The sequence below is a fragment of the Electrona antarctica genome, assembly GCF_951216825.1.
Source record: "Electrona antarctica genome assembly, chromosome: 14".
NCBI lineage: Eukaryota > Metazoa > Chordata > Actinopteri > Myctophiformes > Myctophidae > Electrona > Electrona antarctica.
Genome location: NC_136795.1, coordinates 19,277,232 through 19,408,261, shown reverse-complemented (window position 1 = coordinate 19,408,261; position 131,030 = coordinate 19,277,232). Strand labels below are relative to the sequence as shown.

The following is a 131,030-nucleotide window of genomic DNA, read 5'->3' as shown; positions in this document are numbered from 1 at the left end:
TGCAGAGGTAGGGAGTACAATAAAGGATAAAGATGCAGGATGTCTTCTGTCTGGTGGAAACCTCATATGTTCAAAACTGTTTTCAGAATTCTAATTCAAAAGTAGCAGAACTAACAAGCGACACATTTTCAGCTTGTATTATCAGCTATTTTTTTGTACTTTTGTGTGACACTGTATGATGTAGTAGGGCATTAATTTAAGACCAAAACATAGCGATATGCAAGACAAAACACTGTCTGTGAGAGAGAGAGAGAGAGGGAGAGAGAGAGAGAAAACGAGACAGGCTTATTGGTTGCCATGGTAACTGCTGATGAGGTGGGAGGCTAAATAAAAGATCAGGTCCTTCTGGCTTGATGTGCATCACTGTCTGAGTGTCTGTCTCTGACACACGCACACGTACACAGTGTGTGTGTGTGTGTGTGTGTGTGTGTGTGTGTGTGTGTGTGTGTGTGTGTGTGTGTGTGTGTGTGTGTGTGTGTGTGTGTGTGTGTGTGTGTGTGTGATACTCAGACAGCGTCTCACCTTACCTATGCACAGACCAGTCATTTATCATATCTGCTTGTTCTATGTTCTTGTTCTATGTTGCGCCTTCTGTCAGAAATATGGGGAGGGGCGGGGCTTTTCTTACCCTCCCCTACTGGGCAGGGTTTTTCCTTTTTTTGAGGGGTGCCAGCCCCTCCTATATTGAGCTATAGTGTAGATTTTCGTCTTACACAAACATTAAATTCCCGTTGACAATGAATGGAGAATTTACATCATATGTGGACGAGCAAATTGGCTATTTTATGTCCTACACAAAGTAATAAATGGATGATGTACGATGATAAGAGCGCCCCTCACTTCACACAGGTGTGATTTTTACATGAGTTGGGTGTTGTTATAATCTACTAGAGTCTGGAAAAGCAGCTTGTAGCATTGCTACAAGCTGGCAATATCATTTCAATCCATAACTCCTGGGTTCGATTTCAGACTTTTATATTTTATACATGAATGTTGAGTACTGGTGGTGTTGTTTTTTTTGTCCTGTATCTGTTCTGTAATTGTCATGTATCTGTTGTTTGTCCTGTCTCATGTGCGATAATCTTCAATAAAAATACTTGAATAATAATAATAACTCCTGGGTTCGAATCCTGCTTACGCCATTATTTTTGTGTCAACCGCAAACAACTTTCTTTTGCAGATAAAGTCCGATCACCCCTGGATTCCTGTGAGGTTAGGGTTAGTAATGTCTGACAAGCCCAACCCAGTGACTACTGGGTTGGGCTTGCTGGATGCATGGGCCAACCCCTTGTATTTCTGTCAGAAGCAGCTGAGGGCTGATTTCACCCATGTGCAGAGACCGTGTAGGAGGGAGACAGTAGGAAAGCTAGCAGGGGGGCAGTGTAGGAGAGACAGACAGTAGGAAAGCCAGCCATTTATTGACCAATTTCAAATATAGTGAAAATAGCCAATCTACAAGCTTGCTTGTGAGCTTATCTGCTATTTTCACTATTTTTGAAAAGTCCTGAAGATTCCTGAAACTTCCAGAAAATGTCTTTGTAATTTGCACTTTTGAAGTATTTACGTGATTAGGCTATACTTTATCCACCACTGGCCCTGCTCACTGCCTTAACCTTTTTAGAATCTGATCTCAGGTCAAAATGGGTTAAAATGTGCTATCTAAAAATAAATGTCAAGTATACACTAGTTGGCAACAATGTTGACAATGGATGGAAAATAATTAATATGATTACAGAGTTAGAGCAGATAAGCAGCCAACTTGTGGCAAATCAGAATTGTCTCGTTTCGCAAAACCCATATAGCTCATTCTTTTCCTCACCTTGGGGACTTGTAAGTCCACTGAATCACCTACACGGTCAAATAAATACTCAGTGTTAATTTAACTCTGAGAGAGTACGGTACAAATGTACATTTGTACCCTCTCAGAGTTACAGATGAATACCGTTAAATCAACACAGATTTGACTATGTATTTACAGTATCTGTTTGTTCTCACAAGCAATGTAGCACCTAAGAAGTATGCAAGACCAAACATGTGTCTTGGGCACAAAGTCAAACCCCATTATAGGAAATGTACACGTCTCTGTGTTATGACAACCATCGATTTGCAAACCACTCTTGGAGAGCACAGGACAAAGCTACGGCTTGCCAACAACCATATAGCCATAAATACCTCAATAGCCTCACTCACTGGGCTGTGCATGGGCGCGATGCAGTAGCGACAGCGAGAGAAAGAGAGAGAGAGTGAGAATACATGCTGAGATTGTCTCAAATCATACCATTCAACATGAAATATTTACCTACCGAGGCCTGGATGGTAAAGACTCGAGGCCTCAGTGGTAAAGGCAAGTGCACACAGCACAATACTGAGTGTTGTAACACCCGACATCCAAACCCGGGTCTCTTCCGTCTGTCTTGGAGACCAAATACAAGTATCTACTGCTCATCAAGAGGGAACCCCCGCTTGGCCAGGGAAATATTGGGCTTATGAGTTCCAGGCGGTACTACTTGTTGTCAACCAGATGTCAATACGCCAATATCTAAATGTTTCAATGGAAAAGTAGGGAGACAACATCCAACCACTGCAGATGTGCTGGTTATATTGCGTTAACTTACATAATATGTATGTTAATGCATCGTAATTATTAATTCCATAAAGATTGAAATAAAAACAATTTATTTATTTTGTCAGTTTTGTCATTAACTTTGTCAAACATCTACACCACTCAACACGGCATTGCTGTCGGGTGGAAACCCCATATGTCCAAATCGTTTTCTCCATTCATTGTCAATGGAAATATAATCTTTGTGTAGGACAAAAATACCGATTTGCTCGTCCACATATGACGAAAATTCTCCATTCATTGTCAGTGTTTGTGTAATACGAAAATCTACACTAATAGCTAGGCATGTAACGATACACTCAACTCACGATACGATACATATCACAATATGAGGTTTACGATACGATTTGTCACGACGTTTTAAACAAAAAAATATTTTCCGAAAAATCTTTTTTTTATGATTTATCTTCCCCCCCTGAGCTTTTTCACAGTTTGTATTTAACTACAGTACAGTAGAAGTAGCATTACTTTTCATGTAAACATAAACTACTTTAAACATGCTTTCTTGTTTAGAACCTAGCTCGAGTTAACATGTAAAAAAAAGCTTTCTTTGGTGGCATCTTAGGATAGATGTAGAGATTGTAGACCAATTTGAGAGTGCAAAAACATAATTGCCTTCCTTGATGTATTAATGAGCATCAAGGATCACCTAGCTGGGCACAGTCAGACACACACAGCTCCCCTCTGCAGGCTTCTACTACTGAAAGTGACTGCATGGTCAGTCTCTCATTTCTCTCCAAAAGCACTTGAATATGATGGAATATGATCACATTTCATATCACACACACCATAATTCACTAGCACTAAAAAAACAAAAACTTTTTTTCTTTTTTTTTTTAAATCGACTTTTATTTTTTTATAAAATCGATATACAGTATATTATATATATATAAAAATAGCTAAAGAATAGCAGCTCCAAGCACAAAATTGGGACAAAACGATTTCCAGGTCAAGCTGGAGTGAGCGAGTGTGAGTGAGCGAGTGGCCGAGACTTTGGGTATTGGAATGTTCCTTTTGGGTTTGACTCACCTCCACAAACAAGAAGCAGGGCACGATGGTGCTGCTGCTCTTCAGACCGGGCTTCTCCTCCACCGCCATGCTTGTGTACTTCCTGCCCTCCTCCGTGTCTCAACTCTCACTGTCTCTTCACACCTGGTCAAACACGGGGGACAATATCAAGGAAGTTAGCCAGAGAGTCCACTGGACTTGTGGGTGAGGTCAAGTTTACAGAAGACTATACCGTTCGACTACAGAGCTTAGAAACGATCAGGATATGAAAACCATGCATCTTTGACTTAAACAATCTACACACTTTGGAAGTACGTTAAACATAGGTGAGTATAGTTCATTGTACTGTATATGTCTCACGCTGGTAAAATCATCAACAACAACAACAGCTGCCCAAAAAAAAACATTAACAAGAAGGCTACAGTACAATACTGTTACTGCCACTGTCTGCAAGAATGTACTTTGAACTGTTTGGCCACCGTGCTAACTGCCAATTATTATACATTTTTTAGTTCATTAGTTGAAGTGGGTCCACCATCGTGCACTCTGCACTGTACGTGGTGCTGAACTCAAATCTCAAATTGAATTTGTGTGAGAGAAAACTAGCCGAGGTTTGTAAGACATGCAGTTGCGGGGATGTGTTTGTTTAGCCACGTTACGTCAAGCGCTGATGGGTTATTATATCGCACCATAATGCATCGTGTCGTACAGGGGGGTGGTTGGGCTAGGTTCACCATAATGCATCGTGTCGTACAGGGGGGTGGTTGGGCTAGGTTCACCATAATGCATCGTGTCGTACAGGGGGGTGGTTGGGCTAGGTTCACCATAATGCATCGTGTCGTACAGGGGGGTGGTTGGGCTAGGTTCACCATAATGCATCGTGTCGTACAGGGGGGTGGTTGGGCTAGGTTCACCATAATGCATCGTGTCGTACAGGGGGGTGGTTGGGCTAGGTTCACCATAATGCATCGTGTCGTACAGGGGGGTGGTTGGGCTAGGTTCACCATAATGCATCGTGTCGTACAGGGGGGTGGTTGGGCTAGGTTCACCATAATGCATCGTGTCGTACAGGGGGGTGGTTGGGCTAGGTTCACCATAATGCATCGTGTCGTACAGGGGGGTGGTTGGGCTAGGTTCACCATAATGCAACACTCCCATTCAAATTTGACTAGCTGAAGCGTGTTGCTTACATCTATGCAGCCTGCCATGTTTTAATACATTCTGTACTAGTCATTAAACTATTAACCTTACTTACTTTGTTACTTACTTAACTTAAACTGGAGCCTAAACTATAAAATGTGCCTAGGGTTTTAACCCATTTAAGTGGGTAACGCTTATAACTACCTCATTAGAAATTAGTTTTGGATTATGTTTAGGCTACTCTTTAGGCTACTCCCTTTCATTCCTTGCTTTCTTATTCTCCCTTTTCTTGTTCGGTTCTTTCTTCCTTTATTTAAATACATTTATTCAATACAATAAAACTTTGCCTTTTTGCTTCCAACCATGAATGTTTAATGTGTGCACTGCATGTGAACTCAACATTGTATGCTCCTGCACGGTTCTGTGGAGGAAAGAGTTGCAATTTAAAATCACTGTTTAATTCATCCTTTTGATGATTTGATTGGCTGAGCATGGAATGTGATGAATATGATGTATGATGATGTGTGATGATAAGAACGCCCCTCACTTCACGGGTGCGGGCTCTGTCCTCTCAAATTCCTCAAATTTGAGCACGGAATATCTGCCCTCAAAAATACTTGATTTAACCTTCCATTCAGTCCCAACGGCCCCTCCCTTTCTTCTGCCGTCCTCTATTTTGGCGCCATACATGGTAATTTTGCCATCACTATTATAAGTATTAGTTTTAGCCAATCAGAGCGTAGAATGGCAGACTTTCCAGCAAATCACACAACTACCCCTCCCTTTATTATGTCCAAATGTAACAGAAATCACAAGTGTAAATGTTGCCTTGCATTTGAAAATACATTTAATCAAGTGCGGTCTTATTTAATTAAAGCCTTTATCTCCTCCGGGTTGGACTACTGTAACGCACGTCTCATCTGGATGCCTATAGCAAGAGCCTTCAAGAGCTCCAATACATCCAGATAAGCTGCTAGGATCCTGATGAGAGTGCATAAATACGAGCACATCACACCCATCCTCCGCTCACTCCACTGGCTCCCGGAACGAATGCAAGATATCCCTGCACGCTCCTTCCTACCTCAAGGAATTAGTCTCCCTACAACTCTCAACTTGCAACCTCCGCTCTTCAAACACCAACATCCTCAAACCCTGGAAACCCACAAAGACCAACCTGCGCACCATGGGCGACCGGGCCTTCTGCTCGGTCGCTCTCGAACTGTGGAACGCCCTCCTGTGTCTGTGAAAGTCTATTCTCCAGGCTGGGAAGCCTCTCAGAACCCCAGCTTCTCTGTATAATGTACTTTTTGGGCATAAAATGAAAATATTTTCTTTAGAGCGCCCTCTACAGATCTTGTCAACATAAAATTACCCATTGACCAATCTGTACCATTTATCTTTTTTCATTTCATGGCATAAAGTGCTTCCTAGCCTGGAGAATATTATTTTTCCTAAACAAAGCAGACTTTGTTTCGGTGAGTAGCTAAGTGTTTTTTTGTATTTTCTGTAAAGTTGGACTGCTAGTGTAGCGGTCCGGGCACCTAGGCTGCTAAGCCAGCCTGACGGCGTGTCGGGGGTTCGACTCCCGATCCCGGCGACCTTTGCCGCGTGTCTTCCCCCATCTCTCTCCCCATTTCCTGTCACCATACTGTAGTGTACTGTACACTATCCAATAAAGGCAGAAAAAGCCCACAAATATATCTAAAAAATAGAAAAAAGTTGGGCTGCATGCACGGCAGTGGAATGTTTGACCCGTGAGGCGTGAGCAGCAGAGGCTTTCCTGTCAGGGCGTTAGTGAGAGACTCGCTAACGCACTGGACCAAGAGCAACACAGTCGGTTGACACCTACTGTAAGAGAGGACTAAAGACTTACCATTTTAATTACTACTTTTTATAGACATGCCCTCATGTTTTAAATGTTTTGTTCCCGCTTCTTGGTGGTGGTGAGTTATTTTATGCATTTTCTCATTATAGCACTTTGAGATTATCACGAATGTAAAGCGCGTATAAATAAAATCCATTATTATTATTATTATTAAGACGAGAAGTCTGACATGAGGCCGATTCTACAAATTCTAAATCAGTGGTTGTAGTTTACACACTTTCAAGATTTTCCAAAATAGCAGATGTACAAGCTCGCATGTGGGCACGAGGTGACGCGCTGTGAGCTTGTATACTGTACCTGTATCTGCTCATTTTGAATAGCCAACGCAAACATCTCCTAATAAGGAGTCTTTCTCCCGTTTCTGTAGCGTGAGATTGCGTGATGTACAAGTTTACCCCTGGACATGATGTACAAGTACATCCCCTGACATGATGTACAAGTACACCCCCTGGACATCATGTACATGCACCCCCCCCCCCCCCCCCCCCCGGCTATGATGTACATGTACACCCCCTGGACATGATGTACAAGTACACCCCCCGGCTATGATGTACAAGAACACCCCCTGGGCATGCCGCTAGTATGTTGCAGGTACTTGCGGCCAGTCCAACCCTTGATGCCGAGTGCCAAGCAGGGAGGCATAAGGCATTGGATCCCATTTTTATAGTCTTTTGTTTGACCCAGCCAGGGATTGAACCCCCGACCTCCCAATGTCAGGGCGGACACTCAAACCGCAAGGCCAATGAGCTGGTGTTAACATACCTTAATATAATTTCCATTCAGGTGTAGATGAAAACTAATTTCAATATGAAAACTGAATAAATCCATTCCCGGCAGAACTGCAGCTTATTCATTGTGATCCGACACATAGCAGAGAGAATACATAAAGGCCTGAGGGATGAATAAGACATGAATTCAGGCTCTTAACGGGCCTAACAGGAGGGCTACATGCCCACCAGCACACCAGCCCTGCTTTTAGAAAGCATCACTGCACTCGGTGTGTGTGTGTGTGTGTGTGTGTGTGTGTGTGTGTGTGTGTGTGTGTGTGTGTGTGTGTGTGTGTGTGTGTGTGTGTGTGTGTGTGTGTGTGTGTGTGTGTGCGCGCACGCGTCAGAGAACACCATGTCACCATCAGGCTGCTACAAGCGCGAGGCGGTACGGGGAGCCACAACAGTACAGGCGCAATCGTTTCTTCAGCATCAGAGGTTGATGGAAATGCCTCATTCGTACTCCATCGTACGACGGTGTCCCGCATTGAAAGTAACAGATCTACAAGGCCAAAACGTGTCACACAAGCAACGCGTTTTCGCCTTGTAGATCTGTTATTTTCACCACGGGATGCCGGCGCTCGGCTATGTATAAATCGGGCTTAAGTGTTTTCTCGTGTAGCGTCTCCTGTGTGCGACGGCCGCCGCCTAGAGTGTCTCGTCATGGTGTACGCTGTGCCCGCTGCAGTGGCAGAGTGTCTCGTCATGGTGTACGCTGTGCCCGCTGCGGTGGCAGGGCTTACCACGGGGGTTTCACACTTTTGGGGGTCAAACACCGCTCCCAATGACACACTTGCCATTTTCCATTCCTCATCTACAACTACAACCTCCAGCGGTCCCGTACACGCTGTGAGGAACAAACAAACAATGGAACGTGTGGAACAAAACAAACTTACATGCTTTAATTAAGTCTAGTCTAGACCAACAGACTGGATTTGTTCACTCCCTTGTGACTGAGACAAAACTGACTCCAATGTTCAAACCTGGGCCTCTCCTTAGTATAGTGCATGGCACGAACCAACTGTCATAAGGACAGGTTCACTCAATACATTCACCAACCTCACTTAGTGAAAATCAACAAAGAAAACATTTCCCAAACCTTACTGAAATTAGGCTATTATAATCCACAAGGTTAACACAATATTTGCCACACACGCAAAGTCTCGGGATTCGTGCGTGCAACCGCATTTTCCAACACGAGATCTCTCGGGTTTGTTTAATATAATTTAATCCAGAATTAATAGTATTTTCTCAAATCTAAAATGACAACAGATGCTTTCCTAAACTGGGAGTGTTGTTGTGTGTGTGTGTGTGTGTGTGTGTGTGTGTGTGTGTGTGTGTGTGTGTGTGTGTGTGTGTGTGTGTGTGTGTGTGTGTGTGTGTGTGTGTGTGTGTGTGTACAGTCCAGTCTGGCAGTGTGCCGTGGGTTCGACTCCCGATCCCGACGGCCTTTACTGCATGTCTTCTCCCCATTTCCTGTCAGCCTACTGTCTGTCCCTCCATAAAATATATAAAAATAAAGGCGAAAGCCACAAAAAACAAACAAACATTTAAAGTGAGTCCAGTACTGTATGGCCATGCATTTTGCATCAGCTGACACATTGGAACCCCATTATTTGACAATAACAATACAAATTTTGAAGGTGTATACACTCCAGTGCGCCCCATGGGCAGTGGGTAACGGCTTTTGGGGGCTGCATGAGGGAAGGAATGATGAGTCGTGAGTATAAAATGGGACATCCAGTCAGGGTGGATTTAAACAGAGAGAGTTATACCGCAGGGAGTGAGGCAGAGAACCGAACAGGAAGGTGGGGGGGGGGGGGGGGGGGGGGGGGTGTACGAAAAGCTAACAGGAAGGTGGGGGGGGGGGGGGGGGGGGGGGGGTGTACGAAAAGCTCACTGCACTCTCCCGAGGGTGAACTACATGTGGGTGGTCGCTCCATGCAGATTTCAGTGGGAGATTGGGTTGAAGGAAAGCATGGCAAAGCACTGGTTTTGGATGGTGCTTAATAGGTAATTAGTGGAAGATAATCTTGTTCGTTGCCACGAGGTTCATGTACAGTTTGTACACGGTACATACTGGGACTTATCAGCATTAGATCTTACGCAACCATGTTGCCAGGGAGGAAATATACGGAACCTGAAGTGTTAGACTCCAAACTAAACTGTGTGTACCGTAGGCTATAGACAAAAGTACCAGGTGTCATGTGTGTGTGTGTGTGACTGTGTGTGTGTGTGTGTGTGTGTGTGTGTGTGTCCAGCTGGTGTTGATCTGGTTACAGAGGGGTGAGTGAAAGGAGGCCTAATCTAATGATCCAATAATCTAATCACATCCATCACAACCCCTGTCAACACACACAAGACATATAGGAGGACAGAAACAGGACAATAGGACACACACACTCACGTTATGACTATACAGAAGACACAGACCATGGTAGCCATATGTCCTCTCCGCAGCCCATTGTACAGCTGCATGGCCTCAAGACGTGCACGCACGCACACACGTGCGCGTGCACACACACACACACACACACACACACACACACACACTTTAGTTCTTTATTTGATTCCACAATCTGTACTGTACTTACAGTACTGTACTTACTATCAAATTATATTGTATTAACACACTCTACCATACCGATTAGTATACAGACTAAAATGTTATTCACTAAAGAAAATTACATAATAGAGCTTTAATTAAGAATTTACGTTGACTGAAAGCATCGATTTTCAAATGATAAGATTTGGGACAAGGATAGCAAGCAATATGCCAAACTGCCATGCAGTAGATGATGGATGACTAATAGGGATGAATGAGCCAACGGGGATGCTGGCAGCTGTTGAAAAAGTCACAAAACTAATCATAAATAACTGACAGCCTATGAATGACAGCCTATGAATCTTTCACATACTGTAAATACACTGTCAAACAAATCCTAAAGCGACTACAATCCATAACTATTTTTTGTGTGAACAAAACGTTATTTTAGGCTCGGGCAGTTAGTGTAGTGGTCCCAGGTCTAGGCTGCTAATGCAGCCTGACAAGCTAGCGTGTTGCGGGTTCGGCTCCCGATCCCAGCGACCTTTGCTGCGTGTCGTCGCTCCCCATCTCTCGTTTCCTGTCAGTCTACTGTGTTCAATATCAAAGGCAGAGAAGGCCAAAAAAGATGGTGTAAGAAAGTGATATGTATTACTTACGTGTTAGGTAGCTTTTTTAGAAATCATTGCTATAGTGTTTGTTCAGTAACAGGGGTCTTCACATTGAATCCATCCAGGAAGAGAGAGACCATACAGGATACATGACACATTAGAGGACGATATCCATCAGATAAAAGTGATAAACAAGAAATAAAAGAAATAAAAACTAAACTGGACCTGGAACAGTATAAAATTGATTATACCAATCTGGAGAGATGGGGGAAACCCCTCTTAGCCTACTGAACATGCACTACTATAGCAATAAATGCACTAACCATTTCCTTTGTTTTTGAATTATGAGAAATGAAATGTTATTCAAGCATTGAGAGATGGGTTACGCATTAGATGGGTATGTGTGCTCTGGCTGCCTTCTGCCCCTGCCTTCTCATGTGCACACATGGGACACACAATGGTACATTGAGTTCTCTCCTCGGTCAACAGGATTATTTCCTATTTTTAAATTGGGTGTATTATTGGTTGGCTTGATGGTACTGTTGCTGATCCTGTGGATGGACACGCATCTGGACTACCACACCAACGCACACCGGCTTGGTTATGAACTAAGCCACGGTACTTAAATGATAGACCTTTATCATTTAAAGACCTGAGGCTGATTCTACAAATGCCTTCTAAATCAGTAGTTCTCACACTAACTGCAAAACTAACTGAAAACTGAAATAATGTACCACTTTGAAAAATAAATAAACATTTGAATTACAAATATATCTGCAAGCAGCGATAACAGGGGCCAAGCAATAAGAAAAAACTAAACAAAAAAACAATATGCAATACGCACAATAAGCCATACATAGAACACTGAAGTTGAGAGAAAGAAGAATATACAATTAACAAATTAGCATTATAAATAGCTGACCCTAACCTATAACCTAAACTCAGTAAAACTATACGTAAATCTAACCTTAACCCTAACCTCAGTAAAACCTAACCTTAACCCAAAAAGCCCCCCAAAAGTATATTATACAGAGAAGGTGGGATCCTGAGAGGATTCCCACCCTGGATAATAGACTTTCAAGTTATAGTCCACCACTCCTGAATGCAGTGCCTGGTACTGGGAGTCTGGTGCAACGCACAGGTCCTGGGCCTGGTGAGAGCAGGAGTGGACCTGGTGAGACTAAGGAGGGGCCCGGTCAGGAGTCAACCCACAGAGCCTAGTCCTTCCACGCGCCAGATTTTGGTTCTCCCAGTACCAGCAGAGTAGTTCCGGAGCAACGGATTGTGTGGCCTTGCTCATTCCCTGATGGACTGATCAAGGGTAGCTACTGGGACGTTTTTATTTATTCAACAACACAAAACAGCCCTTGTTTCGGTGAGCGAGTAGAAGAAGAAGCAAGAAGAAGAAGAAGAAGAAGACGACATACAAATACAATAAAGGGACATTCAGTGTCTGTTTTCAACAATACAACTTACTGCATTGCCTCTAAAATGCTTCCAAGTGGGTTAGATGGGTCTTTTTCTTTTAGGCTCACAGAGCTGCATGAAAAAATATGCTGACACAGGAAGTGACTCTCTAAATACAGTATTTAAGTAAGTATTTTCAAAGCACTGGTACACACCTTCACAATAAAGTACTCAAAACCTTTCTAATGTGAACAGGCAAATTACAAAATAACAGATGTACAAGCTCGCAACGAGGCACGAATTAAAGTTCTGTGAGCTTGTATATCTGCTATTTTTAAATAGCCAACACAAAAATCTAAAATGACACAGCTGGGATTCAGTTTCACTCAGCTGATGGCTGCTCAGAATGAGGGTCATGAATGATAGAAATATTTTTGGGAGCGTTTTTAGGTGAGCGCCATGCCGCTTTCAGGAATGAGAAAATGCTACCGCCTCAGTGGTGTACACAGCCCCTAAGTGTCTGGCTCCTCAGACACACCAGACACACGTTACTGTACTGTCACAGTCACCCCACTAAACCACTGAACTCTATCCACTCTGGTCTGTTTACAAATCTGTCACTGATCACCGATTACCTCAAGTGTACATCGACATAGTGAAAGATATCTACTGTGAGTCCTCCATCTGTGGAAAACAGCTATAACTCCACCTATACCACTAATGATAGGCCCTTGGAGCGCAGTTACATTTATAATTGCCCTCAACCAGCGGTTAAAGTGGTTATGTCTGTGCCCCTCACGGTGTGGTTTCACCTAACCCAGTACAGGGCTACGCAAATGATGTCCAGTTGGCTTCCAGAGAAGAGAGAGTAATTAAAAACATGCTCGCCAGGACAGATGTATTTCTAGAATGGTCAGGCCTGGAAGTTAAAGACATTAAATGTGCTGTCCTATATGAGAGAAGGAGCGGAGGAAATAGGTGGTACCACTCAAACACCAATACATGCCCTGATTTTAGAATAGCCACAAAACCCATAGCCTACGTGTGTTGTCCCTTCATGAGACATACTCCTATCTAGGTCATAAGTTTAACATTGCAGGTGAATGGAAGGAACAAGTTAACATCATCTTGTCAGAGTTTACATCCAGGTTGGACCTTATTGACAGATGCTCTGTACCTTTAACTATGAAGCTAGAGGCCATTAGACCAATAGAACTGTCTAAATTAAGTCCAACACTTCTTCTCCAATGTTCACCTCCAGCAGAACGTACTAAGCGAAATGCATAATAAAACAGTGAGCTTAGTACGTAAGTGGTTTGCCCTGAACACACACAGCACCCGTGATATTATTTTCCACCCTCAGTGGGGGGGCGGGCTGGGTGTACCAAATGTGTCATGGATCTATATCAGCATGCGCATATCACATCTATTGAGCATGCTGAATAATGATGATAGGGGAGCTGGCTAGATCTTCCCTGTTCCTCGATTTAAGGAGACGCAAGGTCCCTTTAGCCAGGGAGTCAGAGCCCCACTTCCTTGGGTTCAAAAGGAAACCCAGTGGGAAACTGGACACTCGCTCCCCAGGCTTTGGAGTGTCATCGGATTGGCCGGATTTGAATGACCTCTGCGTCCAAGCCGGTGTGTCCCTGGAGTGGGCGCGACCTGACTCTGAGAAGGTCTCTGAGGACATAATAACTGACCCTCTCACCTCTGTTAGAGCAACAGTGACCTACAGCGGACACACTCACCTGTGACACATAAGGGTTCCCGGCAGACGCTGTTGGATATGTTCCAACATCGGCAACAACAACACTGGACTGGACTCAAACTCCAGGGGAAACTTGATTGCCTTCCCCATGCTGACCATTCTGTTTCCCATTAATTTCTAAGGAACACGTACTGCTCTCAATGAGGACATTATCACCTTTACAGTAAAAGCCAGGTTACAGATCCTTCCCACCAAACTCAACCTTTCCCTCTGGTTCCCCTCCACCCATGCACCTCATTGCTTGCATCACACCACAGGGCTTGTTACAGAAACTATGTCACACATTCTGAATGGCTGTTATGCCTATAAAGGGCTAAACATAACACGTCACGACAGAATAGTTGATCTCATAACAAAGGACATACCGGTATCTAAACATTTGACACCGTCTGTGAGAATGTACAAACATTCCTGTGTCAAACCTTCCATGTTTCAACTCTGTACTGAAAATCCTGAAATGTTTGCACATCTCTCTGCTAACACACCAGATGTTATTGTTGTCAATGAAGAGAACAGATCAGTTTTCATTCTTGAAGTGGCCTGCACCTTTGATTCTAGCTAGCCTTTATGACCAAAGTAATTAAATACCAGCCGATCCTCCAGACCATCATAGAGCTAGGCTACAGGTGCAATCTATTTGTGTTTATCTTCGGCAGACATGTACATAGTTTGGTTGTAAGAGGCTTCCAACAACTTGGGATGCCAAGAAAGCAGCTAAACGGCTTGCAAAATTCTGTGCAATCTCTTCTACTATCGGTAGCTGCCAAATATGGCGAAGACGCTGTTACTTGTACTCCTGAAGGGTGTGTGGGTATTTGTCTGGGATTTGCTGATTGCATTCTGTACAGCACCTTGTAAATATTTGTGTCCTTGTATTGTATCTCTTATGTGGACATAAATAAATGATTAAAATGTGTGTGTGTGTGTGTGTGTGTGTGTGTGTGTGTGTGTGTGTGTGTGTGTGTGTGTGTGTGTGTGTGTACGGTATGTGCGTGGTGTGCGTGCGTGCGTGCGTGCGTGCGTGCGTGCGTGCGTGCATGCGTGCGTGCGTGCGTGCGTGCATGCGTGCGTGCGTGCGTGGCATGCGTGGTGTGCGTGGTGTGCGTGGCATGCGTGTGTATGTTGGTCTGTCTGTCCGTGGCTACTCTCACAACCCGTTGGTGAAGGAAGTAAATAACATCAGAAATTGTGACATCACATTTGTGAATTCAGAATGTCACATACAGTATTGTGAATCCATAATGTCGGCAAGACTATTATGACATCATCAACATGACGTCAGATATGCACATGGGAAGCCCCTGTAGCCACGCCATTATTACCATACCACCTTTACCATACCACCTTAATTTATATAGCACATTTAAATAACGTTGTACCAAAGTGCATTACGGTAAAACATTAAAAAAACACAACTTCGTTAAAAAACAAACAACATAAACATCAGAAAACAACTCATACTATGCTTGGAAATGACAAAGAATAAAGATACCGGTAAGTCTTGAGGCGTGATTTAAACACGTGAAGGGTGGGGGCTTGTCTTATGTGCAGAGGCAGCTCATTCCAGAGCTTGGGAGCTGCCACTGCAAAAGCCTGGTCCCCTCTGAGCTTCAGCCTGGTTTTTGGCACCACCAGGAGAAGCTGGTCAGAGGACCTAAGGGTCTGTGTAGGAACATAAGGTTTCAGCAGTTCAGATGGGTGCCAAACCATTTAAACACTTAGTTTAAAACAAAGAGAAAGACTTTGAAATCAATCCTGTATCACACAGGAAGCCAGTGGAGGGAGGCTAGTACAGGGCTCATATGGTCTTGCTTACGTGTACCTGTAAGCAACCTAGCAGCGGCATTCTGGACTAACTGTAAGCGAGAGATGGCCAGAGACGCCAATATACAGGGTATAACAGTAGTCAAGGAGGGATGTCATAAAAGCATGAATTACAGTTTCAAACACAGAGCGGGATAGACAAGATTTAACCTTTGATAGCCTCCTAAGCTGGAAGAAGCTCTTTCTTACTACCTCAATTATCTGTTTGTCCATCTTTAGGTCAGAATCGATTTTAATCCCACAGTGGAGGGATACTGTGGAGGATGTGGCATCCCCGGCCTAGGGTGACACAGAAGCTTCTCACTGACAGGTAAGACCTGAAAAACTCTAGTGCTGGCCCTTTAATGCCAACCCAGTGCTCCAAGCGAGAGAGCAAAATACTGTAATCTACAGTGTCAAATGCTGCGGTAAGATCCAAGAACACCAGAATGAGAGAGTCACCAGAGTCCGTAGCAAAAAATACGTCATTAAAGATTCTTAAGAGTGCAGTCTCTGTACTGTAGAGAGCTTTGTACCCGGACTGGACATTTCTAAAATGCCATTTCTAAAATGCCATTATTATTAGACTTTGTCAAATAATGGAATGATCTCTGACCTCCACCCTCAGTCAGGACTGCAGACTGATGAAGCGAAATGAAATGGCAGAGTAAAGAGACAAGCTTTTGTTTTCTGGGTCTGGGAAACAGGGATGAAGAGAGAACTGTTTTGCATCAGACTAATTCTGAGGTCGCTGTCAGAGGAAAGTTAGTTAAAGGGTTCCCGGACGTTTCAGGACACAACCGCCAAAATAATCATATTTGAACTGGGCCCCAGCCCCCCAGGCCCCTACCCTGACAAGCACTTTATTGTAGGCATTACATTTAGTTTGACTCGGTTCAACAGATACATATTGTGAAAATAGCCGAACTACAGGCTCACAACGCCTCACAGTGAGCTTGTACTGTAGATTGGCTATTTTCACAATGTTTGCTAGCCTGATTGTCAGACTCTGAGCCTCCTGCTCTCAAAGAAGCAGTGCGCTCAGTGGAGTGGGTGGGTATGGACTGGAAACCAGGCTAAATGTTTGCAATATTTTGGCCAATTTGGTATTAAAAAGGTTTTAAAGGTCATTCAATTGTCACTTTAGATACACCACTTATACTGTTTGTTGCTGTAGAGTGAGAAAACAATGTTGCACATTAAGCTAATCATCTGGGGACCCCTATCTGGGGACCCCTACAAAATAATTTGGAAAACCAGTTAGTTAGTCTATATTTGTCTCTTGCTGATGTGTGATTGTGACTGTGATTGTGACCCAAGAGTCCTAGACATAAGACATTAGGCTCAGGATGTAATATTTAATGACAATAGAACAATGTTTTTACAATGTTTTTACAGTGCTGTAAATAAAACATTGTTCTATTGTCATTAAATATTACATCCTGAGCCTAATGTCTTATGTCTAGGACTCTTGGGTTTGGTCTGCTAGAATATTAGACTGGAGTCTGTACATTATTAGCAAGGACTTTCACGCCAAGACTCACTCCCCAATTGAAGCAATCCTTATTTCTTGTATCACTTCTGTGACTAGTGTTGATAGATGTTTGTTATAGTATGCCAGGGTTCCCCAATTAATTTTCCTCGAGGGCCATATTTTGACTAGGGTACCAGGCTGGGGGCCGAGTCCGCACGCGTGAGGTCGAGGTCTTGCCCTGAAAATTCATTTTCAGGGCAGGACCCCATTTGAAAAGGATGCCCAGTTTGACATGCATAGGCTACTGACCCCCATTTAATGCCATTTTTTTTGGGGGGTCCGCGGGCCGCATGGGGGCGCTCCGCGGGCCGCAAATGGCCCGCGGGCCGCCTATTGGGGTACCCTGTAGTATGCACTATGCAGCAGCAGTTGTACTGTTAGTTACTTAGATACAGTTCACGGTATGCTTTGCTTTCTTGACCACAAATGCTAATCATGATTGATAATATAACATGAATAGCATTTGTCCACCAGGCAGAGATATTTCAATCGAGTGTTTTTGGATGTGATCAGCATAATAGCTCTTGTGCAAGGACACACATGTTCTGGATGAAGTCCCCAGTGACAACTGGAAATAGTAAAACATGCACTTGAAATTTCCTCTAGGCAGTGGACCACTGGAGCCACAAGGGACATGAGCTAGGCCCTATCTTAGTATCTCATCATGTCCCTTGTGGCTCCTAACTGCTAGAGTATCTAGTTTAGATAGAATGTTGTTAAGAGTAGACCTAGGTTGAAGAAGAGAAAAACAAGCACTCAGTCAAAACACGCAGTTTACCCGGTGCACGGCTCACAAAGAATCACTGTAATAGAGAGATAGCCAGCACTCCAAAGTCCATTTAAAGGAGCATTCAGTGATTTGGGTGATTTGGAAAACCACCCAGTCCGCCCCGGTAACAAAATGTGCACATGCACGCTCTACAGTGGGGGGAAGTGCAACAGGCCAACAGCATGTGCACCAAGGCCCGCCCCCACTCGATCATGATTGGAGGAAGGCCCCTCTCATCCTGATTGGATGAAGGTTTTGCCACCCGCCACCAAAACTGAAACTAGGGTTTTTTGACCCCAGGGGCTCACTGGGGACAGGGAGGATTTCCTTATATGGTCAGCACACTCTATAGTAGGGAGGATTATCCAGAAAAAAAGAAAAAATAAGTGATATTTGAATTAAGTCAAATCACTGAATATACCTTTAAGGTATATTTATTGCATTGTGCAGCACGGACAGACAGACAAAACACGGGCGCGTTTCGGCGTCAAGCCTTCCTCAGCGTGTATATGTGATATATATATATATGGTATCTGGTACGTATCATGGTTAGTTAATATTATCATGGTCAGTATCATGTCAGAATCATGTCAGTATCGTGGTCAGTATCATGGTCAGTGACTAGCGTCATCATTGTGACGGGCATCCAGTCAAACCCTATATAAAGAGTGGTTATGGCAGATATTTAATAGCTAGCAGCATTTGCTACGCTCCGTGCAAGTAGCCTCGGAAACCCAGACGTTTTTATTTCCAGGGAGAAAAAAAAAGAGTCTGGGACCGAGTCCACTTCAATTCGGCATAGAGTAGCGCAAACGTTGATCACTCTCTGCCAATTTCTGATCGCCTGCACCTTTGTTAAATTGACGCACACACGCACACCCGTACACACACACACACTCCTCTGTTGCTCTAATTAATTAGTCTCATGTCGAGATTCTCCCGCCGGATCATGCCGGGAGCTGCCTATGCCAATGCCATAGAAAGCATCTTGGACCCCAGGCTACCGTGCGAGAGACTCCATTGCCTTCCGTACGAGACAGGATAGTTGGCCTTACAACCCAGATATTCTCAGCGATACCTGGCCTTACAAGATATCGCTGTGTCAGAGATTTCGGCATCCCGGCTAAGTTCTCACCGGACACCACTGTGATGGGCCCTAACTCGGACAACCAGCCCTAATTGAGTAGTAGTTTATAATGACAGTGACAGTATCATGATTAGTGTCATGACAGTATCAATTAGTATCATGGTCATCTTGGGTTCACACGGGCAGACGAAAAGACGCAGTCTACTATTCATTGTCAATGGAAGCCAGCGACATGATGCAAAGATGCAATGATGCATGTAGCTGCTCCAAATGATACTCCCATTTGTCTTTGCGTCTGTCCGTCTGAACGCACCATCAGTATTATGGTCAGTATCAAGTCAGTATCATGGTCAGTATCATTTCAGTATCATACCTGTATCAGTTAGTATCAAGGTCAGTATCAAGTCAGTATTGTGGTCAGTATCGTGACAGTACGGCCAGTATCATGTCAGTATCGTGTCAGTATCGTGACAGTATATCATGGTCAGTATCATGGTTAGCACCTTAATTGTAGCCCTTAATTGTTTTCCTTTACACTCTTACTCTTACAGTTTGTTGACAGGATGCCATTTACTCTGATCTCACACTAGTAAGTCACTCTGAATAAGAGCGTCTGCAATTGTAAACTGTAAATCCATATTTGTTACTGTGTAAGATTGCTGGTGCATTGTGTCAGTGTGTTGCTGCTATCTGCATGTATAGTTATGTGCATGTGAGTATTCGCATTCGCAGTAGCTAAGTATGTGTTAGCCAACTCTACGACTACGTGTATGCAGTGCATGATTGTGTGTGTGTGTGTGTGTGTGTGTGTGTGTGTGTGTGTGTGTGTGTGTGTGTGTGTGTGTGTGTGTGTGTGTGTGTGTGTGTGTGTGTGTGTGTGCCATTGTTAGAGAAATCTTTCAAGCCAGACCCCCTGCTGATTCAAGGTTACAGCCAACACTTTGCACAGCTGGTAAACCCCTTTATCTTTCTCATACACACAGTGTACAGTATGCTGGCAATCGCACGCACGCACGCACGCACGCACGCACGCACGCACGCACGCACGCACGCACGCACGCACGCACGCACGCACGCACGCACGCACACACACACACACACACACACACACACACACACACACACACACACACACACACACACACACACACACACACACACACACACACACACACACACACACACACACACACACACACACACACACACACACACACACACACACACACACACACACACACACACAACTTTTGTGAATATTGCATTGACTTGCATTAACTCAATTTGCAAACCTTGGATTAATTCCATAACATCTACCCCCCCCAAACCCTGTGAAATTTGGTCCCCAGTTTGCCAATAAGCCCAATTAATGATTCTGTGTCCAACATTAATATCCCCAAATGCTATGAGGAACACTGACACTGTACATATTGCGCACACACACACTACATATTGCACGCACACACACACACACGCACACACACAAGCCTACACACAGAACAATAACATGCAGCATCCATCCCACTCCCACGTCTGTAAAGGCAATCCTATAGTCTAGCTAAACTATTGATAGCATATGAAAGGGGGGCAGGATACAATCCTAATAGGATTTACCCAACAACACCCAGCAGCAACGCAATGGGCTCTCTCTCTCTCTGGCATGCATGGGATGGGGAATACCACCACATGCAACGAGGGACGCTCCCCCGCCCCGGCAACACAACACGTAGCCTACATAGTACAGCTCGCGCGCAATACAGTGGCGGCACCACGTACCGCGTGACAGATCCACTGCTGCATGCATCACACGTGAAACGAAACAATGCCATGCGCTAAATGCTACCAAGTCCAAATAGCCTATACCAATTACCAGGCAGTGCACCACCTGGCTGCTCCGATAGCACCTGAATGGCTAAACTAAACACACAGGCAGACCTTGATGCATAATGGGAACAGATCTTCAAGCTGACCATATCGCGTCGCAGAAGATCTGCCCCTTTGTCGGCGAGCGACAACAGGATTGATGCGATGGACAGTCAGGGGGGGGGGGGGGGACCTCGCCTCTATCCATCGTCCATCCCTCCTCCTCCCCTCCTCAGGACTCGGGAGGACCTTACCTCTCGTCTGGTACCTCTTCTGCACTCAGCTCAGCTGCTTGCCGGTCGCCGCCGTGTCACCGACCGGATTCCTATGCGGTGGCCATGTCGGATCGGATGAGCTAGGGCTGGGTGGTGTCCAAAAATATATAAATTATCCTTATCCTCGCATCTGTACGTCCTCTGGCGCCCGATGGTTGGCTGTCTAGCTATCCTTCCTCTCTCTTCCTCTCTCTCTCTCTCTCTCTCTCTCTCTCTCTCACACTCACCTTCTGTCGCTCCCCGACAGAATCAACGCAGCAGCAGCGGCGAGATCATCTGTCTGCACTTTGAGTGCGCCGGCGACCCCTGCCTTCAACGCTGCAAGCAACGCAGCGCTCTCGCATATACACTACACACTCGCGCACGCACGCGCTGACGCGCACGCAGTCCAGTCAGTCACCAACAACTCCACACCATGTGTATATTCTTCACACACCCCTCCTCCTCTTCCCCAATTAGCTTGTTCCAACAACCGGCGACAGCTAATAAATTAAAGTCGCTGCAATTTGCTCCCGAGCAGGCAGGCAGCCCAGCAGCTCTCGTCTCCAAGACAGCTGCTACACGGAGGATGTGGAGCTGCTGGAGCTGTGCTAGTGTGCGTAAACGCGCGCGCGTGTATCTCTCTCTCTCGGTGGGAGTGCGTTATGCGTGTCAGATTGAGAGCTCATTTGTATTCAAAGCTTGATTCCCCCACTTTCCCTCCCTCCGAGTCTCTCTCTCTCTCTCTCTCTCTCTCTCTATAGGCCTACATCCAACCTTCCTCTCTTTCTCTGTCTAACCTCTGTCTCTCTCTCTCTCCATCCCCTCAGATTTTGTGTGTGTGTTCCCCTCCCCTCCTCTGTGTTTGTGCAGACAGAGGGAGAGAGAGAGGTAGAGGACACCAGTCGAGAGGAGGAGGGGGCTACCTCACCAGGAGGAGATGAAGGGGAGGGGGCATGTGTGAGAAGAAAGGTCTCTGCCTGTGTCTACTATATTTGTGGGGACCAAAACAGATTTTTCTGGTCACCGTTATGTTTTTATCATTTAAACCCTAGTGACTGGGCCCTCCGGGAACAGTATTGGCCACCTCCTTCATTCTACTCTACACCAAATTTCTTTGCCAAACATTGTCGATCTGCAATACCTATTTTTGCAGAATGTTTGCCTTATGCTGCATTCACATGGAATCAGGCAAGCGGTAGACGGCAAACAGCAAAACCTACTGGACGGCACGGAACGGTAAAAAGATTTATATATTTTAACATTGATGCCGTCTTGCTGCCAGGCTGCTGTGCCGTCCTGTTCCGTTTACCGTCCTGCTCCCTCCCGTCCACTAAAATGACTTCCGGTTTGCCGTCTACCGCTTGCCTGATTCCATGTGAATGCAGCATTATGCCATTCTGTAGTGGGTAGAAGTGGTTAACGTTAGGGTATCAATTGCATTTAGGGCATATATGTTTAGGGTTGGGCATGGATGTGATAGTTTAGGGTTAGGTTTAGGATTAGCGGTGCCCGTTGGGCACTTGCCTACTTGAACGATGCGAGTTGGAAATGAATGCCCCAGCACCCAGTTATTATGTCTGTGTCCCTTTTATGCTCATATATGGAGTTCTTTGTCAGGCATGCCCAAATATGGAGTCTATGCAGATGTCAGAACAATCATTGTGATGTCAGAACAGGCCAGCATATACAGATGGAGATATAGCCTAGGGGTGATCAGGTCCAGAGCCCGGGCAGGTGCTTTTGTGCTGGTTCTGGACAACGGGCTATCCGACGGACTCGACACCGGGCACTGTGGTGGTGTGGAACGCGTGCGTGGAATTTGAAGTCGTGGAGTGAACAGTTCTCGAGTTACCTGGATTACAGACGTACGTTTATAGATAGATGATAGTAATCGTAGGGGATTAATTCATTCTAGGTTATATATGTCTTGATGAATTGAATTCAGAGAACCCCCTCAGGGCTTTTTATGTAATCCTTTTAGCATTATTCTATAACTGTATCATATTATACAAATGCGTTGTTTACACGCCCACATAATACCACGCCCACACCCGGTTCCGAACCACTAGAAAAACAGCATGCGTCGGTGCAAACCAACTACCCCGCCTGCACTTACTGGTCGTACTCACTTGCCCTGGTCCTCACACCAGCGCTATGTTTGCATCTCCAGGCTAAAATCCCTTCTCCTCTCCCGTACCGTGACATCTATCAGTCTGCCACCATCATTCGTGACTCCATTCTACAACTTTGACGTGCGTGCAAACTTCACCTTCGCCAAAACAACCCACACCCCCGCTAAAGTCACCGCTCTCTGTGTTACCCCCATGTCATTCTCCTTCTGCTCCAGCGGCTAGTACACAACAAAAAGTGCCTATACAATTACGTGACGTGTGTGTGTGTGTGTGTGTGTGTGTGTGTGTGTGTGTGTGTGTGTGTGTGTGTGTGTGTGTGTGTGTGTGTGTGTGTGTGTGTGTGTGTGTGTGTGTGTGTGTGTGTGTGTGTGTGTGTGTGTGTGTGTGTGTGTGTGTGTGTGTGTGTACATTGCAGTATTGTTTCGTTTACAAAATGTACTTTTTCCACCACTGCTCTCTCCCAAGGTGCCATTCTCCCACCGCCACCCCTCTGACAGACAGCCAGAGAGGCAAAGGAGGGGAGAGAACTGGAGGAGAAGAGGCAGGTGTCAAGGATATGCGGGATGAGAAGAAAAGGAGAGGACATGGGTTTTGTTTTAGAGCATGTGTGTGCTGCCTGCTTCTCTGAATGACTTGGACAGCTGCAGTTCCCTCAGCAGTCTGGAGGAAGTATGTTTTTTGTATATTTAAACATACGTAATTCATTTGAAACTTGTGTACAAATATATCCAAATGAACCTTTATGATTCAATTTGGTCCCATTTGTATTCTCTCAGATTTTCAGTGAGCACTGCCACTAACTGAGGATGTTTACCGTATAGCCGCTTAGGGAGAGCCCAGATGTTTTGAATGAATGAAGAGATCAAATCAGTGGTTGATGCCACTGCCTGGCCAGCCAGAAGGAGTCTCCACCTTACCAAGCCCTGCATTAATATAGCATTACCTCAGGGAGGCTAGCGGTCGCTATAGCCACGCTCATTTACATACAGCCAGAGGCCCTTCTATACAGTATCTGACCTACATGTGATGTTTTAAATACACCTACAGTACACCACTGTGGCACAGCAGGGTGTCAACTTTATGTATGACTGTTATGCAACCTTACACTTACACCCATCAAATGCCCTCTCCCTTAATAATTAATTGACTACAGCTGGACTTTAAAATGGAAAACACACTGTACTCATTGTTAATTTAACTCCAAAATGGACACTTACGGGCCGTTTAGTTATGGTTAAGGATTTTACTGTGTACTAGGGTGGTTGGTGTTGCATTGGTTGCGTTGGTAGATGTTGGTCACCAAGTCAGGGCTGTGAATTTAGTTGCGAATAAGATGTTGCTAGGCAATTGCTAAGTAGGTAAATTATAGCCCTTGGTGAGGACAGAGAAGCCTATTGGCATGTGTAACAAGTTAAAGAGGGTGCTTCTCTTTAACTTGTTACACATGCCACCATTTTGTCCAAAGGGAATTTTTGTCATCAAACAAAGATACATCATCACAAATTCAATGGTTCACCATCAACAACAGTATAGCAAAACAGAGAGGCAGTAGGCATTAGCAATACGCATAATGTACTAGCACACTATTGGTAAAGAAAGCAATAGCCATTTTTGTGTGTGTCTGTGTGGGGGACAGCCAATCAGTGAGCTATGCCCATAATACTGTAACTGTATGCACTAGTAAAGGATGGATGGATTCTGAGGACGCAATATTCGGAGAGTGTAACCAAAATGTGCACTGTTTGAGTTATAGTAACACCTGCGTTTCTTTTCTGTTTATTGCATACAGCATGGGAAAATGCCGCCCAATGCCAAAGCGTCACTCACGCAGGAAAAGGAACGAGGGGGTACAGGGATTATGTGCAGAGGGAACGCCATCAAAATGAACGACAGCAGCCCTAAAGCAGGCGCCAGTTAAATGCACCGCTCCCTGCGTACACCTCTCCCCTCCAGGGCTATCGCGTCAGCAGTGGTGTAAAGTAACTACATACATTTACTTAAGTATTGTACTTAAGTACAATTTTGAGGTATTTGTAGGCTACTTTACTTGATTATTTCCAATTTCCAATACTTTTACTTCTACACCACTACATCTCAGAGGCAAATATTGTACTTTTACTCCACTACATTTATTTGAAAACTTTAGTTACTTTTTTGATTTAGATTAATATTACAAAACATACATTAACCACTTCAGTCCTATATACATTTCGGCCATTTGAAAATAGCCGATCTACAAGGCTATATTCAAAAGATATTTATACATTGGAAAACTTGAAATGGGACATATATTCTGCATAATGACTACTTTCTACTTTTCGTACTTTTAAGTACATTTTGATTCCAATATACTTTTGTACTTTACTCTTTACTCAAGTACATTTTGAATTCCGGACTTTTACGTATTTTTGCTCCCGATCTGATTCCGATCATTTGATTTTGAGCATCTGCCGATACTGATTTTTCCTGATCCGATAAATATATTTTATAGAACATGTTTATGCCACATCACAATATAGTACAATATCCCAAATCACAGACAATTTCCAGTCTAATATCATGATATGGATATAATATTGATACTAGGGATGTCCCGATCACGTTTTTTGGCTCCGGATCCGATTCCAATCATTTGAAAATGACGTGATTGGCCCCGATTTCCGATCACCCGATCCGATCGGCACAACCCTACTTGTAACGGATACTTTTACTTGAGTAAAGAATTTGAGTATGTTTTCCACCACCGAGTGTCAACCACGCCGGAGCCAGGCCAGGCTGGGCGGCTCCTACAGCCCTCAGTGGGATTGTCATAGTGGAGGAGATGAGATACGAGCCCGGCATCGTGGAAATGAGAAATCTGCCCCTTATTAGGCCGTTACGGTTTACAGCACGTTGGATGTACCCCGTTCCCCCATGGGTCTACTCCGCTCTGCTCCAAGCTACCCTGCCCCACTGCATCTCTCCCTCTCTCTCCCTCCCTCCCTCCCCCTCTCCCTCTCTCTCTCTCTCTCTCTCTCTCTCTCCATCCCCCTCTTTCTGACCTGCTGGCCCAAGGACCCCCCCTCCACATACCACTCCCCCCCCCAACTAGCTCTCTGACTGATGTGTAGAGAGAACTGAGGGAGAAGGAAGGGCAAGGTAAAGGAGGAGGGGAAAGAAAGAAAGAAAGAAAGAAAGAAAGAAAGAAAGAAGAAGGGCAAGGTAAAGGAGGAGGGGAAAGAAAGAAAGAAAGAAGAAGGGCAAGGTAAAGGAGGAGGGGAAAGAAAGAAAGAAAGAAGAAGGGCAAGGTAAAGGAGGAGGGGAAAGAAAGAAAGAAAGAAAGAAAGAAAGAAAGAAGAAGGGCAAGGTAAAGGAGGAGGGGAAAGAAAGAAAGAAAGAAAGAAAGAAAGAAAGAAAGAAAGAAAGAAGAAGGGCAAGGTAAAGGAGGAGGGGAAAGAAAGAAAGAAAGAAAGAAAGAAGAAGGGCAAGGTAAAGGAGGAGGGGAAAGAAAGAAAGAAAGAAAGAAAGAAGAAGGGCAAGGTAAAGGAGGAGGGGAAAGAAAGAAAGAAAGAAAGAAAGAAGAAGGGCAAGGTAAAGGAGGAGGGGAAAGAAAGAAAGAAAGAAAGAAAGAAAGAAAGAAAGAAAGAAAGAAGAAGGGCAAGGTAAAGGAGGAGGGGAAAGAAAGAAAGAAGAAGGGCAAGGTAAAGGAGGAGGGGAAAGAAAGAAAGAAAGAAAGAAAGAAAGAAGAAGGGCAAGGTAAAGGAGGAGGGGAAAGAAAGAAAGAAAGAAAGAAAGAAAGAAAGAAAGAGGTGTGAAGGTGCAGCACAAATTATTGTGCAGCACAAATTGTGAATTTGTTACCACGGAAACGCCTGTACAGTACACTGCATACAAAAGCTCACATGCACACACAATGACTCAATGGGATGTATACGGTGTGTGTGTGTGTGTGTGTGTGTGTGTGTGTGTGTGTGTGTGTGTGTGTGTGTGTGTGTGTGTGTGTGTGTGTGTGTATAGTGTCTATGTCTACCTATACGTACGTTACGTATACCTTTCTATCTATCTATGTATAATGTGTGTGTATATATATATATACACAACTTACGTACCGGTATGTCTGTTGGCAGATGGATGTATAGTGTTTGTGTGCACGCCACGTTACTGCATGTGTACTGTATTCATGCGTGAACAGCGCTCCAGCATGCTTAAGAAAGACATCTGGATGTTTATTCTTTACCTTTTTGCAGCATGCCGTTACACGACTCATTTCAATTATTCAACGGATCGATTTTGTGGCAGTTTGACGTTCCGGCGGGGCGGTCATGCGAGAGAGGCTCGGGCCCGATGTGATGAGCCCGCATTATTGAACTGAGAGCTGCCAGCGCACATCCACTCATGACCATTTAAATGCAGTATAAGTGAGAGTGGGAGACACCCTCTTTCCTTAACAACGCGCACCATCTCATCCATGAACAAAATCCTGCCGAGGTAAAGCCCCCCACCTCCCCCTTCCTATAGGGAAAATGGAGCACAAGTGCATGCTGCACCGCCCCCATCATATAAAATATATACGTTGACCTTTATGCATACATGAATTAACACTCTCTCACACTCACACACACACACACACACACACACACACACACACACACACACACACACACACACACACACACACACACACACACACACACACACACACACACACACACACACACACACCTCTATATATGAACCTCCCCACCACACATACACACCACACATCCCCCAATCTCCCGACACGCAAAAAATGCATGCCGTACACCCATATCATATCCTATCATACCCAGTCCCCACCCCCTCCACAGTCCACACACACACACACACACACACGTCCCATGGCCCAACATGCATGCACACATGCATGCACAGTGCACACACAGACTGGGTCTCCTGGATCATTATGCCAGGAGCTCCAGCTGTGGTCTATAGGGGCCAGCTCATTAATCAGCGCTTCAACAAAGGACTACATTCCTGCACTATTCCACGTTCCTTTGTCTGCACTGCCCACGGAGCCTGCCTTGATTCTGCCTGCTAAAGACAACACAAAGCTATGATGTATGGTTATATGTGACACAAAAGCAGTGAAAGACATCAACAGAAATGTATCCTGTTTTAAATCTGAAATATCTGTGAATGTAAGGTAAGAGTGGCCCTCTTGGAAACAAAAGGTTCCCGGTTCGATCCCTGGCTTCATGTCGAAGTGTCCTTGAGCATGACACCAAGCTGCTGAGCAGGTTGGTGCATTGCATGGTTTCCTCCACCATCACTGTGTATGAATGTGTGTGAATGGGTGAAAGTGAAATGCAATGTAAAGTGCTTTGGATAAAGTCACTGTATAGTGTATATGCATGCAGTCCAGAGTCCATAGCCTCGTATACACTCTGCAAGTGACACAAACAAGAGTCAAAGGCCAAAGGCCTACTAGCGCTTAGAGGTAGTGCTCTGCCTTACACCTAACCGGTTTAAACCAAACCACATTGCCATCTTGAACCTAAACATTAGGGTAGTAATTATTGTCAGAAGTGAGGGGCGCTCTTATCATAGTACATCATCTCATTCCGGCCAATCACAATTTGCGTCATGTCATTATGAATCGAGATGTAAAATTCTCGATTCATTGTCAATGGGAATGTTTGTGTAGGACAAAGTTTGTGCACACACACCAAAAGCTAGTATATATACAGGATAAATGTTTGTGTTAGGGAATTTGTCATCATGATGTATGTCTATTTGCTCAGACACTATGACGTAAAATTCTCCATTCATTGTCAATGGGAATTTAATGTTTGTGTAGGACAAAGTTTGTGGACAGACACTAAAAGCTGGATATAGGAGGGGCTAGCGCCCCTCAAAAATCCATAGACTTGGCTGCCACGTGACGTGGATGCCTGTTCTTTTTTTTGTCCATAGACTTGGCTGGTTTTGGGGGCACATGAATAAGACAAACATTAAAAGTCCATAGACTTGGCTGCCACATGACGTCATGTCTGAAAGTCAGACGCCCCTCAAAAAAAAAAGTAACAGAAAAGCGCTACATGAATAGTGATGTTGGGTGTTCATGTCCAGGGTAACATGCAATGCAAGGGTTTAGAGTTGTTTTCCTATATTAAGCACATGGTATAGAATAGATACACGTGGTCAGGCTGTACTATTTTGTCCCAGGTATGCGCCAAGGAATTCCTCTCCACGGGGCAATAACATGCCATCACCATAACAGCATGCAGGCCGCAGCTCCGCAAATGTCAAAGGGGGCGGGGCGGGGGAGAGGGCGGGGGTCTACAGCAGGTGCTATCCCCTTTTCACGGTGATTGGAAAATAAATTCCATCTCATGTGATTTGATTTCACGATCGGTGCGGGTCGGCTATTATCTCCCCCCCCCCCTGCCCTCCTTTTCCCATGCATGCCACTATACAGAATCCAGTGGAGTGGTCCCTTGCTCATGTACTGGGGTCTGGGAGAGGGAGCCCCTCAGGCGTTGAGACAAATGATGCATGTTATTGTGAACACAGCAGATGGGGTCCTCCTGAGGCAGAGGATGAGGATGTAGTAGAAGCCGTAGTAATGAGATGTAAATAGAAGCGACTCAGATCTTCGGAGGATGTTGGCGGGGAGACGCTGCAAAGATAACCTGAGTGACAGGTAGCAAACCTGCGTGGAAATGGATGACATTTGTCAAATCATGAGCAGTGGTGCTGCTGCCTCACACAGAGATGGTTATTACAAACGTAAGGGGCTCCATGTGGGTGAAATCAAGGACCTGGCTGGCTGGCTAGCACAATGACAGGGTCATGGGTTGGAACAATGATTTATAGGCAAAGGCAATCAATCACTATCTGTGACTACTTCTACTATTGGGTTAGTCCAAATGTCATCAAACTTGTCTAATTATTTGATCTATCTGCTTCTGCCCTGCAACCCAAGGGAACCAGACTTATGTGGAAATCAATGACAGAGGCCTATAGAACATATTATGCATATAGCTGTGGACTGGCTCTCCTGCCAAACTACTTTCTGTTATTTTAACTAGCCTAGGCTACATGACATGTATGCCTATGCAAATTCTGGACTTGTGGCTTATAGCCAAATACGCCTTTTGGGCCAAACTTTAAACCAACGGTCACATTAACTATTTTAACCTGGCGTATCTATTTTGGGCATGTCAGGATAAAAAAAGAAAAGAAAAAAAAAGAAAAGAAAACTCAATGCATCGACCTAGATCGGCTATTTACTCGCCTAGGACGATTATGAAACAGTGCGAACTGCGATGTGATTAATATGTCTATGTCTATTATTTATGGCCGGGATGGGGACACATCGTGGTGGACTGTGGGGCGGGCATCTATAGGCTTTCAGCGCAGCGCAGAGTTCTGATCTGGTCCTCCTAACTTCCACAACTCGTGTGGTCACTCCCACTCCCACTACGGAATGTGAACTTGGGCAATGTTGTCCCCCCCCCCCCCCCCCACACACACACACACACACCCTCCCACCCACCCACACACACACACACACACACACACACACACACAGTCACACAAGCAGTGGAGCCAAGCGGGACATAACGTTACAGTCGTTACTAAATGCAGAGAAAACTGAATGTGACAGCAAACTTGTTCTTGCAGCCTCGCTCATTTGGCGAAGGCGAACGCCAATTAGTGCGCGCTGTGGAGTTTGCGGTTTCTGCGTCTTGAAGTTGTGAAAGGTAAGGGGCTCGATGCATTATGAATGTATTCTCGTCCGAAAACTGTTTTTCTTTGTCAACTTTTCTTTACCATGACAGCCAGGGTGCAAATGCCCCACGTTCGGTCGTGCTGCAGACCGGAGTCACACCTCCGCGACACCGGGGTCCGGTCCGGGACATGGTCTGCGTGCATGCTTCAATGAGTCGATATATTGAACTGAATATTGCAACTCTTAAGGCCATGCTAATTGCTTTATTCGTGTGATTGGAAGTCGTGCTTGTATTACTGCTTTTAACCCGACACTGTCGACACGTTATGTGTGGCGTTTTTAAAATACAGCTTATAGTATACATCCCAATTAACTTTTGTTAAGGATTGAGGCTTATGATAGGCCTATCTGATAGGCCTAGCCTACTCTTTGTGTTTCCAAAATTAATGGGCAAAATGTTATTATAGGCCTAAAGCAGGACATGTAATTATGATCCCTTTCCTTTTCTTTTATTTTCTAACAACAACCAAGTCAGATAATTCAGTGTTTGTTACCCAGTTCACTGCAACTATCCTATTGGCTACTATACAGGCAATCTAGGGCGGTGGTTCCCAAACATTTTCATGTCAAGGACCCCCAAATTGATACTTATTAGCCTGCGGACCTCCATTTGGAAAATATATGCAGGGACCCCCATAAGAGAAGATTTTGATGGCTCTAGCAGTGATTCGCAACCCGTTTAATTTCAAGGACCCCCAGTTTGACCTGCATTAGGCTACGGACCCCCATTTAATGGCATTTCTATCTCTGGGACCCCAATTTATATTGTAAAAATATTAAAATCAATGTTAATTTAACTCTGAGAGTGTACATCCATTTGTATTTATACACTCTCAGAGTTACAGTCAAACAAATTGCAACAGAGAAACTCAACTTTTTTTGTTTCATAAATATGTCAATAATAACATATCAAAAGTCCTAAGAAATCAGAGTAGGGGAACACAATGTCAAAATAGGTATTCCCCATTGACGCCCATGTTATACAGTGGTGTAAACATGTTTTCTTGTCTAATTGCCACACAAAAGGTTAATTTCTGTCCAATCACCCAGACACTGTGTTGGATGGTTTTAATTTGGCTACAAAGCAAACTTTTTAGTTTTGCTAGTAAAGAAGTTTGTCTCATTAGTTTAAGTCTACTTTTATGTTTGTGTGTCTCTCATACACTACAAACAATACAGCCTATAGGCTTGGGCTATCAGCTGTTCTGTGCACACGCGCACATGTAGGCGCGTGCGTGCGAGTGCACGTGCGTGACGTGCCATGGTACCGAAAAATAGATGATAGAATGTGGCTGGTGCTGCTGAAACGGTTATAAAAAAAACCCTCAGTAAACAACCTGCCATTCATGGGGTTGATTCAAGACTATGCATCATCCTACTGTAGTAGTAGTGGGCAGCTCATCAACAAGCAGCCCTGGTCAATGAGAGAAGATACAGAACCCTTAAAGCGGCCCAACTGTCACATGGTGACAAATGGCCCTGGGACATTTCTGTCCGCCGGCCAAAAGCACAAGGATCCAATTTAGTCCTGCGTTTGCTGTTATTAAGTGTCGTGGCTGCATTCCAGCTACTGCCACAAACACCACCGCTTTCAGCAGGGCTTATATCACCACACACCACCACCAGAGTTACTACCATAGATGCCATGTCTGCTTATTATAAATGACTTTGCAGGCTTAGTGTTTCAGTTTCTGTATAGTCGCTTGTAAATATTGGTAGCTGTGTAGTTTGGGCTTGCTTCTGAAGTGTAGTAGCTTATTTGGGCTTGGTTCCTAATGTCATTTAAACCAGTGGTTCTCAAACATTTTCAAAGGACCCCCCAAATGAATATGTATTTGTCTACCAACCATCTAAAAGTATTTTCTGTCAGGGACAAATGTCAAAAAAAAAAAAAAAAGATCCACAAAATGTTCCACTTTATTTTTCCAATATTTTCTTTGAAAATCTACCAGCTTGTAGATCTAGATGTTTGTAGATCGGCTATTTTCAAATTGCCAATGTTTATGAAGATCCCATGTGGCCTATAGTATATACGGTAGTCACTTATTTTGGGCTGGTGTCACTTCTGTTGGTATAAGCACCCTTCTTTATCTCTGCGGTCTGGCTGTTCCCATGCAACTCTATTCTCCAACGATAAAGCACTAATGTCTTCTGTTGAGTTTTAATCTAACTGTCTGCTGGGTGATAATCTAACTGTCTGTTGAGTGTTAATCGAACTGTCTGCTGGGTGATAATCGAGAGTGCACAAATATGTGTCCATGTGGGAAGAGAGAGAGAGTTATAGGGACAGGCAGGGAGGCAAAGCATTTCAAAATGTCTGTGACTCCAGTCCTACATGCCTCTGGCTTTGCCGACTCGAGTTTGCGCCCAACTATTAATTTTAGCGTTAAAGAAGACTTTAACTGGATTGCATATTTCATTAATCTAAAAGCATTCAGCTTCAGTCGAGAATGGATGAGCCAGGACTTGGCAGTCGATTGCAGAGCTTTCATCTGGCACACCCGCAGGCTGTAGGCTACAAAAGCAGAGAGATTTTGGCAAAAGAATGGTTATTGGATCAATTTGGGGCCAAGTTTAGAATCCAATAGAGTGAAAAGGAACTTGCAGACTTCTCAGAACTAACAATGTAATGTAGAGGTCCAACACTCTGTTCTATATACGACAATAAAAGTCAAATAAAATGGATGTTGTATGGGTGACTGACACCAGGGTTTGGACAGCTGGGCAGTCCTGCATAGCTAATAAAACACCCTGTTGTCAGTCCGAACACTACATGCTGCTTACAGTAATTATGTTGAGGGGATTATGAGGATATTTAAACTGTGTAATATACTGAGCTGAATTATATTTGTGAGGACGTGACTGTGTTAATTAATAACCAACCTTCAGTGAATATATCGGTGAAACAGGATTTCCAAAATACAGCTGATCTAGCAGTGTTTGCCTGTGTAATGGATTAGCCGTGCCTGAAGCTCATGGTCCTAATATCTCCCCTGCCTGGCCAAGAGGGTGATTCCCTCTCTCCTATATATATGTTTGGGAGAGGGTGATTCCCTCTCTCCTATATATATGTTTGGGAGAGGGTGATTCCCTCTCTCCTATATATATATGTTTGGGAGACCCGCGGTTCAAATCTCGGGTGTTACATAGGTGCCATATTGTTGACCCAGATCGGGTGTCGTTGGGGTAGTCTTGGGTGGCATTATTACATCTGCATAATCCATAGTTCACAACGATACCACTGCACTCTAACCATACGTCATCATGCTCAAAATGCATCTGTCATTTATTTATACAGAACATACAATATAGACAGCATATGCATACGATATAGGACACTTTGGGCCAAACCCAGCTGTACACACGGATGTTTACAGCAGTGGGTCTCAAAGTAGGGTTCCAGACCCTACTTTGAGACCCACTGCTGTAAACATCCGTTTACCCCTCAAGGACCCCCATGGGTCCTTGAGGGGACTCCACGGGGTCGGTCCCCAGACAAATTATTGACAGTCAGGAACCAAATGGTTCCAAATGGTCGATTCTATAACTCAGAGAGTGAACAATGGTATACACTACACATTATGCTAATTATGTGGGGACCCCCCTAAAATAATTTGGGTAGCGACCGCCAGTGGTCCTCGGTTCAATCCCCGGCTCTTCCAGGCTTTGTGTCCCTGTGTGTGTATGTACACGTATGTGTGTGTACGTACGTGTGCGTGCGTGTGTATGTGTGCGTGTGCACACGTGTGCGTGCGTGCGTGTACATGGTGCACTGCTCTGAATAGAACCGGTCAATTGCATAGAATCTCCCCTCGGGATCACTACAAATAGGGCTACCCATTATTACCTTCTATGTCAAATAACATCTTATAAATGTTTAATTTTACATTTCTTAAAAAAAACTAAAAAACATTCAAATGAAGCACATAAGCACAATAAGGCATAATATTAAATGGAAGAAGGATATGAAATACAGGATAATGCAATAAAGCTGTTGTCGCTTTAGAAGCCCATAATTGCATTACCATGGTGGAAGACAAACGAGTCAGAAGGTGCCTGATCTCTCAAGACAGAAGATTATGTATTTAGAAGAATTGAATAAAAGTCTATGAAATGAATGGTAGATAAACTGCATCGTCATTAGTGTGCATAAATTAGGTAGATACTACCTAGATTTTTTTTTTAAAACGTCTGAAACTATTGCGTTTCTTGACATCCGTAGTAATACTGTATAATATGAATATGACTCGTGAAAGTACAGTAATATTAGTACACACATCGTAGTTGCTGTCGGGCAGAAACCTTTTTTATGTTTTTTATAAATTAGTTCATGTGACAGGGCGGTAGCCCCACATAAAAGTAGCGAAAATAGCCGATCTGCAACCATGCTACAGTACATGCTGTGAGCTGTAGCCTACATCTGCTTCTGTCTTGTTATTTTAGAATATGGTAGAATAAAAATATTTAGCCACCCAAAATAGGGACACCAGGTTGAAAGTGGTTATGTCTTTCTGTGTTTTATAAATATGAAACAAAAACTGTTACTTTTCAGGAAAGGTAAAAAAAATAATTAAAAAAATAAAAATAAACTGTGTTCCAATGGATCTAATGTAGTTGTTATTTACAAAGGAAGTTTACCAACGCGCCTCAAGCCTAAAACGGCTGGACAGGAACAAGGACACTTGATGCAGAAGACTATTAAACGTTTCGACCTAAAAGGTCTTCATCAGAGTCATGACTTTGATGAACACCTTTTAGGTCGAAACGTTAGTCGTTTGTATACTAGCACCTAAATAAAAGGCTTAAAATGTCCGTGCTGCTCCAGTAGTTGTTATTTAGTCACAATATCTTGTTAATAAATATAATACAAAAAATTGTAAAATACAGACTGAACAACTTTCACGTGATAAGACACGTTTGTTGTGAGCGCGTAGATCTGCTTTTTTCGCTATACGAGAAGACAAACAGACATAAAAAGTTGCCCCAACGCTGATTGTGTGAAGGATAATGCTGCATTCACATGGAATCAGGCAAGCGGTAGACGGCAACCGGACTTCATTTTAGTGGACGGGAGCAGGACGGTAAACGGTAGCCTGGCTAATAAGCCAGACTAATATCACACAACACTGTCGCGGTATATTAGTCTGGGCTGGCTCCACTTGGATTTCATTTCCCGGGGGGCGGGTTCAAACATTTTCTCTTTGACGCAATTGGTCAGAGCTACTGTCAGTCAAAGGTCTCATGCATTGAACGTCACTGTACCAAAGCCCGCCCATATTGCATACCGTGTCCCGATTGGCCCGACCTGTTCTCGGTTGTAGGAAAGAGGCGTGCTACTGAGCCTCGCCAGACCCTAATCCGCTGGCAGGCAAAAAAATGTTTGCCAACGGCTGATTCGGTCTGGTTTATTAACCAGGCTAGGTAAACGGAACAGGACGGCACGGCAGCCCGGCAGCCAAAACCGGTGACGGTAACAGCAGACGGCATCAATGTTAAAATATGTAATCTTTTTACCGTGCCGTGCCGTCCAGCAGGTTTTGCCGTTTGCCGTCTACCGCTTGCCTGATTCCATGTGAATGCAGCATTAAAGCATTTTCTTAAAATGGCAGGCCACTGTTGAGCCTGCATGGTGTTCATATTTACTGTACTGGTTGTGTGTGCAAGGATTCACATGCCAGTGTTGATTTCGTCGAAAAATGTTTTCACTGACTGTAGTGAAAACTGTAGATTTAGATTAAAACTGGACTAAAACCGGCCTGGGCTGTGGCTCAGCGGCCCAGGCACCTTGGCTGGTAATCCAGTCTGGCAGTGTGCCGCGGGTTCGACTCCCGATCCCGACGGCCTTTACTGCATGTCTTCCCCCCATCTCTCTCCCCATTTCCTGTCAGCCTACTGTCTGTCCCTCCATAAAAAATATAAAATAAAGGTGAAAGCCACAAAAAAAACTTTAAAAAAAAACTGGACTAAAACCAAAACATTTCAGATGACTAAAATGTGTGACTAAAACTACATGGTATTTCATTAAAAAAATCTATAAACTAAATAAAGATTTGCTGTCAAAATCAACACCACGCTGTATGCATGAGAGAGAAGGAGTGGAGGGAAGGGTGTAATATCATGCGACGCGCAGTCTGCCAATGTTACGAGCCTCTAGATGGGCGCCAGAGGCCCTCAATAAGACACCCACATGCTGAGGTAAAGTGCCTCATTACGGAGAGCCTCACCGGGTGAGTGTCGGGCAGCGCTGGACGAAAGTACATTTACTCAAGTACTGCATACTGAAGTGCTTCTCAAACCTTTTCATGCGAAGGACTGGCCGCGGACCGCCATATGAAAATGTTTTGTGTCAGGGGACACGCCCAGAAGAGACATTTTGTGTTAAAAGAATTCAAAAAATCTTTCACTTCACTTCAAAAATAGCAGATGTACAAGCTCACAACGCGCTGCATCATGGTGAATCGTGAGCCTGTATATCTGCTATGTTTGAACAGCCAATAAAATATGGATGAAGAAGGGGTCTTAATGAGTGTGATGCTGTATTGACACATTTTGCTGGGTACCCCCCTGGAACCAAGGACCCCTGGGGGGGTCCCCACTTTCACACTTTCAGAACTACTGCTGTACTCTGTACTTACTGTAAGTACAACTTGTCTTTGAGGTCAGAAATGGCACCCATCCCTAGTAGGAAGTGCTGGTATTACTACTTTTACTTTAAACAAATGGGAGAACTTCCCCCACCACTGGTGTTGTAGGAAGGGAGGCAGGAAGAAGAGGAGGGGTGGTGTAGGAGGAGAGAGAGAGAGAGATGAAGGGACATGACTCGTTTGGACTGCATCTGGAGTGAATCTTGAAGTGCCGTCCCGCTGTGCAAGGCCTTTCCGCGGCCCCGGTTCAAAGCATAGCTATCACAGAGAGGAGAGGAGCTATCTCACAGGCATTGCAAGAATGCATGAATGCACATAATAAAAGCCTGACAGATATATAGGTATGGCTCATATGTACTGTATCGGCAATTATTTTACTTTTTTGGATGACGTGGGTATAGGAGTTAGTTATGCAACCGTGTTTGGAATTTTAACCCATTAAAACCGGGAAAACGTAAGAGTATTTCTACTTTTACGTAAGGAAATCTAGTTATTTTTCCTACCACTGCTGAATGGCTGATGCCCTTTGTGTCCGGCAAAGATATTTCTTTTGAACACCAGACAGCTCAACTCGGTGGAACATGTGCCACAGAGAGATGGGGGAACGCTACTTGAGCAAGTTTGATTCACCATTTGTGTGTCGTGTGTGCCTCGGGCTGCCGCGGCCTCCGACAGCTGTTCTCTGATACTGCAGGAATTCACTTGCTCTGCAAAATAGGCTATATGCGGTCTGTGGATAATGCCTTTTAATTTGTAGATTGTATGGTTTTAACACAAAACCCTGTCCTCCGACATGCTGTGCATGGACCAAATGCACAGTACAATCCTCAATGTTAACTCAGAGAGTGTACGAATGGTGGAGCCATAAATGACCAAATGTCCATTCCATTTGTACTCTGATCTGTACAATCTGTTATTTGCACAAAACAAACACGTACTTCTCTATGACCTCTTGGCACACACTACTCTGAGATTGCCATCTGACGAGTGGTTGTGACAGTGTCACTTTTTCAATCGAGCCCAGTTCGATTCCTGCATTACTTTTTTTAATGCTTCAAAGACTGGCTGCCTAATAACAAAATTGCATCAGACTCAGAGTGCAAAGACCTAGCGGGTCCATTTGTACACTCTCAGTGTCCTTACACACACATAGGGTTGTGGTTGTTTTTCCCTGCAATTTAATATTGTTTGTGGTATGACTTCCACACAGAATGAATGCACAGCGATTTTCATAATGGTTTATTATCCCCCCCCCCCCCCCCCATGTGTAAAGACCCTCTCCGAGTATTTCACTGTGTAGGCCTTTGTTAAGTTTGATTTGCTTTGCTTTGCTTTGCTTTGCTTTGACTTTGCTTCTCACTTTGCTCGGACTGAGTAAGGCGGTGCTTCTCAAAGTGGGGTCTGGGGAGCCCCAAGGGGTCCTTGGGGGGTACCAGGCAGGCGGTCTCCAGTAAAAGTGTATTTGTCTTTGCTTCTGGGGGTCCCTGGCACAACATATTTGGGGAGATGGGGACATGACAAGACAGCAAGTTTGAGAAGCTCTGTAGCAGTAAGGCACTTTTCTTGTCAAGTGCATTTTATAAATAGATCTGATTTGTTTCATTCCAGGCTGTGGAATTAAAGTCCTCCTGTTCACAACTTGGAGGCAGGGGATCAGGCATCGCCTCAATTATCACCTCCTTCCTCTCTCTGCACCTCTCCTCTCCCCACACCACCCTTCCTCTCCTCTCCTTTCCTCTCGGCTGTTGACGTGTTAGTTCCTGGTTGGTGGAAGCAGATTCTCTCTCTCGCTCCCTCTGGGTTGGTTGGATTTGCAGCTAGGGGGCCTTTGATATCCCCACTTCTGTTCATTTATGTTGTTTTATCCCTGCTTCTCCCCCATTATTAATATTGTTATTTTCTTATCAAATTGAACCTTGGGTTTGTACATCTTTCTGCGACTCCGCCTCCTTCCTTCACTCCGCTGTCCTGTTTCTCACTAGAAAGGCTTGTGTCTGTCAGCAGGCTTCATGGTGACAGAGCAACATAATACAACGTATATTGGTGCCTGCAGGACACAATGAGCTGGTGAATCAGCTCTATGTCATGATGGACATACACCATTAAACACATAACTCCCCCCACCCTCCTTCCTCGGACAGATTAGGAGGCCAGACCACCACCACCGCTAGCATCATCACAGACAAAGGAATGAAATGACCATGCTACCTAACCTCTCTCAGACACTCCCCTCTCTCAATCTCTCCCCCGAGTCCCTCCCTACCATCCCCCCGCCCCCCCTCTCTTTTTTACATAGAAAAGGGGATATAATGTAACATTTGTCTGGGAAACAGTCCACAACCATTTTGACCAAATGTATACCCACTTCCCATTACCACAGTGGACATGTCCCTGGTGACATGTCCACTGTGGGTTACGCTTCATTGCAGTAATTCATTGACGGGTCCTCTCATGAGTTAAATGAACACAGAGAATTTGAATGAACTTGCATCCAAGTGCACGTAAATCCAGCCTAGGAACAAAGCGATATTTAAAGAAACCATGCATATGCCCTTTTTTTAAAGACAGAATTTTGAAAACGCCAGTAAACTGAGAATATTGTGCTGAGCATCCTGTGCTGTGCTGTGCTGTCCTGTGCTGCTGCGTTCACTACCATTCATTGTCAATGGAAGCCAGCGACATGAAGATGCAAAGATGCAGACTTCAGTCTGTCTGTCTGCCTGCATGCCTGTCAACATTGAGTCAACATTATGTTAAAGCCCTGGTTGGAGTCCACCACACATCGTCCAGTGAAATGCTCTGGCACACTTACCCGCACTGACAGCAGTACTGAATGCCCACTGTATTTCATTACAGTCCTAACTGTTGGAACCCGCAAATTACCCTGGGCGCCGTTCCACTGCCCATGAAATTAGCCTTTTTATTTCATAGTCGATGAAGTCTCTCTCCCTCTCCGAAAAGGTTTCACTTTGGGTCGCCACAAATTAGATGTTTGGCTCTAGCTTTGGCTGATGATGTCACACATTTAAAACGACTCCCGATGGCGATCCAGAATAGCCTTGTAAATCCTGTTTTTTAAAGTGCGTCCTGGGAACGATTTCATTGTTATTCGGTGCACCTGTCCACCCTGGCTGCAGCCAGTGAACACATGGAGACGTTGAATAATAATAATAATAATATCTCAAACTTATACAGGCCTAGCGCTTTTCTGAGTATCCAAAGACGCTTTACATGGGGGGAGGAAGAGGAAGCAACAAAAATGTAGGCTATTATTTTAACTTTATTATTTACAACTTTACAAATTTACGTTAAAGGTATATTCAGTGATTTGACTTAATTCAAATATCACTTATTTTTTCTTTTTTTCTGGATAATCCTCCCTACTATAGAGTGTGCTGACCATATAAGGAAATCCTCCCTGTCCCCAGTGAGCCCCTGGGGTAAAAAAACCCTAGTTTCAGTTTTGGTGGCGGGTGGCAAAACCTTCATCCAATCAGGATGAGAGGGGCCTTCCTCCAATCATGATCGAGTGGGGGCGGGCCTTGGTGCACATGCTGTTGGCCTGTTGCACTTCCCCCCACTGTAGAGCGTGCATGTGCACATTTTGTTACCGGGGCGGACTGGGTGGTTTTCCAAATCACCCAAATCACTGAATGCTCCTTTAAGTTTAAAAAACAGTGAAAAGTGTTAGCTATAAGGAAAGCAATATTGAAGAGGTGGGTTTTGAGGGTGGTTTGGAAGGTTTGGAGGGTGGGGGCATCTCTGAGCGTTTTAGGGAGAGCATTCCACAGGGTCGGGGCAGCAAAGGCAAAAGCTCAGGACGTGGAGGAGGTTTGCATCACCAGACCTGAGGGAGCGGGAGGGGACATGATATTTGAGGAGATGGCAGAGGTCGGGGGGAGCCAGGTTGTTTAGTGCTTTGTAGGTGCTTAGTAGTGAAGCCTTGCTCTGTGGCACACCGTATATAATCCTTAAATACACCATGATCTTATCTGCAGTATGAGCACTGTTGCCATGTCCACTTACATTACAAGCCACTTTGGGCTTCTTTTTTCTGTAAAGTTGCTTGTACATATTGATAGTTGCACAGGTTGCATTTTTTGTGAAATGTAGTTACTTATTTAGCTTGCATGCTGCCAAATGTTTTAAGTATTATTTAAACCAGTGGTTTTCAAATATTTTCATGTCAAATTGTGTATTTGTCCCTAACTCCCTCATCTGAAAATGTTTTGTGCCAGGGAGCTTTACACTTTATTTTAAGATTGTTTTGAAAATAGCAGATCTACAAGCTCGTTGCATGTGAGCTTGTAGATTTTGTAGGTTTTAGAGGTTTAGAGTGCTCATCTGGCCATCTGGCCGTGCTCATCTGGCCCTTCTTTTGGGCTTGTTTTCCTAGACCTGTTGCTTGTTTCTCTCACACAATCATCTGGCAACACCGAGTATGAGAGCTCTCCCCCCTGTGCAGAGCTCACGACTGACCCACCCCAATGACGTACGTTTCTTCCCCAGTCAAGAAAGAGAGGCGAAGAAACAGATGTTGCAGCTGATGGGAGACCTAAAATACAAGGTGTCATTTAGCGATTATAATTTACTTCATGCTTAATTCATTCTGATTATACACACACCGGTGTGTCGCGCACCGAAAATAACAGGTCTCGCAAAGTGTTGCATCGCAACATGTTGAGAGCTCGTTAGGATCTGCTATTTTCGGCTCGCCAAACCAGGGTGCAACAAAGTAAACCAGCTGTGATGACAATAAGTGGGAATGTTTCATCTCGTTGTGTTTGATGCTGCAACTGCCAAAGACTGTACATATTATCTGCAGTTTCATAGCATCTGATGAAGCAAACACGGCGAAACACGCCATGCAGAAAATAAAGAGAGCTTTAAGTCTTCTCCATCGTCATTGGAGTGTGTGGTCCCTTCCTGAACGAAGCAGTGGGAACTGGGAAGTTTGCTGTCTATTGAGATATATAGGCCCATGTGTGTGTGTGTGTGTGTGTGTGTGTGTGTGTGTGTGTGTGTGTGTGTGTGTGTGTGTGTGTGTGTGTATGTGTGTGTGTGTGTGTGTGTGCGCGCGCGCCTAGTTATCATAGAAGAGAGTATATCTTATCTCCATGTTTCAACTTTTTGTGTTTTGTTGTAAATGAACACCCTAGTTGATCACACTGCAGCGTCACACAAAGTATCAAAAGTAGCAGATCCACAAGCGTTTCAAAGTCGAACCCTTTCAGAGATACATTAATAATAATAACATTAAGGATGTTATTGTAAAATTGCCTTTCTTTAGGGGGTTGGTGTCATGCTTTTCTCCACGACCATGTGGAATAAACCACGAATTAAGCAGGCTGCGAAATATTGTAGGTGTGTGTGTGTGTGTGTGTGTGTGTGTGTGTGTAGGAGGGCAGAATGAGGACAGAGGCAGAAGCAGTGTTGCATAACTTAACTCATCATCATCATCATCATATACGTTTGCAGGTCGCCATGTGTGATACTTATACGGTATACTGTGTGTGTGTGTGTGTGTGTGTGTGTGTGTGTGTGTGTGTGTGTGTGTGTGTGTGTGTGTGGGGGGGGGGGGGGGTGCGTAGGCTGCAGCTCAGTGCCCCATGTTGCCTAGCAGGCCCAGCATCACTGAAGACAATCTTTTTCAAACACGATGAAAGACTCTCAGCGCCTGTGGTGGTGATGATGATGACGTCTTTAGGGAAACCCAGTCCTGAACACAGTACAGGCACCTTGTCGTGTGACCGTGAAGCTGGAGGCTTTGTTTTTTTGTGTGTTTTTTTCCCTACCAGATTAGCAGATCATATTTTGTATAGCCAGTGGTTCTAAAACGTTTTATTGTCATTTATGTATTTGGCCACAGACAATGTCCGCTTATGAATAGCTTTGTATCAAAGCCATCTACAGTACAAGCGTGTCACGTGGAAACCATATATGCCCAAAAGTAAAACTGTTACTTTCCAGGATTCAAATTCAAATTCAGAGTTTCAAGCTTGCGGATCTGCTACTTTTGATGAATTTGTGTGACGCTGTAGCGATGATCTATAGGGCATTCATTTACGGAAAAAAACGAACAAAAAAGAAACACAAAAAGTTAGAACATGGAGATTTCATCTCGCAACAATATAGTACAAGGGTACTATAAAAGCAGTGCGCAGTTGTCCGCACTAAAACACAACTTACATACAACTTACACATACATACATGGTCTCAACGGTGTGTTGGAGTGTTGACTGAAATGTGTGTGTCAATGTCTGTACAGCAGACCAGTCCAGTAGCGCATGGACTCGTACCAAGAACTACTGTACATAACTCTCTGGGCGGAGGAGGGAGGGAGAACATAATGTGTGTGTGGCCTGTAACAGGTGTCGGGTTAAGTTAGGGGGGCGAAAAACAGCTGATTGAGAGGTGTAAAGGTCAGAAAGCTTAAAGTGGAGACCAGATTCACCTACTGAGCCACTGACAGGCACAGACACGCATCGCACACAGCGGCACGCGCACACGCACACACACACACACACACACACACACACACACACACACACACACACACACACACACACACACACACACACACACACACACACACACACACACACACACACACAGACAGACAGACAGACAGACAGACAGACAGACGGGGGATCAGCAGAGTGCGGTCATGCCATGTTGTACCCCATTTTTAACCTTTGCTTAAACGCTTTTGTTGGCCGTACAACTAAGTATAAACCAGGCATAGCTCTGACCGACACCAACTCCTAAACCTTAATGCCAAATCCTAGCCCTAGCCCCCGACCTGAATATTTTCTAAGTGTAAACTTAACCCTAGAAATATTATGTAAACTTAAAACAGCCGTTTCTCTTGTGAGGACCAAGACAATGCAAATAAAAAGTACATGAACATGTGGACTTGCGCCCTCTACCGATATTGACGTCAGACTTCGGTGCTCTATTGGCTCAGTGGAAAACGATACGGATGTTTTTATGAGCAGCTTGTAAATGAAAAATCACATTCGTTTGATCACCGGGTCACTTGTAATTGAATGGGAAATGTCAGCACTCTGGTCTTTGCGGCATTTTGCGAGGAATACTGTAAATACTTTGGACACGTTTGACATGCAGGAACTATTGATTGTGATTGTTACTAGATCAGATCTGGAGCATCGACTGACTGTGATCTGCAATGCTGCACAGCCGGAGCCTTCCATCTGCACAGCATCGCATATCGTTGCTGTCGGCCAGAAACCGCTCATCTCCATATTCTAACCTTTTGTGTTTTTTCGTAATTGCAAATTGCAGACAGGTGCTCTTTTATGGTGGTTTTAAAGGAGGGTAGGGACTCGGGAGCACGTATGTAGTTGTATTTTATTTTAACCTTTAACCAGGCAGTATGGCCTGGCAAGAGGCTTGTGTAAACGTGACATTAGCCTACATTACGAATGACTACATGCATTCACTTGCGGTCTTGCTACAGTGTACACATAATTGCTTCTGCCTTCTTGTGCAATGTGCATGCAACCAAGTGTATACTCTACAGTACATCTGTCCATTGGGAGCAGCATGCCTCTTTGAGCTTTTAGAGACTATACTGCAACAAGACCACAGCCATGACCCATGAACTTGATGAGTGCATCTATTAACTTAGCCACTCATTATCGTTGTGCAGCTATTGGACCAAGGTTCGTTTGCCACACTAAGCACGATGGCACAGCAGAGGATGCATGCTGAGCACGTGAACATGAACATGGACGCCACACTAACATGGACGCCACACTAACATGGACGCCACACTAACATGGACGCCACACTAAGCACGATGGCACATCAGAGGCTGCATGCTGAGCACGTGAACATGGACGCCACACTAACATGGACGCCACACTAACATGGACGCCACACTAAGCACGATGGCACAGCAGAGGATGCATGCTGAGCACGTGAACATGAACATGGACGCGGGTTGATGGACATTAGTCAATGTATGTTAAGTGCAAATGAAATGCCTTCTAAATCAGTGGTTCTCAAACGTGTTTTGTGCCAAAAGACCCCCAACTTCATATAGAAGAGAATATTTAAATTGTGTTAAAAAAATTAAATCATGAAACACTTTTTTTCAATTAAAAAAATAAATAAATAGCAGATAGCCAACGCTAAAATGTTATTTTTATGTATAAATCTGCAGTGTTTGGAGGTGGTCTCCCTACTCGACTAGGACACCTACTGGTTGTCAAGTAGCACTGCATGAAGCTCATAAGCACAGGCCAAGCAGGGATCCCCTCGCCAGAGTGGTAGAAATGGAAAATCTCTCATGTGGGAGAGCCGAGTTTGTATCCCGGGTAGGACATGAAACGTACAAGTCCACACAGAGAGGCCTTTAGTACATAGATAGTCTAGATACCAGTGGTGGAAAGTAACTAGTAAATACATTTACTCAAGTAGGCCTACAATGTTCCACTACATCTCAGAGACAAATATTGTACTTTTACTCCACTACAATTATTATAAAAATGTACTAGTTACTTTGTACATTTTGATTACCCTATTGGCCTGAATATAAGACTATGTTTCTTTCCAATGAAAATATCCTAAAAAGACTATTTCACATTCAATGTTTTCTCCACAAATGGGAGTCGTCTTATAAATTAGAGTCGTCGTATTCGGCACAATATGGTATAATTACAAAACTAGATGGCAAATGTGAGTACTTCTTCCACCACTGGTACAGTAGATCTATATACACATGATCTCTTGACCCAGGAATGGAAGGAATGACTTACTGTACGTAATGTAGCAGGTGTGCTGAGTTATGCAGCGGTCGATGCTAGCATACAGCAGGGGTTCTCAACCCGTGGGTCGCGACCCCTCGGGGGGTCGCCAAATTATTTTAGGGGGTCCCCAAATTATTTAAAAAAAATATATATATATTATTTTCACGATTTTTCAAAAATAGCAGACCTACAAGCTCGTAGCGCGCCACTCGGTGGCGCGCTATGAGCTTGTAGATCTGCTATTTTTCAATAGCTAAATTATAACAATGCTTAAAACACCAAAAGGGGTTCCCGCCCAAAATGGTTTAATATTATTGTAGCAGTCAATTTATATTGGGGGTCGGGAGGGGGCGGGGCGGGGCGGGGGTCCCGAGACATTGCCAAAGCATTTCCGGGGGTCCCCGGCCAAAAACGTTGAGAACCCCTGGCATACAGTACATCAAGCTCTCCAGGAATTTGCCAAGATGTGAAAATGTATTGCACATTCAACATTCCCACACAATCATTTCCAAGGGAGAAAAGGCCCTTCGTAACCTGCAGTGTCTGCTATTTCACACAAATCATTGCATTTCACTGCAATAAATTGTCCGATATAATGAGATCAATCAACGCGGAATCATTCCATATTCAGCAGTGGTGGAAAGTAACTAAGTACATTTACTTAAGTACTGACCTTAAATATAATGTTGAGGTATTTGTACTGTACTTGAGTATTTTCCAATTTCCAATACTTTTACTTCTACTCCAATAAAATGTAGATCTGCTATTTATACATTTGAAAACATACAGTAAAATGGGACATTCTGCATAATGAGTACTTTACATTTGGTACTTTAAGTATGCCAAATACGTTTGTTGAATTCCAAAGTTTTACTTATAACAGAGTAGTTCTATATTGCAGTATTGATAATTTTACTTAACATAAAAAAAAAGAAAGAAAGAAAAAAAAACTGAGTATAGTGTTTCCACTACTGATGTTCTTCCTCATGCTGCATAGAACAGAACATGAAGAAAAGTGGGAGCCAAACATACAGTATCATGTTTGGTCACAATATTTACAGTAAAACCTTGACATTACGGATCAATGCATTGATTAAAGGCCTGTTAATACATAATCTGTCTAATTATTTGAGATAATCACAATTATTTTGTCATAATCAATGTCCATGTTGAAAAATTTATGAAAAGTGCAAAAAAGATCTACAAGCTTGCAATGTGTCACTTTGTGACGTGTTCTAGTTATTTCTCGTACATGCCCTGTGCGAAGCCTAAAAGGAAACAGAAATGTAAAATTTGTATTCATAAGTTCTAAATATGCAAAGAAGAAAAAAAGAAACACAATTAAACCCATTCATCTCAATTATCTGTGTGACGGTTAATGGTCAACATCAAGTGTGTAATGTTGACAGCCCTACTCGGGCCATCTCTGCAGTGGACAACAGTCTGACTGAGTGGAGGACTCGGTCAGACTGTTGTCTCACTGACTGGACAGTCAGACTGTTGTCTCACTGACTGGACAGTCAGACTGTTGTCTCACTGACTGGACAGTCAGACTGTTGTCTCACTGACTGGACCGTCAGACTGTTGTCTCACTGACTGGACAGTCAGACTGTTGTCTCACTGACTGGACCGTCAGACTGTGAGAGAGAGGCTCACTTCTGCCCTCGGAGCAAACCCTGACCAGAAGTGAAGCGTGCAGCGGAGTGCATGCACTGATGCACATCACAGAGCGAGTGAGAGAGAGAGAGAGAGAGAGAGAGAGAGAGAGAGAGTGGCAAGCAGAAACAGAAAGTTATCTAGTCTGCATTTTGCAGCCAAGGCGTGTGGAGGCTAACCATTTAAGCCTGATTTATTATAGTTCGTCATACAACAGTATTGCGAGGCGAAAATAGCTGATCGACAATCTCAGCGTGCCGCCTTGCCATGCGTTGTGTGATCGTAGATCAGAGTTCGTAGATCGTATAATGCAATGAGGGGTCAGGTGTCCAGGTCAGGGGCCAGGTGTCCTTGAATAGGTATCAACATAAATCTTCTCTTCTGGGGGTCCCTCCCTGGCACAAACAGGGGGGGGGGGGGGGGGGTGTTCGGCTCTGCGGCCAAATATCAATTTGTAAGTCGCCGACACCAAAACGTTTGAGAAGCACTTCCATAATAGACGCCCTCTGCTCCTACTCAACATATCAGACTGTGGTCAAATGTGTATGCCACTTCCAAAATAGTCTCTTCTCTACTGTCCTCAACAACATCATCTGGTGTATTATTACACACACACTGATCCCAGACCGGGTCACAGAGTCCTCATCTGATCTGCTGTACGTGTGGTGCACATCATAATCATATGATAACATCATTTATTTCCAGAGCCATTTCTAAATAAGTCTTTATTTTCATCCACTGTCTCCTCCGCCTGCGTGTCGTCAATGTTACATCAGTCCAACTAGTCATACAGTCATAAAGTGTCTGTTATCCTTTAACTAACTCCCACATGTACCATCCATCGTTGAGTGTGCGCGACTGTGCGCGTGTGTGTGCATGATATCTCAGCTTCTATCAGATGTAAGAGAGGGGGGCTGCGAGCATAAAAGGCTGGGAAACTCTGCTCTAATTAGCAACGAGGGCTTGAGAAAGAGAGAGAGAGAGAGAGAGAGAGAGAGAGAGAGCGCCACTCAGAGCAAAGAAACCAACAGAGCAAACACCGCCCGTCTGCAGCCGTCCTGTCAGTGCACATTTTGACGCTGATTCGAGCCAACGATAAGAGGCGAGGCCCGTTGACATCAGGCAACATGCAACGCCCCTGCAATCGCTGGCCCGAGACGTCATGTCTGCCCGAAATAAACCCCAGTGGACCCCTAGGAGGGAGACACTGAAGGGTGGAGGGGGGAGAAATGCAGGCTGGATGTTAAGACACAGAATCAGACAGAGACATTTTACGTGATGACTAATTGTCGCTCAAATAATTGCGATTTAGCAATTTAATTGTGTTTCTGTCGTTAAACACCGGAAATTACATTTCGGTTTGGCTTTTAGACCTCGAAAATAGCAGATATGACAAATAACGTACACATTTAATTACATTAAAAAATCCTTCATAGTGGAAATGACCAATCTACAAGCTCAAACGTGTCCTGACGAGCTACTAGGGTCCTGACGAGCTGCTAGGGTCCTGACGAGCTGCTAGGGTCCTGACGAGCTGCTAGGGTCCTGACGAGCTGCGAGGGTCCTGACGAGCTGCTAGGGTCCTGCCGAGCTGCTAGGGTCCTGACGAGCTACTAGGGTCCTGACGAGCTGCGAGGGTCCTGACGAGCTGCTAGGGTCCTGACGAGCTGCTAGGGTCCTGACGAGCTGCGAGGGTCCTGACGAGCTGCTAGGGTCCTGCCGAGCTGCTAGGGTCCTGACGAGCTACTAGGGTCCTGACGAGCTGCTAGGGTCATGACGAGCTGCTAGGGTCCTGACCAAAACCAGAAAAAATATGACGCAAGTATAGATGCACAATATAATCAGTAGCGTAGGCCTATCGAAATTGGCCATATCGGCTATAAAAATGCTCTTGCCATTAATAGCTAAGAACAGCTAGGGCATTGCCTGGACTTCAGTAGTGCTGTGCTTTTTTCCCCCTTTGTTTTTTGTTGCATCAAAGGTTTTGTATTCTCTTTTATCTTCTGTATTTTCCATTCCATTTTATCGACATTCATCTTGTCTATTTTATTCCCAGCTCTCTGCACTGTTGCACATTTTTGTTTTGTTTTGTGTTCATTGTGTAAAGCATTTTTGGTTGCCCTTGTGAAAAGTTAAAAGATGAAGTTGCGTTGCCTTTATGCTAAGGCAGCTGTAATACGTGTATGTTTGCTATATAGTAGAGACCCAAATCCACTTAAACCCTGCAGCATCGACCAGCTCACAATGCCTTGTAATCTTGTCTATCGGCTATTTTCAGAGAAAGCTTTCCCCATAACAGAACAGAAAATACACTAGTATAGAGCCCTGAGGGACTCCTCTCAACCATTTTTATGTGTGTGTTGCGCGCACACACATGCATGTGTGGGTGTCTAGTCATGCCAAAGAAAGGCCACACACTGCTGTATAATCTCCGCGCGCGCGTGCGCGTACACGCGTACACACACACACACACACACACACACACACACACACACACACACACACACACACACACACACACACACACACACACACACACACACACACACACACACACACACACACACACACACACACACACACACACACACACACACACACACACGTATGTTATCCTCCCACTCTGCCACCTCGACATCCACTGTTGCTTTTTGAGAAAACATCTTTTGGAAGTCAGTGTGTGCCTGTGGCTTTCCAAAGAGAAATGCTTCAAATTCCACATGATGTTTGCTGTTTTAACTCTGTCTCTCTCTTATACTTATACAACACACTGAACCTCCAAAATGTACGCACAGACACACACAAATATACAGTCTACAGACTCTACACACAAAACAGCTGCTTTTCAGGAAAGGGAAATAATAACAACATCCAATGTTGTTATTATTTAGTCACAAGGTCTTTGATTTGGTTAAATGTTTATAAAACCCACACACACTTAGACCTAACCACTTTCACTTTCAAAATGTTTCAAAAACAGAGCTTGAAAACTGACAGCGGTGATAGATAAAACATTGAGGGTAGTCGATTGAAAAGGGCATTCATTCCCATTTTGCATCGTTCCCAACTGGCATTGTTCAGCAAATGGTGAAAATGTCCGATCCACAAGCTGTAGAGATCATTGGTACGATGACATGTAATGACATGTGATGACATGTGATGACATGTGATGACATGTGATGACATGTGATGACATGTAATGACATGTGATGACATGTGATGACATGCCCAAAATAGGGACGCCGGGTTGAAACTTTGCTCCCTGCTGCCACTCATGCCCTAGCTAGGTATAGCTTCTGTAGGCAGACAGACATATAGTACAGTACATAGAGACAGATTGTAATATTATCAAGCATATCAAACACACGCAGTACAACATGACTGGGTACCGAGCCTCCAGCCCCCCCCCCCCCACACACACACACACACACACACACACACACACACACACACACACACACACACACACACACACACACACACACACACACACACACACACACACACACACACACACACACACACACACACACACACACACACACACACACACACACACACACACACACACAATGTGACAGATGATAGTGTTGGGAGAGATGATCAGAGAGAGTCTCTTGCTCTCTTCTTGAAGAGAGCACCATGCCTTGAATATCTCTCGTTGCTCACAGGGCTTATAGCGCTCCTGTCTCCCCTCAGTTCCCATTCTGAAACCCCCTCCTTGGCTCCTACACTCAGTATTTTCATCTCGAGCTCTGAATCACTCGTCCTCTCGCTGCCTCTGGCTGCAGGAGCGAGCGAGGAGGAATGTCTAAAAACAAAGGCAAGTAAATGCGACTCTTCCTGAAGTGGTTGGCATCCTTCCAGACTGGCTGACCCTATACATACACTGTACAGTACAAATCCACTGTGGGGTGCTTGCATTAGCATGTGGGGTGATTGGCATTAGGACCTGAGGCCGATTCTACGAATACCTTTATCAGCCTTTATTTTTTCGTAGTTCCTGCACTTTGTAGGTTCTCACACTTTTTCAAAGATAGCAGATGTACAAGCTCACAGTGCGGGCACACACACACACACACACACACACACACAAACACACACACAGACACACACACACACAGAGAGGCAGGCAGAAACATGTGGCATTGATGTACGTGCGTGTGGCGTGCGTGTGCGGTGCCTCCCAGCGCAGCCCCTCTGGGAGCTGTGCTGGGAGCAGGTCCACATAGCTGGGATTCCAAACCGAGTGCGATGGATTCCAGTAGGCCCCCCGAAACACTGGAACCAGGGTCTGCGGTTCCCTGTGTGTGTGTGTGTGTGTGTGTGTGTGTGTGTGTGTGTGTGTGTGTGTGTGTGTGTGTGTGTGTGTACTGCATGTACACACACACAAAGGGGTGGGGGTGGGGTGGGGGGGGGGCTGGGGGGGGTCAAACATCTGCTTCTTGGCTTCGTGGACATATAACCAAAAAACTGCCAAATAATCCTCATTCCTTTATTCTCAGTTTCTGTTTCCTTTGTTTGGCGATTTGAGTCACAGTGTGCAGTCTGCAGACAGACTAGGGGACAAGTAGCTCTAATAGGGGGAATATAAAGAATGTTTTACCTACTCACCAATACAAAGACGGGCTGTGTAATTAGAAAGCCTACTTTCCTTAGTGGACGCACCCTGAGCCCCCCACCATGCGTATAATATGTACTTTTTGGCCAGAAAGGGATTGTAAATCTTTCCTATGAGGTTTTTCTCTTGGCAATATCGGTAGAGGGCGCAGTGGAGTAACTAAAAGTATTTATTTTCCGGTGGAAAAACAATCCCTTTCTGGCCAAAAGTACACGTACATTATACGTGTGGTGGGGGCCCTGGGGGCTCAAAGTGCATCCACTAAGGAAAGTAGGCTTTCTAATTACACAGCCCGTCTTTGTATTGGTGAGTAGGTAAAACGTTCTTTATATTCCGGCTACAGAAGAGAGGCTGGTCTGCATTTCATGCGAGAGCTAGACGCCATCGGTCCCATAGCCTTAAAGGTGTAGGGAAACGGAAATGGTGGGCATTTTATTTTGAAGTTTCAGACGGTTTCAACATGAAACACCGCTCTGAAGTTTCTGAACCAATCAGAGCGTCGCATCCCTTCAGGCGATGGGGCGGTAGCTAGGGACGGTAGCTATGCTATACGCAGGAGCATGGTGTGTGTTTGTTTACAAGTCAGATAGTTGGCCAGCTGTACCAGTTTACTGTTATGTGGCTTATTTCTACCCTATAATGTTTTCAGATACATATTTTAGCGTGATGATTAAGTTGAAACTGAGTAATACGTATAGTCTGGATGTCATCTTGAATGGGAATAAAAAGGGAGGATTTCTGTAATCAGTAGCAGCTGTGCTGGACGGATGCGCAGATATGGGGAATTAAACGGGTGAGCTTGATTTTTATTGGCTTTTATCGACGTTATCAGCACGTTTTCGTTTTCAGGAAGTAATTAAAACAATATTTCTATGGACTTTTGATATAAAAACACACAGAAATGAGAATTTGCCCATTTTTTTTGGCATCCATTGTTAGGTATGCCCATATGATGACCACGGATATTCTAAAAGTGTGAAAAACTTATTTTTCATTTCACTACGCCTTTAATGCAGGGCAGAATTAGCATTAGGGCTATGGACCAGAGCTAGGGGACAAGGCATTCACTATCAGGGTTACTTAAGGAAAGTGGGCAGCAGAAAGGGTCCGTTCGGTTACGGTGCAGCCTAATTATACCGATGTCTAACGCCTGCAATTAGGCTACACCTGGTAGCCATCCCCACATAGCAGATACAAGACAAGCACACTGCATCAACATTAGGGTGGTCGTAACAACAGAGACTGGCTTCCATTAGGTCTGTCTGTCATTGTCACTGAGGATACTCATACATTGATGTGCTTTTCTTTTACATTTTGTGCTGTATAAACTGAACTGACAATGACCAGCAATTTCTCCCTCTGTCTCCGTCTGTCTTTGCCTGTGCCTCCGTCCGTCTATCTCTCTCTCGCTCACTGGCACACACACACACACACACACACACACACACACACACACACACACACACACACACACACACACACACACACACACACACACACACACACACACACACACACACACACACACACACACACACACACACACACACACACACACACACACACACACACACACACACACACACACACACACACACACACACACACTAATAAACACACGCCTCCCAGCACTGGTTGGGGCCGGAACAGTGAGCCGTGTGTTAAAAGGATGAGACATGAGGATAAAAGGCCACTTCCTGCCCCCGAGGAGAACATTAGACACACCACCCGTCCTGCCACTGATATACTGTAGGTCTGCCTGACAAGGCTACCTCTCTGTCTGTCTGCCTGTGTGTGTGTCTCTGTCTCTCTCTCTCTGTATATCTCTCTCCGTTTCTCCGTCTCTTCTCCCTCTGTGTCTCTATCTATCTCCCTCATTATCATATCGTTGCAGTAAAAATGAGTAAAAATGTACAGTATGTGTGTTTTTGATATTTTGGGTGGAATTCTTTTGTTATATCTTATATATTTGTCATTATGTGGCCAAGAAGTGGAGCTCTCTCTCCACCTCTTGACCGCAGGGAGATCTGCGCCCGTCCTCTCTGGGTGGACATGACTGTCTAAGCTGGTCTTTTCTTGATGGCCAGGCTGTGCCCACTGATTATGAACATGTTTTTTTTTTCTTGATTGATTGATTGATTGATTGATTGATTGATTGATTGAAAATTTTATTCAAAGTATGTAAAATGGGTACCTTTAAACGAATGGTCAATACAAAAACTGCTACGAGGATAAAACCAGCAAAAGCACTAAGACTTGTTTACATCAGGGTCCTCCATTTTCAATTCATCAGGAAAGTTCTCCGTTTGTTATCAGTCACCGTTGTGACAGTATGTCATGACATACTGTGTAGGGCCAGATATAGCACTGACGTTTGATTTAGGGAATTGATGCTTTGATCCAGACAGGTTTCAGAATTTCGTTTTAGTTTAGGGTCTGATGTCACTGTCACGAGGCTGGTTATTATTATTATTACTGTTCGTAGGGTTCTAATGTTAGTCTGTTGCGCTTCAGGATCATTTGACTGAGAAGACTCTTCTGTTGATCTCTTGGCTTCAGGGATTCATGATGATAGATTTATTGTAGGTCTCTCTCTCTCTCTCTCTCTCCTCTCTCTCTGCCTCTCTCTCTCTCTCTCTCTCTCTCTCTCTCTCTCTCTCTCTCTCTCTCTCTCTCTCTCTCTCCTCTCCTCTCTCTCTCTCTCTCTCTCTCTCTCTCTCTCTCTCTTCTCTCTCTCTCTCTCTCTCCTCTCTCTCTCTCTCTCTCTCTCTCTCTCTCTCTCTCTCTCTCTCTCTCTCTCTCTCTCTCTCTCTCTCTCTCTCTATTATGCAGGTAGCTGAAGGATGTTATCGCTTTGATATATTTATGGACTAAACTAAACATTGATATCTGTTAGAGCTCTACATCAGCAGACTTGTAGATGTCTTTAATGACATGTTTCAGCCAGTCTACTGCATTCCCACTATGAACATTTGTCTTCCGTTCTCAAGTTTGACCTCTACTCTGACCTTTTCGGACACACTTCTAGAGCATGAGCTGCATTTGCACAATGCATACTCTGAGGCGTGTACAGTGAACACATGCCAGAGAATCACAATGAGCTGGAGTGGAGACACACACACACACACACACACACACACACACACACACACACACACACACACACACACACACACACACACACACACACACACACACACACACACACACACACACACACACACACACACACACACACACACACACACACACACACACACACACACTTTGGCAGCCTTTGTGGCTTCTGTTATCCAGACAAAGGCACATCCTGGATGGTTTGTCCTTGAACTTGAGCGTTGTCCTCATGTGTCCCAAGTGACACACTCACTAATGACTGTGCAGAGTGTCCCTACCACATCCCATTAACATCAAATTCACAACACTGATTTCCAAGTATGAGTTGTACAGGACTCACCACACGTGCAAAATTACATTATCAAACTTACATTCAGATAGTAGAATATGCATAGTAAAGAATAGAATAGACAAAACTAAAGGTGGTGTAAGTGATTTGGGGTAAAACAACAACAAATATCATTATTGAGTGTTAGTTCAGTAACAGGGGTCTCCCTGTTACTCCCCAGCTCTTTAGTAAAGAGAACATTTTCAGGTTGGTTTGGGATAACAATCCTCTCAGGAGAGAGAAGTGAATTTTCATGATGAATGATCAGGGAACGGCTCTAATGCACATTTGACTGTCATAGCGCCACCTGATCACCAGAGGGCGCCTAAGATCACCCCTGCACAGGAAAACTACTTCAGTCTTGGAATTGTTGTTGATGTTGTGGTTATGAGAATGCTGAAATAGTCAAGTTTGTGGTTTTCTTCATAAAGTCGAGTTTTGTGTTCCTTTGCTTAAATTTGCATATGTACTAAAGACGTATCCGGGTGTAAAGAACATACATGTTTTAAAGTTAGAATATGGAGATAAGAGGAATCTGCCCCCACAGCGACGGTATAGTGTATGTTTGCACTTCAGCTAGTTGGCAGAATCCTGCACCATAGGGGTTGACATGGCTACGTTACACTAAAGAGTTAATGGCAATTAACACAGTTAATTACTGTAGCACAGCTGAGACTGCAACCAGACCATGGACTCCTATGGAGCAGCTTGAGCTTGCCCAGTAGGAGGAGGAGGACTAGGCATACTCTCTCTTTGCATATGACTTTGTCACTTTTTAAGCATGCCATTTAAACATTTCTAAAATGTCAAGGTTTTTGAGAATAGCAAAAAATGCGGTCCTACAAGCTCTAGGCTACAATGCACCACACCATGTTGTATGCAGCTTGCAGATCTGCTATTTTTACTATTCGTTGTGTGGTTTAGTTCACGGCCCTAACCCTCATCTGAAAAGGTTTTGTGGTAGGGTCCACCAGAAGAGAGGATTTTGTGTTAAAAATGGCAACATTTTGGACTTTTTTGTTTTTGTCTACTCTTATTATTTTTTTTTTATATTGTCTTAAAGGGAAAAAATGATGACGATAACAGTGGGGGGAGGGATGGGTGAGGGAGAAAATGGGAAAAGAATGGTATGTTCAAACTATTTTAACTTTCTACCAATAAATATATATTTAAAAAAAAAAATGCAACATTTTCAAACACTTGTCTGCTATTTTTGAATAGCCAGCATATAAATATGGATAATGGGGTTAAAATGATTGTGATGCTGTATTAACACATTTTGTGGAGGATCCCTGGGGGTCCCCGGTCCCCATTTTGAGAACCACTGGCATAGTATACAGTACATCGGCCATATGTGACCATATGCGATATAGACCATACCACTTGGACAGCCTAACGAGATACATCTAAGAGGTGATCGAAAAGCAAATGAAACGATACAAAAATTGCACCGTTGATTAAATACGCCAGGATTTCTTTCTTCGAAAATAGCAAAAATAGGAGATCTAAAAACTCACTTGTGACATGTTGCGAGCTCATGTATGTATTTATTTATTATTTTGTTATTCATTACTATTTAGTTAAATCAGGGCTTAAGTGGGTCACCTTAACAGGTCACTCTAACATAACAGTATGTGCTTCAGTGCTCAGGGTACAGTACTGTTACGTACTGTATATCTACTGTTAAATGCCTCAGTACCACTGAGACTGTGTCTAACTTCAGCGTTACATGCAGAGTCTTATCTACACTGGAGGCAGAGCTTTGCTGACCTCACGTCATGGGAACCACTACCTTTGCTTCCTCACGTATGAGCTAAAGATCGTACAAATTGTAGCTAGAGATAGTGGTTGGAGTTTTAAGGCCTAGAACAATCACCTAATATTGATTGTGTTGCGTTTGTCTATGCAAGATATATATATATTAATTATATTAAATTTAATTCGTATTCGTACAAACCTTCTGTTGAATTGCACAGGCTTTCAGCGAATAAAAACGGCATCTCTCAATTATGAGCTATGAGCTTGTCGATCGGCTATTCACTCTTATTTCTATAGGTCATATTTTCCCTTTTTTCTAGTGTTTACTTTGTTGATTATCTTTGACAAGGTAATTGTTTACTTATTTTTTATTAAAAGTCATTTTATTAGAAGATATCCTACACAGTACACTTTACTGCATATTGGTTTGTTTACTGTCGACTCGTGTCGAGTGAGAAAATATAGCCTAAAATAATTTGAGCTTGTACTGTAGATCGGCAATTTTTGCTACTTTTCTATTACACTGTAGTATGATGAAGTAGGGCATTAATTTACAAAATATACAGTAGTGACATCTTGCACACTGCCACTTTAATATTTCTGCAATGAAACAAGATTTCATCATGGTTTCAAATACTAAGTTGTCTAAGCCTATATTACATTAGCGTAATATTATTAATGTATTATTATCTATGAAAACTATTGACTAGCACAATTAAATGGCCTTGGCCCTGGGGGTCAACCAGTGAGTCAGGGGCTCTGAGCAGGGACTGATGACCTAGCCTGTAAGACGTTCCAAAAAGTGGGTGTGATCCTGTTATGTTCACCGACACTGGTGTGGAAAAGTGAAGCACGTCTTCCTTGGCCCACGTCAACCGCTTATAGGCATGCACACTATTCACCTGACCATTTGTGACCAAATTTGACTGAGAGACTGCCATACTGTCATATGAAAGCAGGGAATCATAGCTTCAAATTGACGTATTGGTTGTTCAGTTTGACCCACCAGTTTTGGAGATATGGCTTATAGAGTAATGTCTCGCAGAAAACAGCAAGTTGAGAAAACAGGCTTGAAAGGCTCACTTCTGTGGTCTCTAACATTACACCTAGCTACATGTTTAAGCATTTATTTCATATTTACATGTCGATTTCAGCTCTGACACTTATTTCAGACATGCTCTAGTATGTGAAGAGTCTGCCTGTGCTATTAACTCATTTTTGAATTGCGCGATGGCAGTCTCTCAGTCAAATCTGGTCACATTTATCCTGGCCTTTGTTAATTGCCAAGCACTCATGCCAACCAAATTGTTTATTGACTATCTGTCGCCGCCGTGCGCTGCCACTCTCCACTTCACACATGTCGTCCTGTGTGTTGTAAAGTAACTTACGCACATTTACTAAAGTACTGTACTCATTTTGAAATTGGACCTTCTGCATAATGAGCAGCCTTACTTGTGGTACTTTAAGTATATTTTGATGATTATGAATACCTTTGTACTTTTACTAAAGTGAACTCTGAATACCAGACTTTTACTTGTAACAGACTATTTCTACATTGTGGTACTGATACTTTTACTCAGGTAAAAAAAAGTGAGTACTTCTTCCACCACTGTTCTCTCTCTTGCCCACATCACGCATGCCATCTTGGCAAGGCGTCTTGGCAAGGCGTCTTGGCACAACGTTGTTGGCAAGCCCTCAGGTGTTTGTATCTCTGTAGTAAGCCACAGTGTCTCTCTATCACTCCTCCGGCGAGTGCTTCTACTGCTCTGTCAATCAATAATTACTCTGTGAATGTGTGTAGGTGTGCAGGGTCTCCAAGGCCAGCCTCCAGGGGCCTGTATGTGTACAGTTTGTATCTCTGTGGGAGGAAACCTTGGCTCTGTGGTGCAGCCGTTTGCAGGCAGCCTGTTTCCTTGCTGCCTCTGTCGTGTATGTGTATGTGTTGTGTGTGTGTGTGTGTGTGTGTGTGTGTGTGTGTGTGTGTGTGAGAGAGAGAGAGAGAGGGGGGGGGGGGGGGGGGGGTGGGTGATGTTTTGACGTCTAGGTAGGACACAGTATGCAACAGAGTGCAACAACTTGAAAGCATATGACACACTCCCTCTCTCTCTTCTACCCTGTTGAGTCACTGCTTATGTGATGTACAGTATAGACGCTTAGAGCACTGTTCCCGACCCAAACAATCATGGGTGGGGACTTGGGACCCATTTTTATGGGTCATGAGTCAAATACAGTATCTCTCACTTTTTATTAGTTTTTTTCCTTAAATGTAAAGATTGATCAGGCATTTCAAGAATTTTGTAAATAGAAAAATGTAATCAAATGATGCCATACATAATAAGTTAGTGAAAATAGCAGATCTAGAAGCTCACAACTTAGGGCAGTCAGCATACTGAAACTAGAGAGAGGGAGATACAGACAACAGTGTGTGTAGATTGTGTCTGTTGAGATTGAAACTGAAAACACATTCAATTATAACAGTGAAATATGCACGTTCCAGCAGAAAGATAGAAGGTTAGTATACTATATAGCCTATATGGAACAATACAAGCAATTTGGATCATTGTAACAGAACTGCGTGAAAAATGATCACGTTAATAGTTGGTACCTGCAGCCTATTTTAGTGGAGATGTAACACTCAATGTTTTGACCAAACATATACAGTACACTGCTGAGGGAATCAAGAGGGTAACTATGCCTGGATCTGGTGTTCATGAATTAATTTATGATTTATCCCTTAGTGTCTGGTCAGACTGAATTAAATACATGCATTTCCTTTTGGGAAATATACTATGTTTGACACTGAATTCATGTTCGATAGTATTGCTAATTGTTAATCACATTAACCCTTGTGTCCCTCTTTTTGGCAAGAAAACAAGGGGATGAAAATAGCAGATCTATAAGCTCACAACGCTATCAGTCATACAATGAAGTATACAGTATAGTGCTCAAAGTGGTACAAAAACAATGCTTAAATGTGCATACATTATCAAACTATATTCTCTTTGTTTACAGACTGTCACCATGGACGATGTGGAGAAATACCACCAGCGACTACAGGCCATAGAGGTGAGTCCTTTCTTCAACTTCTCCACCTTAGGGTTAGGTTAATGTAGCACCTTATAACTTTTTTGTAATGAATAAAATGTACTGTTTTACAATCTGTATGGTAGAGTATTATGTTTATTCTACTGTCTTCTACGGAGACATTTAGATGTGTTTAGGTGAGACATGATCCCGTTTCTGGTTTGACCCCATGCATGGTCAAGATTGAATTCATCCCCTGAACCAGCAGGCCGGCTGTATTAGCTCATTGGCGAAAATGTTTATTCATACTCACACATGGCAGTTTAGAAAACTGCGTGAATACAGTCTCCTAGAATAAAAAGAGAGGATTTAAACACAACCTGAACATACATTTGGTGTCTTTGTCACTTTTGAATGCACCTTGCTTTTTTGAGCTCTCTTGAACTTTTACCCTGTGCGTCATCTGCCCCCCTAACACGCCATCAAGAGATTTACGTCAGAGTTGGCTCTGGCTCTGCTGATCTACTCAGTCCGTGGTCATTCATTCTGTCGGGTGGAAACCATGCATGTCTAAAAACGGTTACTTTTTAGGAGTCAAATTCCAAAGTACCAAAAGTAGCAGATCCACAACAAGCATCGATCTGCTACTGGTGCTGTAATTTGTGTGACTCTGTAGTGTGATTTTAAAAAAATGCACAAAAAGTTAGAACATGGAGATAAGAGATTTGCTCGACAACAACGGTGACAAACATCTCCACCCTGGTTTTGTCTTCCTGGGCCCATCACCAGTGAGCTGGTTTTGTCTTCCTGGGCCCATCACCAGTGAGCTGTGAAAAGACAAACATCTCCACCCTGGTTTTGTCTTCCTGGGCCCATCACCAGTGAGCTGTGAAAAGACAAGTAGCTAGTAGGGAGCGAGTGACCGGCGACCGCCCCCACGTTGTGAAAGCGACTGTGTTGCCATGTCTAGTTATTATAAGTGCCTTTGGGCTTGTTTTTCTGTAAAGTTGCTTGCAAAGTGGCCCGGACGGTTAGCTCAACCGTCTGGTCACCTAGGCTGCCAAACCAGCCGGACAGCGTGCTGCGGGTCCGACTCCCGAGCCCGACGGCCTTTGCCGCGTGTCACTCCCCATCTCTCTCCCCCTTTCCTGCATGTCTATCTACTGTTAACTATCAATAAAGGCATAAAAAGCCCAAAAACAAACAACAAAAAGTTGCTTGCAAATCAATTGGACCTTTCTCAGTGTTCCTACATTTCCCATGATGCATGATGCATTATTACATCAACCTACTGTACAAAGATTGGTTTGGTAATGGTTGTAGTTTTTTACAAACACAGATTTGACCCCAGTGACATCTCCAGGGCAAGGTTTATATCACAACTTCAACAGACACACAGGAGACTGTTCTGTTATTGTTGTGACTGGTACTGGTGGGGAAAGTACCTCAAATGTTTTACTTAAGTAAAAGTATCAATACTGCAATGCAGAAATACTCTGTTACAAGTAAAAGTCTGGTTTTTAAACTTTAGTAAAAGTACAAAAGTCTATTGGCATCAAAATGTACTTAAAGTACCAAAAGTAAAAGTACTAAATGTGTGTTCAAAATGTCTACGAATATTTTAGAAATAGCAGATCTACAAGCTCGTAGATCGGTTATTTTCAAATACCCGAAGTATATAGCCGTAGTATAGCCGATGTATATAGGGATAATAATACTACATACTTATTCAAAAATTGTAGTGGAGTAAATAGTACAATATTTGTCTCTGAGATGTAATGGAGTAGAAGTAAAAGTACTGTAGATTGGAAATAATTAAAATTCCTCAAATGTGTACAGTAGCCTACTTGAGTACATGCACTCTGTTACTTTACAGTACACCACTGGAGACTGGAACATGAGCTCTAATAGGCAGGGTTGGATGGCTCTGTTTTCATATCCTCTGCTATTTTTGCTACAGTATACACTGTAGGTGTATACAGGTTATCTGCATTATTTATGATTTTACTAATTACTAACTAACAATATATCTGTGGAACCGAGGCAAACTAAATGTAATGGCTTCAATTCCAAGTGCTTGTCAGGGCGGGGGTCCCCAGATCAAATATGATTTTAACCCTTGACCTACAGTAGCGGCCACCTATCTGTTACTGTACATTTTATCAACCCTGTGCGTCTGTTTCCTGTCTCTCTATCTCACCGCTTTTCACTGAGAGGAAGTCCTTGACTTGAGGGACCAGTGACTGCCGAGGGGTGTTAACCAAAGAGTTCTATTTAAAAGTGGGTGGAACCCGTCCTCCCACAGCTGTTCTGAGCTCATCTTGAAAACACTCGGCGTAGTCCGATGCAGTAACAGTTGGCCCACACAGCATCGGATCTCCTGTTGAGCCAAGTGACGTCGGACCCAACCGCTCGTTCAATACTTATAAGCCGTCTTAAATTTGAAATATACAATCCAAAGCTCCACAAAGTTTGTGCTGTTGAAAGGTGTCTTATACGGAAAGGACTTTCCCGAGGGGTGAGTAGTGATATTGATGTGAAAGAGGTGAACATAGATCATGTGAAGTCAATCTATATTTGAGTAGAGTCTAGTAAAAGAGATACAAGAGATACAAGATATGTTGTTATACAGTAGGAACAGTACATGCAGGCCACTGTATATTGTGTTGAGGAGTTTTGTGTGAATAAGCTACTCTGCATCTCTCTCTGTAAATTATGTCAAAAAGGTTCTGCGGTGTAATGTCAAGTCAGAGAGATAAGCGGCCGCGGCGGGAGTGATTTGCTCACATGATAAACAGAGAACAGCCTGTGCCTTTCATGCATCGAGTTTAAATGTGGGCTGCATGAAACGGATCAGGCAGATTGCGGCCGAGAACGTAACGGTGATTAATGATTGAAATGCATAAAGTCACAAGTGTTACAGCGTGACTGAAGCCAAGGAGACAAGGGAGGATTTGACTGCGTGCGGGGGTGGGGGGGACGACCCTTGAATGCCGTACAGTAAAGATAAAGTGGTGACAGTTTATCCCCTCCAAGACACCACTGCTGCACTTTGACTGAACCTTCAGCCCATTAAGACCCGAGGCAGATTCTCCATGTCTTCTAAATCCTTAGTTTTCTGAAAAACCTACGTTTCTATGTCAGTGGTTCTCACACTTTTACATGTCAAGGACCCGCCAAATTATATGTATTTAGCGGCGGACCCCCATCTCAAACCGGGGACCCCCAGAAGCAGAGATTTGAGTTATAAAATATTGCAGTTGAGCTTGTCTTCTATTTTTGAATAGCCAAAGTATAACGAATGGCTCGAATCTAAAATGACACCGATGCTTTCCCGCTTTTAATGGGTTAACTCTGAGAGTATACAAATGTACCCAAACGGTCCGTTTGGTTACATTTGTATACTCTCTGAGTTACAGACCTTTTACGTGTCTATTTGGTTCCGTTTGTAAACTTCCAGAGTTAATTTTACTGTAGAGCCTTTTCCTTCTTTTTTTTTACGACAGGCCACAGAGACAAAACCGCGAATTACAACGTTGGCGTTTCCATAAAGTGCATCAATCGACAGCTAATCGAACGTCATTGTGAAAGACACACAAGTGGAACCTTCTTTGGTTTCTCGGTTTCAAAACGCCTGCCTTCTTTAGTTCTGTTTGTTCCGCCGTCTCTCATTTCAAAGTTTTGTCCGTCCGTCTCTCACCATATAGGAGCGCCGTCGGCAGCTGGAAGAAGAGGAGAGACAGAAGAGAGAGGCTGAAGACGAATGGTTGAAGTTGGCCCAGGAGAAGGTCTGTATTCTGTCCACACCACGGGTCAAAACCATAATTAGAAACCATTCGGCCTGTCACAATTACTTCATTACTGCCTAATCGCTATTTATTTGAGATAATGGCAATAATTTAGCATAATCGTCATAATCGCTTCCATGCTGAGAAAGGTTTGTGCATTTTGAAACGTTAAAAAAACGATCTACAAGCTCAACACGCCACAATGCAACGCATTGTGAGCTTGTTGATCGGCTATTTTCACTCATTTGTAGAGTAAGTAAAGAGTAAAACTTTATATGTCATACTTTGGCCAAATTACAATATTTAATTTTGATTATTTGCATAGGTCATGACAGTCACTTCTTTCTGTCGGCTATAAGTTTTAGTCATATCTGCCCCTGTGCAACTTTTTCCCCACAAAGCCTAAAAGCCACACTGTCAATGATTTGTATGGCGATTGGCATGTCATAATGGTGACAGCCCTAGCAACTATGTGTGTTGTAGTATAGGATAGTGTAGGTGCCAGAGGAGGGGCAGTTGAAATGTCAGTGCAGTTTCCACTAACAGATGTAAATGATGTAATGAAAATTAGACATCTGCACTTTCGGTTCCTCTGAGGCAGGAAACCAGAGCAACGTTTTTTTTTTTTTTACTCACATGCACAAATTAGTTCAATGTTTGCTTAATTGTGCCTCTTCATCTCCAAGTGTAATGTTTAAAAAAAAGATGTGATCACACTCACACCCTCATAGGCTGAATCATAGTTTGGTGTGAATGCACCCTAACATTTGTTTTCACAGAAACAAAGTTTGAATGTTCAAGATTCAAGAACCTTCTCATCATTATAACAGATACCCATGTATCATGAATCATTAAATAGTTTAAATTAATTTGTAAACAAAGCTCTGGTTTCTGTGTTTACATTATAGACCCTTCTGGGGGGGCGTGCAGGCTTGTTCTGTTGTAATTGGTTAGAGAGGGGTGAGGGGTGGAGTCAGCTATAGCTACTCTGGTCTAATTGGTTAGAAAGGGGTGAGGGGTGGAGTCAGCTATAGCTACTCTGTTCTAAGTGGTTAGAGAGGGGTGAGGGGTGGAGTCAGCTATAGCTACTCTGTTCTAAGTGGTTAGAGAGGGGTGAGGGGTGGAGTCAGCTATAGCTACTCTGTTCTAATTGGTTAGAGAGGGGTGAGGGGGTGGAGTTAGCTATAGCTACTCTGTTCTAAGTGGTTAGAGAAAAACTCAGAAAACTCTTAGGCCCTTATTTATCAACGCGGTGTACGCGTAAGATCACCGCACTTTCGGCATTTATCATTCCAGTTTGACTTTGAACTTGGACGTACCCTACGCCAAAACTCACGTTAGGTCGGGAGCATTCGTTGGCTTTGTCTGCACCAATTTTCTGTCGTATATAGACAAGCGGAGAAGCATTGTCTGACCAGTTGAAAGGCATCTAAACACAATTTAGGCTACTAGTTTAGATGCTTAATCAAACAGTGCTTTATTGGCTCTGTTAAAACATATGCGAGCACATATGTGCAAGATTATTTTGACCACGGGAGAGCAGCGTGACATCAGACGCCTATAATATCCCTGTGATAATATAACATTATTATTTTGGCATAAATGGACGTGCACCCCTATTTTATTTCCAAAAAGTGACAATGACGAGCATAGCATGCCTATTTGTAATGGCATAGGCGTTAGGAGCTTATTCACCAAATTTACGGCAGGATCAGCTATTTACGATCACTTTATAAATGCCGTGCTGACATGTGCGCACGCCAAAACCCACGCTCGAATTTAAGGCAGAACTTACACTCCATTGATAAATGAGGGCCTTGAGAACAGTGGTTTAGATTAGAAGTAACCGTGGTTCTCAAATATAGCACTGGCACAAAACATTTTCAGATGGGGGGGGGGGTCATATAATTTTTATAATTTTGGGGGTCAATGACACAAGTGTGAGAATTTAGAAGGCATTTGTAGAATCAGCCTCAGGTCTTAATGGGTTAAATCAGTGGTTCCCAAATAGTGGGTTGGGATATTTAGAACATTTCAAAAGATTAAAAATAATAATAATAATTGTATACATTTTAAAACAAACACAAATAATAATTAAGAAGTAGTGAAAATAGCTGATAAGCTCGCGATTTCCGGCGCAAACGTCTAAATCTCTCTTTTGGGTTTGAACCTGAGAAGTTTTGGAACCACTGGGTTAAATAACCTGGGTGGAGTCACTGAGCCTTTTAACTCCATTTATTGTGATAGGTCTAGTGTCTACAGCTCAGCCCAGCTGTTCTCAATTACTGCATCAAGCCTGTTGTGTTCGTCAGTGATTAGAAATGTGTTACTTCACTCATTCCACGGCGCAGCCCTCTGCATCAGTGGAGTGCAGTGTTGCCAGACTTTGCGAGATAAATAATCAACCAGGTCTATGAAAACAAGCCAAAAGTAGCAACTATAGGCCACAATTTAAACCTACTGTATATGCACTGGCTATTTGAGAATAGCCAATCTACGTGTGAGCTTGTAGATCTGCTGTTTTCAAAAATAAATCTTGAGAAAAAGTTTTTAATTAAAAAAAATACCAGAGTAGCTTATAATAAACGGACAGCGGATTATAAATCCTAGCTGTGAAGGCAGTTAGTGTTTTTTTTTCGTAAATTGATGCCCCAAAAGTAGCAGGTCCGCAAGCTCAAAACGCTTGCTACTTTTGCTACTTAAGTTAGAATCCTGAAAAGTAACATACAAGGTTTCCACCCGACAGAGACGATGTGACACACCGGTTGGAGAGATGGAGATACGGGGGCGCAGCGAGAGAGATATGCCAAGAAGAAGGACAGCTAGGACAGATAGAAAATAAGTTTTTCATACAGTCCAGTGGCTCAGCATTCTCTGTGGTCCCTTACATGCCCCATTACCCTTTCTAGTCCTGTCCGGGGGGCACACACACTACCCTGAGACTACAGTACAAACAACCATCCATCTATAAACCAAGCAGGCATTATATTTCCACCGTCCGTTGCCCACACAAATGATGCGTAACACTACTACAAGCCTGAGGCATTTTATTCACCGTCAGGCTGTGTGCCAAATCACTCACCTGAATGTCACCTCTGCTCTAATATTCTGATTAGTCACAGATTGGCTCTCTGTGGAGAGAGAAGGGGGGCGCCTGTACCTGGAAAACTGGCGTGTCAAGGATCACGCTAGTGGCGCGGCTGTGACACGCACGCACGTGCGCACACGCACACGCACACAAACACAGTGTCTTGCCGCCTACGAATTGAATATTAGCGTCCAGTACAACCACAGTCTTCTACTGTTGGCCAGTGGGAGCTGACCAGTACCACTGGCTTCTACTGTTGGTCACTGGGAGCTGACCAGTACAACCACAGTCTTCTACTGTTGGTCACTGGGAGCTGACCAGTACAACCACAGTCTTCTACTGTTGGTCACTGGGAGCTGACCAGAACAACCACAGTCTTCTACTGTTGGTCACTGGGAGCTGACCAGTACCACTGGCTTCTACTGTTGGTCACTGGGAGCTGACCAGTACAACCACAGTCTTCTACTGTTGGTCACTGGGAGCTGACTAGTACCACTGGCTTCTGCTGTTGGTCACTGGGAGCTGACCAGTACAACCACAGTCTTCTACTGTTGGTCACTGGGAGCTGACCAGTACCACTGGCTTCTACTGTTGGTCACTGGGAGCTGACCAGTACAACCACAGTCTTCTACTGTTGGTCACTGGGAGCTGACCAGTACCACTGGCTTCTACTGTTGGTCACTGGGAGCTGACCAGTACAACCACAGTCTTCTGCTGTTGGTCACTGGGAGCTGACCAGAACAACCACAGTCCATATTGTTGAACATCTTCACTTTTTACAGTCTTCCCCCATCAATCCCAGGCTCGTCCCGTTACCACGGAATTGCATCACCCTCTTGAGCCGTGCTTTGAAAAACGTCTGCAAATAGACCCCATGGGCTCAGCTCACGCTGTGTCCTTGCGACGTGCATACATGACACATCGTCTCTGTCATCAAAAGTAGCAGATCCACAAGCTCTTTGATGCTTTTGTGTGATGCCGTATTGTAATGAAGTAGGGGATAATTTTACGGGGAAAAACCCCCACAAAAAGTTAGAATATTGGGATAAGAGGTTTCTGTCCGACTGCAACAATATCAAAGGTCCACCAGGAGGAAGAGGACATCTCAGACTCAGAGGCTAGGTGACACCTTGTCCACTCCCCATGGAGGAAGAGGACATCTCAGACTCAGAGGCTAGGTGACACCTTGTCCACTCCCCATGGAGGAAGAGGACATCTCAGACTCAGAGGCTAGGTGACACCTTGTCCACTCCCCATGGAGGAAGAGGACATCTCAGACTCAGAGGCTAGGTGACACCTTGTCCACTCCCCGTGGAGGAAGAGGACATCTCAGACTCAGAGGCTAGGTGACACCTTGTCCACTCCCCGTGGAGGAAGAGGACATCTCAGACACAGAGGCTAGGTGACACCTTGTCACTGTCCACTCCCCATGGAGGAAAAGGACATCTCAGACTCAGACACAGAGGCTAGGTGACACCTTGTCACTGTCCACTCCCCATGGAGGAAAAGGACATCTCAGACTCAGACACAGAGGCTAGGTGACACCTTGTCACTGTCCACTCCCCATGGAGGAAAAGGACATCTCAGACTCAGACACAGAGGCTAGGTGACACCTTGTCACTGTCCACTCCCCATGGAGGAAGAGGACATCTCAGACTCAGAGGCTAGGTGACACCTTGTCACTGTCCACTCCCCATGGAGGAAGAGGACATCTCAGACTCAGAGGCTAGGTGACACCTTGTCACTGTCCACTCCCCATGGAGGAAGAGGACATCTCAGACTCAGAGGCTAGGTGACACCTTGTCACTGTCCACTCCCCATGGAGGAAGAGGACATCTCAGACTCAGAGGCTAGGTGACACCTTGTCACTGTCCACTCCCCATGGAGGAAGAGGACATCTCAGACTCAGAGGCTAGGTGACACCTTGTCCACTCCCCATGGAGGAAGAGGACATCTCAGACTCAGAGGCTAGGTGACACCTTGTCCACTCCCCGTGGAGGAAGAGGACATCTCAGACTCAGACACAGAGGCTAGGTGACACCTTGTCCACTCCCCATGGAGGAAGAGGACATCTCAGACTCAGAGGCTAGGTGACACCTTGTCCACTCCCCATGGAGGAAAAGGACATCTCAGACTCAGACACAGAGGCTAGGTGACACCTTGTCCACTCCCCATGGAGGAAAAGGACATCTCAGACTCAGACACAGAGGCTAGGTGACACCTTGTCCACTCCCCATGGAGGAAGAGGACATCTCAGACTCAGACACAGAGGCTAGGTGACACCTTGTCACCGTCACCCTCAGACAGCAGGCAGACACACATGGCTCTGTCTGCTGTCTGCAGCCTCTGTGCTGAATGAACACTATCCATAGAGACAGGAGGACTCATGCGTGAGGGGGAAACAAAAAATAGCAGATCTACAAGCTCAAAATGCATCACAGAGCGGCACGTTTTTAGCTTGTAGATCTGCTATTTTTGAATTGGAATCCTGAAAAGTTACATTTTTATAAAAAAAAGAATTAAGTGCATTTATTTATACTTATGTTAACACAAATCCTAGACCTAGGGGTGGGTGATATGGTTATAAATATGTATATTTTGTGATACAGTGAATGCACATTCTATGATTTGCAGTTCTATACCTTAATTTATACTTCTGTAGAATGAGAGTTTCGTCAGCCAAAAATTAATAAATATTTTGGTCAAAATGTTCTGTTACTCATTTTTCTTTTAGTTTCTGTTAAAGAACACATGACAAATATCATGATAATATCATGTATGGTGATACCGCTTGAAAAAATATTGTGAGACCCTGGTGTCAGGTGGGATTTTGATCCGATGGTCAAGATTAAATGTATCATCTGAGCAAGCAGACAGGCTCAATTAGCTCAATGGTAAAACATTTCAGCACAGGAAACCAGGTTAAAATCCGAGGAGAAAAGTGACTGCTTTAAGGATTACAACATAAGAATATAAGCTCTGCAGCAAACACGTTTAGTTCAAGAAGATAATCCCCCCCCCCCCCCTCTCTCTCTCTCTCTCACACACACACACACAGAGGAAATGCTTGAGGGAACAGTGGTTAAGTGAGCCACCTCCACCTCCTGTCCCCACGTCTGCAGTGGCCGAGGGGCCCGAGACCCCTGATCCTCTACTACAGGACACACCACAGTGAGACATCCCACTACTCTTCATCAGATTTATAAAACGTATCCTTGGGAGGGTCCCCAGAATAATTACTTATAGCATCACTTTAACCATATTTAACCATATTTTAAACTACAGTATGAGCTTGTAGATCTGTTATTATACATCTTTGCTTCTGGGGTCCCTAGAACAAAATGTTTTGAGAGGGGTGTCGGCGGGCAAATAGGTATAATTTTGGGGGTCCTTGACATGAACCACTCTTCTAAATAGCAGCGCAGACAAATGAGAAATGTTCAGGTGTGATACTGGTACAGAGTGAAAGCACACGTTGCAGTGTGTCTCTTCTCTACACACTGAACTCTGTATACTAGTAGTGGAAAGTATTTGAGGACGCACGCTGGGCGCTGAATAGACCAACCATCATTTGATGCCGTGTGCTATATTTGCCGCACGCTTACATAATCCTCACGGCTTTGGAAGAAACTTAAACACTTCGCCGCACGGCGGTGTCGCTTGCCGACAAGATCAGCTCTTGTCGGCAAGCAACGTGGTCACCAGGCTTTAGACCCAGATCTATGGTTCGTTGTTCAATGTTATAGATTTCTACAAGTTATGGTACCATGTCATGTGTCCCCTTTCTCACTCTCGTGTGTACATTTATTTGTGTGTGTGTGTGTGTGTGTGTGTGCGCATGCTACTGTATGTGCGTATCAGAGAGGCAAGCGAGTGCCAGCAGACGCCCAAGGAGCGAGCAGAGACAGCAGATGTCAGAGAACACGAGAGCACAGCCCCTCCCGACGAGAACACACATCCATTCAGCTGCACACACAACCACTATCAGGTACCACGCACACCCACGCACACCCACACCCACACACACACACACACACACACACACACACACCACACACACACACACACACACACACACACACACAATCTGGTGCAATACAAACAGCTCTCTGGGACTCATCTGGGTGTTTCTCACACCGTACCTCAAGCACACGCACGCTATCACACATGCATGTGCAGGCTACCATGCACATAATTATCGCCATTGTCGTCTAATTTCCATATTCAAAATTTTGGCGTGTTTTTTTTCCCATAAATTAACGCCATACTTGACCACACTACAGCGTCACACAAAAGCATCAAAAGTACCAGATCTACAAGCTTTAAACACGGTGTGAAGCGACGCATTTTGATCTTGTAGATCTGCAACTTGTGCTACCATTGAATTTGAATCCTGAACAGCAACAGTTTTGGACATAACATGTGCTACAGTGCTATATGATTACAGCCACAGCCACACATACGCATGCACCTGTGTGTGTGTGTGTGTGTGTGTGTGTGTGTGTGTGTGTGTGTGTGTGTGTGTGTGTGCGCGCGCACGTGCACGTGTGCATGTGTGAGTGCGTTAGTGTGTAGCGGCAATGGCTCAGGAGGTAGAGCGGCCCCTTACCTCTTATCTCTAAACTTATTTGCCATTTTTTACTATTTTTATAAACCTTTTAAAATAGTTCAAATAGCCGATCTACAAGCTCACAACGTGTCGATGTAGATCGGCGAGTTGAACTATTTTAAAATTAATTAAGGATGCATGCATCATATTTACGCAAACTCTTATAGAAATATTCCTATTTCCAATAGAGAAGACTGGTCCACCTTTAGCAGCCTTTGGCAGTGAGAAGCTAACCTCATGTGAGCAAAGCTTTACTGTAACTATGCAGTGAACTGCATTAAGCCCATGGTACACGCCACTTGAACTCTCACATTCACCAAATGCTCCTCTCACTGTACACAGCCCATATTTAGCTCACACTTTGACTGACTCGCAGTGGCGAGATTGGAATGGCTAATGGGTAAAATGAAGGACCCGTGAGCCGTGAGTTTGCTGATGGTGTCTGAAATATTTATGGCAGGGTGTGAAGCTGGGCAGGGCTCTGCATAGTAGGGGGGGGGGGGGGGGGGGCACGGCAGTGGGGGGGGGGGGGGGGAGAAGTACTCACAATTTTAACTCAAGTACAAGTAACAATACCACAGGGTCACGGTGGCACAGTCGGTACTACTCGGTAGTACAGCGCCTCACAACTAGAAGGTCTGGGGTTCGATTCCCGCTGGGGACGCTGGGGGCGTGTTCCCTCCTCCGCGTCATCAGTGCCCATACGCGAAGTAAAAGTAAAAGTAGTCATTGTGCAGAAAGTCCCATTTCAGGTTTCAAAATGTATACAGATCTTTCGGAAATAGCAGATCTACAAGCAACACAACAGAATGACGCGTAGTGAGCTTCTAGATCAGCTATTTTGAAATATCTCAGAATTGAATATAATTACAGTACTTGAGTAAATGTACGTATAGTTACTTTCCACTACTGTGCGGTAGTGGTGGGTGGGGGGGTGAGTCTTAAGGTCGTAGAGTGGCTAACCGTGCTATGTTTCTGACTTTGGCGAGCACCTAAAATTGTCTCTCCTCCCCACCCGTAGGCCGGCGTTGACGAGGACCTCCTGAGACAAGGTAAGACGGAGTCAAAGTCAGCCGAATCAGATGTCTCGTGGCTGTGTATGTGCCTTGTCATCGTCGGTGTGTCTTATGAAGAACGTAACGTTTTAGCATTCTAATGTTTGCAAACGATACTGTGCTTCACGGTAACTGAGGCTTCGTCTGTGGGATAGTATGCTGAAAACATAGTGTACAGAATGAGAGACCCAGCTGGGGGAGAGCGTTCTAACATAACTGGCATGGCATAACAGGCATTCTGCATGCAATGTGTGTGTGCAGCACTGAGTGTTGAATGCTGCTGTGCACTCACTGGCCCACTACTATTGTATACTGGGATAAATGTACACAGTAAATTACACTACTTTAACGTCACTCCCGGAGTTACAGACCCTTAACGGGGGTCTATTCATATTCTATTTTTATGGTTCCATTTCCACACTCTTGGAGATACACTAATAACTCAAGCTCACAACGCCGGGGACTCCACTCCACCGTATGGGGTTCACATGGTTAAAGTTTAGGCGTGTACGCTTACATCTCTCACTCTTTTCCTCTCCAGTGATTGCCGCAGCTGAAGAAGACCCGACAGAGAGGATGTACCGCGAGAGTAGGCAGGATGGCCGATCAGGTAAGCCAGCAGAAAACACATAGTAGCCGAGACAATATTCTCAGGTGGTGATGCTTTATGTAACATGATATCATGGGTAGATGACATGTACAATAACACTCAGGTTAGTGGTACGGTAGATCTGCCAAGAGCACAGGGCAGAAATCATAGTTATACTCTGCCTCAAGGACAAATTGAGTGATGGTAAAATATAGCGGTTAGATAAGCAACCATATAATTTCTTCCCCAACACCTTCTCTGGAAGACCGCCCTGTGGCAATAAGTGGACCATTAACTGGCCCTGTTATTTCACGTTCAATATAAGACCAGCGTATTGCCATTATCATTGACCCATGGAGAGGGTGTGCTTTGATTTTGGGAAAGTTTTGGCAATCACATTTAAGCATTTAGGCATTTAGCAGATGTTCTTATCCAGAGCGACTTATAAGTGCAAAATCAGAGTAATCAAAATCACCATGAACCATAGTAAACCAAAAGAATAGTAGTCTGGAGTGTGCAAAGACAATCGTAATACTTCAAAGGAACTATACCAGAAAAACACCAAACCTAGCATCTGTCTCCAAGCAACATTATGTCTAAATAACATTAGTAACATTTGTAGTCAAGCGAAACACATCTAAATAACAAATACAGTGTGAACAAGTAACCAACATGTCGTCTGTTACAAAACAGTTACTTTTCAGGATTAAAATTTGAAAAGTAGCAGATCGACAAGCTCGATATATGCTATATGCTCTATCTGTATAGCATGAGCATCTATCAAAAAATGAGGGATACGAGGAGAAGGCAGTGCTAGGGGGTGAGGGTGAGGTGGCGTCTGAAGAGTCAGAAAATGGGGAGTGAGTCTGCAGTCCTTCCTGACTGCATATTATTAGTTTTGTACTTTTTCTAACCTTCAAACGGTTTTTTTTATGCCCCATTCCTCCTTGGTCGTTCTACCTTCAGTGTACGAGTTAACGATGAAGTGGGAGTGAAGCACGCCCAGCGCTGTTATATTTAGACCACTTTGTTATTTCTGTCCCGTTAATTTTTCATGTCTACCGGAGGACTTAAGCGATAGACTTAGTAGCGGCAGAAAGGGAAAAACATTGAAAGAATGCACCGCGTTCCCTATGCAGCTCTGTAGTGACACGAGAGACAGAGAGCCCTCGTCTGTGTTTGAAGGTATAGGAAGAGAGAAGTACATGTGTCCACTCAGCCTGTGTGTAGCTTCGCCAAGCATCTTAGCCATCACACACACTGACAGGTCTAAGAGAACACCGTTCTCGCATTAACTTTCATAGGACTTTTATTCATGGCTTTATTAAACCCTATTTACTTACAGTAGGTGACCGGGGTTCCCCCAGGGCTCAATACAAGGTTCAAGCTCGTAGAACTACACGCTTGCAGATTGGCTATTTTGGCAGAAGTTTTGCCCGCCACATATAAGGACATGTGGTAAATGAGGTCTTATCCTGGACAATGAATGACTTTACATCTATCTATTGATGTACATTTTTGCCTCGAGAGATTGTGTCCTCACATTTAGCTCTCTAATTTAAGAATACGAGTTGTGGCCTCGGCTTGAAAATGTATGAAAGCCAAATAAGACCCATAATCTCCTGAAGGGTTCTTGCAATAATAACCCCAGTGTTGCACGGCGATACAGTGTTCATTGAGCAGCCTCCTCTTCATCTCTGTTCCTCTTGCGTTGCAGTGCTGGGCATGGTGGCGGTCCAGGTCGAGAGGGACCCCAAGACGGGAGTCACCGTGGTGCGCTCCGTGGCGCCGGTGGCGGTCGAGCCCGGCGCCGCCGACATGACCGTGCCGGTGTTCGACGACGGCCGGAAGAGCGTCCACGCCGTCGGCGGGGCGGGGCTCCAGCCCTCGGCCGAGGAGCTGGGCCAGATCCTCAGCGCCTTGGACGGCGTGGGGATGAGGGTCCTACTGGACGACGTCACCGTCACGCCGCCGCCACGACGGGAAGACGCGAATGAAAACAGAGGCCGCTTGGACAGCGCCGGGGCCGATGGAGGCGACGAGGAGGAGGACGAGGACGAGGAGGAACGGGAAGACGGCGGCGGCGTGGCAGTGGTCGTGAGAGAGATGGTGGGAACGACGGACGACGCGGAGTACACCGGGGCGGAGTACTGCATGGAGGACGGGCCCGTCACGCTCACGTTCATGGGCTACGCGGACGGCCAAGAGGAAGAGGAGGAGGAGGGGGGTGCCAGGCCGGGCCAGGGGGACGCGCTCACCGTGGAGCGGGTCATCATCACCGATGACGGCGAGGAGAAGGTTTTGGGGCCCGCCGGCGGCTCCGAGCCGGGACTCCAGTCCAACGGCGAGGGCCTGAAGGACCCGTCCGCCCACGAAGGAGTGTTTCAGGACATCCCTCTGAACGCACTGAAAGCCCCGGCGGAGGAGGAGGGAGGGAAGGGCCTGCAGGACGCCGGCCAGGAGGAGGACGAGGGGCAAGGAGCTGCTCCCAAACGCAAGGCCTGTCAGTGCTGCTCCGTCATGTGAACAACACACGGGGAGAGAGAAACAGAGAGAGAGAGAGAGAGAGAGAGAGAGAGAGAAAGAAAAGAGAGACTTTTTTTTCGTTTTTATTTCCAATATCTATCCTCATCATGACTTCCATTTCGTACTTTATGCTGCAATGATGCCTTGGTTTGAATGAAGGGCTAAATCAACTTAATTAGTGACACACAGAACAGGCTCCAGGGGACTGTCGGTACAATGATGTGGAGTTGAGTGGTTGGTGTTACTAGGGCCTAGCTGGCCAAGCCTGAGGGCTTGGATAGAATGTTGCTCAAGCTGTCTTGTTATTGTCGGTTCATTCTAGTGTACCATTGTGCCTTTGTAACCCTTTCATCTTACCGTGCCAAAGGAAAAGACCACTATTGTATTTTTTTACAGCTCCTTTACAGCTATGAACTCAAAATAGCTGTAAAAGGGTCTTCCACAAACCACTTCTGCCCCCCGGTGGACGGAGCGAGGAATTACAACAACATCAGCCACTGCCAGGAAGGATGCCAAGAACCTAATTTCTAAGTCCTCTTCTGTTTCCTCTAACCTGGGACTTGATCTACACAGCTAAAGAGACGTTTTAGCAGCATCTCCAAATGTGGGGAAGAAAAGCCAAAGATGTTCATTAGAGCAAGTATATTTTTGGGAGCACAATTGTTTTTTTAATACTAGGTCTTGGTTCAAATAAGCTTCTAATATGGTATGACATTCTGTCAAGCTATGAGTTCAGTTCATAGTGCTGCAGTTCATTTTATTCAGTGCAAATTAATGCACAGAAAAGCACAATTCTTTTTACAGTACAGGAGGATGAAAAGCACACATTTTCAGCCCACATAATGTGGCATTCTTTGCTGTTACATTAACAAATGTTAACTCTTAGACTGACTGAGAGGGGGCGACAATCAATAAGGTAACAATAGTAATTCAATAACTCTATGAACATGGGGCATGTACGTAAGCAAGCATAAGTTGGCGTCTATCTCATTCAGTGTGTAAATGAACCTAATACTGTAATAAGTGAAGGCTAATGTTTATTCAATGTATCGATTGAATGTATGTTGTATGATCATAAATCTAAGTGTATTTGAGACATTTAATTCCTTCATGTCTTTATTCATGTCATGAATCCAAATGTTCAAAGTGGGCTCCGGGGAGGGGACCCCCAGGGGTCCTTGCGGGGGATTCCAGGGGGTCCCCACAATTAATCACTTTATCCATTTATACGTTGGCTATTCAAAATAGCAGATCTACAAGCTCACAGTGCACTACTATGTACCACACCGTGAGCTTGTATAATAATGCTATTTTTGAAAAATATTGAAATAGCTTGGATTTTATTTTTTATTTTTTTTATAATTTTGATACTTTAACATATATCTTCTTCTGGGGGTCATTGGTTAAACCTTTTCAGATGGGGGTCAAATACATATTAATTTGGGGGCCCTTGACATCAAAACGTTTGACAACCACTGGCATCTGTTTTTACACATTCAGGGTCAAATGATTCTGAATGCTCTGGAACCAGCAGCAATTAGCGCTCGCCGCATTGTGCTTTTTTTTGCCCTCACAGACGTGGAATTCCAAAATCAAACACAGATGTACATTTATCCATTTGTAACTCTGAGATTGTGAAAACCCTTATGGGTCCATCTGAGTTACATTGTGCACTTTAAACTAACACTATTGTAGAGGTGGGATAGGCTACTACTTTATCTCTCTGCACAGGCCAATGAGGCCATGCAGCTCCACAATGTCAGTCCAGTCAAATCATCATAATACCATTGACAGCTGCAAAGTCAAGGCCCATTCAGAAGTGTCCACTACTAAATAACCTTGTATGCTTTTGTAAAAAAAGAGCCTTGAGTATAATAGTCACAAGCTCTTCAATATGTTTCATTGGTTAAATTCCAATAATGGAACAATCTATTATCATAGACGATGTAGTAAGTTAGGTTAGTGTTAATTGTGTGCCTAAGATGATTATTCCTCAACAGCACTAGCGTTGCGTGGCGTGACACATTCCAGTCACATGGAATAAAGCAAAAATGTTTCTCAGACCACTAATGTTTCTGGAAGATGATTCTAAACTAGTATTCTATTGCTAATTTGATCACATAACTAATGGCCGAAAATAGCAGATCTACAAGCTCGCAACACGTCGATCTGCTATTTTCGGTGCGCAGCATGCTTTCACAGAAGACACGCTGGCTTCAATGGAATCCAAATGACTGAAATCAGTCGTGGTGACTGAGAACTTTAATCCATGCATGTCATAATAAGCTACAGTAGGTACTGCTTACCTGTGGAGAGGGACTTACATGGTCATATGAGGCCAGGTGACTGAGCAGGGCATCTACTGTATACACTCATATCATGACCGAGGCGTCAACATCAACACACAGGATACGTCCGCACCGCTCCCAAACCAGGTGGGTCTCTTTTCATTCTAACTGCCCCTATATTCTAACCAACCAGGTGGGTCTCTTTTCATTCTAACTGCCCCTATATTCTAACCAACCAGGTGGGCCTCTTTTCATTCTAACTGCCCCTATATTCTAACCAACCAGGTGGGTCTCTTTTCATTCTAACTGCCCCTATATTCTAACCAACCAGGTGGGTCTCTTTTCATTCTAACTGCCCCTATATTCTAACCAACCAGGTGGGTCTCTTTTCATTCTAACTGCCCCTATATTCTAACCAACCAGGTGGGTCTCTTTTCATTCTAACTGCCCCTATATTCTAACCAACCAGTGGTGGAAACTAAGTAACTCAAGTACTGTACTTGAGTACAGTCATTTTGAGGAACTTTTATTTTGAGTATTTCCAAATTTCCTATACTTTTATTTCGACTCCAGTACATCTCAGAAACAAATATTGAAGTTTTACTCCACTACAATTATTAGAACATTTTGGTTGATAGCTACTTTTTGTGGATTTTGATTATTATTATTATTACAAAACATAAATTAACCATTTCAGCCCTATTTCAACCTTGGCCATTTGAAAATAGCGGATCTACTGTACAAGCTCACAGACCAAATCATCCAAAAAGTGCTCCACGATCACGATGTGATTCGCGCGTTGCGATCTTGTACGTCTGCTATTTTTAAAAGATTTTTAAGATTAACATACTTTTGCTTGTTACAGAGAGTAAGTGTATATATTGCAGTATTGATACACAATTACGGTATAGACCATGATAGTGTGTATCATTGATTAAATGCACCTCAACTCTCATTTCTGTAGCCCGCTCCCGCTGTACCAGCTGGTGGTTTGATTTTTATATTGTACGTTTTTTATATTGTTAGACAGAGGAAACAATAATCTTCAAAACATATTCATAATGTAAAACCATGAATGAAATGATGCGACAGGGACAAAAGTTAAGTCAAGGTTTCCCCACAATAACGTTTGTATGTGATTTGTGTACCGTACTGCAATGACCACTTTGGTGAACTTTTGAATAATGAATGGGATTTAGGGTAATCTAGAATTAGAGGTGCAAGAAGTAGTCAGATATTAAATAATAGCACTACCACACTGTAGAAATACTACTATATAGTACTACTATATAGTACAAATCCTGATATTAGCCTCCATACTTACAGTACAGTATTATTATGTAAAAGTACTCATGCTCATGTTTTTGGATTGTACTTATTGCTAATGTGCTAATTAATGTTGCAGCTGGTAACGGTGGGGCTGGTTTTAATTACTTTATGTGCTCATTTTACATCATAATTTGTCAGTCTTAATAATCAAATTTGCAAAGCAACTACAACTAGTAACAAAAGCTGTCCAATACTCGTAGTGGAGTAAAACGTAGCCTACATTATTTGCCTCTGACATGTGTTGGATTAGAATGATAAAGTATTTCAATGTGTAAATGTACCAGCGCTGTAGAATCCTTGTTGAAGGAAGATTCAGTGAAAGTTTAGACGGAGTGTAAGCTCATTAACACCGTCACATGAGTGTCATATGCAGCGTTGCATTGTTGTTGTTGGTAATCCTACACTGGAAAATAGCCTGGCTGTAAACCCATGAAGTGAATGTCAATATACAGTAGACACATCAATCTATACTGGAAGTCTGAGGATATATCAAATGAATTCTCTCACAGGGCACAGTATGCATATTTGTATTGTTATTATTAATAGTAGTAGCAGCACCTGTAATAGTAGTAGTAGTAGTAGTGGGGGTGTTAGTAATATATTTACCCTGAGTATAGCAAGGCCCTGCATGCTTCCCACTGACACAGTTAAGGGCTTGATATACGATGTGGCAGCAGCACACGTACGCATTGTGAGCTTGTAGGTTGGCTATTTTCGGTGCGTGCCACTGGCCTGCATGAATCTGGCTTTACTCACATTCACACAGGGGAGCTTCCCAGTAGTACTGCACTCTGTCATTGACAAAGACACACCTCTGGAACCCAGTCTTCTAAGCTTTCCTAATGTTATTTTCAATAATAATATTTAAAAAAATAAATGATACAAACAAACTATGAGTTGACCTCACAAGGGATACGGATAGGTGGGCATTAGACACATGGGGGGGGGGGGGGCATAATGGCTCAGACCATATTATTGTCTGAGCCCGAGTAGGCATTGGACAGAAAGCTTATTAGTCTTTCCCACGGTCAGCAGAATAGTGAGTAGGTCACGCAGTGTTGGAGAGAAGTCACATAAACTATTTAGCCCTTAGGTTGCGGATAAACACCATGCACGGCCAATCCAATTTCAAGACTTCCTAAATGGATTTCCAGTCGTTTCAAGGCTTTGTGATAGTTTTACAGGCTACAGGAAGGAATTTAATGTAAAGTCACCCATGTCATCCTCATCACAAATCTACTAAAAATATTTTATCAGTGTTTTGATTCATAGAGAATCATTTAATGATGCTCTATGAATCAAGACAGAATAAGACAAAATAAACAGTTTGTAAACTGTGCATAGACAATGTTGTACTCTAGTCATCTGGCTCACAAGCAGCCTTGTTAATCTGACAAGATCAGTAAACTACACATGAAGCGCAATTCTATTTTTTACAGGATAGTTTGACAGGTTGACTCCAGTCTACATTTGCGTCTAAGATCTAAGTCTAAAAATGTTGAACAAATGCCAGCATCCTTCATTAACACTGCTGATCCTGTTTTCAGGTGCAGCGACGGAGTCTGTGTTCTCTTCAGCAAAACAGAAGAGGACAACCCTCTGAGCGTGTAAACAGTCATCATGTCACAGTCGTCCTGGGACGACTGTGGTCTCTGGATGAGGGCAGACTTGAACCCTGGCCCGGACAACGCCCAACAGAAACGGGATGACGACGTCGTGTTGGGCTCCGGGGAAAGGCTCTCCACCCCCACCGCGATCACACACTACTATGGTGTCATAGGCGACGATGACGTCTTCATGCCTCCCCCACCTCCATTGTCCTCTTCATTCCCGACAGAGGACAATGACGTCTTCACGATGCCTGCTCCACCTCTAACGTCCTGTGTCACCTCGTCACTGTCGAGAGAGGAAGGCGACGCCTTTGTGCCGCCCCCGCCGCCTCCGCCGCCATTGCCCTGCACTGCCTCGTCACTGCCGACAGATGGCGATGACGTCTTCATGCCTCCTCCGTCTCCAGCGTCCTGTGCCGCCTTCTCGCTGCAAACAGAGGGCGATGTGGAGGCCGCTGATCCTTCTGTGGCCATTGTTGCAAAAGGAACTCAAGCGGGTCTAGATGAACCGTGTGGCAAGAGGCAGTTGACAAAAGCGCAGAATAAGGCGGACAAGATAAGAAGAAAAACAAAATCCACAGGAGAATGTCAGGTCATTAGTTTTCTTTCTGAGGATACCGACTCAACACAACCTAAACCAGAGCGTGATGACAGGAATGCTGTGGCTATAACCACCGGATCGCTCCATGGAAGAGATAGCACCTTCGCCACGACGCCGGATAAAACAGGTGGGTTCAAGAACAACAAAACCAAAATGGGCACAGCGCCCGCTGGGGAAATGAGCGATGGTAAGGTCAACATCGGCAGCAGAGAACTAAACTATGACATGGCTGAGGAACAGTGGTTGAGACCAGACAGTGACCTCCCACTCATCTCCAGAGTTTCGTCCTCTGGAGAATTTAATTGGACTGTTGCTACCAGCATCCTCCAGGGGGAGGAGCTGCTGCAACGCCTCCTGCTGGTGCAAAAGAGGCAGGACGAAGGTCAGGTATGGCCGCAGGGGGTTGACGCAGAGGCGGCCAAACGAGCAGCAGGAGACGGGAGAGTGGAGCGAGGCATGTTCGGGGTTGAGGGAACGGATCGCAGGCATGTGACAACTGAAGCTGAAGACCCGGGGCAGGAGGGAGACGAGACAAGACGGCTGGAGAACCAAGATGGAGAAGAAGCCGAACATAAAAGATGTGAGATGCGCTCCGCAACAAAGTCCACCCCACCCACCCACCAAAGAGTCCGCAGCGTAGAGGTGGACATCTCCAATGACAATCAGAGCGATGGCAGAGTACCTGCCGACTTCTGTCCCATTAAAACACAGGAAATTCCGCTCCCCCAAATCCACCAGTTTACGAGCTCAGAGACGTCCACAGAGAGGGGGCTCTGTCAAGACACTGAGGGCAAGCAGGACCCCCAGAGAGCCAGGGTGATGCTGTTTGAGGCGTTTCTGCAAAGAAACACAGAGGGGCTGTGCAGGCACAGGACCAGACACCCCGCGGGGTCCAAGGATTGCACGCATCCGTCCATCTTGACGCGTACACACAGCCTCGAGATGGTCTCCTTGAAGAGAACCTTGGTTTCCCGGAGCCAATCCTTCAGGCTGCAGAGGCACGAGTCCTCCGAGAGGGAGATCATCCCCGAAAGACAGAAATGCAAGAGGCCAGTGGGGGGCACGGCGTGGGACAGCACACACCTCTCCCCCTACCCACAACAACAGGACATTCCCCCACGCTTCTACAGAAGCATGGACTCTCTGAACCTCAGCGCCTCCACAGCGGAAGACGCAGAGGAGAGGGACATGAAACGAGAGCTCGCCATCCTCAGAGAGAATCCGTTCTTCAAGCTGCGCCCGGCACTGGCTCTGCAGCCCGACGTGGAGAGAGACATCCGGGAGAGCAGGGAGCGAGAGGAGGAACTCCGCAAGCAGAGGTGCACCCTGTATGGAGAGATGGGGAGACACCGCTCGGAGGAGGAAGACCGCCCGCTTACCACATCCACCAGAGTGGCAGGTTAGTCCATGGGGCAGGTTAGTCCATGAGGCAGGTTAGTCCATGGGGCAGGTTAGTCCACGGGGCAGGTTAGTCCATGGGGCAGGTTAGTCCATGGGGCAGTGGGCGATCATCGGGTTTATGTGCTTCTTCTGAATGTTTGAACATTTACTGTATGTGGTTCTCAACCTGACCTCCAGGGATCCCCACAAGATTTTTGGGGGAGGGGTGGAGGGGGGCTCCCTAGATTACAGAAAAGTGACCATTTAAGGACTTTTAAAACATTTTTAATTCAAATTTTCATTAAAAAATCACACCCGTGTGAACTGAGTGGTGTAAGGTTTTATATAGCATGATCAGCTGTGGTCTGACGTAATGTCTGACGTAATGAAATCACACAAAATATGTTAAGTAAAAAAAGCTATCATTTTTGATAAATGTATGTATCACACCTGGATGTGATTTCACAACTGGCTTTTTTTGCGCAGAGAAAATGACCACGGTTGCTACGGTCATCCAGTTCACCCGGGTGTGATTTAATTACGTCAGAAATTATTTTGAACATAGCAACCACGGTCATTTTTTTATGCACACAAAAGCCAGTTGTAGGAGTGGTTTACACCACTCAAAAAGACCATTACTGCATCAAACGTAATTCACCCTTTGTCAAGTCCGTGGTTGTGCCCTTCTTCGCACCCATTGGTTCCCGTTTAGTGGTTGGACAAAAATCCTCTTTCTCCATCCACTACCATTGAAATAACATGTTTTTTTGTTGCTTCATATTGATATTCTGTGCACTCAATTGTTATTTTAAACTTTGTGTCAGTAAAAAGGAACATCACAGGTGCAGCACTGTGACTGGGCATATCATGTTTGTTTTTAGCAAATTCAACATAAACAAGGCGGAACGAGGGCGGAACACGGCAGAAAGAGCCTGCTGGTTAGTCACTCAGGGACCAATCAGAAAGCTGACAAAGGGTGAATTGTTGTGTTATCGTAGGCCTATATATTTATTCCTGGGGCCATTTTCCTGCTAGGTTGTGTTGTCATGTATGTCTTTATTCCCGGAGCCATTTGCTCTCTGGGCTGTGACCTCATGTGGGTCAACCAATAGGAAGACAGAGGGACGTCATGTGGGTCAATACATCATCATCGAGGAGGGAGCTACTCCAGTCCAGCCCACACTGTTTCTTCAGGAACTGTATTGTCTATACTATAAAACAACACCTCACAATGTGAACTTGTGGATTGGCTATTTTCACAATATTTATCTGTGGAACAGCACACATGCAGACCTTCATAGACAATATGATGTATTACTAATGCTTTGTATTATACTACACAGAAGGAGTGGGGAATCCGTTGAGCCATTTCAAAGGGAAGATTTGCTTTCTGACCATCGTGCCATCATATCACATTATAAGCCATTCTAATCAAGCAAAGTTAGAGCCCTCTTCATTACAGAGCAGACAGGCCTGCCGTCCTGTGCTCAGGCTGAGCGTATTAATGAACGCCTCTGGGGATTAGTATCACACAGACCGAAGAGTCTGATCAACCACTTCATAGCGCCGGTCCTGTCAGCAACACTTTAGGGCCACATCACTCCAACTGGCAGCAGATGCCAGCGGAACGGGTGACACGGGTGGTGTATGCTTTCAGATAGTCTAGATCAGTGATTCTCAACTTTTGTTTTATTTAAACAAAAGTTTTTTTATAAAAACAACAAAAAACAAAAGCATTCAGTGCCAAGAGCCTAAAACTAAATTAAAAGACCTAAGAAAAAGCTTGTCCAATAAGTGTTCATTGGGGTCCTAACTATCAATCATTTAGCCACAGGGACCCCCTGAAACCCCCACTCAAGTATAACCAGAGCCCACGTTGATAACCAGTGGTCTCTATGTTTCTCTGGAAAGAAGTCAGGACTGTGTGTGTGTGGTGTACTTCTGCATACACTTGTACAGTAGCCTACATCTTCTTATCGATGGCACACCCTGCGGGGGCAATGGGGTACTGCAACAATTGTACTCGAGTGGTTCTCAAACTTTTCAGGCTGTGCCCCTGAAATAATCATACTAGAACTGGTGGCTGCCCCACCCTGACAAGCACTTGGAATTGTGAGAGTTGAGGCATTAGATTCACTAGTTTCAAAATGTTTGCATCTTTCTTCATATAATTATTATTTGACAATTTGTTGACAATGTTTGACCAGTTTTTATTTTATTTGTATTTATAGGCTAGTCTGTTGATTACCTTTGATGCAGTAATGTTCTCTTTTTTTGTAAATATTAAAAGTGGGCCTACAGTACTTCAATGGTCTCTCCACTGTCATCTAGGGACCCCTGAAAATCTGGTGAGAACCGCTGCTCTAGATTAGCCTATCCAACCAGTGTAGGGTAGGCAGGCCGTAGTGTCATACAGACGTATGAGGCATGTCTTGGGAAACAGGCTCAACTGGACCTCGATGACTCATTTTTGTGAGGCTAAATAAGTAATGAGGCGCGGTGCCGTGTATTAAACACCAGGTAAAAATGATATTGAGAGAAAGCTCTTTCCATGAATACACGGCAAGAGCATCACGTATGCACAATGCAGCACAATGCAGCACAATTAACACCATGACCGGTATTTCGCAGAATTTCTGCATTCTGAGAATGCAAGTGGTTCCAATGTCAAAGTTCAACGTTTGCGGTGAGACAAAGCGGCCAACCAAGAACCAGAAGCTCTCTGCGGTCTGAACTCTGAACTCTAGACATGGACTAGGACTAGGCGTTCACACAAAGGTGACCAGATTTGACTGAGAGACTGCCATCGCGCAAATTCCAGAGGAGAAAACCCGTTTTGGAGATATAAGCCATATCTCCAAAACTGATGGGTCAAACTGAACAACAAATATGTCAATTTGAAGCTATGATTCCCTGCTTTCATAGGGCATGAAAAAACGAAAATTAAAAACATTCCAATGGCAGTCCCTCAGTCAAATTTAGTCACAAAGCCATTTAGCAGAAAAACCCTACGAGGAAGCTGTTGACGTGAATTTGGCATAACTAAGGATTATATTAGAGACACTTTAGTATGCTTTAAGGAGTAAATTCTTGAAGCACAAATGAAATAAACAATGTTATTAAAAGCAACAAACTTGGCTTGTCAACACAACACCGCATTCTGTATATTGTATAGTCAATACTGTGTATAGTGTATACTGTATATTGAGCAAAGCTCAATGTGTTCTGTACACAGTAAAATCCTCTGTGTTAATTTATCCATTTGTAACTCTGAGTGTGTAAAAATGTAACCAAATGGACTCTTCTGGGTCCATTTGGTTACATTTGTACACGATCAGAGTTAAATTACTGTGTCGTTTCATGTGTGGCAGTTGTCTGAACCAAGCATCCTCTGCTGTCATTTCCAGCAGACGACAGGCTTCGGTCCAAGGGGAAACTGTCACGGGTCTGGCCTCCACCCTCCAACACGGACCAGCTGAGTTCTGGACAAACACAGGTAGAGTACCGGTACTCAAGTTCAGTTTAGTTGCTGTAAATTACTACCGAATTGCTTCCTCTCCACAGTCTGTATGTTATTATTATAATTTTTTTGTGTTGCTCATATAATAAAGACATTCAGACAGAGCCAATGAAGTTGTCAGAATATCACACTAAACTAGAAATATTGTACTCACTAAAGGGCGTAGGCATACTTTCTGCCCACACTACCCAATTATTGTAAAGATATGGCATTGTTGCTGTTGTGCTTGATTGTGACCTTTGAACATTTAACCTAAAAGTGAATCATCTCAGCAAGTTTAATGAAAATCTGCCAATCCACACACTTTCAAGTCAGAGCTTCACCATGAGTGAGACCTTGACATTTGACCATTTAATTTCACCTAAACATTAGGTCTTCTGGGCAGAATACTGAGTTTCATGAAAATCTGCTAATCCGTTAGTTACAGACAGGGTATTTTGGACAGCTGGTGCCAAATTTAACATGACGTTCAATAAAAAAGCATCATAAACAGACAAAGTCTGGAAGTTCATTGAAATTCAGGCAAGGATCCAAACAGGAAACATTGGATTCCGTTTGTGTCGGGAGAAACCTCAAACCTCATATGTCCAAAACTGTTACTTTTCAGGATTCAAATTCCAAAAGTAGCTCTGCACCACTTTCTGCACCACTTTCAAACCACAAATTAATTTAGATCTGCTACTTTTGCTACTTTTGTGTGACGCTGTAGTATGATCAAGTAGTATGAAAGCCCCCTGTACCTGTGTTCAACTGTGTGACTCTATAACCCCAGCACCCCCTGTATCTGTGTTCAACTGTGTGACTCTATAACCCCAGCCCCCTGTATCTGTGTTCAACTGTGTGACTCTATAACCCCAGCCCCCTGTATCTGTGTTCAACTGTGTGACTCTATAACCCCAGCCCCCTGTATCTGTGTTCAACTGTGTGACTCTATAACCCCAGCACCCCCTGTATCTGTGTTCAACTGTGTGACTCTATAACCCCAGCCCCCTGTATCTGTGTTCAACTGTGTGACTCTATAACCCCAGCACCCCCTGTATCTGTGTTCAACTGTGTGACTCTATAACCCCAGCCCCCTGTACCTGTGTTCAACTGTGTGACTCTATAACCCCAGCACCCCCTGTATCTGTGTTCAACTGTGTGACTCTATAACCCCAGCGCCCTGTATCTGTGTTCAACTGTGTGACTCTATAACCCCAGCACCCCCTGTATCTGTGTTCAACTGTGTGACTCTATAACCCCAGCGCCCTGTATCTGTGTTCAACTGTGTGACTCTATAACCCCAGCGCCCTGTATCTGTGTTCAACTGTGTGACTCTATAACCCCAGCCCCCTGTATCTGTGTTCAACTGTGTGACTTTAACTCCACTCCTCTGCCTGTCTTATCTCTGCAGGAAGCAAAGGTTCGTAAACCAGGGCTGCACAAGGCTGCTCTGTGGCGACGCTGGGAGGCCGGCATCATCAATGGGGAGCAGGGGACCAAATGACATTATCAGCATCTGTGTTGGGCAATATAATGTCCAATCAGACAGGAGTGACATCACAATATGTAATATAAATGTGGCAAGACAGAATGAATCAAGAACGCAACTTTTGTCCATGCAGTCTACCTATATTATAGAAAGATTGAATAAAAGCTAAATGCCTGAGGATAGTGGCAGACTGTGGCACCCTCTACTGGTACTGTGCATAAGTCCTTATTTTCACACCATGTCAAACACTACACACTTTGTTATTGGCCTAAACATCAAACACTTTGACTGCCATTTTCTGTGTCCAAATGAGAAGCCTAACAAATGAACACATTAAAAGCACTTTAGCAGAACTTTCCTCGGGCAACCTCCTAGTTCTATCACCTTCACTAGAGCAGTATAGTTCTCAGAGTGGGGTCCAGGGACCTCCTAGTTCTATCACCTTCACTAGAGCAGTATAGTTCTCAGAGTGGGGTCCAGGGACCTCCTAGTCCTATCACCTTCACTAGAGCAGTATAGTTCTCAGAGTGGGGTCCAGGGACCTCCTAGTCCTATCACCTTCACTAGAGCAGTATAGTTCTCAGAGTGGGGTCCAGGGACCTCCTAGTTCTATCACCTTCACTAGAGCAGTATAGTTCTCAGAGTGGGGTCCAGGGACCTCCTAGTCCTATCACCTTCACTAGAGCAGTATAGTTCTCAGAGTGGGGTCCAGGGACCTCCTAGTTCTAGCACCTTCACTAGAGCAGTATAGTTCTCAGAGTGGGGTCCAGGGACCTCCTAGTCCTATCACCTTCACTAGAGCAGTATAGTTCTCAGAGTGGGGTCCAGGGACCTCCTAGTTCTATCACCTTCACTAGAGCAGTATAGTTCTCAGAGTGGGGTCCAGGGACCTCCTAGTTCTATCACCTTCACTAGAGCAGTATAGTTCTCAGAGTGGGGTCCAGGGACCTCCTAGTCCTATCACCTTCACTAGAGCAGTATAGTTCTCAGAGTGGGGTCCAGGGACCTCCTAGTTCTATCACCTTCACTAGAGCAGTATAGTTCTCAGAGTGTGGTCCAGGGACCTCCTAGTTCTATCACCTTCACTAAAGCAGTATAGTTCTCAGAGTGGGGTCCAGGGACCTCCTAGTCCTATCACCTTCACTAGAGCAGTATAGTTCTCAGAGTGGGGTCCAGGGACCTCCTAGTCCTATCACCTTCACTAGAGCAGTATAGTTCTCAGAGTGGGGTCCAGGGACCTCCTAGTCCTATCACCTTCACTAGAGCAGTATAGTTCTCAGAGTGGGGTCCAGGGACCTCTTAGTCCTATCACCTTCACTAGAGCAGTATAGTTCTCAGAGTGGGGTCCAGGGACCTCCTAGTTCTATCACCTTCACTAGAGCAGTATAGTTCTCAGAGTGGGGTCCAGGGACCTCCTAGTTCTATCACCTTCACTAGAGCAGTATAGTTCTCAGAGTGGGGTCCAGGGACCTCCTAGTCCTATCACCTTCACTAGAGCAGTATAGTTCTCAGAGTGGGGTCCAGGGACCTCCTAGTTCTATCACCTTCACTAGAGCAGTATAGTTCTCAGAGTGGGGTCCAGGGACCTCCTAGTTCTATCACCTTCACTAGAGCAGTATAGTTCTCAGAGTGGGGTCCAGGGACCTCCTAGTCCTATCACCTTCACTAGAGCAGTATAGTTCTCAGAGTGGGGTCCAGGGACCTCCTAGTCCTATCACCTTCACTAGAGCAGTATAGTTCTCAGAGTGGGGTCCAGGGACCTCCTAGTCCTATCACCTTCACTAGAGCAGTATAGTTCTCAGAGTGGGGTCCAGGGACCTCCTAGTTCTAGCACCTTCACTAGAGCAGTATAGTTCTCAGAGTGGGGTCCAGGGACCTCCTAGTTCTATCACCTTCACTAGAGCAGTATAGTTCTCAGAGTGGGGTCCAGGGACCTCCTAGTCCTATCACCTTCACTAGAGCAGTATAGTTCTCAGAGTGGGGTCCAGGGACCTCCTAGTCCTATCACCTTCACTAGAGCAGTATAGTTCTCAGAGTGGGGTCCAGGGACCTCCTAGTTCTATCACCTTCACTAGAGCAGTATAGTTCTCAGAGTGGGGTCCAGGGACCTCCTAGTCCTATCACCTTCACTAGAGCAGTATAGTTCTCAGAGTGGGGTCCAGGGACCTCCTAGTCCTATCACCTTCACTAGAGCAGTATAGTTCTCAGAGTGGGGTCCAGGGACCTCTTAGTCCTATCACCTTCACTAGAGCAGTATAGTTCTCAGAGTGGGGTCCAGGGACCTCCTAGTTCTATCACCTTCACTAGAGCAGTATAGTTCTCAGAGTGGGGTCCAGGGACCTCCTAGTTCTATCACCTTCACTAGAGCAGTATAGTTCTCAGAGTGGGGTCCAGGGACCTCCTAGTCCTATCACCTTCACTAGAGCAGTATAGTTCTCAGAGTGGGGTCCAGGGACCTCCTAGTTCTATCACCTTCACTAGAGCAGTATAGTTCTCAGAGTGGGGTCCAGGGACCTCCTAGTTCTATCACCTTCACTAGAGCAGTATAGTTCTCAGAGTGGGGTCCAGGGACCTCCTAGTCCTATCACCTTCACTAGAGCAGTATAGTTCTCAGAGTGGGGTCCAGGGACCTCCTAGTTCTATCACCTTCACTAGAGCAGTATAGTTCTCAGAGTGGGGTCCAGGGACCTCCTAGTTCTATCACCTTCACTAGAGCAGTATAGTTCTCAGAGTGGGGTCCAGGGACCTCCTAGTCCTATCACCTTCACTAGAGCAGTATAGTTCTCAGAGTGGGGTCCAGGGACCTCCTAGTCCTAGCACCTTCACTAGAGCAGTATAGTTCTCAGAGTGGGGTCCAGGGACCTCCTAGTCCTATCACCTTCACTAGAGCAGTATAGTTCTCAGAGTGGGGTCCAGGGACCTCCTAGTCCTATCACCTTCACTAGAGCAGTATAGTTCTCAGAGTGGGGTCCAGGGACCTCCTAGTTCTATCACCTTCACTAGAGCAGTATAGTTCTCAGAGTGGGGTCCAGGGACCTCCTAGTCCTATCACCTTCACTAGAGCAGTATAGTTCTCAGAGTGGGGTCCAGGGACCTCCTAGTCCTATCACCTTCACTAGAGCAGTATAGTTCTCAGAGTGGGGTCCAGGGACCTCCTAGTCCTATCACCTTCACTAGAGCAGTATAGTTCTCAGAGTGGGGTCCAGGGACCTCCTAGTTCTAGCACCTTCACTAGAGCAGTATAGTTCTCAGAGTGGGGTCCAGGGACCTCCTAGTTCTAGCACCTTCACTAGAGCAGTATAGTACTCAGAGTGGGGTCCAGGGACCTCCTAGTCCTATCACCTTCACTAGAGCAGGAGTTCTGGTCCAGGGACCTCCAGAGGTCCTTGGAGGGCTCCAGTGTGTCATCAAAATCAGTTTAAACATTTACTGGATGTTATAGTCCGGCTACTCAAAAACAGCAGATCTGCTATTCATGAAAATGTTTTAAGAAATCTTGAAAGAATTTGGGAAAATGTTGAAATGTTCCAACATACCGGTAGATCTTCTCTAATGGTCCGCGGTAACCTGACTCCGCCAGATTGCGGCAGTATTGAGTTCACCAGTTCCCTCCTCCTGCCTGCATCTGGGCTCTCTCAAGCAGAAACGATGAACCCGGAAGCAGCGGGACAAAAATCTGATATCTATATATCAGATTCGAGTTGTAGTCCTGTTAGGTTGTGTTTACATTTGCACTGTGGCACAGCTTCAATATGTCATCAGTCTCGCGTTGATCCCGCCTCTAGCGGCCGCATACAGCCGCATATCGCTCCGGCCAGAATTGGACCGGAGTACATCGTCTCTGCCTGAGAGATCCCAGACTCTCCCTTCTGGCAGAATGCAAATGTTGTCCAGCAGGGGGAGTGGTTCCACCAGGCTACGTCCGCGGACCAACACATATCAATTCTGCGGTCCTTGACATTTAAAAGGTTTGAGAAACACTGCACTAGACTAGAAAGAGAAAGAGAGAGAGAGGGTTCAGATGTAATCGGGAGGCCAGTCGGGCCACAGTCAGAAACACACACAGCTTAGTTAGGCCTAAGTACCATCTGTCAGCCCCATTGAGTCTGCCAACATGAGGGAGCACTATCTGTCTGCCCTGCTAACCCAGTGCTAATTGGCTGTGTTTCTCACCAGCACGCCGCTGACAGCGACGAGGTCTGGGATCATTTACACATTACCTCTAATGGGCTCCCTCTATACATCTAAACAGTGGTAGGGAAACATACTCTATACTTTGTTGTAGATATACTCTAGTACAGGGGATTTCAACTGATTTTGACCCAGGGACCACTATCCTCACTATAAGAGCAACCTGGGGACCACCACTATTGTGTCAGGTGGGTCCATCATAGACCCACCTGACACAATAGTGGTGGGGATACATGCACCATGCCATGGGATAAGATTTTAATCACAGGCTACATTCATGAGCTAGGAAAATAATCTAGTTTTTCTAGAAAGAAAGAAAGAAAGAAAGAAAGAAAGAAAGAAAAGGCCTACATAGAGACATTCTTTGCCACCATGCCAGTCATGAACCAGTACAGCCACCCTGTCACAACAACACCATGCCAGTCATGAACCAATACAGCCACCCTGTCACAACAACACCATGCCAGTCATGAACCAGTACAGCCACCCTGTCACAACAACACCATGCCAGTCATGAACCAGTACAGCCACCCTGTCACAACAACACCATGCCAGTCATGAACCAGTACAGCCACCCTGTCACAACAACACCATGCCAGTCATGAACCAGTACAGCCACCCTGTCACAACAACACCATGCCAGTCATGAACCAGTACAGCCACCCTGTCACAACAACACCATGCCAGTCATGAACCAGTACAGCCACCCTGTCACAACAACTCACAACAAACCTCAGCAACCACAGCACACATGACATACTGTTTATCAGTCTTCAATTGAAAATGTACATTTGGAATTGATGTGTGTCAAAGCCCAAAACCTCTAGCTGAAACCAAAAGTAAATAGCAAATGTATTCATAGGATCTTTGAAGTGATCAAGACTGAGCCACATACACATACTGTTCCATGTTACAACTCACATCTTCAACGGCAGATACAACACAACAAACTGTAGATTCACATCAGCATTCAATTCCAGAGCCACAAACAGTGTTTCATTGCCACCCAGTCATTTGGTCCCAAAATGACAGTAATACTACACCAGCTTATACACACAGCATAACAACACAAGCAGCAGCATAGAAGCAAAAAAAAACAAAGTTCTCACCTTGAGCCATAGTCTACTTAACTTCATCAGTTGTGTAAGTGATGCCAGGGTCAAATGGATAGAGATAGATCTCTCTCTGTAGTTCATGATAAGCCCTCCAACAGCGTCTCCAGTCATCTCCATCCTCCAATGATTCCTCCATACTATACATCCGGCTACCTGGCCAGTACTTCCCTCCCAGTATCAACGGCACCGACCAGCCTCATTCTCCTGGCTGCCATCTTCACACTTAACATTGGATCATGTTTAGTACTGCATTCACTGCATGTCACAGGAGAATGGACTCAGGGCTGAGAAGAAGCTGAGCTTGCATGGGGTTCTGGGGTCATCACCCTGGCTCGTGTAGCTGTGGAGCAGGTTGAGAGAGACACCATAAGCTTTGAGCATAAGTAAGTAAGAAAGAACGTGAGCTGACCAAGAGCCACATACTGTACAATGTACCCTGTCACTCACAACTCACTAGCAACAGCAGACAAACATACACAGCCTGTATACTGTACATATATACTGCATCCTTCCGGTTACAACATACTGTACAGCGGCTTAGCAGTATACAGTATAGCCTATTATATCCTGTCACAGCACAGCCTAGTACAGTTGGGTGCCACCAATATTGTCCCTTATCATTTGACCCATTTAGGCATGACCTCAAAATTTAAAAAAATCCTTCTAAATCCTCCAGTTTTCTGAAATAAATATTTTCACGATTTTTCAAAAATAGCAGACCTACAAGCTCGTAGCGCGCCACTCGGTGGCGCGCTATGAGCTTGTAGATCTGCTATTTTTCAATAGCTAAATTATAACAATGTTTAAAACACCAAAAGGGGTTCCCGCCCAAAATGGGTTAACTGTCCTTTTGCGCAGATCACGCAAACCTCAGCAAAAAGAAAAGGACAATATCGATGGCCTCCAACTGTATACGTATATAGGTGTATGTATCGTATATACGTAAATTAATGATAGTTTTATATTGGATAAATAATACATTTTAGGAAGGAAGCTGTGGGGATATGCCATAAATTGAGAAATAGAAATCTAGATGTGCAATTTAAATTGTAACACTTGTTTAGAGTTTAGAGTTTAAATGGACAGGTATCAGTCAAAAGGGAGACATCGAAGAGGAAGGATGGATGGGGAAGGATCAACATATGGAATGTCAGAAAAGGTTCTGTTCTGACATATATCCATATACTAATATTGATCTCCATATATGGGCTTAATTACAGGTCGCAATAGCAGGTCGCATTTACTATATGATCCCTGATTTACTATCATCCCTGATGATGTCATAGTGATGTCACGAGACCTGGGCATAATATATGGGGGCTTTCCCCATATGTAATGTATGGTTGTGGGGATCGTAGGGATTGTGAGTGACGTGGCGTGACCATATATGTCCTTAACTGCGACAGCAGTTCTTATTTACTATAACATCAGGGATATCCATCCCTGGCTGATGTCACCTGATGTCACGGTGACCTGGGGACTGGGATATCCATCCCTGATGATGTCACGTGATGTCACAATGACCTGGCACCATATATGGGGGCTGATGTCACGATGACCTGGGGGCTTGCCTGGAGTGACGGGGTTTGTGAGTTCGGTCTCGTGACAGAAACGCAAGGTTTCATAGTTAACTGCAACCTTCGGTCGCAATAAATGTATAGGACCCAGGCACACACTTCAAGCAACTTTGTTTGTTAATTACACACACACACACACACACACACACACACACACACACACACACACACACACACACACACACACACACACACACACACTAAACGTAGATAACTCACCTGCAGAATAAAAACAAATCAATCGACCAAGTAGATTGTTATGAAAATGAACTAACAACCCAGACTACTATAATTTGTTGATTTCACTCTTTTTACTACCAAACATAAGGAGCTTGTGTCTGTCTGTTTGTTTGCAGCAGGTGTGTGTGAAGGGGAAGGGGGCGTGGCTACTGGATGATTTGTGCTTGAAGCCTGCTGTGTCTACTTTCTAGGGCAGTGGTTTTCAACCCTTTTCATGTCAAGGTCCATTATATTTATTCTGCATTTAAGCCACGGACCACCATTTGATGACATTTAGCCTCTCAGACCCAAAACCTGTCTTAGAATATTTTTTTGTCGTTGAATAAGATGTTGTCCACGTATTGTATTGATGTGGTATAGGAGAGATAACAGGCACACGTTGATCAAAATAACAACCACTAGAGGGGACTGCGAATAGAAGTGCAGTACCGGCAAACCGCTTTTGGTAAAACATCCTTTCAGTTCAAGGCTGTTCAATCGATTACAAATACAATCTAAAAGAATGGTTACTCGACAACCAAACCTGTGTATAGTCTAGTGCACGTTGACAGTGTCTATATTACTTGAATCCTGTATTATTTGAAAGCAATATACTGCACAGGTTACTTTAGCTATAAATCCATATCACCTTAAAACGCTGCTAATTATATAGCACTTTACACCTTCAATCAATCAATCAATCAATCAATCAACCAACCAACCAATCAATAAATCAATCAAATGAGATAGAAAATAGACATAGGGGTGTTCAATTATATTTTATATAAATAGTCATCTTTACTAAATGAAACGTGGACTTGTAGATATAGAGCGTAGTTATCTAATATAAAAGACATCATCAAAACCTCATATTCAAGACCCTCCCTCAGACATTATTAGTTTGGAAAGTTAAAGCTGCAATGCTATCCTTTACCAGAAGGGGACAGCATTTACTTTGTAAACAAGGACATATGGGCTAGTCTCAAAATAAGCATATCAGAACTGTTTCTAGACACTTCTTTGTTCAATGAATTCAAAAATATATCATCCACTGTTGACTGTCTGTCAGCAGTAGTGTACTAGAAGTCAACTACTATTGTTGACTGTCTGTCAGCAGTAGTGTACTAGAAGTCAACTACTAGGCTACTGTTGACTGTCAGCAGTAGTGTACTAGAACTCAACTACTACTGTTGACTGTCAGCAGTAGTGTACTAGAACTCAACTACTACTGTTGACTGTCAGCAGTAGTGTACTAGAAGTCAACTACTACTGTTGACTGTCTGTCAGCAGTAGTGTACTAGAAGTCAACTACTACTGTTGACTGTCTGTCAGCAGTAGTGTACTAGAAGTCAACTACTACTCACCTATGCTCTTTGACCCTGCCTACATTTCTCTTAGAAAACTCCACCTTGTTCTAGTTCCATTGAGATTGCAAATAAATAACGGATTAGAATGACCTTGAATGAAGCTAAAAGGGCACAAGAGAAACAAAATAGGTGCTTTCATGTTCGCTGTGTGAATACATATTTTTTTAATATATTCGCTTTGAAATTTAAATGCTTTGTAGCTTATTTTATGCTCACTATTCTTTTCTCCTTTCTTTTGATTATAGTCCTTTTGCAAAGCTCCTAGAAACTTCCTTCAAAGGAACCATAAATAAAGAGGATCAACAATGGATGACAAGCACTTACGTAATTCACATAACTCAGCCGAGGATGAGTCACTCGCGTCTCCTGAACCCCCTGCGTAGCAACACACGATCCAAAGTAAACCACCAAGCAGGAAATAACAAGTATTGCATCAGAATAATTTAACCGCAATATGTGCTGATCTTACATCAAATGTTTGGCTCGCTTGGAAACGGTTCCCCTTTGACCTCATCAAGAACAATATGCTTTTCAAAAGGCTTTTGAGCAGTGGTGTAAAGTAGCTAAGTATATTTACCTTATTTTGATGACAATACTTTTGTACTTTTTACTAAAGTAAATTCTGAACACTAGCCTTTTACTTGGAATGGAGTATTTGTGTTATTGATACTTTTACTCAAGTAACTTTTACTCAAGTAAAAAAATCACACCTGTGTGAAGTGAAGTGAGGCGCTCTTTTATCCTCACATACTTTGCTCAGCCAATCAAATCATCACTATGGGGTGCTCAGCCAATCAAATCATTGCTATGGCCTATGGGGTACACACAAACAGACAAGGCTGGCTGGGCATAGGAGGGGCTAGCGCCCCTCAAAAATGTGAGTACTTCTTCCACCACTGCTTTTGAGTCAGTATACAGAGGTGGTGAATGCAGAAGTGGATCATTTGATACGGTCCTTTCTAAGAAACATGCTGGAGAAGGCTTTCTCTGAACAGGCTGGGTCCCTTGGGTGGATTGTGGGGGGTGGGAGGGACTGGGGTGGTGGGGTAAGACAAATTTGAAACAGAAACAGTATGCTTGTTCAGTGTGGATATGTCAGAGCCATGTAATAATGTTCCAAGATTTCCTGGAAACCCCAAGTAGATTTTCATAGCCTCATTCAGCCCCAATGTTTGGCAAAGTTCAACCATGCAGAACCCCGGCCAGAAAACAGCTGCGGGAGGGGCTGGGGGGTAAGGAAAAGAAGAAGAATTTGGTAGTCGAGAGAGAAACATGAAAATGAACCGAAAATAGATGATTTGAGCGGTGCATAGATTTAGGGGATAGTTTTGGGGGTTTGTTGGGGGGGTTGACACCGTTTATCGAGACTTGTGTCCTTGTCCTTGTCCTTGTCCTTGTCCTTGTCCGTGAAGAGCGTCAAGTTAACTATGTTTGGGGAGGAGTTTTTGTTTGTATGGTGGATGCGAACTGCATTGTTAGATATTTTGCTGTCCAATTAACGCCCACACAAGACAGTTCTCAACTTCTCAGCACATCCTTGACAAAGTTCAAGTCCTGTTTTGGGTTGGATGTGAATTTTTGAATTAGGACAGTAGTAGCCTATACTGTACTTGGCCGGGCGACTGATGACGTTGACACAAGTTCACGCAAGCACAAAGTACCGAGAGCAGATTATTGCGAAACGGCCATGCATGGAGTCCCGTGTTCAGCGATGTGAATGCTCATCCCAGTGGCTCAGCAGCAAATGGGGTCACCTATAACAGAAACATTTAAAGTGGCAGCTCAATCGTCCGCCAAAGAATACAACAACTCTCCCGCAATGCACTTCTCTTCACAGACAGACTAACTGGTATAACTGGAAGTGAACTTCCTTTCATAAACTAGTACAGAATTCTGTTGCGGATGGCTAGAACTGCTGGGACAGTGAGTCGTAACTCTGACAGTGAACATGCACACCTGCAGATGATAACATGCTTGCAGTGATATAGTGCTATATAGTGACTGTTCTCATCACTGTCAGAAAATGTGGACTATCCCTTTAAAGTGATACAGTACGCCCCATTCATGGCTGTTAGTGCATCTCCTCCCTGCAGGGCCATGGGAGCGTGGATACAAGGAGTATTGTGCCGCTTGTGTCGCATGGAAACCTTGTATGTCCAAAAGGGTTACTTTTCAGGAAATGGACAAAAAAAGAACCTGTTTCAATGGATCCAGTGTAGTTATTATTTAGTCACAAGCTCTTGTTATACTGGTTCAATTTTATTTTTAAAAGCCCACAGACAGAATTAACCGGTTTCACTTTTAAACATTTTCAAAAGTATAGCAAAATATCAGGCCCACAAGCACACACGTAGCCTTTTTTATTTATTTTTTTTACTTTTGTGCGACACCCGTCCATGCATGACCGAGTGGGGGGGAGGGAAAAAATAAAAAAACACGAAGAGTTGAAAGATGGAGATGTGAGGTTTCTGCCCGCCTGATGAGAGATGCTGATGAGAGAGGAGGGTGGCGACAGGCAGCGCTGACGTCAGCTCTTCCTTGGCACTGGGATTCTGGGGGGGGCTTCTGTACCAGCGCTAGACAGCTAACAACCTAGAACCCAGAGGATGAAGGCTCCACCAATGGATGACTCACTCCTTCCTCCCACTTATACCCATCCCAGGATCCATCGGCACAAAACTGTCCTCAAGGGCCTCTCAGTGCCATGACTACACAAGCTACAAACTAGAGAGAGAGAGGGGGGGGGCTTTATAGAATTACCAGTGAATCAATGGGACATTTCCCAGTAGGATGGTAAATATACACTTTCCAGCAGTTTATTTTTACATTTCCCAGGGTAAATCGAGCTAAATCTATGGCTCTCTCTTGGCATAGAAACAATGGCAGCCATATATAGCATCCATTATTGGCAATGGAGCAGACATGCTGTGTGATGTCAATGCAGTTGCATCTGTATTCATGCTGCTTCCTATGTACATTGTGTTTGAAAAGACAGCTATCACCATGTTGGCAGGTTGCTTTTATCCATGCCATTATGTTCATTTGCATTATCAATCTAGTGTGTGTGTGTGTGTGTGTGTGTGCGTGCGTGCGTGCGTGCGTGCGTGTGGTTGATGAATTCTGTCTTGCCATTTATATTGCAGAAAAGGGACAGAAATTTGAATTTTGGGGTTGTAGGAAAAGTTACAAAAAACGTCCATTGAACTCAATGAACAAAAAAAGGTTATTAAAAAACAAGTTTACTTAAGGTGACAAAGGTTATTGGACCTAGAACAATAGTGTTGCCTACAGCAACTTGCAAATACATACTGTGAATATTATTATGTGGTTGCCAACACACTAATAATTGGCATACAGTAAATAATGTATACAGTATTTACCCTTATATAAATTCTGACATTAGTGAGCAACCACAAAAAAAGGATTTAGTCTTTGAAACGATGTCAGATGTCATGCAGTCAGCATATGTCAGCAGAACATTGCGTCATTCTTTCCTTTTCCGGGGGAAAGACCAACTAGGCAAAATCAGGACATGCAACTTTGCATGCCCCCCTCCTCCTCCTCTCTACTTAGTTTTTGGCTTGCATGACACCCCCTGGGCTGCAGTAACACAAACCAAACATCAAGAGAGCCTCTGGAGGGGAGAGAGAGTCAGCGACTCCAGTTCCCGGAGGCCTTTTAAAAGGGAAAACTGGCTGACAAGGCCCCATCTGTGGCCCGGTGTTTTGCTGATGAGCCCAGGTGTTGCCTCCATGTACCTGCCAGGTAAACAGCCTGATGTGTTACTCGCGCCGAAAATAGCCTGATCCACAAGCTAAAACGCATAATGGTATGAATCAGTGGTTCCCAAACGTTTTAGCTCGTTTTTTTTTTAATGGAATTGTTTTGAAAAACCTTATTAAAACAACACGTTTTGGGGGATTTTATTTTTAAATCATTGAAATAATAATTCAAAAAATAAAGGAGTAATTACTCACGACCCAGAACATTGGTCCGACCACGACCCATGTACGGGTGGTATTAAATGCAGGAAAACAGCCATGTAAACAGCAACATGCAGACAGACAGGGTTTGGTGTGTCATCACACACCACAACACCTGTCTGACTCAACCCTAACCCTGCACATATGTGTGTATACTATGTATATATTATATAGTAGGTACTGGGCGAGGTCGTGTGCACTTATCCGCCTGGGTGACAGCAGACGGCACACTGCTGGGCGAGCGCTGGCGCTGTGACACATACAAATCGTTTGTGACCTACAAATGGGTGGCGAGCCACTGTTTGGGAACCACTGCTGTATACTGTAGGGTCACCTAGATTTGCTGTATAGGGTCACCTAGATTTGCTGTATATGGTCACCTAGATTTGCTGTATATGGTCACCTAGATTTGCTGTAGCTTCACCTAGATTTGCTGTATATGGTCACCTAGATTTGCTGTATAGGGTCACCTAGATTTGCTGTATATGGTCACCTAGATTTGCTGTAGGTTCACCTAGATTTGCTGTATATGGTCACCTAGATTTGCTGTATATGGTCACCTAGATTTGCTGTAGGTTCACCTAGATTTGCTGTATATGGTCTAGATCTGCTGTATATGGTCACCTAGAGTTGCAGTGTGGGAAATGTCTACATTTAGGGCCCAATCCTGACACACAAGTGGGTTAGATGTTAGTGGGTAACAAGTTGAAATAATGATAAGCTCACCCACGTGAAACAGATCTATACAAATACAAAACTCAGCCAAAACCAAACTTGTTAAGGGACCAAGCAAGTCCCGAAGGGACCATGGTCCCTTATTGTTTTTGTCTGTTTTTTTTCTTCTCCTTCTCCTCCTTCTTCTTCTTCTTCCGCCAAGAATAGCTGTTCTGGCTGAATCATGCAGTCGGTTTTCACAAAACTCAGCAACATGGTAGAGGGCCATGCCAAACGGTGAGGATGCGAAGCCCACGACCATTGGCCAAAGGCTGGCGCTATAGCACTCAATTGAAAATGCAAACTTTGAACGCGCATGCAGCTCATGAACCGTTTGACCGTCGGCAATTAAACTTTCATACACTTATACGTCTCCTCATGCCGAACAACCAATGAGCCAATGAAAATTGCTGCCTTTAATACATACATGCAGCGTCATATGCTTATGAAACTTTACAGTATGGTAGAGGGTCATGCTAAATAGCACTGAAACCAGTCTTACTCCAATTGGCCAATTTTTTTTGAAAATGAAACCTTTGAACAGGCATAACTCATGCCTCATTTGGCCAAAAGTCACTTGTTTCCACATGTTCCTTGACTCATGGGGAACACATCTGTCACTTTGACCAGTAAGCTCCGCCCTCAGATATTCCGCCATTTTGAGCAGTTTGAAAAATACCTTTTACCTGATTTTCTGCCTGGATCTTTGAGAGATTTGCGTGAAACGTTATACACACAATCTATGGACCATTATCTGAAATCCCAGTTGAAGAGAAGTTTGTACGTGAAAACATGAACAGCGAACACACTGTAGTAATGGACAATGATCCCATAAACCAGGACACACATAATTGTTATCAAAAACACTGAATGATTTTGCTGTTTACAATGAAACAACTGATTGTGTCTGTATAGCTCAGTCAGTAGAGCTCTTGCCTTTGGACCACATGGGTTATGGGTTCAAATCCGGCCTATGAGTCAGACATGGTCTTCTTTTTCTAAAGTTCAGTCTTCCATGCTTCTATGGCTTATTTGTGCATATTGTTCTTATTGCTTATTGTCTTCTTGCTTGGTCCGGCCTTATCGCTGCTTGCAGCTATATTTTCCTTTTTTTCCCCCCAGGTGTGGGGCGGCGATGCAGCCTTCATTCGAAACATTTTTTATATTTTACGTGGATCAGCAACAAATGATAGTTCCATGCATGAGGCAATAATGGTGCACTTGAAGTGGAGTTGAGCCGTGCGGAGCTTTGTGTGTATAATTAAACTGTGTGTATATTTGACCACGTTTTATAGGAGCACTTGCCAATTCGGGGCCACGGGGGATGTGCTCAGATTGTTGATGATTTGTGAAGTGTAATGAATGGATAAACATCGGGGAGCTGGGAGCATGAGGTAAGGACAGAACAAACAGACCTCAGATGGCCCTGCTGAGTGAGACACACTATCCTCAACAAACCCCTTCATTCCTCCCTCCCTCCCTCTCTCTCTCTCCCTCCTCCGCCTATACAGGCAAAATATCTCTGTAAACTACACAATAAAAACCCAATTGTCTAATTCCATAAGCCCACATTACAACAGTTACTGTAGCAGTACAATGTGGTCACGAAGAGACGACAAAAGCATCTCTCTCTCTCTCTCTAATGGTAAATGGTGCATTTATATAGCGCCTTTATCCAAGGCACTTTACAGAGATTGTGCATTACATTCACCCATTCACACACACATTCATACACCGATGGCAGCGGAAACCATGCAAGGCACAAACTAGCACATCGGGAGCAATTTGGGGTTCAGTGTCTTGCTCAAGGACACTTCGACAGTAACTCTGGGGGAGCCCGGGTTCGAACTGGCAGCCTCACGGTTGCCATCCAGCCACTCTACCCCTGAGCCACCACCACCTTCTCTCTCTCTCTCTCTCTGTTAATGCTTTTGACTTATAGGTCTAATAAAGCTTCTCCAAGTGAAACGCTTCCTTATTTTCATCCTTATTCCTTTCAGCCACTGAATAAAAATGGTTCCATTTCTTAAACACTGATGACAAAATATATACACACACGTACAACAAGCTTGCAGAAGGGATGTGCTTTTTCTTAAGGGACTCTATGGCACCATGCATTCCAGATGTACACATTCTTCAATGTTGCAAGCTATGCTAATGCATTGTGATGCTTTTGTTGTTGTAACTTTGTGTGTCGCATAATAACACTGCATGCATGGGTCCCTAAATCCAACCCAGTATTATTGTTGACATATTTGTGGAGTAAATGATCCTTTGGGGGAATGCAATTATTTACTTTAGAAAACTAGTAGCAGTCTTTTCCCCCTGTATACTGTGTGCAGACTGTGTGTACACTGTGTTGGTGAGAGTATTTCAAGACTTTTAAATAGTTTGTTATTACAAGGAACACAATGCCGCAGAAAGTAGCTGTGCACAGTAATCCTCAGGTTTGATTTATCCATTTGTAACTCTGAGAGTGTACAGATGTACATTTGTACTCTTGTACTCACATTTGTAGTTAAGATGAGTGCCGGAATGAGTTTAGAGCAGCTTGTAATGCTTTAAGTTTATGGTGTCGTCCACAGTTAACAGTTTTATATTGAGTTGTGCTTGAAATGTACTGTAATTCTCCAATCTGTTGGACTTCAATCAATCAATCACTAAATCAATCAATCAATCAATCAATCACTCAATCAATCAATCAATCAATCAATCAATCAGCGATAAAGAAAAAGTGGAAGTACGTAGTGTGATGTAAGGCCACACAATGTCCTCACAAGTACTAGGCTAATTCCCCCGTGTGGACCAACCAAATTATTATCTTAAAAGCTGCAACTTTTACCCAAGTTTCGAAACCCATTTCCGACACGCAAAGTCATGCCGAAATGAAACTGATGAGGTATAACGGAGAGCACGTTTGAGCAGAGGATACATTGCACTTTTGAGCCTCATGCAACATTACCACTTCAACCTATACTTCTTAACCACAGCACCTAAACTACAACCATAGTTATTGTTGCTGTCGGGCAGAAAACTCTCCATATTTTAATGCTATTTAATAAATGCTCTACTTCTTCACACTATCATTCAAAAGTATAGCAAAAATAGCCAATAATACTCAATGTGTCGTACTCATGGCACGTTTTGAGCTGTAGTATGTAGTTATTTGTATTACTATTTTTTAATTTGATCATAACACAACGTCTCTGTCAGGTGGAAAGTGGAAACCTCATAACTCCAAAACTATTAGTTTTCAGGATTCAAATTCAAAAGCACCAAATGTAGCAGATCTACAACATAACATATTTTGGACATATGAGGTTTCCACCCGACAGCAACGGTATATTATATTAACATACTATTCAGATTGGTACTTAAAATGTAATTATCATACTTATAAGCTATATGGATTGCAGCTTTTAAAACAACTAAATCCCCTCTTTCTATCCATTCTGGCTGGTGTCCTGGTCACCATTGGGGGGGGTTAGTTTGGTTAACCTCCCCCCTGTTGGGATACATGTTGGCGGAACTCTGTCCACCAACTGTTCAAACCCCTCTGGTCTTTCCTCGCCAGCACGCTGAAGCCTCTGCTCTGTGTCCAGGTTTCGTCTCTTTTTTTTGTGCAAATGAGATTTTTTCAAGTTTCAACACAGCATGTATAGAGACGAGATTAACCACATTCACCCATTAATTGTGCGAAAATAGCCGATCTACAAACTCACAACACAATGCATGTGAGTTTGTAAATGTAAATGGTCTCTATTCGACGCGTGGCACACCATATGGGGCTTAAGTGATTAAGATACATTGAGCATGAACGTGTAGATCATATTCCTGGTAAGTCGTGTTACCAAGGCATGTTCCCATGAGGATGATAATTAACACTCAAACAGCTTGCAGTGGGTGTGAAGGCTGTGGTGGAGATTATAGGGCTCCATCTTGCATCACCCTTATCCCTTATCCCTAAACTTATTTGCCATTTTTTACTATTTTGAAAATCATTTTAAAATAGTTCAACTATAGCCGATCTACATGTTGTGAGCTTGTAGATCAGCTATTTGAACTATTTTAAAAGGTTTTTTAAAATAGTAAAAATGGCAAAGAAATAAGTTTAGGGATAAGGGTTAAGGGGTGGCACAAGATATAGCCCTACTGTAGGTCTATAGAGCGTCGCAGTCCCGCCCCCTTTCATGACGACGCCAGGCCCAGGAAATGAATCCTAATGTATTTTTCCCATAGACATTTCAAAACGTATTTATTTAAAGACCTTATAAGCGTCGTACAAAGCCAACTCTTGTCGTGACAAATCATGACAAAAAACACAATATTTTGGACCAAACAAATAATTACAAAGAAGAAAAACATCAAAAAAGTGTTGTAACCTGCCGTTTTCTTCTTCTTTCTAATTATTTGTTCAGCCCAAAAACTTGTGTTTGTTGTCATGATTTGTCACGACAAGAGTTGGCTTTGTCCGCGGCGTAAACGTCTTTAAATAAATACTTTCTGAAAAGTCTATGAGGAAAATGAACGGGGATTTATTTTCCGGGTCTCTCGAGGGGGTAGGACTGCGACGCTCTATAGAGCAGAGAGAGGTCACGTGAGGCACGAAGCAAGATGGCCACACGGCACTGAGCTCTGATAACAAAAAGAAAATAAATTAAAAAAAACCTTCTACATCCTATCTAAAACACAACTCAAATAACCCCATTTGACTGTAAGTGAAATATTTCTAAAAGTATAAAAAATATTTTGTTGGAGAAGGGATAGCGAACGTGATTCTGTGGCCTAGCTGCTGACAGCATGCGTAAGGTATGGTTGCTGGTCGTTCCAGTGGTTTTCCAGACTAGATGTGGACACACAGACACACACATGCAGCGCCAAGCCGCAAAGACAATGGTTTATAGTCCCACGCCGACCATAATGTTAATGCTGCTGCTGTGAACACCTGCACGCTGCTTGCTTCATCGTGGGATCAAGTCAAGCATCTGTGATGTTTAAATTCACTTCCACATAGATTCAATTTCAGGTCATTAAGCGGCATAAAATATCACTCACACCCCAGACGTTGAGTTTCAAAATAAAAGGATACATAAAGAACGTCTTTGTTTTGATCTTTGCTATTGAATCTGACATTCTGCTAAAACCTCGTGGTGTTTCTGTGGAACTGTGTGTGTGCTCCTTATTGGCTCCTTTTACATGTGGTTAAAATCTGGAATTTGATTATTCGTTCAAGCGGGTACGAGCCACTAAATGAGGTTCTCTTTCCTCTAAAAGCCACCCTGTGGCGGGATCACAAGATCATGTCTGTTATTTAATCACATGTCCACAGAGAAATACTAGGCCATGTCACAGAAATAACTTCAGTGGCCTTTCCAGACCCAACTCATTCATTCCTACTGGGTTCATTAACTCTGTTCCTTTAGGCAATTATCTACTCAGACAAACACTTCTTTTTAGAACAGCGATTGTCAACCTTTTCGTATTTATCAGTTTGATATGAATTAGACGACGGACCCCTATAAAATCCTGTGTTAATTTAACTCAGGGAATGTACCAAATGGACCTGCATGGGTCCATTTGCCCCCCCCCCCCCCAAATAATCATATTTGAACTGGGAACCCCCCTACCCAATCAAGCACTTGGAAATGTAGGGTTTACACTTATAGTTTGACTTGCGGTTAATTCCACAGATACATATTGTGAAAATAGCCGAACTACATGAAGCTCACAACGCCTCACATTGAGGAATTTGGGATCATATACATGTATTTGTATAGTACTTTTTCCACCACTGTCACTGTGTCAGTGGGTTTAACTTGCTGTAACCTTGACATCATACTGGACTATAGTATTAAAAGTAATTTAAATCAGCAGAAACATTTTTTCAGGCTGTAAATGATGCTGTGTATACAGTAGCACATCGTCTCTTGTAGCAAAAGTAACAGATCAGAAGCTCAAAGTGCGTCGCTTTGCACCAGGTTTCGAGCCTGCAGATCTGCTACTTGTAATGCTTTTGTGTGACGCTGTAGTATGATCAAGTATAGGACATTAATGTAAAGACACAAAAAGTTAAAATATGGAGATAGGAGGTTTCTGCCCGACAGCAGCAATATGATATATGATATTCTAGAGGCCTTGCTGGGTAGCTTGCTATTACCATGTCTATTTTAACAAAATGGACTCAATGCAATTCTATGCATGAAGATCGCCACACCTGTTAATTTAATCACTTTAACCCTGGCTTCTCTATTTTGGGCATGTTATTAAAAGAAAGCTCACCGGTCTGCTTGTAGATTGGCTGGTTTTGAAATATTTGAGAAAAGTCTTAAAATAAAATTGACAATAGGACGAAGGATGACCACCAGAAAATGGGTCAATCCTATCAGGTTTTTACTGCCTTGGCATCTCATGTCACTGCATGGAAAGGCATCAATGCTCCATCTGTTAGAGATGTGTGCTGCTTTTATGACATAGAGGAAGAACAGGTGAAGGTGCTCTATTAAAGTTAACGTTAATATTTCACGATACTCAAGGGCCCAGTGCCTGTACAGTACCTGTCAACAACTGTAAAAGAGTGAGTAACGCCCACTGCACGGGCACAACACCAGAGAGAGCTCCACTGATCTCATTCCCCCCAGATTCGGCATGAATTCATTCTATACTGTACATTCTACATTTTACACCACCAAAATGTGGTGTAAAAGTGTGACACCATACCCTCCTGGAAAACCCCCATAAAAGAGCATCTGTCTGCAATTTTACAACTGGACCTAGACTAGTCTTCTAGCTTGCCAAAAATAAATGACTCCCCACTGTTTTTATCGGCAAATAAAACTGGCATTAACCGATGGCAGTAGCCGATATTTATCGGTTGTTGATAAGCATACATTTTGCATTGGCTATGTTGGTTATCTGCAGTGTACCAAGCTGTAGATTCTGAACATTTATTTCTTGTATTGAAGATTTGTTTCCCTGGCACAAAATGGGGAAATAAAAACAACAAAAACTAAATTGCTAAATTGTTATTTTAAACATCGGTATTGGTATCGGCCAAGAATTTCCATATTGGTGCATCCCTAGTGCCAATCAATCTGTATTCAATCAATCAAAATCGTTTTCCCTGCCCTGACCAAACCTTGTATGTCTAAAACTGTTATGATGAGATGAGATATTTTGTCTCAAAATAGTGGCTTCAAATAAAATATACAATACAATACAAATCTTTAAAGGCCGTTTTCTCAAAATGAGATTTCCTCATACATGGGACAAAGAATTATCGTCCCAAAATGTATGCACATTTAAACATCTAATTTCAGAAAACTTGTAATACAAAAAGTCTTAGTCTTAATGTAATCAATCAACTGGAGTTGTTTCATTGTGATAGCTATTAGTTTTCTCTTTAGCTCTTTTGCCCTATTCATCTGCCATGTCTCACCTCAAAACTCAACAGTTTTCATTGGAACTCACAGATAAGACTTGGCATCCCGTTGTTAAAAAAGGAACACGTAAAAAACAAAAAATGAAATAGGAGATAAAGACTTGGTCTTGTCCGTGGCAGATTTCTGATTGTCTTTTACACATCAGTATAGTTCTTATTTTGATCATAAGACCCAATTAGTGAACGTCAAGTCTCCAAGTTTTCTTCAGAATATGAATGACACTTACTACGACACTATGGCATAGGAGTCCACTAGGACAAGTGGTTCTCAAATGTTTTATTTTAAAGGACCCCCCTTAATGTCCACCACAAGCCAGCATGGCGATGATGACCCCTGAGCCCGAACAGTGACGACATGCAAAAATGCCAGTAACAACTGCTTCAGTAGAGTAGACGTCCTCTAAAGTGAAGCTGATCATGACCCAGCTCATATCAGGAACAGATGTGTGGATGTGGAACACAGGCTCTAAGATCTCCTGCTATCCATCCAGAGGGAAATGGCAGGTCATCATGACCATGGTCAACACATGCACATGGCCAAGAGTAGACTTTTACTCCCATTCCTCCACCCTGACGGCAAGCTCCTCAATACTGTATGTAGCTCATTCCCAATCTGTGTGTGTGTGTGTGTGTGTGTCTGTGTGTGTGTGTGTGTGTGTGTGTGGTGGTGGTGGGGCGGGGGGATCTGCTACTGTTGATGCTTTTTGTGTGACATAGTGTGATCAATTTATGGAGAAAAAACCCCCACAAAAAGTTAAAACATGGAGGTAAGAGGATTCTCCCCGACACCATCATTATATTATTAGAATTCTAATGTATATATTTTAACTATTTAAACAAAAACACATCACTTACACAGAGTACATGCCCTTCATCCAATGCTTTGGAATGTTTCCCCATACATGGATCACGACTTTCTGCATGCCGGTGTGCCCCACCGGAGGCAGCTGCCATGGTATACCCTTGTTATTTCTCTTCACCTCTGCCCCACATAATTCCCTGAGTCTGCCACCGGACGTCAACCCTGATGGATGTGAAATGCACACATGCAGCCGCCAACAACAACAACAACAACAACAACAACAGGGGGGGAACACGGATTGATGCTGATTCTGACTTCATAATAATTAATAACAACAAACACATGATCTCTGGTGTTGCATCATGTCCACTTCAGACTATGTCATCTGTTATAGTTTGACACACAACACAGTGATGTAAAGTAACTGAGTACTGTATCTAGGCTAATAAGCACAATAATTGTTTTTACTTTCTTCAGATATAGGCCTATTTACAATTTCCAATACTTTTACTTCTACCGCCCTACATCTAAGAGGAAAATGTTGTATTTTTGTGCTCCACTACAATTATATGAAAAATGTAGTTACTTTGTAGATTTGGATTATTATTACAAAACACACTAACCAGTGTAACCACTATTATACAGGTATATTTCGGGCCATTTGAAAATAGCAGATCTACAAGCTCATTGCATGTGAGCTTGAAGATCGTCTATTTATTTTCAAAAGACGTTTTATACACTTGAAATGGGACATTCTGCACGATGATGAGTAGGTCTACTTTACATTTTGGCACTTTAAGTATATTCTGATGCCGATACTTTTATACTATAACTCAACAGTGCATTTTGAATATGGGATTCTACATGTTTCTACATATACAGATACTTTTACTTAAGTAAAACATGTGAGTACTTCTTCCACCATATTGTACACCATATTGTACACACAGCGTCACAGATCAGCCCTGGATCAAACAAAACAACATCTGACCCACACCACAAAACCACATCAACAGTCTGGGCCACATTATTACTCACATGCAGTTGTTTTGTAATGTTTTCTTGGAAATGTTGAACAACATTAACCCTGGCGTATAATGAAATAAAACAAATTTAAACAAAATAAAAACTGATTGTGTATTGTTGCTAAAATTGTGGATCTACAAGTTCACAGCATGGTGCATGTTGTGAGCTTGTAGATCTGCTATTTTCTCTATTTATTTATCGTATCGTATGACAAAGTATAGGGTCGTCCACCCGGGCTAAATTCTATCTTGCAGGGCAAAATTCATGTCAGACCGTGTGTCTATTGTCTAAGTGAGACACGACCTTTGACCTGAATGTCTCAATAGAAGAGCATGGAGACAACCACCCCCATTGTTATACTGGTATATTGTATTAACATACTCTAGTAGTCTACCATACAGATTGCCAAAATGAAATGATGAAATGATAAAATAAGTTGCATAGTGCAGCTTTAACAGCTTTAACCCCTCCCCTTCCCCCACGGTACAGTATGTGATTGATGGAACAACAGACCTAATAACCTCCGTACAGCCTTCTGCCAGTGCTGGGCCGCCAGGCCCGGGCAGGGCGGGGTGAACTCCAGTACCCCGGGACACCGTGCCACTGCCAATGCATGCGGGCATGAAGAACATGCTGGGAAACTAGGCCATCTATATCTGTACTGCCCTCTTGATTATGAACAGATTATGTAACCGCACAGCATGCTTTATGTAACCGACCATAGTCGTCATGAACTCCACTCCTCCCCTCCTCTCCCCCTCTCCCTCTCTCCCTCCCTCTATGTAACCGCACAGCATGCTTTATGTAACCGACCATAGTCGTCATGAACTCCACTCCTCCCCTCCTCTCCCCCTCTCCCTCTCTCCCTCCCTCTATGTAACCGCACAGCATGCTTTATGTAACCGACCATAGTCGTCATGAACTCCACTCCTCCCCTCCTCTCCCCCTCTCCCTCTCTCCCTCTATCTCTCTCTCTCTCACTCTCTCACACACACACCCACCCCGATTCCTCCTCCCTGATCGACCTACTGACCTACCCAGTCAAACAGGGTCTAAACGCGTGTCGCGTGCAATCATGTTCCTATAACAGCCCCACCCCACCCCCACCCAGTGGTGGAAAGTAACTATGTACAGTACTGTACATGTACTGTAAATTTGAGGATTTCTTTTTACTTTATTGGATTATTTAAAATGTTCAGTAGTTTTGCTTCGACATCTCAGAGGAAAATATTGTATTTTTACTCCACTACAATTATTTGAGAACTGTAGTTACAACTGTAGTTACTTTGTAGATTTGTATATTATATAAAACATGCATTAATACTTTATCCCTATATACTTCTAAGTATATAGATCTGCTATTTTCAAGAGATTTGTATACATTTTGAACACTTGTGAAATAGGACATTTTACATGAGTAGTTTTACTTTTGGTATGTTAAGTATTGATAATTGTACTTAAGTAAAACACTTGAGTGTTTTATTCCACGGTTACGAAATTCAGATCTGGTCTCCTGGATAATATCCCATACGCCATGTTTAATAACTAGATGATGTACTGTAAGCAGATGCTTGAATAACAACAGCACAGAAGGCAAGCACCGTTATGGAACAATGCACAGTACATCCAGTGGCTGGGAGGCAGCTACAGTATAGACAGAATACTATGTTATGTTCCATGTTATTGATTCAGTTACTGATTGATTACTTGATTGATTGATTACTAATTCAGTAATCCAATTAAAAAAATAGCAAAAACAGCAGATCTACAAGCTCAACACACGTCACACTGCGTCACGTTTTGAGCTGGTAGATCGTCTATTTTCGCTACTTTTGTGTGACATACAGTAGAATGTTAAAGTATTATAAAATACGGACATGGGAGGTTTCTGCTTGACAGTATGCAATGTGGCCCTCTGGAGTGATGTGGATAGTGGCTCTCTCCATCATCAATGTGGCCCTCTGGAGTGATGTGGATAGTGGCTCTCTCCATCATCAGGCCCTCTGGAGTGATGTGGATAGTGGCTCTCTCCATCATCAGGCCCTCTGGAGTGATGTGGATAGTGGCTCTCTCCATCATCAGGCCCTCTGGAGTGATGTGGATAGTGGCTCTCTCCATCATCAGGCCCTCTGGAGTGATGTGGATAGTGGCTCTCTCCATCATCAGGCCCTCTGGAGTGATGTGGATAGTGGCTCTCTCCATCATCAGGCCCTCTGGAGTGATGTGGATAGTGGCTCTCTCCATCATCAGGCCCTTTGGAGTGATGTGGATAGTGGCTCTCTCCATCATCAATGTGACCCTCTGGAGTGATGTGGATAGTGGCTCTCTCCATCATCACCTCTGGAGTGATGTGGATAGTGGCTCTCTCCATCATCAATGTGGCCCTCTGGAGTGATGTGGATAGTGGCTCTCTCCATCATCAATGTGGCCCTCTGGAGTGATGTGGATAGAGGCTCTCTCCATCATCAGGCCCTCTGGAGTGATGTGGATAGTGGCTCTCTCCATCATCAATGTGGCCCTCTGGAGTGATGTGGATAGTGGCTCTCTCCATCATCAATGTGGCCCTCTGGAGTGATGTGGATAGAGGCTCTCTCCATCATCAGGCCCTCTGGAGTGATGTGGATAGTGGCTCTCTCCATCATCAATGTGGCCCTCTGGAGTGATGTGGATAGAGGCTCTCTCCATCATCAGGCCCTCTGGAGTGATGTGGATAGTGGCTCTCTCATCATCAATGTGGCCCTCTGGAGTGATGTGGATAGTGGCTCTCTCCATCATCAAAGTTGCCCACTCCTCCTGTAGAAAATAGCTAACAACGTGAGGCAATGCAAAACGCTGTGAGTGAGCTTGTAGATCTGCGACTTTTGCCATAGAACAAAGTACAGGGTTTAAGTGTTTATAACTATATTCTCTTTTGATTGTATCATTCATTTCCAACGTTTTTTAACTTTAAACTTGTTCATTATTTATGTTCACATTTATTATTCAACAGTGTTCCCTCGATGCATTCCCAGAACAGTCAAGAGCAGAACCAAATGAATGCATCTCCAGTGACACAAACACGGCTAATTAGCCGTCCATTCATGTCTAGGCCTATTTGGCAATCAGGTATTGGCTAACATTGGGAACATGTCCTCAACCTCTCAACACTGAATGGCCACCAGGGCTGCTACTTAAGGCCAGCAAAACAGACCACCGCGCCATCCTGTCACATGCTGCTCAGCTGCATTAAGACTATTACACAACGTTATGCAGCTCGGCTTGCTTGCAGTGCTGTAACATGTTGTCTTCTCAACTACACCAGTGGTTCTCAAACAAGTCCCCCCAAAGCAGCAATAATATATGTATTTGGTTAGATTTGGTTACCCCCATTTGATTTTTTTGCCAGGGTTCCACATAAGAACCCTGGCATAATACTTTTTTTGTTTGTTTTAATAAGCTATCTACATCTATTTTTGAATAGCTTGAAATATAATATAGGGCGTACTGTAGTCAGGGGATATTAATACAATCTGGGAATACATGTCTTACCAAGAATTTTCTTCACCAATGTGTTTGTAAAGGTGTCTGCTAACATATCCACATTGGTTTCTATTCAACCACCCTAGGGGAATTTTTGACAGCTGCTGAACGTTGGGGTACCATACAACCATTATAAGGCAAAATGTTCTAAATTTCATTATGTTTTAAGTAGCATGTGACACTAGGGTGTTTTCATGATTCTGAATCCATTCCAAGCATTAGTTTTGCACGAAAAACACTCCTTGGGCTTCTAGGCCATAGCCGTCATCACAAATGTGATGAGGTCAGCTCATTTTGGCACATTAGGGCACATTTGGGCAAGTGGCTATGGCCGAATTTAGCCCAAGGAGTGCTTTTCGTGCAAAACGAATGCTTGGAATGGGTTCAGAATCATGAAACCCCCCTAGTTTTACCCCTAGTTTGGCCATAGACCCCTATTTTGGCCATAGCGACTTGCCTAAATATGCCCAAATGTGTTGACCTCATCACATTTGTGATGATGGCTATGGCCGTTTTTAGCCCAAGGTTTGTTTTTCGTGCAAAACTAATGCTTGGAATGGATTCAGAATCATGAAAATACCATAGTTTGACATGTCACATGCTACTTAAAGCCAACTTTCAGCAGCTGTCAAAAATTCCCCTAGGGTGGTTGAATAGAAATCAATGTTGTCATATGTTAGTAGACACCTTTACAAACACATTGGTGAAGAAACTTCTTGGTAAGAAATGTATTGACATAATACTGATAATATTCCCTGACAATAAGATACTTATTATTATAAGTATATATTATATATATATACATATATATATATATTATCAGGGGCCCTCCACATTTGTAACCTCGCGTCACCAGGCTTTCCATCCCAGAGGAAAGCCTGGTCTGCGTTACTAAATTTCTGTGTGATCCGGTTGGAAGAATAATACCTTCCCAATAAAAGCCTTGATGCGGCGTAGTTTCTTTGATTCCTAACATATGAATGCGAGTGTACTTTCAAGAGACAATTTAGCATCTGTATACCTTTGTTATCCTACGGGGAATTTCTATTTTCTTCGCATGCTACGAGAGAGCGAGTCACGCTTTTATCGGGAAGGTACTATTCTTCCGGTTTGCGGGAAAGGGAGTTCTGGTTTGATGGTTCCGGCCTGATGACTACAAAACAATGACTACAACATGATGTAAGATATCATCCGCTCCCGACCGGATCATAAAGCCAAAAAGGAATGCTGCCCAGGCTACCTGTAGTTCACACAGCCCTATGGAAGGCCAATAAGGGCCCTTATTTGATTTGATGGTGACCCAAGGAGGTACCATGTGAGAACGGTGTTTCGAGGCATGATTTGTTTTCATGTTGCCTTTTATCCGTTTTTTTACTCACTTCCACTGAGGACCGTTTTGTAAATACGTGTTTTTTAAATAGCCTATTATTGCATTAAAGTCCTACATAACCTCTGGAATTTACAATTTTACATCCATCCGTGTTATAAATTCCCAATAAAAATCGAATAACAAAAACATTGTGCATAAAATCACCAGAGAGTAATAATAATAATGAATTGCATTTTTATAGCGCTTTTCCAAGTGCTCAAAGCGCTTTACAATGGTTCATTCATTCATACATTACGTAGTGACAACAAAAACAAGAAAGGTCATGCTTATATTTTCTAAACGAAAGTGGATTATAAATTTGATAAATTGTGGAATGTCTTTACAGTGATGGCAATCTTTCTCCCCTGCGAACCACTGGCTTGGATTACAATCTGAACTACATCCGCTAAATGTCTAGCCATATTTGCTCGCAGTTATGTGTTCGCCATTTGCCTCAATTAATCCTTTGTTGTCCGATGACCACCCCCGCACCCTCCCCCCAACTCCTCCAAACGTGAATCAATTTGATTCATTTTCAGAGAACTTTTATAACCCCGTGTCCTCATTCGCCATAACCCGCCTTTGCCCTCCTGCGTTACCTCCCACCTCCCCTCGATAATCAAGAGACGTTGCTTTGGCAACAACATCAGTGACGTGTTTGGAGGCCGAGAATAGAAGCCCAGAACAGGAAGGAAGGAAGAGGCTTGTCAATCTATCAGGCTCAATGGGCTTTCTTCCTCACCACGGGCCCTTCAGTGTACTTACAAACCTCTCTGCTCCAATGTGGGTCAACCAGCACATGGCTGAGGGAAGTATTTTTTATTTTTTTTTGGCTTTCGCCTTTATTTTATATTTTTTTATGGAGGGACAGACAGTAGGCTGACAGGACATGTGGAGAGAGATGGGGGGGTGACATGCAGTAAAGGCCGTCGGGATCGGGAGTCGAACCCGCGGCACACTGCCAGACTGGATTACCAGCCAAGGTGCCTGGACCATTAAGCCATGGCCCAGGCCTTGGCTGAGGGAAGTAGGGGTGCATAATAAATAATAATAAATGCTATCAACTCAAGGCCGGCTGCATGCAGCATATACTCCACCAGTGAGAACTTTTGTTGCCGACACGGAACAAAGTTGTTCAGAACAAAACCATTTTATCCTTCCAGCTCCATGAGTTCCGAGCGCTATAGACCAATATACACCAATATACACCAAGAGCAAGATGTTGCTAGGGTGTTGCTAGGCAGATTCTAGCAACACAGGGGATCGCTCTGTCGCTTGAACCACTGTATTTATCATGACAGGTTGTGTTCATGGTCACTCTGAGACTAGTACTGCAAGGGTTCCCAAACCTTTCACTTAGAATTGTAGGCATTACATTCAGTTTGACTCGGTTCCACAGAGATATAGTTGTGAAAACAGCTGAACTACAAGCTCACAATGCCTTGCACTGCAATAGATCAGCTATTTTCACAATGTTTGCCTCTTTCTTGCGTAATATTGGACAATTTGGTCTTTAGAAATGTGTCAATATACACTGTATATCCTCTGCATAATTTAGTTCTTATTGCCCTAATTTAGCCGAACAGTTTGTGTTCGATCGCTTGAGACTTTACTTTAACCACTTGAACTCTACCATCCCTATTCTCAGGATTCTAGGGCTAACATTTGGTGAAAATGACAGACGAACAATTAGCTCACAACTCAAACAGGAGTGGGCCTAACAGGCCCATAGAGCTCTTTGGAAGGATAGAGTTTAAGTGGTTAGATGGACGTTCTCTCTCCTTGCTGCACAACAAAAAAACTAAAACAAAATGGATAGATTCCCCCCACAAGGTATCAAATCATTTTTTACGATTTAGAGCAAAAATGGCAGAAGTTATTAGTCATGCTTAACCCATTTAGTCAATATGTCAAATGTGGAGAAAACCTAGGAGAACCTGAGAAAACCTGGCCACCAAACATAGTTATTGCGGATAAAGTTGTAAAGTTGGCATCTGAGGAGACACTGGCATTGATTCAAGCTGAAAGGAACCAAAACAAGGAGCAGAACACAGAGCTTAAATGATTCAGAGGTTTGCCTGGCATGCCAGCCGTAACTTCCATATTATGCTCTGAGCCTAACTGTGTTCATAATACAGTATCCCAATATACACAAAAATGATTTAATCATTCTTAGCAAAGCAAAAACAATACACAAGCAAATACACACTCTGCCTGTTATGAAACACCCCCAAGTCAAACAAACTGAGTCATAGTCTATTTTTAGCAGCCTATCTCACAGACGCAAGTATGAGCCAGTGGATGTACTGTAGCTCCCGTGCATGCGTGCGCGTGTGTGCATGTATGCGTGCATGTGTGACGCGCTGTTACATAAATGCACGTTTTTTGCGTTCACTTCCCATGGGGGCAGCGATGACTCATAATGCCAAGTTAACTCTCGGTTTAAGCACAACATTCCTTATAATCACTGCAGCAAAAGCACTACCAACTCTCTGTATTATAGGGGCCATTTTCAACCCCCCAAAATAATCATAATTGAACTGGGGAACCCACACCCTGATAAGCACTTGGAATTGTAGGAGTTGAGGCATTCAATTTAGTTTGATTCGGTTCACGTTGAGTGCTTGTAGATCGGCCATTTTCACAAATGTTGCCCTTTTCTTAGTACCCGTATTTCAATGTGGCCAATGTTTAACATTTTTGGATTACTTTTGATGCAGTAATGATCTTTTTCTTTTCTTTCTTTCTTTCTTTCTTTCTTTCTTTCTTTCTTCTATTCTGAGGTATTAAAAACTCATCTGGGGACCTCCATAGGGGTGCCGACCCGCAGGTTGAGAACCACTGCTGTATAGAGTCCTCTACGGGGGAAGGGAACCATAGACCCTGTGAGATAAATATAGACACTGCAGGGAAGTTGACATATTGGCCAACCATCATCATACGAGCAGTGTTTACAAGTTGTGTAACATTTTAAAAAGGTATTTTTCACTGAAGTTGTTTCCCCATGCTGTTAAACAGTAACCCATACAGATGTGGGTCAGAGGGCAGTCCTCTGTGTATATCAACATGTAGCGTATGACTAATTTACATTTTGTCGTGCAACGGTGTCCATCATTTTATATAGCGCTTTTATCCAAAGCGCTTTACATAGATTGTGCATTACATTCACACACACATTCATACACCGACGGCCCGGAGGAAACCATGCAAGGCACCAACCGGCACATCGAAAGCAATTATGGGTTCAGAGTCTTGCTCAAGGAAACGTCGACACTAACTCTGGGGGAAACCCGGAATCGAACTCGGAACACGGAACAGCGAGCCACTCTATCGGCTACCCCTGAGCCACTGCCGCTCAATTATAGAATTTGAAAAATAGACATTGTGAGGAGGACTATTTACCTGGTCCTCAGGACTCCTCACAAGAGACATGGTTGTGTTATGGTTAAAAAAGATTTCAGGAGGTAAGATTCAGTTTGGGATTTAGGGCTAGGATTAGACATTAGGTTCGGGGGTTGGGGTTTAGAGTTATATGTCTGAATTATATTTACAGTAGTTGCATGCCAGTGAAAGCTCACAATGTGTCACGATGCAACATTTTGTGAGCTTGTATGTAAACCTGATATTTTCAGATGTACGGTTAGGGTTAAACCATTGCTGTCCTCACATTGTGTGTGTGTGTGTGTGTGTGTGTGTGTGTGTGTGTGTGTGTGTGTGTGTGTGTGTGTGTGTGTGTGTGTGTGTGTGTGTGTGTGTGTGTGCGCGTGTGCATGTGTAATTGCAGGGAGGTATCGGATGGAGCTGAGCCAAGGGTTTGGGAACTACGAGAGAGAGGGGGGGGGGGGGTGGAGTGGAGTGGAGTGGAGTGGAGAGGAAAGGACCTACGGTACTGTACTGTACAGTATGCAAAACCTCGCTCAAAACCCTCAAACTGCATGCAGGGGTCAGATAAGGATGTGTCAGTTACAATGATAAGAGTGCTTTAGGATTACGTTTTTATTATGCCCCTGCTTTATTGCCCTGTCAAAATAGCAAGTGCACGCAGCATTTGGAAGGTAAAACAAGGCCAGGGACAGCATTCCATTTTTCAGCTTGGAGATAACTGTCACGGCACCCATCAACCAGTATAGGTTACTTATCAAGACGATGCAGGCTCTACTATAGAGCCTATAGTATAGGCTCTACTATAGAGCCTATACTGCCAGTAGGCTCCAGTAGATCCATATCTGGCTCGATAATTGTTGTCTCCACCAGGCCGAAGGCATGGGGAGAGAGTATGTTTTGCACTCCGTCCGTCCGTGTGTCCGTGTGTGTGTCCGTCCGTCCTTCCGTCTGTGAACAGCTAATCTCCGGGACCGTTAACCCGGTCGATGCCAAATTTTGCACACACACTCCCTGGATGCCAACGATGAACCTCTGCCCCAAAGTTTCCACAACGGCCTGTTATAGCGCCACCAGGAGGCCGCTTTGTGCAAAACAAGTTTTTGGACAGTACACCTACAGATTTTGTCCAAACATCACGCAAATTGGTACACAGTCTCTCTAGAGCCATTCAACGAAACGGGTCTTTCAGATTTCTCAGACTCCATCCTGATTGGCTAAGATTGGCTTCCAAAGTTCGCAGGAGTGCTCAGTTTCAAACTAAATGCTGCAAATCATGAACACATTGTGTGATTTCCGTGCAAATTGTGCACGCACATTCCCACTAGGCCGAGGAAGAAATGCCACATGAACATTTTCAACTCAGCCTCATGGTGGCGCTATAACTGGCCGAAAAGTGTTTTTACCTCTAACTGCACGGATCTGTGGATAACTTTGTATGCCAACTCCCTAGAGGCCAAGGAAAAACCTTTGCCTGGAATTTTTCACATCTGCTCTTTATAGCACCACCAGGAGGCCGACACATTCTAATTCTAATATTACTCCTTCAGATTACACATGCTCTTCATAGTCATGTGATCAAGACGGGTTAGTTTGATTTCTCATAATCCACCCTCATTGGCTACGATTGGCTTCTAAACTTTTCAGGAGTAGCCTGCTTTGTACCCGTTTTGTACAAATCGCCACAACTACTCAACGCAGCGTCCGCTTGGGGTGAAACTGTGCATTCATATTCCCACTTGGCTTTGGAAGAAATGCCACTTGACAGTGATCAGCCTCATGGTGGCGCTACAACAGGCCAAGCCGCGTCACACACACACACACGTTTATATTTCTCCTAAACATTTTGCCAAACATCACACACACTCCTATCCTCCTGGTGGAGACCTGTGCCCAGAAGGGCACTTTTTCTAGTTAACCTATATACTGGTTGATATTGGTTGATTCTTTTTCATTCGAAGGAACCAATCAGGGCTCAGTATTCAAATATGGGGCGTTTTTTCACCAGAGGCTTTATTTTTTACCCCTTGGAAATGCAGGTTCCACACAGAGATTCCAGACTAATATCTCGCAGCCATATTAGTCTGTCGGCCATATGTGGTATTATAGTCTGGCCATGCTAGGCTAGGGCAGTCGTGCCCTCTGTCTTGAGAGATTACGCTGTCTTTGAGAAACACACAGTGTTAGGGGGCGTGGCCAAACCCACGCAAACAACACAGGTATCACTGATACCTGATACCGTATCAGCACTGAGTTAATCTATGGTTGAGTGTTGTAATAACCTGCGACCACCATCTCATGGTTGAGTGTTAACCTGCGACCACCATCTCATGGTTGAGTGTTAACCTGCGAACACCATCTCATGGTTGAGTGTTAACCTGTGACCACCATCTCATGGTTGAGTGTTGTAATAACCTGCGACCACCATCTCATGGTTGAGTGTTGTAATAACCTGCGACCACCATCTCATGGTTGAGTGTTAACCTGCGAACACCATCTCATGGTTGAGTGTTGTAATAACCTGCGACCACCATCTCATGGTTGAGTGTTAACCTGCGAACACCATCTCATGGTTGAGTGTTGTAATAACCTGCGACCACCATCTCATGGTTGAGTGTTAACCTGCGACCACCATCTCATGGTTGAGTGTTAACCTGCGACCACCATCTCATGAAAAATTTATCCGGGACGTCCAGTGTTCCTTTTTCAAGCTCCTGAGCCACAGAAAGGAGGCAAGTCTATATGCAAGTAGCACCATTGTTTGCACCTCTAACACAATCACATGACGTTGATTCCCATCCCATCCACTTACGGGTCCTTGACAAAACCACTGGTTTAAACAACAATAGACAGCAAGCCCATAAACAACTACAGTTTAGAAACAAGCCCAAAGTCGCTTGTTTGATTGATTGATTGATATAATTATAATAAGACAACACTGTTCTCCATCTCCTTTCCTTTTTATCTGTGAACCATATCGTCCCCATTATGGATGAGCATTCTGCAAAAATAGCTGATCTACAAGCTCACAATGCATTTGTGGCAAAGAGTTGGTGTAGAGCTTGTAGATTGGTTTAGAGGGCTGAGCTAAATGAGCGAGATCACATTTTTATTTTAATTTTTGTTATAATTTGAATTGAAATCCTGAATTATGTTTCGCTATTTTTGAATTGGAATCCTGAAAAGTAAATATTTTATTTAATTTCAAATGCCTTTAATACAAAAACATTAGACATAAAAAAGATAACATTTCAATGCTACTCATTAAGCTACTAATTTACTGATAATTAAAGCGGTTCATGTTTGCATGTTTGGAATTGTTGGAAGTTGAAGTAATATCAGCCTATCAGTATTCTGATATTAACCTGATGACCACATTATGTGATGTTTGGATATCCCCCCAGCAGAGTGAGAAGCCAGTGTGAATATTTTAAGCCCGTCTCACACACACACACACGGCAGTGCACCCTTACATAACATCTCCCCACCACCACTTTCATTAACACTTCCTGGCTCCTCTGTTGAGTCTCTCTGTGGTTGTTTTTGTAAAGCGTGGCTGGCTGGCTGGCTGGCCAGCGGTAAAACAGGCTTCACTGTGAATCCCGTCCGTGCCACCCACCTGGCAGGGGCAGCCGCGGGTATTTATATATCCCTGTGTCTGCCCACTAATGCCTCTATGGATGGAAAAGGGCCTATGAATTATTCATAATATTCAAAGACAAAAAAAGAAAAGGAAAAAAGCCAACCAAAAAACAGGATTCAGGCTGTATGCATACTATACAATGCTGTGTGTGAAATGGCACCGTTATGCTGTGTAGAGACGTTTAGTAATGGGGTTTATACATTTTAGTGGTCTGGGAATCGGAAAGGTTACCGGTTCAATCCTCGGCTCCTCAGACACTGAACTCTATAACTGCTCAGCTGTGTTGAATGGGCACATTGTGAAACACTTTGGAACACGTAAAATGTGGAGCAAATTCATTACAGTCAAGTTGGGTAATTGCCGTAGGCAAATGAGATAAGGCAAGGCAGGTAGACTTGTAGTTAACGCAATTCATACACAGAGGAAATTAAATGTGCTTCACAGAAGATGAGACAAAAAATAAAAAACAGCATAGAAAAATAAATGCCAAGAAATAAGAACCAATAAAGTTAAAAAGGTTGGGAAGGCACAGCTCTCCTCAATACAGTGGATATATTCACACTTCATACTTTACCATCATTAAAACTAATTCATATTTCAATATTTGTATAGAAAAACTAATAATATATACCTAATAATGGTACATGGCATCTTCCATTCCTCATTTAGAATGACAGCTGGGTGAACATATAATCAGAGGTTCATTTTATTTCCAGACTGTCCTCTGCAGTGCAGAGACCCACTGACTCATCCTTCCCTCAAACTATTATTGGCCCAACATAGAGCCTTTGATTTAGTCTCAGAGAGCAGAGCACAGATGAGGACGTGCACGTACGTGCATGTGTGCGGCTGGCGCATGGGGAACACAGGTGTGTTTGTGCACCACCTGCCAGTTCAATACAAGCGCATAACTGATGTAACGCTTGGCTAGTTTGACCTATAGGCTAGTTCGACCACAGTAGACTATGCACTGCATGCACTCAACATGTCACATAACAGGAGCAAAGCACGCCTTGCAACTCGTACCTGTCCTGTGTGTCTGTGTATTTCTATTTATAAAACGGCATTCCGGTCCTTGATTATGATTGGCTGAGCTGAGCTGCATTCAAAGCTGTCATAAAATGTTCTATAAACACACACACCTGTGACCTGTTAATCCTGGAGTCACTCCACTCCACGTTGTGCCCAACAACAGCCCTTAGCTGCTCTAATATCACTGTAAAGTTAAACCACACACTGCCTCTTGGGTCGCATAATTGCCTTAATAAAGGCTGCTCTCTTGTTAGTCGGTGGCTGTGCCTGAGTGAGAGTATGTTGGTTATGATGGAGTAAACCTGTTGATGTATAGTTGTGGTCCTGCCTGTACTGTGCCTGTTCCTGCATTCTGCCTGTCTGTGAACTTGGTTTTAGGGGTGTGAGAGTTTTTAATAGCATAATCAACATTAATACATTATTATTATTATTTAATATTTAATATTTAGTTTATTGTTGCACAAGGTCAGAAGGTTATTTGAAAATAACACAAGGAGGCAGCATTTCTCCATTGACATCAATGACTGGTATGGGTGCTTCCATGCAGTGTCCCATGAAGTTGCATAGTACCATTTCTCAGTCTGATGTCAAGTCAACACTCTTGTGTTGCTAAACTCCACAAAATTCCAGATTGATTGATTGATTGATTGATTGATTATTGAGGTATTAATTAACAGTTTGCAGAATTACAGTGCATTTCAAGCAACTCAATACAAAAACTACACACACCATAAAGCATTACTACACCATAAAGAATTACACTTGTTTACAAGAGGGTCCACCTTGTTCAATTCATCATAACATTTAGAGACGTACAAATATATACTTCTATATAGCCAAAACAGGAAATCACCATAAACCTGAATCTGAGCTGAGAATCTGAGACGTGGTCTCCGACGCAGCTGGGTTGTTTTTATTATGAGGAACCATGTGTGGGTGCACTGCTACGTCCATTATGTTTTTGAGGGGTGACCATGCCATGTGTGTTGTGTTGTCTTGTCTTGTCGTATGTTTGTCTTGTTTGTTTTGTTTCAAACTTGATTCAGGTTATGCGGTTTATTGTAACTGTCAGTGTTCCCTGTTAGCGTATAGTCACTATACAATTTCTTTCCTTTTTTTATGCTACCACACAATTTTGGATATGGTGGTTATACAATATCTTTTTGGTATGTTCCGTATGTTTTTGAGGGGTGACCATGCCATGTGTGTTGTGTTGTCTTGTCTTGTCGTATGTTTGTCTTGTTTGTTTTGTTTCAAACTTGATTCAGGTTATGCGGTTTATTGTAACTGTCAGTGTTCCCTGTTAGCGTATAGTCACTATACAATTTCTTTCCTTTTTTTATGCTACCACACAATTTTGGATATGGTGGTTATACAATATCTTTTTGGTATGTTCCGTATGGGTGTCACATATATTGTGTTGTTATTTGATTCACTGTATACCCTGAAATCTTGAATAAACAAAACTGTGGAAAGAAAATTACTCCTCTCCCGCATTTGGCTCCTGAGCAGAATATCAATTCCAGCGAGGTGCTATGAGAGCGCCATGACCTGTGCGTGGTGTTTGGCCACCTGTGGTCTTTGTTTACAGTGAGGTCCTGTCCGAGCCCCTTGACCTGTGCCGTTTGATCACCGTGTTCCTCCGATAGCCCCTGACAAACACACAGAGAGGACAGTGGCCTAAAGCCACACTCTGACCCACTAGGACAGTGCTTCCTAAACCTTTTAGCTCCAGACCCCTTACCCCTTACCCCTAAAATAGCTAATGGGTCCCGACCCACTGTTTGGGAAACAGGGCACTGGGGGCAGTAGCCGTGCAGTGGTTCTCAAACGTTTGTATTTTAAGGATTTGACAATAAAAAGGATATCTCTGGGACCCCAGCTGTCTACACTGTAAATCATGTGTTCATTCCGTCTGTACACTCACAGAGTTACGGAGCCATATAATGGTCCATTTGGACCCCTGGTTGGTCCCCTGGACCTTACATTGAGAACCAGTGTAGAAGCCAAACCGCATTAGGATTCTGACCTTCTGCAGAGAACACAATCTCACAATTGAGGAAGAAACGAGTCTGGCATGAAGTTAAAGGGATTCAGTGTCATGTTTTGTTTAATAGGACAGCTTATAAATGCTGATTTATGGATATCCCCACTCCAGACAAGGGCCAAAATGTGCACAGATTGATCTAGAAAAATAACTGAAACTGAATCAATGTGCACCACATGCACAATGCCATGTGTGCAGAGCTTATAGGCCACATGCAGGGCAACAAGGCCTATAAGCCTATATTCAACTGTCCCTGGCTACTAACAGCTCTCACTGTGTATACAGTAGCAGGGGATACAGAGATTAAGGACAGTCAGTGAATTCTACATTTTGTTCATATCCTCTCTGTCAGTCCATGGTTCCACTGTGCAATATGTCAATGGTTCTCAAAAACATTTTTGGCTCAGGTCACCCCTGTAAGTAACTTTTTCATCCACGGCACCCCTAAATTACATCTACAGCACCTTACATTTATGCCATTTTAATGAGTTTAATGAGTATCAGTTTCAATTAGGACAGATTGAAAAGAACATGTATGCTTGCCATTTAACCACTTAAACCCCAGCATCCCTTTTCACCCAAAATAACCGATCTACAAGCTCACAACGTGTCGCAAATGTGACGTATTGTGAGCTTGTATAGATCGGCTATTTTTGGCGAAGAGACTTGATCTTAGTGTACTACAGACTGAAAAAGAATGCACCAGGTGTAGTGCAACCGTACCTCAGAGGAAGCCACGTGTGATTTTTAACTCGCAGCACAGATTAGTTTTAACCCACCACACATGTCAGTAGCCACAGGTGATTTTTAACCCACAGCACGGGTGAGTCTTAACCGGCCACGCAGGTCTGACTAACGGGATGTCTGATTTATGGGCAGTCCCCAGTGCAACTCAGGTATGTTTTACTAAGAAGTGACACTGATCAATCTGAGACACCCCTGGACTTGCGTCAAGGCACCCATTTTGAGAAACCATGCATTAGCCCTTAATGGTGACGGTGTCGGTGACGGTTACCAGGAGGAGAGTGTGCCAACACAGTGGTGGGCTTGTGGTCTGATGTGTATCCCATTCCTGTTCAGTTCAGCTCAATGGGAGAGTGAGAAATTTGAAAGCTTTAACCATTAAGTAAAACATCAGGGGGATTAACTTGAAAATGAGATTTGTGGATTATTCCCATTTCTTTTTTTTAAAGAATATGATAACGGTGTTGAGAATTATTAGTGATTAGTTATGTAGGTCATGTATGTCACGCGAATGGCACATTTGCGCTATAGTCTATACTGAGGTGAACTTTGCTTTTTGTCACTACAAATTGAATGACTGATTAGTAATTGCATAGATTAGATATTACCAACAGGATTCAGACACACATACATTATGTAGTTATTCTCCACTGTGGTTATTCATTCATTCAGTCCACAATATACAGCTTGTGCAACAACAACTTGTATGAGGACGTTTAAACCTCTTAAATGAATGTTAAACAAAAAAAGGTTTTTCCTCTCAGTTCAATATTCGGTACTGTAGAGTGAAAGAGCAGGGCAAGAACATTTCTCTAGATTCAAATCCATATCCTTTATCCTTTACACATGCATGTGCGCACACACACACACACACACACACACACACACACACACACACACACACACACACACACACACACACACACACACACACACACACACACACACACACACACACACACACACACACACACACACACACACACACACACACACAGCTCTCTGTGAGTTTTCTCACAAGGAAAGCATAAGTAAAAGGGATATCACATCTGTTATCTGTTTGATTCATGAAACAGGAAGCGAGTCGCTGGCTACCGCCTGCCTTTCCAAACTCATGTGAGCAACACAGCTGCTTGAGAAAACAACATTGCCTCATGCAGGCAAATTGAGTAATAAACTGTAATAACGCCCGTCAGGTTTTAGAACGCAGAATGTGCTGTTACTCTGCTTCATATCACAGGGATTGGGTACCATAACTGTGTCTGTGGCATGTTGTGAGCTTGTAGATGGATGGATACATGTGTTCCTTGAGACTTTGACTTGCCCATTGGTGTGCCTGGGGCACAAAAGTCTTGAAAGCCACTTACATAACTCTTAGTTGAAGTACGTTGCACTACCTTAGTGTGGTTGCCCTAACAGACTATTGTTATTGTACATTTGGATACTTTGGCACACTACTCCTCCCACAGTTTTTGCCGCACACACTCGAGCCATATGTCAAATCGACCGGCTTCATCGGGAATCGTGTGCTTGCTCATTGCTAAGAGATCCGTTGTATAGTTTAATTGATGATTAATTAATTAGTTCTCCATAGACTTATAATGGGGAAGCCCACTTTATGTTTTGGCTTATAACTCTTGAACCATAGGTTGTAAAATCCAAATTACTGAATTTTCTTCAAAACACACTTTTATTTTCTGATTCTACAGATTTTTTCCGAATCTCACAGAAATCGGTACACATGATCTCTGGACCTATCAGACTGCGTTTCAATTTTTTTCAGATTTTTTGAATTTTTTTTGTCCGTATCGTTCGGCCTTAATCGTCGTCCGAAGTTAGTGGGAGGGGCCTATTTTACAAAAAATTCCTAAAATCACGAACGGAATGTCCAGATGTCGCGGGTAGTTTAATCAACCAAAAGCCAAAAGCGATTCCATTTTCATCCATAGGGGGGCGCCGCAAATGCGAAAAATGTAACCGTTTCTTGCAGAAAAATGATTTTGCGTTTTTCCCTATAACTCTTGAACCGTAAGTCGTAAAATCAAAATTTCCTTTTCCATGGATTCCTTGGGTCATGATGCATTTCCACATATAGGCCACGCACATTTTCATCCTAGAAAGAAATCCTGCAAAATTTGAATTTTCTCCAAAACACACTTTTGGTTCCTCCTCCTACAGATTTTGTCCAAATCTCACAAAAATCGGCACACATGATCTCCGGACCCATCCGATTAAAACACCAACTGCAGAATTTTGGTACTGTGTATCGTTCGGTCGTAATCGTCGTCCGAAGATAGTAGGAGTGGCCTATTTTACAAAAAAGGCCATAAATCACGAACAGAATGTCCGATCCATCCCAAATTTTAATCACATGTCGTGGGTGGTTCAATCAACCAAGTTCCAAAAGCAATTCCATTTTCATCCATAGGGGGCGCCGCAAATGCCAAAAATGTAACCGTATGGTGCAAAAACATGATTTTTGGGGGATAAATCCCCTCCGAATTACTTACGCATGATCACAAGGTCGACGCGACATTGTAATTGGCTAGCAACATTAGTGGGAGGGGCCCATGTAAGCGACTGCGGCAACCACACTTTGCAATTTTGAAAAATTGCGACCTTTCTAGTTCCCCACTACTCCCAACTCTTAACCTTTAACCTCATAAAGTCAGCCCTAGTGTAATATAAACTTAATTGTCTTGGTAATTATTTAGGTCTAAGACCTTCTCCTACACATCTATACCCTGTCAGTTTTGTCACTTAAATACGCCCTCCCGATGGCATTAGATTGCTGCTGCCCACAGTGGTTCTCAACCTGTGGGCCGCCAAATAATTGGCAAACACTAATATTTTAACAATAGCATTACTATTTTAAACATTAACATTTAGAGCAGTTACGTTGCCAATCTTTTTCGGTTGTGTCTCCCCGAGGACCCAAGCTATAGTGAAAATAGAATAAATACAAATAAATACAAGCTCGTAGATCGGCTATTTTCACTACTTTTTCAAAGTCTTTTCCTCCTCTAGTTCATGGATTCCGCAACTCTGCACGCATGGATCCCAACGCTACCACTGTTTGGGAAACATTGCTTTAGCCTCTACCTCTATATCGATATAGTGGTCTCTTGACCAAATAATTCAATACAACTGGCTACAACTGAGTGAGTGAGTGAGTGAGAGAGTGAGAGAGAGAGAGAGAGCCTTCCCCATGACTGTTACCCAATACTGGCAGCAGTGGGTCATTTGAGACTTACACAATATTTTGCAGTGAGGATTTACTGTGTTCTGAACGTAGGGTAGGAAAACAAGCTAACAAGTGGAGTGCACTACGAAAGAGCTCTCTGGGTTCAGGAGGTGCATGAACACTAAAGTAAAAATGCTTCACATACTTCTGAGGGCCTTTTACAACAAACCTTGAAGCTCGTTATACTTCCAAGCGTGCAGCTGTTGGAGAACTTTAAGATGACAACTATGGTATACAAATAAAATATAACTTCCATAAAGCAACTCCTATATAGGGTTGATTCATAATTTTAGAATGCAGGCCTACTGTAATATTGTTTCAACTAGATTTGAACTACGCCTATATGCCTATACTAAGTAATTTTGCTAAATGTCCAGTTTGATCACATATAGTCCTATATTTGATTTTCATTTTACAATAATGTGGTTCTGTCAAGAAGGAAGTTTTGTTCAGCCTATACAGCAGTAAAAAACTCAACACAATTACAGACACTAGGTCGACATGTTCCTTCAAATGGAGTTATTATGGGGGTCCTATAATGGAATGAAAACGTTTGAGAACCAATGTTCTCTACATCCACTCAGACAGACAACAAGACTGTGTTCTGTGGCTTGTCTGCAGGGCCCAGAAGTCAAAGGCAAAGGCACACACTAGTAGAGAGAGTCTTTGTTATCTCTCTGACGGATTACATGTTTTTTGATTGATTGAAGTTTGCAGAATTACAGTACATTTCAAGCACAACTCAATACTGTTAACTGTGAGTGGACGACACCATAAAGTATTACACTTGTTTACAAGAGGGTTTCAATTCATCATAACATTTAGAGACATACAAAAATCAAATATACACTTCTATAGCCAAAACAGGAAATCATAAAATTTTCAATCAAT

General features: G+C 43.7%; 2 protein-coding genes and 1 long non-coding RNA gene across 3 annotated transcripts in view; 1 reads left to right on the top strand and 2 right to left on the bottom strand.

Moving 5' to 3' along the window:
• Positions 1 to 21,107, bottom strand: part of LOC306937041 (phospholipid phosphatase-related protein type 5-like) — a gene marked incomplete at its 3' end in the record, with an annotated part of 63,301 nt that extends 42,194 nt beyond the window's left edge. Inside the window, exons 1-2 of the mRNA XM_079520715.1 lie at positions 21,065 to 21,107; positions 3,653 to 3,775 (exon numbers count right to left, since the gene is read on the bottom strand). Of these exons, the coding sequence (XP_079376841.1) occupies positions 3,653 to 3,721 (69 nt within the window). The 5' untranslated portion in view covers positions 3,722 to 3,775; positions 21,065 to 21,107. The remainder of the gene's footprint in view (positions 1 to 3,652; positions 3,776 to 21,064) is intronic.
• A 26,964-nt stretch (positions 21,108 to 48,071) lies between these two features.
• On the bottom strand, positions 48,072 to 95,959 carry LOC306936005. The gene is made up of 3 exons (XR_013791453.1): positions 95,831 to 95,959; positions 94,029 to 94,374; positions 48,072 to 49,818 (listed from the first exon to the last, which is right to left on the bottom strand). It is a non-coding gene; the product is annotated as an uncharacterized lncRNA (long non-coding RNA).
• On the top strand, positions 61,585 to 77,627 carry LOC306936225 (uncharacterized protein; the record flags this gene model as incomplete). The annotated part of the gene is made up of 8 exons (XM_079519718.1): positions 61,585 to 61,662; positions 63,231 to 63,392; positions 64,582 to 64,662; positions 70,809 to 70,921; positions 71,612 to 71,738; positions 73,381 to 73,411; positions 73,956 to 74,024; positions 75,721 to 77,627. 8 exons carry the CDS (start codon positions 61,585 to 61,587, stop codon positions 76,527 to 76,529), a joined length of 1,470 nt encoding a protein of 489 aa, XP_079375844.1. The 3' UTR covers positions 76,530 to 77,627.
• Positions 95,960 to 131,030: the final 35,071 nt, after the last annotated feature.